Below are 144179 nucleotides of genomic sequence, written 5' to 3' on the forward strand. Positions count from 1 at the left end.
CCTGAGAAACGCCAACATCCTGGCAAAAGGGCGTTGGGTAACCCCTGTGGGCCCCAGGGGGCTTGTGGTCAAATAGGCCTGCTCCAGCTCCTAGGTGACCTGAGCAAGGGCCAGGAGACTCTGGAGAAACAAAGCCCACAGCTGGAAGCCTGGGACGGGGGACCTCTGTTGGAGGAGTAAGCCCAGAATTGGGCTTTAGGTCTAGGGTGACATAAGCCCTGTGTGCCCTGACCCATTGCCTTCACCCCTTTTCTTCTCTTAGATGCGGAAACAGAGCCCTCTGTACATCGAATCCACCCAATCCCCTTCCTTACCCAATTCAGGGACTCCAGAAAGCCAGTCAGCAAGTTAAAGCGGCTCAGGGGTGGGGGGAGGAGGGCGGGGCTCAGGGGTGGAGGGAGGAGGGCAGTATCTCGGAGCCCTTGTCCCCGGTGGTTCCCCCACAGTCTTGCACCCCTTCAGCACTGGCCAAGATGGTTCTTCCATGTCTCCTAACTAAGGGACTTCCTCAGAAAGGGAGGGATTGAAAAGTTTTAGTGTTAAAATCCAACTTCTGTCCTCTGCTCCATGGGGCAAGACTGACCTGGTGTAACTTCAGCCCATTCCCAAGGCTGGGGGCCCTGAGCATTTTGGAGGATATTCAGACATACCCCGTGAGTGTCACATCTTGTATATAACCTTGCTCTTGTTCGTCTCAACGACAATAAAATATATCCGGGTCATTTGTTCCTCTGCTCTTCTGTCTACACTGAGGTTTTTCTTTGGGGGCTTTTTTGGTTGGCTCCCAGCCACAAGCTCTTGGACATTAAATGGGTTCCCTCTTGACTGAGGAAATCATAACCCTTTTGCACGTCCCCAGTCTTAGAACACAAGTGTCTGATTGGCTGGGTGTGGTGGGCGGGGTTAGTGACTAGAGAAGACTGCTGACAGCTATGGAGCCTTGAGTCAGCTAGATTTTGGGGTGGAGACAGTGCAGTGGGGGGGGGGGACGGGACGGGGGAGGGCTGGGGGGTGCTTGGTCCTGTGGCAGTAACATGAACCACGCAATGGATCAGGATACAGTCAAGAGACTAAAACTAGGGGCCGTCTGGAGTCTGTCGTGAGAGGCAGGCTAAGAGGGGTACAAACTGAGGGAAGTCACCTGAGCACTGTCCCAAACACACCCTGCTGTCCTTCCTCACAGTCCTCCTAGCTGATATTACTAAGTGAAGGAATTGGCCCCTTTGCAAACTTTAACTGAGTCCAACATCTCTGTGTGAGGATATGTAGACACTTCCTTCAGCCTGAGACTGCGCACATCTTATCTTGCTCCGTATTGGCTGGTGCTCAAAGGGGAGCGGCTCTAGATTTGGCAACTACATTTCCCAGCCTCCTTAGCGGGTAGGTCAGAGTCACGTGTTCACGTGTCTAACTCTGGCAATATGCTGTCAAGACGCATTGCAACTGGTCTAGGTGCCTAGCCCCAGACTGGTTTTTTTTGTTTTTGTTTTTCCCCTACCAAGGTGGCTAAGGCTGTGCCTCAGAGGACATGGTAGAAGGTTTTGAGGTTCTGATTTCACCTGAGAGAAGTTAGTGTTCAGTGTGCAACAAACAAACTTATGTTAAGTCACTGGGGGTCACTAAAGAATGTTATCAAACTTAACCAATTGGGACTGTTATCAAACTTAACCAATTGGGACGAGCACAGCCTGTGCTTTCCCACCACACAAAAACCCTTCCCAACTTTTGTTCCCCACCAAAGCCTTCTAGATCAGGGCCTGCTCTGGAGAAGGTACTTGATAAACACCCCTCTCATGGAAGTTACAAGCTTCAAGTCACTTCTGATTTAGTTTCCCGACCTGACTTTCCACCATTGGAAAGACAGAGAACAGAAGAGGACAGCTTGGCATGAGAAACACTAGTTGAGGGAAATGAAAAAAGAGAGAGAGAACGGATAAGCAGAGTCTCAATAGAGGAAAAAAAGCACCCCAGGCAAAATGTAGAACATCAGCAAACACCCACGGTAGACACCATGTGTTCTGGGGGTAGTATGTGAGATGTGAGATGTGTGGGAGCCGCGCTACCCTCTCTCAGTCTCTTCCACCATCTCCAGGGTCAGTCCAGTAGCCACACAGAAGCTTTGGTTCCTTGGGCCCAGGGGATGAGTCTGGGTTTGCTGGCTTAGTCTTATGTCAACTTGAGACAAGCTAGAGTCCCCTGAGAGGAGGGACCCTCAGTTGAAACATGCCTCCAAAAGTCAGCTATAGGCAGGCACGCCTGTAGCACGTTTTCTTAATTAGTGATTGGTGGGGGAGGGGAGGGCCCAGCCCATTGAGAGTAAGACCACCCCCAAGCGCTGGTGGTCCTGGGTTCTATAAAAAAGTAGGCCGAAGCTGGGCAGGGCAACCCAGCACTTGAGGAAGCAGAGGCAGGCAGATCTCTGTGAGTTCGAGGCTAGCCTGGTCTACAAAAGCCAGTCCAGGACAGCCAAGGCTACACAGAGAAACCCTGCCCTGAAAAACCAGAGGGGGCAGGGCTGAGCAAGCTGTGAAGAACAAGCCAGTGAGCAGTACTTCTCCGTGGCCTCTGCATCATCTCCTGCCTCCAGGTTTCTGCCCTGTTTGAGTTCCTGCCTTGGCGTCCCACGGTGGACTACGACTCAGGGTATGTAAGCCAAATTAACCCCTTTCCCCACAAGTTGCTTTTGAATAAGGTGCTTCATCGTATCAATAGTAACACTAATTAAAACAGGTCATGGGGCTGTGACAGACCTGTTTTTGTGGGGAGGATTGTGTAAGGACTTTGGAGTAGAAAAACCACTGAATGTTAAGAGCTGTGGGAGCTGTTCTTTAGGAGCTTAAAATATAAGAGTGTTGAGAGCGATGCAGATGACAGAGGCCTGGCTGGCGATGTTTCAGTAGGAAGCAATGACTCCAGTGGATCATTTGTGTGAAGGATACATGGTGTCTAGTCAGCTGGGCTGAAGAATCAGCCATTATTAACAAGAGACCAGAACCAGGAAAGCGAATCGTTTGCCTCACTGGGGTAATTATCCTGGTCAGCTGGAGCTGAGGACTTGGCGGTGGTTAAGAAGAGACCAGTGTTGTTGAAGTGCAATTGGAAGTCTCCCAGGTGGTACTGGTTTTGAAGGCCTGAAGAAGTTGTGAAGAGGCTTGGCACTGTGAGAGGCCATTGGTGAAGGTGCAGCCTCAGTAAGTAGTTGAAGCCCAGGACTGAAGGGATCGTAAAGAAAAGTCTAGGCTTGGGACTGGGAAGAGAGTCCAAAAGAGGCTGTTGGTGAAAATGCAGCCCAGTTGCAGCAGAAGACCCAGGAAGCATTTTGGCGATGCCAGGACCATGGGATGAGCACCAAGAACAGCAGCCACAGAAGAGTGGAGCCTGGCTAAGCTTAGAAGTCAAGCTGTGCTTGTTGCAGAGGGCAGAGCCAAAGAAGTGACCCAAGCCCTTGCAGGGGCGCAAAAGATCATGAGTTGATCCCAAATACTGGACACTGAGTTATTTACACTGCTGGGCTTTATTTTGCTTTATTCAGATTGTGGCTGTGCCCTGGTTCTTCCCTCTTGAAGTAACAAAATATTTAAGTTATTTTTTATTTTACAGGACCCCACAGCTGAGAGACTTTAAGCTTAAGAGAGAGAGAGAGGGAGAGGGAGAGGGAGAGGGAGAGAGAGAGAGATTGGAGCTTTACAAAGACTTTGGATGTCAGAGCAGAGCTGTCACAATGCAGGCTGTGTAAGAAGCAGCTTTCTAGTGTACAAGCCCCAACTTGTGTCTAGAGTTAGCTGCTGCTGCTGAGAGCTTCCTGGCCAATTTCACACCAGCAGTATGTGTGATTGATGGATTGATTGGTTCTGTCTGGTACTGGGCATTGAACTCAGAATCCTTCACTAACTGAGCATTCCGATACTGAGCCACACCCAAGCCCAGCATAGTACTTTAAAAGTCTATTCATGTGAGGCTAGAAAAATGGTTCAGAGATTAAGAGCAACCAGTTCAATTCCCAGCAACCACATGGTGGCTCATAGCCATCTAAATTGAGATCTGGTGCCCTCTTCTGGCATGCAGGTGTACACGAAGGCAGACCACTATGCACATGATAAATAAATCTTTTTGTTTTGTTTTTCGAGACAGGGTTTCTCTTTGTAGCCTTGACTGTCCTGGACTAGCTTTTGTAGACCAGGCTGGCCTCGAACTCACAACGATCTGCCTGCCTCTGCCTCCCAAGTGCTGGGATTAAAGGCGTGCGCCACCACCACCCGGCCTGATAAATAAATCTTAAAAAAAAAAGTCTACTCATGTTATAGCATGTAACAGTACTTCCTGTTTTATAGCTAGGTAGTACTGTCTGTGGTGACGGGCACTATATCATAAAATGTGTCTATTTTATGGATGAGGATGCAGCTCAGTGGTAGAAGAACGCTTGCCTGGCTTGCATGAAGCTCCATTTTTAGCACTCTGTAGCGCTCAGACAGTGTAAAGTGTTGCATTACTGACGTCTCAGATCCTGGGAGGATGAAGTAGGAGACGCTCTGAAGGCCAGGAATGTGATGACAGCCTGAGCAGCAGCAGGCCCTGTGAAAGGACAAAAACAAAACAAACCACCACACCCAGTACTTGAAATGGGTGCCACCCCCACACCCCTTTTTTGGGCCCATTTCAGAAGTACATGGCTTGTTTGTTTGTTGCTCAGGAGGCCTAGTAGGCACTACTTTTTAACTCTGTTCTATTTGAGATTCCTTAAGCCTCTACCTCCTTCCAACCCCCCCCCCAACCCTAGGTAGGAGAGAAAGTTAGAAGGGAAAAAGGATGTAGGTCTCTTTAAACTTAGTTCTGGCTGGTTAGGGTCTTCAGGTTCTTTGGGGCAAATTCAATCTTTAGTCGTCAGGATATACAGCAGTCCAACAAACCAACAGCTTTCTTCCTCTTCCTCCTGTCTCCCCGAAGCATCCTCTCCTCTCTCTGGGCTCTGATATTTATATCTTCTCTGAGTCCTCAGAATTCCACTAACTGCAGCTGGCAAAAGCCACATCCCTCTCCGAGTCGCACAACGCAATTATCAGCTGTGGACAAACTAAAAGCAGCTCCATAGTTCACACTTGGGATTAAAACAGCAACATAACATAACTGGGTTTTTAAAGAAACCAAACTTCCACTACAAGGACCTGGGTATGCTTTTCCTGCATGTGTGTTTGTGTACCGTGTGCTTGCCTGCTTCCCACAGAAGTCAGAAGAGGGCATCAGGTCCTTTGGAGTTTGTGGGTGCTGGGAACCAAACCCAGGTCCTCTGCAAGAGCAACAAGTGGTCTTCACTGCTGAGCTGTCTTCTCCAGCCTTAGTAATCGGGGGTTGGAGGGGTGGTTCAAGACAGGGGTTCACTGTGAAGCCTTGGTTGGTCTGCACTCTCTCTGTAGACCTCAAACTCACAGTGATCCACTGGCCTCTGCTTCCACGCTGGGCCGCCTTAATAATTTTAAAAATGGTTTTACTAAGTGGCACAGTCACTGACAGTCAGTTAGTTATACAACATGAATACAGTAATGGCTTCTTGATCTCTCCACTCCCATGCTGTCCCCTGAATCATAGTTCCATCAGCCCACCTGCCAGTGTTGCCCCCTTTCCCTTGTTGGCCTTGGGGGGGGGGGTTGCAAGCATCCAATACCAAGAGCGGTATTCAAATCATTCAACAGACGTTAGTCAATCAGCACACAAGCCCTGGCCAATCAGAATGTTCAGATTCTGATTCCTGTAAAGTGTAAGGTGGTGGAAGAGCTGAGATTTGTCAGGCTGGGTTCCACTTCCTGCTGGCAGGTTACCATGCTTCAGTCGGCTACCCTAATGATCTGCCTGCTCCTCCTTAGCTGTCACATCAGTCATCACTTTGTCAGAATGTGGCACTGCAGCCCTGAGGCCCTCTCCTTCCTCACAGTTGTCACAGTCTATAAGTATACTTGCCTGAGACTGGGAGTCCCCAGCACCAGCCCTGAGACAAGGATTGGAATGCAGTTTATATATGTGGACATCAATCCCAGGAAGCAGTGGTCTGGAACTGGAGACAGATGCAGGGAGCGGAAGGGAAGGGAAGGGAAGGGAAGGATACAGGATATATTGGTAAATAGGGTTGGCAATGGGATTCCATCTTATTAGTGACCCTTGGGAGACATGGACCACACCTCAGAGTTGTCCAAATTGATAGGCTGAAGAAGTTGGGAATGTGCTTCCTAGTTTGCTCCAGTCCGAGCTGAGGGCTCCTCTCTGGAGATGCCTTTCTGGCCACAACCAGCTGGCCCTATGAGGGTGCTTTCAGAAGGCCCATGGGTATCTAGGCATAGTGAGTGCACATGTGCAAATGCACACACACATGCATAACACACAAATACACACACAATGAATAACACACATACATGTGCACATACACACACACCCATGCAAGCAAACACACACACACACACACACACACACACACACACACACACACACACACCACCTCAGAGAAGAGACGGCACTAGCTTCTCCTCTGCCCTGTGGAAGCTACAGTGATCTGGAGCTGCAAAGCTCTTTCCAGCTTCCATTTATGTCTTCATATAGTAGTTTAAATCTTGAGTGATTAGAATCTTAGAGGCGTGTGTGTGTGTGTGTGTGTGTGTGTGTGTGTGTGTGTGTATAGGGGAAAGGCTGTGCATGCCACACTACCGCATGCTTGTAGAGGCTAGAGGACAATTTTGGGGAGTGGGGACCAGGGATCAAACTCAGGTTGCCAGGCTTCGCAGCAAGTGCCTTTACCTGCTGAGCCACCTCATAAGCCTCCTTCCTCTCAAATGTCCCAAAGAGTACACGCTAAGGGCATGGTCCCCATAGTGGTGCTAGAGAGAGAGTAGAGCTATTGGTCCCAGTAGCTATTGGCCCTCAGTCATTGAGGGCGTACCTTCTAAGAGGGCCCTGGGTCAGGCGCCCTCCTCCTCTCTCGTTACTTCTTGGGCTTTGTGATGCTCTATGCCATGGGTCCTGCCTCACCACAAGAGCAAACCAACCAGGGCCAAGGGATCATGGACCACGACCTCAAAAACTAAGCCAAACAAACCTTTTCGCTTATAAATTGATTATCTCAAGCATTTTATTACCATGACAGAATGTTGACCCTTGCTTTAAAAATGACAAATGTCTGTCTCAGAGAGGTGATATGACTTATAAAAGGCATAGTCCCAGGCCAGTGAGATGACTCAGAGGGTAGGGAAGCTTTCTCTCAAGTCTGATGGCCTGTTTCATCCCCAGGACCCACATGGTAGAAGTAAAGAACTGACTTCCAAAAGTTCCCCTTTGGCCACCATTGCACCTTGGCATGAGTGTAAGAGCACACACACCAAATAAATGTAATTGGTATTTTTAAATAATTCTAAAACTTTAAGTTCTGTAAAACTTCAAGTATAGAAAGTCCTTTAAAAAATGTTTATTTTTGTATTACCTATATCTTTGCTTTAAGCCTCTTGGAGGCAGCCGCTCCGGTCCAGCGAAGCCACCATTTCCTCTGATAGACTTTATAATTAATTCTTTCTGCAAACCTTGTTTCGATTAATTATTTGCAATCATGGCACTGATTTGCTGAGAGACTCAGTTCCTGCTCCGGGCCTCTTGGGTGGCCTGAGAACATGAAGGGCTTCTTACCTGAAGGATGTCAGCAATTAGTGTCCATTTTGATCGCTAGGCACGAGCTGACTGCCCGGCAGAACATCAATTAGCTCACTAGCTAAATCGTGCTCAGAAGCACGGGTTACCAAGGGGACTGTGGCCAGTGCCAGGATTTAAGTGGCACTTGTCTTCGGGGATCATCTTTCCTGAATTGCGGCCACGTTCTGGGCCTGTTGATTATCGGCAGGCTGATTAGACTTCGTCCCACATGGAGAGTGACTTCCTAATTGCCAGATGCTGGGGAGAAGAGTGTCCAGGCACATGCAGGTACACCCCGTGTGACGTGTTGGAGGCTGGCATGGGTCCTACACTGCTTTGAGCCTATGGCCCAAGTGTAGTGGGGGGGGGGGCACAGAGCACATTCATGACTCAGATAGGCACCCTTGGGAGGAGCTCAAGGGGCTGAGGAGGCCCCAGAGGGCACAGAATCCTGGAGCCATTCCTGGAAGGTTGCAGATGCTGTCAACCGATGCTGGCCTGGGAAGAAAACTGTATGGCAGTGTCAGGTACTAGGCTGAAAACAGCCATGGGCCATGTAAACAGACGCAGGTTGTAGCTGCAGGTTCTGCTTTCATCCCTTCAGGTTATGTAACCTACAGGATGGAGGTGTGGTTCCGTGGCAGAGCACTTGTCTAACAAGTATGAGGTTCTGGGTCCCATCCTTAGAATTACTAAATAAAGGGAAAAAGAAAAACGTAAACGATTATATCAGGGCTGGAGAGATGGCTCCGTGCTAACAGTGATGCTCTTGCAGAGGACTCAAGTAGGGTTCCCAGCTCTGATGTCAAGCTGCTTACAACTGCGTAACTCCAGTTCCAGCAGGGATCTGGTACCCTTTTCTGACCTCGAGGGGCACTGCACTCCTATGTACATCCCCCCCCACATATACATAAGAAAAAAATCTTTACAGAATGACTATGTCACCTAGTGATGGTGTTGTAGACATGATGTAGCCATGATGTTCTCACAATGGCAAATCTTCCAGTGAGGCATTCCTGGAGACACAGTCACCTGACCAAGCATGCTTACTGAGTGCTAGGCGCTCTGAGGGAAACTGAGGCACACAGCCGCGGAGCTCTGGACCTCTTGCTTTACATGGACACAGCAATTCCAGAGTTTGCTCCAGGACCCTTGGGGTTCTTCACTGCCTCCACTTCCCTTGATTAGTGGAAGCCTAGGTTCTTTTTTTTTTTTTTTTTTTTTAATCCAGACAAAGCAATGATAAAAGGCTGGTGACCTCAAAGAAGTCCCACCTTGTACAAAGTCAGATGCTTTAACAGGGCATAATGCCGCTCAGTAAATTGTTTTCTTTTGAGAAATACAAGTATTTTCATAAACATACATAATTTATGTTTGTTTATTTATTTATTTTGAAGAGAGTTACAGCCTTGAGGGCAGAAAGACTGAGCTGTGACATTATCTGTCTTAAGAGCTTGTGTTTGTTCTATAACCCCTGTGTTAGTCACTGTTCTAAGTATATTACAGTCTGTCACCTGCCTTGTAATGACATTTCAGTCCATGATGGGCTGAATAAGTGACAGTCACCAGGGTAGCCTCAAACAACCCATGTGTGCTTTGTCCCAACCAAATCACTTTCTCTTGTGCTTAATTTAGAACCAAGGGCTCATAAGAGCCCAAGCATAAAATGTACATAGCTAGTTACCAGTAAGAAGCCTATCAAACAACTGACACAGAAATGAAATTTCAGAAATGATTAAGGAGGACAGCCAGTGACATGGCCTAGCTAGTGAAGGTACTTGACGCCAAGCCTGATCCCCAAATTCAGTCCCTGAAACTTACATGGTAGAAGGAGAGAACTAGCTCCCCCAAACTGTCCTCTGATCTCCATAGTTGCTGTGGTACATTCTTCTCCCCAAATAAATAGATAAATGTAATAAAAATATTTTAATTATTAAGAGATTGAGGATGTGGCTCATTGGAAAAGTGTTTGCTCAACATGAATGAAATTCCCTATTCCACTCCCAGCACAACATGAAAAGATTGCAAATTATGTAAGAGGATGAGTTGGCTATTGTCGGTTGTCAACTTGACTGTATCTGGATTGACCTATAGTTCAGAAGTGGAAAGCACACCTGTGATCCTGATCTTGAGGCTGTAGGACATAGGGTTTTGACCCATATCTTTTTTGGGGGGTAGGGGGGCTCGAGACAGGGTTTCTCTGTGTAACCTTAGCTGTTCTGGACTCACTTTGTAGACCAGGCAGGCCTCGAATTCAGAGTGATCCTCTTGCCTCTGCCTCCCAAGTGCTGGGATTAAAGGCGAGCCGCCACCATGCCTGGCCCTTGATCTATATCTTGAGGCGGGATGACATACACCTTTAATCCAAATCTTGAGGCACACCTTATGCTGGAGGCCTATACAAGGACAGTGGAAGAAGGAAGGGTGCATTCATTCTTTGACTGCTTGCCCTTGCTTTGCCAGCACATCCATTCCTTCACTGGCATTGGAGCCTACTTCTTTGGGATTCCAGCTTATACAGAAGACCCGCTGAGACACACAGCCTTGTGGGACTGAGAAAATGCTACATTCTTGGACTTTCCTTCCACGGCTAGTCATTGTCAGATTAGTTGCACTGCTGCCTGTAAGTTATTTCCATGAATTCTCTTTTTAAATATATGTAGAGATTCATTCCATAAGTACTGTTATCTTCTAGAGCACCCTGACTAATAATACAGAGAGGCTGGAGGATTGGCTCAGCAATTGAAAGCACTGGCTATTCTTCCAGAGGTCCTAGGTTCAATTCCCAACACACACACACACACACACACACACGTCTTTTAGCTATCCTTTGACAGCTTCATACATATGTATAACGTATCTTGATCATACCCACCCCCCAAAAATCCCTTTCACTCTCCCCAGGCACCCCAAACCCCGCCTCCATCTTCATGTCCTCTCTTTTTATTTGTAATGAATATATTAGTGCTGTCGTCTAGAGTGTTGACTGGTCTTGTTGCCTGGATATTTTGCGGGAGACCATAGCTGCTGTGTGTCCGTGAGTACCACAGCTATGTCGTGTTCAGAAGACAGCGTAGCACAACACTCCTCCCCAGCTTCCAGCTCTTCACATTCTTTCTTCTCCTCTTCTGTGATGTGCCCTGAGCCTTGGCAAGGGTAGAGGGACTTGACATAGGCAGATGTTCCATCTAGCGATGAACATTCAGTTGTCACTTATTCTCATCACTTTAACCAGTTAGGAGTCTCTGCAGTAACTGCTGCCTACTGCAGAGAGAAACTTTTCTGGCCAAGGTTAAGGGCAGTACTAATCTATGGGTATAGCTATAAACATTTAGAAGTCAGTTTGACCACATGTCCAGTAAGTAAGACAAGAGAGTAGGTTCCTCCCTAGGGCCTATGACTTCTAAAGCCTTGGGTTTTGGCCAGGTTTACAGTAGCCAGCATGAGCTCTCTCCTGTGCAGCAGGCCTCAAGTCCAATTCAAAAGTAGTTGGTTAGCCCCCAAACCTTCGTGCCATTATTGCACCAGTGGGTATTTCTTGTCTGGCAGATTATTACTGGAGCATTCAGTGTCTAGTCTGGGGTTTTATCATGGATAACTTTTTGCCCTCAGTGGCCTGCATAGCACTTTCCGGCACTATGAAAGACAGGTCACTTTTAGCTCAACTTCTATATATCCTGAAACCAAAGTATGCCGTGTTTTCAGTAAGCATCAAGTCTTCTTTGATACTATTTTGAACTTACTTTTGCTCTGGCTGGTTTAAGCTATTCAGAATTCACTGCGTATTGTGCAAGGTCTGCATGTATACATGTAGTGAGCTACAACAGGGTTGTCTAATGTTTTGACATTGTGACATTGACATTGTTATGCTCGAGAACTATGTGATCCAGTTACCAAAAAAGAAAGAAAAATTAAGTCTCGTGGTGTTATTTATCTAGAGACAGGGTCTCCTTATCAGAATTTTTGGAGTTTTAAGTCATGTTGGGCTGAGCTTTTCCTCACACCCTAGGGAGGCCAGTCTCTGTGCTACTAGCCCCATATTTGCAGTTGGGACCAACCAGAAGCAAGTCAGCCTACACTCTGCCCCTGACCCCCATCACTAGACTGTGCCAGTAGAGCAGCAACTCCTTGTCTTGGTCCCTCCACTTATAAATTGGGGTCAATAGAACCTGTGGAAGATTAATTAATTGCGCTGACAGATGTGTAATGTTACTGAAAGAGTCTGTTAAATGTGGTCAATTTGTGTTCAACTTTTGCTGGGTAAGGATTTAGAGCTTTCGATAAATTCTCAAAAGAATATAGAATCAGGTCAAGAATAATGACTTGGGGGGGGTCACGGGAGCTGCTGGAGGCTCTAGGCTGGCTGAGGATGTCACAATGACCATCCACCCATCTACGGGGCATATATGAGGCAGTCCTCTTCTGAGGGTCAGCGTGACAGTGCCCTGATCTTTCACACTTGATTTCTACTTTCTTCACTGCTTCATCCAGGCCTGGCTCCTTTAGACCTCCTGAGCTGTCTCCAGGCCTCATGCTGTTAACCTTGAGAGCAGAGCCAGGAGAAGTGGGTGACTCAGGGAACACTGTAGCTCTCAAAGGAGAAACAGCAGCTCAGGAACTGGCTCCCTCAGGGGATACCACTGGGCTCCCCAGGCCAGGCTCAGTTCTTTGCCAAAGACACCAGCAGCACCAACTTTTATCTTCAATGGGTCCCTCATCCTCAGGCCCTTCTTTTTATTTTATTTTATTTTATTTTATTTTATTTTATTTTATTTTATTTTATTGAGGCAAGGTTTCTCTGTGTTAGCCTTGGCTGTCTTGGACTCGCTTTGTAGACCAGGCTGGCCTCGAACTCACAGCGATTTGCTTGCCTCTGCCTCCCAACTGCTGGGATTAAAGGCGAGCCGCCACCACCGCCCGGCTTCCTCTGGCCCTCCTTATGGCATGATGCAGACAGTGGTCTTGACAATGAGGAGCAGCTGGGGTTATATGCAGTCCCCAAAACTTTGTATATTTGACATGCCAGCCAGATGGTTCCACTTATGGTCTGGGTTTGGTTTGTCTTTTTCTTCACCTTGGAAGAGACTAGGGGGAAAGGGGAGAGGGTAGCAGGGGATAAACATGATTTTTGGGGGGAAGAGATTCATCTTGAAGGTCGAGGCAGTCCCCTGCCATCCTTCATTAGCATTCTTAGCACCTCAGGAAGGCCAAGCTTGATCTTCTGTGACCTAGACCCATCCATTGCGCAGTCTTCACTCCCCTCACCCACAGGACTCTTCCTTTTTCACTTGAAAAATCCCAGATTCACAATTATCATAAGGCACCTCCTTCTCCAGGAAGCGCTCCCTGACCTCCTGCATAGCACCAAGGCTTCCACAGTATTCCTTCCTGCTGGAGTTGCAAGGATGTGGAGTCAGAAGGACCCTTAAAGTTTAACTGAGAGCTGCACATCTCCAAGCGTGAGCCAGCATCCTCTGGACACTCACTCACAAGACATCAAATCCCCACGCCCCCTGTGGGAGAAGGAAGTAATTGAAAAAAAAAAGAGGGCACCAGAGGTTGAGAAGCACTGAGCTGCTCCAGGCCTGTGAAGGCCAGCTAGAGCTCTGAGTTTACAAGGCCCCACTAAGTCACCTGCCAATGTAGGCCCAGCACTTTGCTGCACTGTGAGTGCCCTAGAGTCTGGCCACCCTGCCTTCTGGGGCCTTCTGCTAATGGGGTTGAGGCAGGAACAAATTGCCTTCACCCCAGGTGCTTCTTCCACCTCCTGCAGGCGCACAACCAATTTCAAAGTGTTGTTTTCTTTTATTGGCAAAGACGACGGTTCGGCACCTGTCTTATTTATTTCTCATCAGCCTCTCTTGGTCCCAATCCTGTCAAGCGGGGACCTGCTGGGATGAAGAATCAAAGTACTGCTTATCGGCAGGTTGTAAATTTTATGGGGCTCTTGCGAAGCACACCAAACATGATCTGGAAGAATACAACTTCTTGCCTCTCTTGCTCCTGCCCCGCTGTTGTACCAAACCTGTAGTAAGTGTCTCCGCAGGCCAGATGTTCTCCGGACCATCTGCACCCCTGGTGAAGGAGCAGGCTTTCCCTCAGCCTCCCTCCCTCCACTAGCCGGTCACACTCAGAAGTTCTTCTTGGTGTCTAGAAGTCTGTTTCTTGCTGCCACTGGCTTCAAACTCACCTGTGGCACAGGCATTCTTCATCCCTGCTTTATAACTCTGGAAACTAGCAAAGGCTAAGCACACAGTAGGCACCTAATACGTATAGGTTTAGAAACTGGGTATGGGGGTGTCTGTTGGTAATCATAGCACTCAGGAGGAGGAGGAAGATGGAGGAAGACCAGTCAGCCTGGTCTACACAGTGAGGCCCTTCTCAAAAACAAAACTCCAAGTCACACCCCCCCACAGCCCCACACACATTACTTTAGTATGTGGATGAATAAATGGTATTAATAAAAACCAAAATTGACAATTGGAAGTGGACATTCATTTTGAGGATCTGGTTTCTTGGTTATGTTCAGATGTTGGGGGGTAGGTGTACTGCCCCTTGAGAAGCTTTCACTAGGGACTGCTGACAGTATAGCAGCAGCTGAAAAAAGAAAACAGAAACACACATATCTCCCAACTCCCTACTCCTCCTGCCCTACCAAAACGGGGTGTACACAAAGGAGAAGGGCAGGTCACTGAATTACTGTTGTTGTTGTTGAGTCAGGGCCTCACTATGCAGTCCTGGAATCATCACTCTGTACATCAGGCTGGCTTCAGATTCACAGACATCTACCTGTTTCTGCTTCCCAAGCGCTAGGATTAAAGGTGGGCTCCACTATGCCTGGCTTGAATTTTTTAAAAAACTTTTTCTACTTCTGCAGACACAGGAGACCTGTGACCTGATTGTGAGCTGTTAGCAATTTTTGGTGGGCCCAGGGTTATTCCCTCCCCACCCACCTGTTGGTTTGATCATTCCTCGATGGGTGGTCCTATTTTTTTTTTCATTCTATTTGCATATCAACATCTAGCCATTTGGGGCCCCGTTCGTTGGTTGTGGATATAAATTGGAGATTCAGAGCACAAGATAGCCATGACCTCAGTGGAGGAGGAGAAGAAGGTAGGCTGCCTTTGACTTTTGTCACAGACGGAAGCAACCACCATACTTGGTTTGTGGAAGGGAATTTGTTCCTGTAGCCCTTTTCCAACCTCTAGGTGTGGAGACCCCACAGCTTCAGAAGTCTGCTGCTCTGGCCAGCAAGAATTGTTACACTTCTTGAGGCTGTGCCTGCTCAGCCAGCTTCTGTGACCCTAATGATGTCCTGTTGAGGGCTGGCTACCTGCTGCTACCTTCTGAGAGGGTGACTGTGGCAGGAAGCAGCTCCCAGCTCCTGGAAGGGGTATGAGGGGTGACAGCACTGAGGAAGTCTTAGTGGCTGAAGCCGATGCAGTGTAGGGGTGGGGGTGGGGGTGGGGGGGAAGCAGAAGCAGGAACAGGGAAATAAAGGAAACCAGTAAGAAAAGACTATTCAAGCCAGCAGTGGCAGCGCACGTTTTTAATCCCAGCACTAGGGAGGCAGAGGCAGGTGGATCCCTGTGAGTTTGAGGCCAGCCTGGTCTACAAAGTGAGTCCAGGACAGCCAAGGCTACACAAAGAAACTCTGTTTCAAAAACAAAACAAAACAAAACAAAAAAGAAACTGACACGTCAGATCCCTGATGGTCTCAAGTGCCGAACCTGGCAGGGTGCTTTATCCAGGACTGTCCTTAGGTCCTGGTCTATATGCTCAAACACTAGGGTGACCTTGATGTCACGGGAAGTAGCACAGACATTCATCAGCTGTACAACATTGCAGTGCCCAAAGGCTTCCTGCCGCCTCAGTAAGGCCATCTCATGAGCTGTGCCAAGGAAAGCCCCTTCCAGCTCCTCCTCCATTAGGAACTCTTACACTCTTGAGGGCCGCAAAGTGGCCACTGTGGGGATCTCAGGCATCGACACCAATTTTAGCCACTGGTGCATATCAAGAGGTAGCCAATTCTCAGAGCAGAGGATTACCTTATGTCTGGCCAAGATCTGTGGAGCTGGTCTTTTATCTGGGCCCAGGAGCTGGTCCCTGCAGTGCCATCCACCCAGGATTGGTCTGGGGCAGCTGGATGCTTTGGGTCACACCATAGACACAGGCAGCAAGCTAGAGAAGCCCCCTTACCCCACCCCTCACCATGTAACCACCTGCCAGAGAGGTGCCCAGAAACTGTGAGGGCAGGATGGACTGCTATTTAATATCTTAAGTTTACTCAATAATAAATTGATGCTGATTCATTCTACAAAATCCCTTACATAGCTTTCTAAAGCCAAAATTAGACTCCTACCTAGCCTCGCTCTGAACTTGACAGTTTGGTTGAACTCACAGGGCTGGTGAGAGGTGACTTGGTGTGGGGGGGAGCAGTGAAATCATAAAGGGGGTGCTTCCCTGCAATGGTTATCCTTGCTCATCCCTGACATACGGAGCATGCTAGATGGATCCCAGAAGAAACTTACCTGGAGTGGCCGAGGGGAGCAGAAGAGGAAGGGACAAGTTACTCTGGCCCCTCCCCTTGTCCATCTCTGTTCCATGGAGATAGGCCTTCGGGTCCTTCTGACACCATTGGTGCACGCCAGGGCTCTCGTGTCTTCATAAGGAGGGTTTGAGTATGGGTCAGGAAGGGAAAGGCCATGGATCAGATGTCAAGCCAGCTAGGCTAGAAGACCTTGCCAAGCTTTGGATTAAGGTCAAAATACCCATGGCCTGCAGCTACAGGGCTGCTATGGGCATCACATGAGGAAGGCTTGCTTACAGCTGGTCCTCTACCCTTCTCTGGAAGAGCAGCCTGCCCAGATCCAGCATCTCCACAGAGCAAAGCATTAGGAATACGGGCTGAAAAGGCAGTCGGCTCACTGGGAACCACATGGCCTTTGTGCTGGTCACAGCAGTACACTCTAGTGGCCAGTGCGGCAGATGGGCCAAGCAACCTCCACAAGGGACATGGTTTGTCTGTCTGCTGTGGCCGCTCTTCTCACAACTCTACCAAACCTCTGGGCTGTTTCTTAGAATAGGCCAGGTAACAGACTCAAATGAGACCCTCTAGACCCTCTGACCATACTTGGGCACACTCACAGGAGTGTGTCCTGCACACTTGTCTCAGTATACACATGCTGCCTTCTTTCGCATATGTTGTTTCAATACTGTTAATTATTTAGTGTGTGGGGGCGGTGAGTGTGGCGGTCAGAGGACAACCTTAGGACGTCAGTCCTCATCTTTCCACTTCGTTTGGGACAGGGTCTCTTTGCCACTGCATAAGCCAGGCTAACTGGCCCCAGCGCTTGTGGGATTCTCTTGGCTCTAATTATTTGTTTGTCTGTTTGTAAATCTGTGTGGATATTTTGCCTGCATGCATGTCTGAGCATCATGTGTATGCTTGGTACCCAAGGAGGCCAGAAGAGGGGGGTTGGAGTCCCTGGAATCTCTGAGACTGGACTTAAGAGATGGTTGTGAGCTACCATACGGATGCTGAGAACTGAACCCTGGGTTCCCTGGGAAGGATGTCCAATGCTATTAACCATTGATCCATGTCTCCAGCCCCATCCACAAGACTCTGTAAATCCACCTCTATACCTTGCCACTTCCCTTGGTTCCCTAGCATTGTCTTTTGTAGTGACAACCCTGGAATTTGGGTTTCTTTAAAAACCACAGAAATATCGTAAGACTGTGTTTTCATTTTAATCCCGGGTGTGGGGATGTGGGGCCTGCTTCAGAAGCAGCTGACTATGATTTGCCTCATGCTCTAGCAGAGGCCTAGTTTTGCCGGCTGCACACAGTTTCTGCAATTATGTGACATTTGGAATTCTGGGAACTTTTCAGAGGGTATATAAATGCTAGGGCCCTGAAAGGTGGGGTTGGTGGCTGTTGATTGTCCAGGGGCTTGTTTGTGTTTTGTTAGTAGTCATGGTCAAAGAACAAACAAGAAGAAAGAGATTAGATTCAGGGATCTCTCTCTCTCCCCCTCTATCATTCTTTCTCTCCTACCTAGTGGTAGGGGGTGAAACCTTGGGGGATAAGTGATAAGAAAAAAGCAGCAAAAACTGGCTCCAGTCACTATCCTATTTCTTCACTGATGGAGGCTGTCTGGATGCAGCACAATTCATCCCCACAATCTCTATGCATGGGTCATCTGGCTGTTCTCAGTGCATCCTGGTGATGACGCCTGATGGAGATATGAAAGTTTTTCTAAGATGAAAGCCTTAGAAGAGAAACCCCCAAGACCAGTTATAAGGGCAGTGCTATCATGTGGGATCTGGAATGTTCTCCAGAGACTCATGTGTTGAAGTCTTGCTGGGCCCCAGGTCCTGGTCCCTATCAGGAGGTGATGGAGTCTATAGGACACTTTAGCTCACTGGGTGCGTACCCTCAAAAAGGACTGGGAGACATTGGTCTCTTCCTCTCTTTTTTTTTCTCAATTCCTGGATATGAGGTAAATAGGCCTCCACCTCCACACACACCCATGATGCATTTTGTGCTGACCTTGACCGTGGACTGAAATCTCCGGAACTATTTGCTGAAACAAACTTTTTGTCTTCTTAAGTTGATATGTCTCATGTATATGGATGCAGTAATTGAAAGCTGACTAGCATAGCACTTAGTGTTGTGCACACACATGCACATGTCAGGGATGAAACTAGGGCCTCATGCATGCTAAGCAAGTGCTCTTCCACTAAATTACACTTCCATCCCCAGATGTTTATAAATATTACAGGTTGTATGTATTTGATTTATACTTTTACCACTAACTCATGAGATTTGAGCTAGTTGATTTCTCCCACACCATTTCTAACACCAAATAGCTTTATGTCTTAATCTTTTTGAAGTTGGCCTTATATACACATTGTATCTAATTCAAAAGAAGACTTGAAGCAGCTTTTATCCACAGGTATTCAAAGAACGCATTCTGAAATTGTGACTAGATTATGTGTATCTTAGAGTCTGACTCCTTTGATTCAAAGTCCCACATCAACATAAGAGCTGTGTGACCTTGGCAAGTTTTTTAAAACTTCTTAGTGTATTTGTTTCTTCATGATCTAATGAGAACGATAGAGGGGTAGTTTGTGGCAGCCGTATACTCCCTTTCTATACTGTAATTCCAAGACCAGGTTTCCACTAGTTGCTACAAGCCAGTGACTGAGTGCCATGGAGTCACAATGTAAGCCTCTTCCCCTGCGACTCAGGACGCTTTGTTGGCTTTACAGACACCTTCTCAGAAGCTCCCTTGCCCCATTTAAAACATTTCCTGTCTGTATGAGTTTTCTTTTGATGCTATAACAAGTTACTGGCTTTAAAACAACCTAGGTCTATTCACTTACAGTTCTGGACACCAGACGCCTGTGCTCTTAACTGCTGAGCCATTTCTTCAGCCCTGGTTAGTTCTTTCTGAGACGGAGTCTCACAAAATAGTCCAGGCTAGCTTCAAACCCCTGATCTTCCTGCCTCAGCTGGGATTAACAGGAATGTGCCACCTTGCCCAAATATGATTTAGAATTTAACTAGTTAGGTCCCGTATTTTTCTCTGTCAATTTTGGTACCCTTAGTGCAGGGCCTTCCCCAGTTTTCTGAAAGGATGTTTCTCCCAGTTGGTCACAGCTAACTCACACTGGTGTCTGCTTTTCAGAGACATTGCTGCTGACATGCAGTGAGAGGTGAAGACATGGTCACACAGCAAGATTTAAGCTCCATGTCTACTCCCAGGGAGGGACACATTTACAGTCAGCATGTGAGACACAGCAGATATCACTAGTTAGTCTGGGAACTGAGCCCTCTGACTCCCAGCCTGGGATCAATCAGGCTCAGTCCCTATACTTAGTAGATGGTTTAGCCATTTGCTTGAAAGTCTACAGACTATTTCTGGGAGGATTGGGAAGGTAGATGGTTGCCATGGAGAGGCCCACGATGAAAATGTATGGGAGGGAGACTCACTTGTCACTATGTAGCCTTGCCAGCCTTTCAGTTTGTACCACATGTTTTACCTGCCTCAAAACAAAGTACTTTTACATGTATTTTGAACTGATCCAAATTGCATACTTTTATCTCTTAGAATAAAATCTTATCTTTTATCTTATCCCAATAAGAATTAAATATCTTATCTTTTATTCCAAAGATCAAGAGTGTCACAGAAGGAGCCAGCCACCCCCTCCTCTTTGAGAAAGGATTTGTTTTTGAACCAATGTGAAACAGTCCTTTGGTGAAGATGGCCCCCTAAGATGTCTCCAGTCACCCCTCTGTAGTGCTTCTGATGAACCAGTGGTTTGGTTTTTTGTTTTGTTTTTCTTTTTCTTTTTTGTTTTTCTTTTCTTTTTTGTTTTTCTTTTTTTGTGTGACAGGGTTTCTCTGTGTAGCCTTAGCTGTCCTGGACTCACTTTGTAGACCAGGCTGGCCTTGAACTCACAGAGACCTGCCTGCCTCTGCCTAAATGCTGGGATCACAGGCATGCACCACCATGCCCGGAAACCAATGGTCTTCTTAGGGGAGGAGGTAAAGGGTTGGTGCTGATGTAGGGGGATGCCTTCCACCTCCCTTCACATCTCCCTTCAAGCAGATTTCAGGAAGTTAGAATCAGAGTATTCAAATGAGCAGAAGTTAGACTAGGTAGAATATTCCATTTTAAAATCATACTTACTTAAAATTGTATTTATTTGGGGCTAGGGAGAGAACTCAGGAGTTAAGAACACTTGGCTATTCTTCCAGAGGACCAAGTTTGGTTCTCAGCACCCATATCAGGCTGCTCACAGCCATGTGCAGCTCCAACTCCAGGGATCCAATGCTACTGGCTTTCTGCAGTACCTGCACTATGTGTACACACCCAAATGCAGTTGCACACACCTACACATAATTAAAAATAGAAATAACCATTTAGAAATTTTATTTGGGATAGGGTCTCACCGTAGAGCTGAATAGGCTGGTTTTGAACTTGTGGATGAGTTGCAGCCCCCCTGGAACTGGGAGGACAGGCTAGCCACCACTCTTTAGTTTCCCTCGCTCACATTTTCTCACGTCTGGGGATGGGTACTGCATTCCTTCAGGACCAACCTTTCTAAGTACAGCCCTTCTCTGCTAGAAAAGATTGGCTCTCCTTGGGTCCAGAGCAGGTCTTAATTGATCTCTTAGGGATATTCTGTGAGCCCTTGCTGTGCCCTCTGCCCCCCCCCCCCCCGACTCTGAGCTCCCTGCCTAGGAGCCTCTAAAGTGCCCTCTCCAGATCTATAGAGTCTGGCCCTTACAGGCCTCAGCTTGCCCACGGCCTATCATTCTTATGGGGCCCAGCACCTGGGGCCACGGGAGTGTCAACACATATCAGACATCACTTCAGTGTGCCTGAGTTTAGAGAAAGCTGTGTCCACAGCAGAGAGCAGCAGGGCTAGGGTCACCAACAGTCTGGGACACTCTTCTTTCTACTTTGGCTTCTCTCTAGACAGACCTGAATTCTCTGGCGTGGAAGGGCTTGTGGGTATAGCTTGGAGGTAGAGTACTTGCTTCCAAAAGAAAGCCCTGGGTTTGATATCCAACACCATAACTAAACTTAAAATAATAAATTAAACACATTAATTTTTAAAAGGGAAAAGCAAAAGAAAACAAATACAATCTCAAACAAATAAAGAAAATGAATATATCTAACCCAGGATTTCACATCTAGAGTACGGTTAAAATTTTTGGAAGTAAAGTGTTTTCAAGGGAAGTAACAGGCAACTTACAGATCTTGCAAGACTGGACCAGAGGTCCAGCGACAGCTCAAGACTGGAACCTCTGAGGCTTGTGAGAGATGGAGGGAGGCTGCGAGAGTCACTCAGTGGCTACTACCTCTGATGGTGGCTGTGCGGTGGAGCCACATGAGAGAGTTTACAACCTCCCAGGCCCAGCTGTCTACCTTCCAGAACCAGCTAAGCAGTTGGTACCAGGATTAGAGTTCTCTGCATTGCACCAAGGAGAATGACTGCTCTGACTGAGCGCCCTCTGCTGGCACCTGAGAGTAGTCGCAGTTCTTTCACTGGGTGACACAGGACTGGCACTGAGGGCGGAGAAGGCCAGTCAACTTACATAAGGCATGCTCCCCGATGTGCATTAACACTTAACTAGAGGATGCTATTTAAAGGAAGCAGTCAGGAGACATGTGGGAAGCCACTAGGTCTAGCACATGGGTGCAGAACTCAGGCAGAAACGGGCGGGCCCCCAATTCTGGTCATCAAAAGTGTCACCGGGTCTCAAATAGAAATAGAGGTGGAAGGCATCAGCCAGACAACATGGGGGCATCTAGGCAGCTTTAATTAAAGTGCTTAATGCACTCAGCAATGTTTCTATTTTTTTTCTTGACTGAAGTCTCACTTGTCCCCATCCAGAGTTCCACTAATAACAAGTAAGGGTCATTCATAACTTCTTGAGTTCAGCAGATAATTCCCGAGGCCAGTCAGGCCCTGTGCAAGCACGAAACAACAAAATGAAGGAGAGGAGTGTGCCGAGATAAGAACAGCTCACTGTGCATCAGGCCCGGTGGCCCCGCCTACGATAGTTCAGTCTTCACTTGGGTCCTCGGAGTCCGATTTTAAAGGTGAGGAAAATGTACCAGGTTCAATAGCTCCCTCAAACATTCATAGCTGAGACGGTAGTGGAGAAGCGAGGCTCTTGCAGAAGTGTCTAGTTTCCTGGCCACCAGGCTTACCCAGAAAATATACATTTATCTTGGGAATTCACAACGCATGAAGGAGCACCTCTGGAAAGGGGCAGGGAGAATGGAGATTGGAAATGGGTCTGAGCAGTGAGCAGGAGGATGGGAAGGGATCCGGGGCAGAGAAAGGGCTTGCAGGAAGACAGGGGAATGGAGAACAGCATACAAATGGGGGACTGTTTGTTGGCCGGGCCGCAGCTCAATGAAGAGTCCTGGCTGGCATTGGCAAGGCTGTGGATCTCAACTCCAGTACTGCAACAAATAAAAAGACCAAGCAAAGGAAACAAGATGTAGCCTGGAAGGAATGGGGCTGAGCTAGGCTCAGAGTGGTGCCCAAGGGGAGGCTAGCACTTCAAGGGTCCTAGTTACTAGAAACAACCCAGGGTTTTCAGAACAAAGGAAGGAGTCCTGGGTGATCCCTGTTTCTGTCCCCTCACAAGAGGGATACAGGCCCAGCCCCATTCCTCATATCAGCTGGTGTCTCTCTTGAAGCTGGGGCCCCACCTAGAGAGAGGTAGAGATTGGTTGGTAGAGGGTCTGCCTGCACAGCGTGACCAAGGCTCAAGGAGAAGGAAGGGTTTCAAAAGTCGCCCCTCTAACTTGAGCTATGAATTCTTGCTAGGGAGGGAGAGTCAGTTTTCTTTAAGGGTGCAGCTACTGATAGATCGACTATGCTCTAGTGCATGGGCCCCCCAACCCAGGAGCTTATAGACAGCACAAATTGGACTGAATGGATTATATAAAAATAAAAATAGGGCTGGAGAGATGACTCAGAGGTTATGAGCATGGCCTACTCTTCCAAAGGTCCTGAGTTCAATTCCCAGCAACCACATGGTGGTTCACAACCATCTATAATGAAATCTGGTACCCTCTTCTGGCCTACTTTTAATCCCAGGCAGAGGTAGGTGGGTCTCTGTGAGTTCAATGCTAGCCTGGTGTATAGCACAAGTTTCAGGACAGGCAGATACACAAAGAAACATTGTCTTAAACAAAAACAAAACCAAAAACCAATAAATAAAAAGAGGACAAAGAAGTTTTAGGGGAGGAGATGGCATCTGGAAAGAATCAGAAGTGTAATTAGGGTGATCATGAGCAAAGCACATTGTATGAATCTGGGCATTGTGGCATGCATCTTTAATTTGGGAGGCAAAGACAGGCAGATCTCTGTGAATTTGAGGTCAGCCTGGCCTAGATAGTGAGCTCCAGGGTAGCCAGGGATAGACATCGAGACCTTGTCTCAAATTAAAAGAGAGAGAGAGAGAGAGAGAGAGAGAGAGAGAGAGAGAGAGAGAGAGAGAGAGGGAGGAGAAAAAAGAAACCAAAAACAGTATATGAAATTCTCAAAAAAATTCATTAATATTTTTGAAAGGAAAAAAAAGAGGTAATTAAAAGAAAGTTGTACGTGTGTCCTAATCTTTCTTAAGAGAAAATCTCGATAGGAATATTTATAGAAAAGCAACCATGCAAAGAGATGGATGTTGCCATGCTGCCCACAAGCCAAGGAGAGAGGCTCAGAAGGAACCCCATTGCTATCTTGGTCTTGGACCTGCCTTCTAGAAAGCAGCAGTTTTAAGTCCCCTGAGCTTCTATGGCTGATGCTGACTGACATACCACCCTTTGCAGTACTCAGAAGGAAGTCAGTCTATGTTTCTCAGTGTCTGAAATGAGCCTGGCCTTGTGACTTACTTTGGCTGGCAGAAGCGGTAGCTCTTAAGTCAGGCCTCAGGGACCTCATCATTATCTTCTTCTTCTTCTTCTTCTTCTTCTTCTTCTTCTTCTTCTTCTTCTTCTTCGTGCCTTTTTGTGAACAAGCCTGTGTCTGTCTGCTGGAACAGGTGAGAAAGAGTGGGAAAGAAACTGTTTGTCCCAGCCAGGACCCTAAGCCTGCAAGAGCCTGCTGAGATCCACAGAGGCCACTCAGGTCCTCTGGGGCTGCTGAACAGAGGAGGAGTATGTCTGACTGAGGTGGCACAAGGGGAGATCAGAGGGGAAGGGCAGCCGGGAGGGTGCTGCAGCTGTCCCATGAAAGATGGCAGGGTGGCTGTGCGGCAGTGAGACCAGCATCATCCAGGTCTATTCAAAGTGAGGTGGCGGCACCTGCTGATGGACTGGATGTTGAAATCAGCGAAGAAATCAAGATGGACAAGGTTTCCACTTAGAGCATCTGGGTGGGCAGAGATGCTTACAAACTCGCCTGTTCGCAGGCCTAGCAGGCTGGGCTACGGCTCTGGACAGAAACAGATGCCCAGGTTCAGAACTGGAAGGTGTATCCTGCGGTGGGTGGCATACCATGTATCGGCTGCTCAGGAGGAGGAGGCTTATTTCAGGCCAGCAATACAGCTGCTGGGAGCTGCTTTTCTCTGCTGGAGTCAGGCAGCTGACTGAAAAGGTGGACTGGCCAAACTTTCTTAGCAGAAACCTGGGCCTTCTGCCTGGGTCTTAAGTGGCTATATAGCACCCTCTGGTGGCTGGTATGGCTCCTGGCTGCCCTCTTATTACCCTAGACCCAGTGGTGCTTGGGCAAACTGCTCTGCAGGCAGAAGAAAGGCTTGTGAGCCTGGAATATGGAGGCCTCCCCACAGCCTGGCTTGCTGAGTGGACCAGGGAGAGATAGTGAACCTGAGTCACAATCAGTCAAATGGGTGTGTGCACCTGGGGCCAAAAGTCTGGGAGCTCGAGGGGCCTGTTTCCATGTTCAGCTTTCTGCTCATTTTTAATCTTTCCTACTTATCTTTTAACTATTTCTGCTTTCAGTACACTTGAGAAAAATACACGTGGAAGAAACAAACAATGTCCATTGTGAAGAGTAAGTCTCACTCTGGCCTTGTTCTCTCAGACCTGGGGCAATACGATGGTAAGTGATGTTTCAGGCCAGAGACACAGTGTGCACCCTTTAATTCTGCTAAATGCTCTTGCTGTTAAAATTATTTACGTGTATGTGCCCATGTTTATGTGTGCAGGGGTGTGTGTGTGTGTGTGTGTGTGCACGTGTGTGCATGCATGTGTTTGTATGTGAAGGCCTTACTCGCCATCCTGTAGGCTCAATTTCCTTATCAATTATACTTTATTATGAATTTATCAAATGAGCATACCTCCCTTACAATCTAGTAAGAGGAAAAGGAGATTAAGGAAAACAAGAGGGACACCTTCTCGGTATCAGTTCCTAGGAACAATTCTCCTGCTGGAACCTGGAGCAACCGGAACCTGGAGCCTCAGCTGGAGCCCAAAGCTTTGAAGCCTTCCCTGGAGCAGTTCTCTCTAGGATCCACTGGAAGTGGAGTGATGAACAGTCAGACAATACCACGTCCCAACCAAAAGCCCAGCCTCCTGCTTTGGGCATATATATATATATATATATATATATATATATATATATATGTGTGTGTGTGTGTGTGTGTGTGTGTGTGTGTGTGTGTGTGTGTGTGTGTGTGTGTGTGTGTGTGTGTGTGTGTATTCCTCTCAGTCTGTTCAAGGATGTTTTTCAGCTGGCAACAATCAAGCTCCCCCACGAAGTGGTTCAGCTTCTAAGTGGATAAACATCCTGTTCTCTCACATCTAAGTGGGTAAACATCCTGCTCTCTTCTCAATCCCACACTTGGGATCAAAACAAAAACATGAAGCTGGGTGTGGTGGCCCATGGCTTTAACCCAAGCACCTGGGAGGCAGAGGCAGGAGGATCACTGTGAGTTTGAGGCCAGCCAGCCTGGTCTACAAAGCTACTCCAGGTCAGCCAAGGCTAACACAGAGAGACCTTGTCTCGAAAAACAAAAACAAAAAACAACAACAACAAAAACAAAACAGAAAAAAACCCCAAACAAACAAAAAACAAACTAACCAACCAAAAAAAACCTACGTTTACTTCCCTACGCCATCCACATTGCTTTTTGAGATACGACCTTTCATTGTCCCCAAAGCTCGACAGTTTGGCTAGACTGACTGTCCATCGAGCTCCAGGGTTCTGTCTGTCTCTTCCTTAGGGAGAAGTAGGAGTGAGCACTTTCTCCACACCCACTCTATTACAGGCATGCCCGGCACACCCGGCTTTAATGTGGGTGCTAGGGATCCAAACTCAGGTCCCCAGGCTTGAGGAACAGGTGCTTTACTGACTTATCTGTGTCCCCGGCGAGTTGTTTAGTTGGCTAATCTGCTCTTGCTGGTTGGTTGGGTGGGTGGTGGATTTGAGACAAGATCTGCTGTACTATAAGCTGAGCTCAAACTGTGGAACTGTGGCTGCACCTGCACTTCTTTTCTTTCTTCCCCCACTTGCCAAGTGCTAGATACAGGCTTGTGCCATCACATCTGCCTCACCCTTGCCACTTTTGACCCCTGCATCTTGGACCAGTTCAAGGTCCCAATCTCTTGGACTGAGCAGTGTTAAGACTTGCTGCTGCTGACAACTGAGGGTTTAAACACCTTGAGCTGAGCTCTGTAACACTTTTGAGGATACCTAGGACTGAGTGTCCCAGCACCCTGTGATAGAAGAGTCTTTTCCTTGCCTACTCAGATCGAGAGCCTCTCTCTGCTTATTTCATTAGCCATCCTATGCAGCCTCCTTATACTTCTCTTGGACACAGTCTAGCCCAACATCCCATCTGCCTGCTCCATAGGCCAACGTCAGGGCCTTCCATAACCACCCCTGTTCCCTTGTGCCGTCAGCAGGGTGTACCAACCTCAGTTCTGAGAACCACAGCATTATGCAGAGGTCTGGGCTGGGTGTTGGGTACAGCTGGCCCTCTGGGAAGTTACATGATGTGTTCAATTTCCTCTGATGTAAGTTTACCCCACACCATCATTTTGGCTTCTGTCTTCATGCCTGGCCTATGGTGGATGCCTGCAAGATGCTGACCAATACAGAAAGTCTTAGAGGTCAGGCCTTCACAGAGGAAGGAAACTGAGTATCGTGAAGACCTCAAAGAAAGATGGCAAGACTCTGCACTCACACCAAGTGGGTCTTGGGCAAGGCATCTAACTTCTGACTGAGTAAAGAAGCAGAATGAGCTAATTGGTGATGAAGCTATAACATATAAGTGCAGGTTTATTGGAAGCAGCATGGAAGGGGGAGGAGATGGGGGAACATGTGCTGGGTGGGGGAGGTGAGGGAAGGAGATAGGGTAGGGAGGTGGGGGGAAAAGGGCCCTCCCTCCCAGAACCAAAATGTCTGATTTATATAGTGAATCTCTGGGAGAGAGGAAGCCCCGCCCCTAGGTAGAAGGCAGGCCATGCCAGCCGTGCCCTGCAGCAGGACGAAATTTTGGAACTTCTTCATAAGGTTGCATGAAGATTCAATGTGTTGAAATGTTTAAACCCATAGAGCAGTGAGCATGTGTAACTCACTCAGTAGATAAATATTAGTCATTATTATAATTACAAAGGAGACGGTGTAATAGACTTGCCCAAAGACGAAGTAAGGAAAACACTGTCTATAAACTATAACGCATCTGTGCTGGTTTATTCCACCATCATGTTTTAAACATTTTTATGTGTGGGTGTTTTGTCTGCATGTATGTCTGTGCACCATGTACATGTCTGATGTTCAGACGTGTGTATGTGTGTGTGTGTGTGTGTGTGTGTGTGTGTGTGTGTGTTTGAGATAGGATCTCAAGTAGCCCAGACTGGCCCTGACCTCACTATATAACAGGGCTTTCTTAAACTCCTGATCCTGCTGCCTGTGCCTCGCAAGCACTCAGACTGCCAGTGTGTTCTACCATGCCTAGAATGACACTAGCATTCTTAAAACACCAGTAGTGGGCTGGAGGTGCAGCTCAGTGTCTGCCTGGTATATGCAGTTTCATTCCTAGTGCTTAAGAAATGAAAATCAATACTACAGCAGTAGCCTACCCACTGACTTCCACAATTAATAGCCAACTGCCCGGCATGCTGCCAGTGCTTTGGAAACAAATGAGGTGAGTGTGATGTTGGTGTTGTGAATGGTAACAGGCTAATTCATGGTTGAGTTAAGGGTCTTCTCTGGCCTCAAATAGTCCTGCCCATCAGATTCTGCCTCGTTCTGGGCCTGCGGGTGGGTGGGTGGGTGGGTGCCACTGCATAGGTTGGTGACAGGCAAAGCTAGGCTCGCCTCTGGCATGTTGGCAAAAGTCAACACCTCTGCAGAGAGCAAAGTTTTAGAGAAAGTAGGTGTGAGCCATAGCTCAGTGGTATAGCATTTATCTAGCCTGTGTGAGACCCTGGAGGTCCAACTCCAGCCCTGGAAAATAACACCAAACAGACAAACTTAGCCACCCAATTTGGAAATAAAAATGAACTGTCCATCTTGAAGCCCACTTTCCATGTGCCTGTGGGAGAACTGAAGAGCAGGAGGAAAGGGACATGTTCAGAGTTACAAAGTAAGGTTCTCTTGGGACAGGACCTTGAGTCTGTGAGGCTCTAGTTCTCGCCCCTTTCCCAACAGTCGTGCTCTCCATACTCAATGCTGTCTGGCTCCAAGTCGGGAGCCCCAAATGAGATGCATAAGTGTTGAGCTGAGGGGGTACCGTAACCAGCCTAGGCCAGAGACCTGCTGGAGAGGGGTCACTTCATCTGCACAAGGTAGAGCTCGTGACAACAGGCCCCCTTCAGACAGTGTCAAACGGGTCAAGAGCCACAGCCATGATGGCCTGGGGTGGAGGCAGGAGGGATGGAGGCCACTTTCTGGTTTCAAAGCCCTGGATCTTGCCTGAGACTCCAGCTTCCGGAGCCCAGGTAACTGTAAAGTCTACACAGTGTGCTGGCCATAAAGCAAACAGGACCTCAGTAACAGATGTGGCTCTATCCTGTGGTTGTTGCACCACATGGTGCAGAGGCAACTGATCCGCCATACTGTTTTTTGTAAATGCCACTTATATTGAGGAGATCTAGCCAACCCCACATCTTTTTTATTCTTAAATTTTTATTTATCTTTTGCTTTTGAGATGGTGTCTCATGTATCCCAGTCTGGTCTTGAACTTGCTATGTAGTTAAAATTTACCTTAAACTTCAGGTCGTCCTGGCTCAATCCCTAGAGCGTTGGGGTCACAGGCATGGCCATGTGGTGGAGATTGAGCCACAACCAGGACCAACTGAGCAAATGCCCAATCCTTGACACCCCTTCTCAACCTGTCTCTCCTGTGACCTGATCCCATGTCTTTCTGTCTCCTCAGTGTGCTGAACATACCTAGGTCCCTCACTTAAAAAATTCTAAGAAAGCTGGGCATGGTGGTGCATGCCTTTAATCCCAGCATTCAAGGAGACAGAGGTAGGCAGATCACTGTGAGTTTGAGGCCAGCCTGGTTTACAAAGCGAGTCCAGGGCAGCTAAAGCTACACAGAGAAACCCAGTCTCGAAAACCCACGGAGAAACCCTGTCTTGAAAACCCAACCAAGAAACTTTATATCTGTGTAGCCTTGGCTGTGCTGGACTCACTTTGTAGACCAGGCTGGTCTCGAACTCACAGACATCCACCTGCCTCTGCCTCCCGGGTGCTGAGGTTAAAGGCGTGCGCCACCATGCCTGGCTAACAAGAATTTGTCTGTTTTGCCTGCATATATGTCTGTGCACCATATTTGTGCAGAACCATGAAGGCCAAAAGAGGGCATAGGATATTCTGGAGCTGAAATTACAGACAGTTGGTAGTAGACATGAGGCTTTTCAACCCCGTGTCCTTTGGAAGAGCAGCTAGTGCTGTTGACCACTGTACTATTAAGCAGTCTCTCCAAAATCCTCAGGAACTTTTTAATGGTTTCTGACAAAGCACAGCAGGCACATTATTTAAGAGCCAAAGCCTCAGTTTCCCCACCTATAGAACGGGTGTAGTGGGAGTGGTAGGCTTCACAAAGCCTGTAGTGTGTTGCTGCGGCGTGAGAGAACTTCTGTTAAAGCGCTCCGCCTCCTACCGGGCCGGCCCTGTTGCGACAGCGCCTGCGCGGAGTCCTCTGCCTTCCCAGTTTCAGTATAATCTTAGTCGGCGGTGAGCGCTCGAGGATTCGGCACTCGATCGCCGTGTGTCAGTCTGCCTTCCGGTTTCCGCCTGGGGCGCCTGCCGAGCTCCGAGCTGCCGATGGTGATGGCTGCCGCAGGTCTCTGAGGAAACCCGGAGTCGGGGCCCAGAGGTTGACAGTAGACAGCCAGCAGCCAGTCGGAAGCGGCAGGACGTAAAGGAGGGTGTCGTACTGCTCCGAGCCGCCACCGAGAGCGCGGCAGTGGCTGAGGTGGGTGTGACGTGTAGTTTGAGGCGAGGAGGCGGTGGGGAAGATGAAAGGCTCTGCCGGCCTCAGCGGCCCCGTCTCTGCCCGCGACGTGTTGCGTGGCGCCCGCACTGTCGCGGTCCCTGCGGGTTGCGCGTGACCGTGCGGACCTCTGCGGTGTCCCGGCTGGGTTCCTCACGCCAGTCGGCTTGGCGAGGGCTTGCACGAGCGGTCTTCTGGGTTGCGGCATCGGTTTCGGTGGTTTGTGGTGGCGCGTAATTAAGTGGCTTCATGTGGAAGGGCCCCCTCAACTTGGTTCATTCCTGGAGCCCTATTAATGCCGCCCCCCCCCCCCCGTGTTTGTGTCAGACATTACGCCAGACCACCGAGTTGTGGCGGTGATGGCGAAAATCACAGGCTACCCTCAATAGCTGCGGTCTTGTATTATTTTTTAGTCGCTTGACTTGTGTGCAAACCATGGCACCCCAGGCCGGTGTGATGAAGGCATCTTGGGTAAAGGGTCTTTTCCCAGATTTGAGCTGCCAGGGTGGACAGGGGCGCCTTGTTGGAAATTTTCTTAAAGATGAGTGCAGGAGAGGAAGAGGAGGGTGTCACCCTCAGAGGATCCTGTCAGGCCACTGGCTGGGGAGAGAACAGGTCGGACCTGGCGCTGGCTGTTTCAGTGATGCCTCAGATGCCTTTTGGGGCGGGTCTGTATGTGTGGAGTCACCAGATTTATTTATTTATTTATTTATTTATTTATTTATTTATTTATTTATTCTCAAGACACTGTCTGGCCTTGGAACTTGCCGTGTAAACCAGGCTGGCCTCAAACTCACCTGGTATCTGCCAGCCCTTGCTTCTCAGAGTGCTGCACCACTACGCCTGTCCGAGTTTGTTTTGGTTTTAGGTTTGGGTTTGATTGATTTTGTTTTTCGAGACAGGGTTTCGCTGTGTAGCCTTGGCTGTCCTAGACTCACTTTGTAGATCAGGCTGGCCTCGAACTTACAGTGATCCGCCTGCCTCTGCCTCCCAAGTGTTGGAGTTAAAGGCGAGCGCCACCATCCCGGCCTTGATTTTTTTTTTTTTTTAAATTAAGGGTAACAACGGGCACCTGGTGTCCCATCTACTTATTTTCTGAGTTGTGGTCACCTGTCAGCTTTGAGGATCAGATGGTGCCCTCCGCAATGCACTCTGTAGCACACCACAAACCTAGCTACACAAAGTCTCTTAAACTCTGTGCTCTAATTTTCTTGGAGACAGATTTCATTGTTGCTGTGGTTTTTTTTTTGTTTTTTTTTTTTTGTCCTTGCTCTCAATGGTTAGGATTCTTTCAAGGTCACATTAACAGTGACTTGGCCATGGACCAGTAAGAAAGAAAATGTAAGTTAGTAAGCCCTGAAATGTTTAAATATTTAAATACCAAATTTTTTTACTTAAGCACAGAGACTATTAGACTTGCTACCCCACTGTTTCTAACTTATGAAATCTAGTAAGTTCAATTTTCATTAATTTTATCTATCTAAACTAAGAGACTATTTCTTGCTATGTTGGCCAGGCTGGTTTTGAATTCCTAGCTTCAAGTGAAGATCCTTCTGCCTCAGCCTTTCAGACTGCTGGAACTGCATGCACATATCACCAAGCTGCACTGGCTTTTATTATTTTTCTTTTCATTTTTTAAATCTTAATAAAAATATTTTATATTAGGCATGCATAGTATGTGGAGGCTAGAGGACAACTTTCAGAAATATATTCTCTCCTTTGCTTTTATTTACCTTCTGGTGATCAAACTCTGGTGGAGTGGCAAGTACTTTTACACTGGGCTATCTCTCTGGCTCTTGCCTTTTTTTTTTTTTAATTCCTATTTAATGGAAGCTTGAAAGGTTTGTTGTTTTGTTTTTGTTGTTAGTTTACCTTTTGGTGTTTAAGAAAATAGCACTATCTACATGTAGAAAAATGCAGTTAGACCCATATTTGTCACCATGCACAAAACTCAGATTCAAGTGGATTAAAGACCTCAAAGTAAAACCAGAGACATTAAATCGGTTAGAGGAAAAAGTGGGGAAGAGCCTGGAACACATTGGCACAGGAGACAACTTCCTGAACAGAACACCAACAGCCCAGGCCTTAAGGTCAACAATTAACAAATGGAACCTTATAAGGCTGAGAAGCTTCTGTAAGGCAAGAGACACTGTCAACAGAACAAAGCAACAGCCTACAGACTGGAAAAAGATCTTCACCAACCTTATATCTGACAAAGGTCTAATATCCAAAATATATATAAAGAACTCAAGAAATTAAATACCACAAAACCAAATAACCCAATTAAGAAATGGGGCTCAGAACTAAACAGAGAATTCTCAACAGAGGAATATCACATGGCTGAGAAACACTTAAAGAAATGCTCAGCATCGTTAGTCATCAGAGAAATGCAAATAAAAATGACACTGAAATTCCATCTAACACCCATCAAAATGGCTAAAATCAAAAATTCAAGTGACATCACATGCTGGCAAGGATGTGGAGAAAGAGGAACACTCCTTCATTGCTGGTGGGAATGCAAACTTGTACAACCACTTTTGAAATCTATCTGGCACTTTCTCAGAAAAATGGGAATAGGGCTTCCCAAGACCCAGCTATTCCACTCCTTGGAATACCCAGAAAATGCTTCACCATACAACAGGGACATATGCTCAACCATGTTCATAGCGGCCTTATTCATAATAGCCAGAACATGGAAACAGCCTAAGTGTCCCTCAGTAGAAGAATGGATAAAGAAACTACTACATTTACACTGTGGAATGCTACTCAGTTATTAAAAACAAGGAAATCCTGAAATTTGTGGACAAATGAATTGAACTAGAAATGATCATAATGAGTGAGTTCACCCAGAAGCAGAAAGAGTCAAATGATATATACTCACTTATATCTAGACACTAGCCCAAGGAGCATGTCCCATGAAAGTCATCACTTACCAGGAAAGTGGGTCAGAGGGAAGGACATCCTATTGGGACTTTAGGTGAGAGAAGCTTGGGAGAATGGGGAAATAGAAGGATCCAGAGGGTCCTAGAAACCTACAAGAAGAACATTATGATAGGCAGATCTGGGCCCAGGAGTCCTGCTCAAACTATGACACCAGCCAAGGACAATACGGGAAGTAAACTTCGAACCCCTACCCAGATCTACCCAATGGACAGGACGTTCTCCACCGTTGAGTGGAGAGTGGGGACTGACTTTCACACAAACTCTGGTGCCCCATTTTTGGACATGTCCCCTGGATGGGGAGGCCTGGTGGTACTCAGAGGAAGGATAGCAGGTTACCAAGAAGAGACTTGATACCCTATGAGCATAGACAGGGGGAGGAGGTCCCCCTCACTCACAGTCATAGGGGAGGAGAGTAGGGGAACAGCAGGAGGGAGGGAGGAATCGGAGGATACAAGGGATGGGCTTGAGATGTAATATGAATAAATTAATAAAATATTAAAAATAAAAATATAAAAATAAAATATTTAAAAGAAAAAATAGCACTAACTTTTTATTTTTAAAAATATTATTTGGGGGGCTGGAGAGATGGTTCAGTGGTTAAGAGCACCGCCTGCTCTTCCAAAGGACCCAGGTTCAATTCTCAGCACCCACATGGCAGTTCACAACTGTCTGTAACTCCAAGATCTGACACCAGCACACATAAATTAAACGAAATATTTAAAACATATATTATTTTGATCAGGCTGTGGTGGTGCATGCCTTTAATCTCAGCACTTGAGAGGCAGAGGCAGGTGGATCTAGTCTACGAAGGGAGATTCAGAACAACCAAAGCTACACAGAGAACTCTGTCTTGAAAAGCCAATATATAGATATAATTTTGTGTATGATATCCCTTCCTTTTCTTTTTAAGTTATTATTTTGTGTGTGTATGATGTGTGTGCTTAGGTGTGGTATATGTATGAAGGTCAGAGGACAACCTTTGGAAGTCGGGTGTTTCTTCTACCTCCATGGGGGTTCTAGCAATCAAACTTAGAGTAAGATATTTTACCCACTGAGTGGCATACATCTTGCCGCTTTAACTACCTTGCCAGCTCTTGTTTTGGTTTCTTGAAACAGAATCTCACTGTGTAGCCCAGGCTAGTCTCCAATTAAGGTTCCTTCTGTCTCTGTCTTCAGAATGCTGATATTGTAGTAATGAGCCACTAGAGCCCTTGTATTTCTAGCACATGTACCTAACAAGTATCAAGAACTCAATATATATGGCAGAGTAAAAGTACTTTTCATTGATAAGTATGTTACAGATTTCCCTCAGTGACTAAAATGACATGGAAATGATGTTGGCCATGCTGGTGGTTTAGGCCTGTAATTCCACAAGTCTAAAGCAAGAGAGTAGCAAGTTAAGGTCCTACCTGGGCTACATAGTGAGTCCAAACCAGCCCAGGCATTTTAGCAAAGACCTTGTCTTACATCCAGAAAAACAAAAAGGGCTGAGGTGTACTTCGTGGTAGGCGACTTGCCTATCATATATTAGTTCTAGATCATATTCTTAGTACTGAGGGGGAAATACTTTCAAATAATGAGGCTGGACCATTTAAAATGGACTTACAGGAAAGCCCTGGGATCCTGTTTGCTTCTCTGTGAGACTCTGCTTCCCGCCTCATTGGTTTGGCAGTATGTCCTGTGCTGTTCATGTCTCTTGAGTTTTGTCTTGGTCTAAGGATTTGAGAAAGTTTTTTTCAAAAACTTGTACCAAACATTAATCTTCTTGTTACAAACTTGTACGTCTGTTGAACTGTGGGAAAAGGAAAGAAACCTTTTGTTGCTGCTAATTTGCTTCAATTGACTTTTGTTTTTCTTAGATTCCTCCTGCTGAAGAGAGGAAATCTCATCCAAGGCCACAATGTCATTTCCCAATTATCCGAGTGCTGCCTGCTTAAGCTAACACTGCCAGAATCCTGCTCCCTTGGGAGGAATCAAGCTGACGTGGCATGAGCTTCCTGCCTTCCTGGGGTTGAGAGAAGCACAACTATGGCTTCTCTTGATGACCCAGGGGAAGTGAGGGAAGGCTTCCTATGCCCTCTGTGCCTGAAGGACCTTCAGTCTTTCTATCAACTTCAGTCACATTATGAGGAAGAACATTCAGAAGATCGTGATGTCAAAGGGCAAATTAAAAGTAAGAAGCAAGGGTCTTGCTGATTCCATTCTATTAAAGAGACTTTACTTAATGGAATAGATTTACAGGGTGTTATACTCCCACCGGGTTATGATGCTAGTAATAACAGTAGCAAGTCAATATGATATCTAGTGCTTGCTTTGTTGATTCTCTCTGCACATTTGTTTGTTTGTTAGTTTTGGTAACAGGGTCTCTCTCCATGTAGTCTTGGCTGTCCTGGAACTCAGTATGTAGACTAGGCTGACCTCATAGAGATCTATCCAGTTTTGCCTCCTGAGTGCTGGGGCATTTACCACCAGGCCCGGCCCTTATTTATTTTATTTAATCTACATGGCAGCTATGCTACTCAGAGTTCCATTTGGCTGGCTAGGGTGGCAGACTCAGAGAGATTAGATAGCCTACCTATAGTCATACAAAGGGGGGAAGCCTGGCTTCAAGCTAATAAACATAACCAGTGTGGTCCTCTCTCTTACTAGACTACTCAGATTATCTCACCTTCCTCCTGGAATGGTTTGGATAAGAATGTGCTTATTCTTTGCCATAAAAGTGGAGGCCCAGCACACACCATTTGCCTGTCACTAATTTAAGCCTTCCTACCATCCCTTCTTCCCTAGCTATACCCTGCCCTCTGCAGCCCAGGAAAAGGAATAGAACAGTTGAAAGCAAAGAGAAACAGCCTCCAAAGTTAAGTTTTTTAAAAAAAACTTCCAGTTGTAGAGAGAAATCTTCCAAGGTATTTTTTTTTCCAAGACAGGGTTTCTCTGTGTAGCCTTGGCTGTCCTGGACTCAATTTGTAGACCAGGCTGGCCTCAAACTCACAGCAATCCACCTGCCTCTGCCTCCAGAGTGCTGGGATTAAAGGTGTGCGCCACCAGGCCCAGCTCTTCAAAGGTAGTTTTGACTGTACCTAATGTTCTAACCTCCAAATAAGCTGCTGCTCTTCTGGAGCTCTCTTCCCTAGTAAGTTAAGTCACATCTCTCACTTCCTGGGTGAACTAAGTTGCCTCTTCCACTTGGCAGTATTTCTGGAGGCCACAAGAGTCACAGAGTGTGGACACTGTTTTTATATATAATCTGTGACCACTAGATGTCATTTCTAGTGGACTTTGTTCTCTAGACACATGATTCACATGCTCCTTATCAAATACTTGTCCTTTGATTTCCAGTCTCCATTTTTCCTTTATTAAAAAAAAAAAAGGAGCTGGATGGGCAGTGGTGGCGCATGCCTTTAATCCCAGCACTAGGGCAGAGGCATGCAGATTTCTGAGTTCAAAGCCACCCTGGTCTACAGAGTGAGTTCCAGGACAGCCAAGGCTACACAGAAAAGGTCCTGTCTTGAGAAACCAAAAAGAAAAAAGGAAAAGAAAAGAAACAAGTGTTGGGAATATCAACATAGTAAAACTTTCATACAAAAAGAAAAACACGATGAAATCAGATGTTTTCAGAATCCTCAGGGCTGTAATCGTCCAGGAAATCACTGAAGCAGAACCAAGAACCGCTAAGGCGAGTACAGGAAAGGGTGGTGCTTTGTAATGAATGTTTGCAGTTTCTTTCATATGCTTTGTCATGTCACTTGACTCTCCCGGGAATCCTGCTGGAGAGCGCTTGGTGTCATTTTTAAAAAATATTTTATTAATTTATTTGTATTACGTCTCAATTGTTATCCCATCCCTTGTATCCTCCCATTCCTCCTTCCCTCCTGCTTTTCTCCTACTCCCCTCCCCTATGTCTGTGACTGAGGGGGACCTCCTCCCCCGTATATGCTCATAGGGTATCAAGTCTCTTCTTGGTAGCCTGCTATCCTTCCCCTGAGTGCCACCAGGCCTCCCCATCAAGAGGACGTGAAAAGACTTGGTGTCATTTTATAGATAAGCGTGGTTCAGAGATATCCTGTAATGTTTCCAAAGTCACCCAGCAATTGGCAGGAACAGGCCTAGAACCCAGATCTTCTGCCATATGGAAGTCCAGTGCAGCTTTTTCTACAGGGCATTGCTGATAGTGAAAAGCCCTCTATTCTGATCACAGAATATATTGCAACTTCCAGGGGGAAAAAAAGGGGGAAGAAAAAGCCCCAAACGAGATTGTCTAAACTTCCTGTAGACAACCAAAGGGTTTTCAGAGAGCTTTGTATCTTGGCATTGATGACCTCAGTCATACACATGCCTGGTTAATCCAGTTTGTAGAAAGGTTAGAGGTGTCCTCAGACTTCCACACTAATCTTTTACCTTTTAAGTTTTTATTACTTTATTACTTTATTTATTTATTGTTTTTCAAGACAGGGTTTCTCTATGTGGCTTTGGCTTCCCTGGACTCACTTTGTAAGCCAGGCTGGCATCGAACTTACAGAGGTCCACTTGCCTCTCTACCTCCCAGAGTACTGAGATTACAAGCATGTTCCAACCTGCCCAGCTAATTTTTTTTATGGATATGGGTGTTTAGCCTGTATGTATGTCTATGCACTGCTTGTATGCCTGGTGCCCACAGAGGCTAGGAGAGAACATTGGATGCCTTGGAGCTAGAGTTACAGATAGTTGTGAGCCTTGATGTGAATGATGCTGTGACTTGTACCCAGCTCCTCTAAAGGGCAGCAAATACTCTTAACTACTGAGCCATTTCTCCTGCCTCTTACAGGAACCTTCTTAAAAGAGGAAAAATGTCAAGACTGTTTAAAGAATGTTAGAGATGTGAATCTAGGAAATACAGACATCATGAAAATGTTTCTTGGAAAGAAACTTACGAAGATCTTCAATGGTGGGCCTTCTGCAGAATAGGGCTTTGCTCATAGAGCAGTTGTTAGGCTCTGGCTTCCATGCAGAAGGAAAAAAAATCCATCTGTTTTTTGTTGTTGTTAGTTTAGTGGTGTGGCCTAAGAAATGTTTATTATTAGGCTTATAAGTATTATGGTGGTATTATTTTACCCACTTTCACAATCAATAAAGACATAGACTGATATATTTTAGAATAGCTTAATTCACCTGGGGCACGGCAGATGTCACCTCCTAAGCTACCTTCCATTATCTCCCAGCCTCCATCCCATGCCATCCGCTTCTAAATTCTGTTTTAGCTAGCTCCCATCCGTAATCCCAAAATAGTTACTAAGGTTGTTCACCTGCGCCATTTCTTTCATATTGAACTTCAGAGTTCCTTCTCTACGCCTACATGGCTGCTTCCTATCCCATGGCATCCTCCTCCTCCTCTCCTTCCCAAGATCCTCTCTGACCCTCAAGTCCTCTTTGCTCCGACCCTTCCTTCTGCCCTGGCCAGGTGTCAGGGTTTTTTTGTTTTATTTTGTTTGTTTGTTTGTTGTTTTTTGGGGGGTTGCTTTTTTTTTTTTTTTTTTGAGACAGGGTTTCTCTCTGTAGCCTTGGCTGTCCTGGACTCGCTTTGTAGACCAGGCTGGCATCGAACACACAGGGATCCACCTGCCTCTGCTTCCCGAGTGCTGGGTTAAAGGCGTGCACCACCACCACCTGGTAGGTATCAGCTTTTTAATCAGCCAATCACAAATAATTTCTAGGCAAGATTAAACAGTAGTATTTGGAGTGCATGGCAGTTTGCTCTTACACAGTAAGATCTCTGCTGGCAAACAATTAACAAATAGCAAAGCACCAGACCATACTCCAACAGTTTTTATTTTTTCCATTTCTACCTCAAAAGAACCAACACTCAGCCTCTGCCTCCCCCAGTCCTGGGATTACACCAAAAGAACTACCACACCAGCTCTTGGAGGTAGTTTTTTAAACAGACAAGATCAACTAGCTATATAAAAAATAGTCTGTGGGTTTTATTTCTGGCCCTGGTCCAGCTGTAGTTAAGCCCTTTTACAGTAGGCAGAGGAAAAGGTGGTTGAAAATTGACTGTAGTAGCTTCTGGTTTGTTTTCAAAGATGCATGGCGTAGTTAACTGGGTCCCTTTGGGAGGGGTACATCTACTCTGCCAGACAGTTCTACTTATTGTCCAAAGTGGTTAAATGGCATGGACCGATTTTTTGCTTGTCATTGTTCAGTGTTGTTTGCAAAGTGAAGAGGTGTGCCAGGCATGATAGCACATACCTTTAATCTCAGGCCTGGGTGGCAGAGTTAGGGAGAGCTCTGCTAATTCAAGGCAAGCACAGTCTATATAGCAACTTCCAGGATAGTCAGCACTACCTAGAGAGACCCTGTCTCAAAACAAACAAAAATCCACCATCCTGGTTCCCTCATTGAGTTTGATTTGGCTCTTTTTGTTTAGATGGACCATTAAACTTGGCTGTAAGCAGTAACTTAGCCTGTATGTTGGAAACATGAACAGCATTCTGCTGGTCCTGTCTTCTGTGGGGTTAGTTATAAGGTCTTTGTCTTACTGTTGTGTTTCTTTTGAGATCCAAATATTCTTGTGCATTTGAAAATAAGGATTATTATTTTATATAATCTTGGGCTCATTTGTGGTATTTTATTTCTTCAAGATCTTGTCCAGAAGGCAAGGAAAGCAAAGAACAAGTTGTTGAAACGAGAAGGGGATGATCGAGTGGAACCAGGGACCCAAGGATATGAATCATTCAGCTATGGAGGGGTTGATCCTTACATGTGGGAACCCCAGGAGCTTGGTAAGAAACCTCATTAATTCATTCAGTGCTTAGCGGATATCTATCCTGTTTTGGAATACACATACACACACACACACACACACACACATTAGTTAGGGTTCTCTAAAGAAACAGAATATGGTCCTAGTAATTCAAAAATGGCTGTCTGAAGACTGAAAGGCTGAGAGTCTGGTAGTTGTTAGTCTCAGTAGTCACAGTCTGGTGCTATGCCCTGGAGGATTCCTGGAGAGCTGCTGGTCTTCAGCCTGTTGGAACCCTCAAGAATTTGGATTTATTACCGGCTGCAGCAACAGGATAGATGAGCTTGCCATGGAGAATGAGGGCAAGCAGACTAAAAGCAAAGTTTCTTCCACTGTCTTTTATGTGGGCTGCCACCAGAAGGTGTGGCCAGGTTTAGGACAGATCTTCTTGTTTTAAGTAATCTAATTAAGAAAATCCCTCACAGGCTGGGTGTGGTAGCACATGCCTTTAATCCCAGGACTCTGGGAGTCAGAAGCAGGCAGAGCTCTGAGAGTTTGAGGCCAGCATGGTCTACAGAGTAAGTTTCAGGACAGCAGGGTTACACAGAGAAACCCTGTCTTTGAAACACCAAAAAAGAAAAGAAAAGAAAAGAAAATCCCTCACAAGGAGTGCCTAGCCCCTTGGATTTTAGTTGATTCAGATACTGTCAAGTTGACAACCAAGGTAGGTCATCACGTCCCCCTTCTGTCACCCTCTCGGACACCCTTCTCCATCCCATACAAGTCAGCTTCCTACTTTGACTGTTTTAGGTAATGTTCTAGGAGCTGACCTGCAGGGCTAAGTGTCTTATTGGCCTACGTCCTAGTAGGGAGAGAAGATGGAAGGGAGTGAGTTGAGGTTTCTACTAAGTTAAGCACTGTTCAGTGTTTTGTATGTGTGGCTTTCCTCAGGTGTCCCTGTCTCCTCTAGGAACCTGCTGAGGATCAAACAGCTGCTAAACTCGGTGTTTCTTATGTCAGCTTAGCCACAGACCCCCATTGACAGACCTGACTACTTTTAGGTTACCCGACAAGTGAGAGGCATGTGCAGCTTTTTTGATGCACATAATTATGGCGTCATCTGCATATTTATATTTTAAACTGGAAGTGCTGGGAATAGAACCTGAGGCCTTGGCAAGTGCTGTGCTACAGAGCTACATCCCCAGCTCTACTTTATTTTTATTTTTAATTTTTTCCATTTTCGTTTTTTTGTTTTCAGTTTTTGAGACAGGGACTTGCCCTGGCTGTCCTGGAACTCACTATGTAGATCAGGCTGGCTTAGAACTTAGTGTCTCTGCCTCCTGAGTCCTGGCATTAAAATGTGGGCCACTGTGCCCAGCTTCTACTCTACTTTCAATTTTTTAAAAATACTCTAAAATTTATTTTTTAAAAAGATTTATTTATTATAGTGTTCTGCCTGCATATATGCCTGTACACCAGAAGAAGGCACCATATCTCATTATAGATGGTTGTGAGCCACCATGTGGTTGCTGGGAATTGAATCCAGGACCTCTGGAAGAGCAGACAGTGTTCTTACCCTCTGAGGCATCTCCCAGCCCCTAAAATTTCTTCTTATGATTTAGTCTTGTAAATATACCAAGCAACTCCTTCCATTACTTCCCAACAAAACTCAAACCATTAAATTAAACTAATATACTTGGAATGACTTTTTTTTTTTTTTAATTGAGACTGGAACTCACTATGAAAACCTGTCATGGAACTCCCTTTGTAGAACATGCTGGCCTTGAACTCACAGAGTTCTGCCTGCCTCTGTCTCTCAAAGCTGGGATTAACTCTCATGCCTGGCACATATATAGGAATTACATATCAGTAAAGCTGTTAATAAAAATATATAACATATGCTGAACTAAAGTGTCTCATTTTACACATTGTTTATAAAGCTGTGGGATAATAATAATCACTAATTTTGTTTTCTGGGACTGAGTCTCAGTCAGAAGCTTTGTGAGAAAATTCATTTAGTTATTCATTAAGTGCTTATTGAGCATCTATGTGCCTAATCCATGCTGAGTCTGTGCTCTGGCACTGAGCTACACACCCAGTCCAATAAAGTACTTTCCGTCCATGAAGTGGATAAGTAATGGTTCTTTCATAGTGGTCTACTTTACTACCATATTCAAAACCTATGTGAGATAGCCCACTCTGACTGCCACAACACCCACACCCGCAGCATAGACATATACATGTACATATAAATAAAATTAATGAAAACTAACCTCTAAAATATACATGAGTAAGCCAGGCACAGTGGCACACTCCTGAAATCCCAGTACTCAGGGAGGCAAAGGCAGGTGGACCTCTGTGAGCCAAGGCAACACAGAGAAACCCTATCTCAAAAAACCAAGATAGAAGAACTGGGTGTGGTGGTGTATGCCTTTAATCCCAGCACTTTGGAGGCAGAGGCAGGTGGATCTCTATGAGTTCAATGCCAAGCTAGGCTACAAAGCAAGTCCAGGACAGACAAGACTACACATAGAAACCCTGTCTTGGGAAAAAAACAAAACAAAACATAAAAACAAAAAACAGAAAAAATGAGAGAGAAGAGAGAGAAAACACGAGAGCTAAGACCCTAAGTATACTTACCAGGGTCACTGGTTGCATCTTTATTAATACCATGGGGGAAGGTGGCATTAAATCCTAGAACTGTGCTGTCCACTTCTGTAGCCACTAGCCATAAGTGGCTATTGAAATGAATCCAATAAAATCTAATGGTTGTTTCCTCTATGCACACTTCAGTTGTGCAATATTCCTCTATGGTCAGTGGCCACAAACACTTTTATCACTGCAGGAGAAAATGGCTTTACAGATAATGCTATTGGGCCTGGTGTGGTAGCACACACCTTTAATCCCAGCACTCGGGAAGGCTGAGGCAGGAAGATCACTGTGAGTTGGAAGCCAGCCTGGTCTACAAAGTGATTGCAGAACAGACAAGGCTACACAGAGAAACCCTGTCTGGAAAAACCCAAAAATTAAAACAAAAACCAAATAATGCTGTTGTTACATGACATTCCTGGGACCTGTAGAAGAAACATCTGCTCACTTCAAATTGGAAGAGTACATACAGACTGAGCAAAGAAAAGTTCCTACCAGTCCAGTTTTTTTTTATATAAATGAGCTAATTGGGTGTTATTTACAAGAACATGGGTGACTCACAGCTGTACCACCAAAAAGTCCCAACCTCCTGCCCACCAAGATACTGTTTTATTTTATTTCTTTTTTCTTTTTCTTTCTTTTCTTTTTTTTTTTTTTCTTTTTCTTCCATTTTTTGGTTTTTCGAGACAGGGTTTCTCTGTGTAGCCTTGACTGTACTGGACTCACTTTGTAGACCAGGTTGACCTCGAACTCACAGCGATCCACCTGCCTCTGCCTCCCAAATGCTGGGATTAAAGGCGTGTGCCACCACTGCCTGGCTGTTACTGTTTTATTTTTTAATTTTTAAAGACTGTCTTTTTAAAAATTGTGTGTGTTCGTATATGAGTGTGTACACACATGTATGTGGTTGCCTGTGGAATCCAGAAGAGGGTATCAAATTATCTGGAGTTATAAGTGTTTGTGAGCTATCTGACTTGGATGCTGAACTTGAGTCCTGCAAGATCACTATGTACTCTAAAGTGCTGAACCTTCTGTCCAGCCCCAAGCTCCTGTTTTGTATGCCTTGTAGTCTACAGCAGAGTTAATGCAAAGCAGGACTCAGAGCACTGTCTAGTGTCAAAGCTGTAGTGGTGGGTGTAGGCTCAGACCACATAAGGCACAGACAAAACTAGAATGATAAGGTACCAAGTTTCTGTGTCCTTGCTCTGATAAGATTCTGCTGGTCTCAGCAAGCAGTGTCCAGCCATAGGAAGGATGGCATGATTTGCTGCAGTCAGGCATACGGTGGCTTACTGCAAAATGGAGTTACAGCGGCCAGGATTCAGAGGTCTGCTTCCATTACAGACATATATCAGCAGTTATGAAAGCTGATTAGAAGCAAAAGGAGAATTTTCAGACAAGTGAATTTTAATACTTTGTGATAGGAAGTAGCTTATTCCTAGTTGCCATAGTCTTAGTTAGAGTATTTTTTTGGTTATCCTGTCTACTTCAACAATGGAAGGATTTACAAATTATGGAAGGTCAAGTGAATGGAAGTTTTAGAAATTGTTGTTTGTAATTACCCCTAAGACTTCTAGACTAGAATTTAGATACTAGTGTATGATTAGGAAAGAAAGACACAAATGAGTAAGTATAGTGTGGAGACAGTTCTTAGGGCCTCCAAACAAGTACAAGATAGCCATGGTAATCATATGTGAAAATGTACTGCACTCTTTAAATTGCCAGGTGAGTAGGATTTAAGTGACCTTGCTACAAAAAATGAGTGCGGTAATGTATGTTTTATTTAGCCATTCCATATTTGACTCTGTATCCCTAGTCCTGAGACTAAAAGTATGTGTAACCATGTTCGGCTATAATACTTATTTTGTTTTGTTTTGTTTGTTGAGACAGGGTTTCTCTGTGTAGCCCTGACTGTCCTAGACTCACTTTGTAGACCAGTCTGGCCTTGAACTCACAGGGATCTACCTGCCTCTGCTTCCCTAAGTGCTGAGATTACAGGTGTGCACCACAGTACCCAGCTTTTGTTTTATTTTGTTTTGAGCTGGGGTTTCTCTGTGTAGACCTGGCTGTCCTGGAAATTGTGTTCCACAGACCAGGCTGGATTGGAACTCAGAGATCCACCTGCCTCCATGTCCTCAGTGCTCGGATTCAAGGCACGTGTAACCACCACTTGACCATAATTTTTTAGATTAATTAATTAATTTAATCAGTTTACAGCCTAATGGTAGCCCCCTCCCTCCTCTCCCTCCAGTCTCACCCTCACATTCTCTTCCTCCAACCCCCCCACCCCCACCCAACATAGGTACCAGCCCACTCAGGTGCATTAAGTTACAACAGGACTAAGCACATTTTCTCCCACTGAGGCCAGACAAGGGAACCCAGCTGTGGGAAAGAGATCTACAGTCAGGCAACAGAGTCAGAGACAACCCCCACTCCAATTGTTAGGGGACCTACATGAAGAACAAATTGCACATCTGCTACATATTTGTAGGGGGTGGGACATAGCTTTTATTTGCCAATTTTTAAAAAAGGTGTATCTTGTCAAATACTAACCATGGTCAGTATGTGAGTAAGAGGTAGAGGTAGTCACTGAGAAGAACACTAAGTGCAGGCAGGTCAGAGGGCACCATTGGGAGCAGACCAGACTGAGCAGATGTTTCAGATACACTGAGGTCAGATATTACCTGGTTCCATTTGTATTGGGAACATTTCTGCTGGGTCTTACATCCTAAACTGAGGGAAGTAGCCATTTAACTGTACTAAGGCCCTAAGTACCACTTACTGCCATGTCCCCTCCTCCCCCATTTTGAAAAGGGATTATCATTGTTGGTTATTTTGGTTTTTCAAGACAGGATTTCTTTCTCTCTTTCTCTCTCTCTCTCTCTCTTTTTTTTTTTTTTTTTTTTTTTTTTTTTTTTTTTTTTGGTTTTCGAGACAGGGTCTCTCTGTGTAGCTTTTGGTGATCCTGGACTCACTTTGTAGGCCAGCACTGCCTCCCGAGTGCTGGGATTAAAGACATGCGCCACCACTCCTGCCTCAAGACAGGATTTCTATTAGCTGTCCTGGAACTCACTGTGCCAGTCAGGCTGCCGTCAAACTCAGAGATCTGTCTCTGCCTCCTGAGTGCTAGGATAAAAGGCATGCACTGCCATCCCCCACCCCCACCCCAGCTTTTGAAAAAGGATTACTTTTATTTTTAATAAAAAGCTACATTGTGCTAAGTCACAAAGTAGTCAAGTAACTTGTCTAAGGTGACATAGCATGTAGCAGAATTGAAATTTGAGCTCAGGCTAACTCTAATAAGAACACACCTGCTATGCTTTGAGGCCTCTCATGTTGTCTCCAAGGGCCAGAGTTAGCATTGTAATGAAATTCCTTCCATCTACTTCCTAGTTATTAACATTTTTGTAAGGCCTAAAACACTGAATTATTAAAAAATAATTCATTGAGGATCTAGAGAGGCTCCATCAGAGTCATTAAAAAGTCATTTATCTTTGCTTTCCCCTTAGGTGCTGTGAGAAGTCATCTTTCTGACTTCAAAAAACATCGTGCTGCAAGAATTGACCACTATGTAGTTGAAGTCAATAAATTAATAATCAGGTTGGAAAAGGTAAATTTTGTAGTTTTAGTATGCAAGTACAAATTTTGTAGAAGTCTCAATTTCTGTAGCATGTGTTATGTGAGTGATGTATATCTGATTCTGAGAGAGCTACAGAGGACATGGAGGACAGGCTTGGCCTTCTGAAGTGAATGGCTCCCACTGATAGACTTGCTGTGTGCCCAGCTCCTCTTCTGCCTATCACCTCCACTTGCCTGTGTCCGGCGTAGTCACTCAGTGGGACACAGAGTGTAATATCATTTGATAGTGAACACAAGAAGTGCTCAGCTCAGTGAGTACTCAGTCAGGTTAGGGCTAGCATGTGTTGTAGGGGCATCTTAGGTAGCCTTTCCTGTCCTGTAGTGCTAGAGTATACTTGTAGCACTACCATGATTGAGCTGGATTCTGACCCTAGATACGCTTGGGATGTATCTGGATTGTGTGTGGGGCATGTGGTAGCAATTGTAGGTATAGTCCCTTTTACTACTTTTGTGATGCCCTAGCAAGCACACTACCACTGACTAAGACCCAGACCAGGAACATTCTTGATATGGATTTTGTGGACAGAAATATATGGCCAGTCTTATTTTCCAGGACGATTGGAAAGTCGGGAGTTCACATTGCTTTCAGTAGTTCCTATACCAACCCTGTTTACCTAGTTATTGGTGAAACTGGTAAATGACAAGAGATTAGAAGTGAGCTATAGGTATGGAGGTTCCTCTGGATATGAAACTAACATGTCCTTTGTGCAGTTGTTTGTATTACTTGGGTTGGGGTTGACCAGTGAGCCTTGAGAAGTACAAGCATGCATTGCCTGCTGAGTTTGAGTGACAAGGTGTGGAGAGTGTCCCTCAGCTGGGTAACTCCATTTGGCATTGTGCTTTCCTGTTTAGCTCACTGCATTTGACAGAACAAATACTGAGACTTCAAAGATTAGAGGTAAGTCCAGGCCTTTGCTCATGATCATTGCATTTTGACTTTCTTCCTGAGAACAACTTCAGAATGCTGAGCTGCTTTTTTTCTTTTGTTCTTCCAAAGCAATAGAAAAGTCCGTGGTGCCTTGGGTCAATGACCAGGATGTTCCTTTCTGTCCAGACTGTGGGAATAAGTTCAGCATCCGGAACCGACGTCACCACTGCCGCCTCTGTGGGTCTATCATGTGCAAGAAATGTATGGAGCTCATTGGCCTGCCCTTGGCAAGTAGGTGATGTGGCTGTGGACTCTGGGCCCTGATCTTTTTGGGAGCTAGTGAGTGTACCTAGGCCCTTGGGAGCACTTGTTTAATTAATGGCCCACAGAATTTTCCTTTGTCCACTTGTTGAGTTTATGAAGCCCACTACACGCTAGACACTATGCTAGGGCCAAGGATATAGTGGCCTGAAACAGGCTGGTGAGCTTTTTTTCTTTTTTTCAGAAAAGGGTGTTGAATCCTCTGGAACTGGAGTTACAGACGGTTGTAAGCCACTATATGGGTTCTGGGAACTGAACCTGGGTCCTCTGCAAGACCAGCAAGCACACTTAACTGATGATCCATCTCTCCAGCCCTGAGTTTTTATTTTTATCTTTCAAGACAGGGTTTCCTGGACTGGCTCTATAGACCAGGCTATCCTCAGACTCAGAGATTCGCCTTTCTCTCCTCTCAAATGTTGGGATTAAAGGTGTGCACCACCACTGCCTGACCCTGAGATTTTTTAAAATAAAAGATCAGATAGTAACTATTTTAGGTTTGGTGGGGGCTTGCATGGGCTCTTCTCTTTCTTCTTAGTTAAAAAAAGGAACAACTTCTTAAAAACTATCTGGGTGGGTACACACTTGGGAGGCAGAATTGCATGGTCCCAGAAAGGTTAAATTAGCCTGGGCTACATCCTGAAGCTTGGTCTCAAAGGAAAACTAAACAAGCAAATGTAAACAAGCCTGGGGTAGTGGCTCCTGCCTTAGCACATGGGATGCTGAGGCTGGAGAACTATCCTAAGTTTGCATCTGGGATGCAGAGTGTCCTGTCTCAGAACAAAAGTAAAAAGGAATAAAAAATATACTCAGTTGAAGAGCTATGCAAAAACAGAGTGGAGACTAGGTTGGCTTACAAGTAGTTATTTGGACATTTCTGGTCTGTAAGGCGTCGCCTCTTTCCCCCAGGGACTTAGTAGCTAACAAGAGAGATACTCACACACAACTGCTTCATAAAGGAGAGCTTTGCCTAGAAGTACAAGTGAGGCTTTTGGGAAGAGGATTTGAAAAGCAAGCAGTGGGCCTCCTTATAGAAACTTCAAACATCTCAGTGTCATATAGAAATACTAGTGTCACATGGGAAATACTAAGTGCCATGGATGCTCCAGTGAAAGGAAGCGTGGATGTGTGGGGTCTACAAGTGATGTCAGAGAAGTACCTTGAAAGAGAATGGGATTGTAAGGGAGGTGGAGAGGAATGACATTCTAGGCAGTAAAGAACATAAAGAAACCCTGTCACTCAGTCCCAGGGAGCTGAGTAGTAAGGAGGGAAACTTGCTGGGTGAGGGTGCAGGGCGTGGGTGAGACCTAGAGAGCAAGGCTGTAAAGTACAGCTGGACCAGATGCTCCAGTGCCTTGTGAATCAGCTGCTTAGACACGCTGAAGGAAGGCTGGGGTGCAGCTCAATGAGAGAGCACCTGCCTAGTAGGCTCTGAGTTCCATCCCAGCACAGATTAGCAACACCAAAGAGTTCTATTATTTGTACACACTCGGCTATGGGGCCTGTGGACAACATAGGGGCAAAGTCACTTTTTCTCTGCCTTGTTCTTGTGTCTGCTTACTTCACCCTGATGCTTTCTTTTCTCCCTGAGATCTACCTCCTTTCAGGACACTTTACCTTTCTGCTCCTGGGCAGATGCTGTCAAGTAGCATTGACGGCTGTGCTAAAGGCTATGAGTGCAAGACACAGCTTCTACCTAACAGTTGCAGATTCCTGGGTAGCTTTGTACATAGAGGTGTTGGACTGGGAGAAAAAGGAATGTGTGCCTTTAATCCCAGCACTCGAGAAGCAGAGGCAGGCGGATCGCTGTGAGTTCAAGGCCAGCCTGGTCTACAAAGCGAGTCCAGGACAGCCAGGGCTACACAGAGAAATCCTGTCTTGAAAAACCAAAATAAGAAAAAAGAAAAAGGAATGTGCTCTAAATGGGTAATGGCAAATGATCTGAAGAAATGATCTTTGCTTGTGGGAACCTGGAAAGGCTTCCTAGAGGGTATGCGTCTGAGCTGAGCATGGAAAGGGTGAGAGCCAGATGTTAGGGACTGGTAGGAATCCTCTGCAGAGGAAAGACTCTGGAGAGCAGGAATTGAGTGGAGACATGGAGCAAACAGAAGAAGTGGGTGTGGGGTGGCCAGGGTAGGATTCGGCTTCTGAGCCCCAGTGATAGGTTACCGCAGGCTGTCTGGACCTGATCTGCTCGGCAGCAACATTCTTTCCCCACTAGAGTCTGACCCCTGACAGCAGAGGAGTAGGTGGGTCTTGTCCAGAAGTGAATCGTGCTCTTTGTGGCCTGAGTGCTGAAGTTGCAGGTGGTGGGCTAAGTGGCTGCTGAGGGGTCACTGCTGCCTGTCTGTTGTGGTTTGTAGATAAGCTCACCAGTGCCAGCAAGGACTCCCTGAGCACCCACACCAGCCCCAGCCAGTCACCTAACAGTGTCCACGGCTCCCGCCGGGGCAGCATCAGTAGCATGAGCAGTGTCAGCTCAGTCCTGGACGAGAAGGATGATGACCGCATCCGCTGCTGCACACACTGCAAGGACACGCTGCTCAAGAGAGAGCAGCAGATGGACGAGAAGGAGCACACGCCTGACATCGTGAAGCTCTACGAGGTGACGCATGCCAGGGAGATTCGGCTGCTTGCCTTATTGAGAGTGGTCTGGGAAGTTGTTCCCTCTAATCACTTTTTGTTCCTGCCCAAGGGCCATGGTGTGATTTCCCAATTAGGGCCCTGAGTGAGTCACAGAGTGATCCTGGGTGTGTACTAACAAACTTGTTTTCCTACCTTCCCTTAACCACTTGAAAGGAAGGAGGCCCAAGTCAAGTGGGAAGTTGTCCTGGCATTGGCCAGGTTCTGTGGGGAAGACAGAAGCTGGACATGTAGTAAACCATGGGCTGCAAAGGTCCTGGGAAACCCTCTTGGGAGTTTCAGTCTTCATCAGTTGGAGCTTGTTATGAATGTCCAGGGCTTGTATGCTTTTGCCTGTCATTGAGTCTCCGTTGCCTCCAGTGATCCCAGAGCACATACGCAGAGGCACATGGAGAGTAAGAGAAAGGGTGTGGCTCTGTGGTAGACCTCTTGCTGTAGGTTCCGTTTCCAGTACACATCTAAAATCAGTCAGGCAAGAGGAAATAGAGTATGCAAAGAACATCTGGGCTGGGCGTGGTGGTACCCCTTTAATTCCAGCACATAGGAGGCAGAGGCTGGTGGATCTCTTGAGTTTTGAAGGCAGCCTGGTTTACATATCAAGCCCCAGGCCAGCCAGAGCTACATAGTAGACCCTATCTAAAACACAAAAATAAACAAACAAGAGGGGGGACCTCCTGGGAATGAAGCTAGGTCAGCCTCGTAATGACCAGGTGAGATGTGTGGGCTGAGGAGAACTAGTCTGGGAGACAGGTGGGGAAGTAAAGGACACTAGAGTAGGGAATCAGCCTGGGCAGAGGAAGCTACTTGAGCAAAACTCTGAGCCAAGGACAAATGTGTTTTCTCAGTGAGCACTGAATGGCTACTCGACACTCCACATATCATGATAGCTGCTTCTGTTCCACCATATAAATATTGGCACTACCAGAGGTGGTGTCCAGCCAGTGTTGAGCTGCAGCGGTAGCTCTCCTCCAACCTGTGTGGAGTTCATGACCTGGTTCTCTTTTTTGTTACTAGTCGCTATGTGTATTGACCTACTGTTTTGAGGAGAGCCCTGGAAGTGCCATGTGCTTGTATCTTGCTGTTGGCTGACATCACCTGGCAGAGAGCAGTGGCTGATTCCTCTTCCCTGTCTAGACACATTGTGCTTTGAAAGGCTGCCTTTCAAAAAACATCCGGTCAGAACGTTCACCCTGTGTTCTATTCATAAGGAAACTTACAATAAGAGAGTAAAAAGCAAAATAAAACAAAACAAAAACAAGCATTTTTAAAAAGGAGCCTTTCACATTTGTCTCTGGTGTAGCTTGGCTTATCGGTCAGAGTTTCTGTCTTCAGGGCAGCACTCATCTCTTCTCTTTTGTTCTTAGAAACTGCGACTTTGCATGGAGAAAGTTGACCAGAAAGCTCCAGAATACATCAAGATGGCAGCATCGTTAAAGTAAGCCACTCCCCTCTCTTTTTCTGAATCAATGGTGACTATGCTCTGGCTGGTAAGGCTGATTCTTCATTAGCTAAAAATGGAGATAGATTTTGGTGTTAACCTCTTTGGTATTAAGAATGGAACCTAGCTTTGTACATGCTTAGCACATGCTCTATCACTGGATACACCCCTGCCAAAAAAATTAGAAATTAGCTCTGACTTTTCATGTTTGCACATCAGTGAACACATGTTATTGTTGCATGATTTTTGTAAATACACATAACCATGTTCAGGTGTCAGGGCCATTCTGATGAAGTGGATTTGGCAAGGGCCTCAGACCGGAAGTGCCACTGCTCAGTGTAGTACTTAGAAGCAGGTGAGGAGGGGCAGCCTACCAGGTGCCCAGCTTGCACAGGGCCTCTTAACAGTGTATTATAATGTCAGGGTTACAACAGGTTTTCCACTTGAGTACAGATAGGTACACAGTGGCACTGGGCAAATGTAGCCTATCTTGGGTTTCTTTTCTAAAATTAAGATGTGGTTCATATACTTTTCAGTGTGCAGTTCAGTGATATTTATGATAGTGTAGTCACAAGATTGTTCAATTGTCACTACCATCTTAATTCCAAACATTTTTATCACTCTGGCAAGTAACCTGTAAGCAACCTGCCCTCTTCCTAGCAATCACTGATCTCTCTGGATTTGTCTGTATGTGACATTTCATATAAATGGAATTGTATGGCCTTTCATGTCTGGATGCTTTTATGTACATCAGTGTTTTCAACATTCACCCATGTTGTAGCATGCACTGTATTACTGCCCTTGTATTAAGATAGATTTGTTTATTAATTTGTCAATTGATGTTTATTTGGGTTCCCTCTGTACTTTTAACTTTGTGGATAACACACTTTTTTTCTTTTTGTTTTTGAGATAAGTTCTCATGTAGTCTAGGCTGGTCTCAAACTCACTCTGTAGCTGAAACTGGCTTTGAACTTCTGATCTTCCTGTCTTCACCTCCAAGTCCTGAGACTACAGGCATATGTCAATGTGCCTGGCCAGGAAAAGTGCACTTTTATAAGTGTGTGTGTGTGTGTGTATAGGAGTATAACTTATGTTGGGCTTTATGGTAGCTCTTTAGAGGAACTTCAAAATTATTATTCTAAAGAACTGTGTGGGTATTATCTTCCCTCTGGCATTTTATAATTTGTTTCTTCACAGCCTGGCTAGCACTTGTGGCTACCTGCTTCTCATATATTTGTTTAGTGTGTGTGGTACATGTGTGTATGATGTGTGTGTGCTCTTGTGTATGAGTGCAAGCTCATGCATCCATGGGTAGTGCTGCCTCTACATTCTGTGATTTTCCCCTGGTCATTGGGGACAGCCAATCCTGAGCACATTTCCAAATGGTTAACTTCCAGAGACTAGCTTTCCTGGGTTTTATGTCATGTCATTTATTCACTGAGCGGATGCTTCATGAGCAATAGTTCTGTACCAAACACTGTTCTCCTATTCTATGACTGAGACATTAAACAGAGACAGTGGTGCCTATCTCATGGACCATCATCAAGGAAGCACGTGTTGAGCAGGCTGACTCCAGCCATGGCAGTGCTCTGAGGGAGTAAAACTGGTGTTATGGAGACCATGAAAGGGATTCAGGCCTCAGATAACTTTTTGAGTTTTTATGAGACACGAAGACACCTTAGTCCTAGCTGCTTAGGAGGCTGAGACAGGATCCCTGGAGCCGAAGAGTTTAGCATAGCAAGCAAGGTTCCACTTAAAAAGGGGGAAAAAATCCAAACCAGACAAAGCCTGCTGCTCTCTCTCATCCTCTCCTCTTCTTTTTTTTTCCTTCAAGACAGGGTTTCTCTGTGTAGTCCTGGCTGCCCAGGAACTTGCTCTGTAGACAAGGCTGGCCTTGAACATAGAGATTGGCTTGCTTGTGCCTCCTGAGTTTGGGGATTAAAGGTGTGTGTCACCATTGCCTGACTAACAGAGCCTGTTTTCTAATTCCAATCTCCTATTTGATGTAAATTTTGCAATGAAAGAGGGTGATACCACTATATTGAATCCCCTTATGATAGAATACTCCCATATTTTTTTTTCTAGCCAGAACTGTTTTATGCATCTGGTAGTGCTTCCTTAATGTAAATTGCAGCTGCTTCCCATAAAGAGTTGAGTGTACCTAGCTGGTGGTAAGACTGGTTACAGCTGAGAAAGCTGCTGAGCTGTTCTTGTGGTCCAAAAGTTCAACAAGAATATAGAAAACAAAAGCCATAATTATGGCACTTGAGGTTCTGTAAGCTTGCAAATGAATAACTATAATAGCAAAAGATGCTGCTGCTGTCCTCAGAGTAAGCTGCTTCTGGTCTTTTCTGATAGCTCCTCTTCACCTTGACCAGTTAGTCACATTTGGTCAGACTTGGAGTCTGGGTACTTCTCTCCTGTATCAGAAGTTGTTTGTGGAGTCAGTGTGGAGCAGTTGTGTGTGAGAGGCAGAATGTGAGACAGTTGTGTGTGAGAGGCAGAGTGTGGAGCAGTTGTGTGGGGGGTAAGTTGTGTGTGTGAGAGGCAGATTATGGGGCATTTGTGGGGTGGGGGAGGTAGAGTATGGGGCAGTTTGTATGAGATGCAGAGTGTGGGACAGTGTGTGTGTGTGTGTGTGTGTGTGTGTGTGTGTGTGTGTGTGAGAAGTAGAGTGTTGGGCAGTTGTGTGTGGGGGGGGAGATAGAGTTGTGGGGGCCAATGGAGTGTGGGGCAGTTGTGTGTGTGTGTGAGGTAGAGTGTGGGGCAGTTGTGTGTGTGTTTGAGGTACAGTGTGGGGCAGTTGTGTGTGTGTGTGAGGTAGAGTGTGGGGCAGTTGTGTATGTGAGATGGAGTGTGGGACAGTTGTGTGTGTATGTGTGAGAGGCAGTGTGGGCCAGTTGTGTGTGTCGGGGGAGGCAGAGTGTGGGGCAGTTGACATAGCTCAGGGGACTCCTATTCACTGCGTAGTTACTGTTCTTAAGCAGTAGCTGAGTATGAAAAGCCACATTACTTCTGGTTCCTGTATAGTTTCATTTATTAAGTTACTATATATTCTATAGAGATCACTCAGAAAATGTGAGTCAGAGTGAATTCAGCTGCATTTGTTTTGTTGGGGGCTGGAGAAATGACTCAGCAGTTAAAAACATGTATTGCTTTTCCTGAGCATTGGAGTTGGGTTCCCAGCACCTATGTCAGATGGCTCATAACCTCACAAACTCCTGTAACTCCAGCTCTAGGGGATTTGACTCTCCTGGCTTCCACAGGCATCTACACCCACACCCATACACATACATAAAAATAGTAAAATAAATCTTAAAAAAATAAAAGGTGGTCCTCAGAGGCCTGGGCAGTAGTCTGTCCCTGACGTGTCTGCACAGCCAAATGGTTTCTGCTTGATTACTGCATCCCAGTGAAATTACTGCATTGCCTCAATGAGTCTAAAATGCCATAGAGTTAACTACCTGTTTCTGAGGCTGTAAACACTGTGCTTTCCAGTTAGCATAATGAAACTTCAGTCAAGCACTTATGATTTTTCCTTAGTGCTGGGGAGACAACCTACAGTCTGGAGCATGCCAATGACCTTCGAGTAGAAGTGCAGAAAGTATACGAGCTAATAGACGCCTTAAGGTAAAGTTTGCTAGTTCATGTGTTTGCTGTTGGCTAATGGGAAGGAGATGGTGCTTTGATGAAACAATGAGAAGTGGAGAGTAGATCTGGGCTTATGTAGAGTCCCAGTGACAGTGGCAACATTGGAGGAGGGAAGGTGCCTGCTTTGCTATCTACTATAAGTCTAACTTCTGGTTAAGGATTTGGAGTGCTTAGGGCTTGGATGTTGGTGAGTGATAGAGTACTTTCCTAGCATGTACAAGGCCCTGTCCCTAGCACACAGGGGACCAAAGAAAAAGATGTCTGAAGATTATTAGTAATAAAGAAATAGGAGCTAGCTGCTGTATCCTTAATTACTAGATTGCCTGTGCTCATGGAACAGGTTAGGATTAGCACCTCCATTTCATAGAAGAGGAACTTTGATAGGATCCCAGGTTCTTTGCATGGCTGACCTCTTGAACATTTAAGGCAGTGACAGCAAGGCACGGAGGTATGGGTTTTGCTGCCACACCTTGTGCTCACCTGCGAAGCCAGGCTTTCCTGTGTGGCCCCTTCTGTGACCAAGTACTAACCTGTGCTCTGTTAGAGTAATCAGAGGCTAAGGAATGGGCCTTGCCATGAGGGGGCACTTCAGTTTCTTCCAGGTTGTTCCCTATCCTCATGGTATGAAAGCCTGGCAGCTCCAGAGACCTCACTCTTGTTTCTGAGCCTGGCAGCACTCATGACACTGATGCCTTTGTTCCAATATAGTAAGAAGATCTTAACCTTGGGCTTGAACCAAGACCCTTCACCACATCCAAACACTTTGCGGCTACAGAGAATGATCAGATACTCAGCTACACTATTTGTGCAGGTAAAACCATGCGGGGGTGACATAAGTGTGTGGCTTCTTCTTGTTTTATGTTAATACATTTTTTATTTCTTAAAATTATAATTGCCACATTTGGAGAAAAGTCTAAAACCTAGGTAAAAGTAAAGACAGTTTTTAAAAATTATTAAACATTTTGACAGCTTCATAACATGCATACAAATTATTGTGGTCATATTCACTCCCATTATCCACCCTTACCCCCTCCATTTCCGCTTACTCCTTCTTCCCAGCTAGTCTCCTCCTGCTTCATGTCTTTTATTATTTATTTGTGTGTGTGTGTGTGTGTGTGTGTGTGTTTGTGTGTGTGTGTGTGTGTGTGTGTGTCTAGCTCTAGTGTTGTTTTGTTTTTTTTTTTAGATTTTCTTTTAGATTGTGTATATGTGTGTCTACAGGTAGGTTGATGCACATGTGAATGCAGAATCCAAAAAGGGCATTGGATCTGAAGTTTCAGACAATTGTGAGCCACCTAATGTGGGAGCTGGGAACTGAATTCAGGTCCTTTTTACTCCTGAGCCATCTCTGCAGCTCTAGGTCTTATGTTTAAAATAGCTTCTAATCCTATGTCTCCAATACACTTGTTCTTCATTCTGGCATGTTTTCTTTCTTAATATCTTTTTCTCTATATTTTTATGTGCAATATTTATCATTAGTTCATATATCATTGTTATGATAAAATACTTGATAAACTTAAGGAAGACTTTATTTGGGCCACAGTTTGAAGTCTGTCATGGTGGAGTGGTCATGCTTGAGGCAACTGGTCATGTGTATCTACAGTTAAGAAGCAGAGAGAGCTTTTTCCTTTTATTCAGTCCAGGAACTCACTCAGGCCCATCCTTACCAGAGTGGGTCTTCCCACCTCAAACTTTTCTGGAAAGACTCTTATGGGTGAGGTGTGAAGATCAGCCCTCACAAACACACCTGCAAATTTGTGTCTTGTTTTAATCACTGAGTTGTCCATGCTTTGTTTGGACTATTCCATTTTATTGGAGAGCTGATGGATTCTAAGTTTCTGCTATTAGTGGTAAAGTAATGTTTCCTACTCAGAGACTCTTTCTGGGTCATTGACTAATGGTTCAAGGACAGCAGACTAAATGGAGGTGACTATATCTGAGTTGCGTTTTTCTGTCTCTGATATCCCCTGCATTGTAGGCTTTCCTGGGTAACTTGGCTGCTAGGTGACTCCTCCCCCCTAGTACTTGTATCCTGCTCATGTCATCTTAGAATGGCCGGGAGTCTTAGAAGGTTCATTAGTTTCTTGAGTCTTGTCAGTTTCTTGAAGTTTCAAGACTTTTAAGGCTCCATCTTCTCTCCAGGAGGGAATATTTCCATTGGTGGAATGTGGCTCCATAGCAAGGGGAAGACAACAAATTCCTAAAACATGTAGTGTGTTAGAGAAGTTCTAGGGAGAGATCTGAAGGTGGTAATTAAGCAAAAAGGGTGCCAGGGAGTGCTGGGGTCTGGTAGATATGGTGGATGGGGTCAGAGCACAGCCTCGGGGAGAAGCTGGTACACGCCTGAGGGACACCTGGAGATCTGATGGGACCAACTCATAAGGAAAAAGCAGGTCCATCTGAAAAGTGACCACCAATAAACATGTCCTTCCTGTCAGTGGATGGAGTGGCTTACCCTAAGTGTATAGAGCTTAAATCCCAGTCCGTGTCTCTCCCCACCCCCAAAAAAACTTAAGTGTAAAGTTGTCCGTTACTCTTATATAGGAAAAGTTACTGGGTTTGATGTCATTGCCAACCAAAGAACAGTTTGAAGAATTGAAAAAGAAAAGGAAGCAGGACCTGGAACAGAAGAGGACCATGGAGAGACAGGTGCATGGGGCCCAGGCACCCAGTGACTTTTGCCTCCCTGCTATCACACCCCACCCCTCTGCTTCTGAGTCTCTTCTCAAGCTGACTTCTGTTATGGCCTTAGAAAAATGTTATTTTCTCACTGGGTCCTAGTTTTGTTATTATTTCTACTGATGATTTCCTGTCCAGACCACGACAGGGATTGACAATTTTCCCTCTGGTAGGCTTGCAGTCCCTTCCAGGAGAAAACCTTGGAATGTGCACTGTTAAACACAGTAGGTACAGTGGTACATGCCCGCCTGTATCCCAGCCCTCGAGAGGCTGAGACAAGAGGATTTTAGTTCCAGACCAGCATGTGCTACATAGTGAGGCTGTATCTTTCACAAGAAAATGAGGGTGCTATTTTATAGTTCAGTGATAGAATACTTGTTTAGCATGATTGAGACTCTGTGTTCTATTTCCAGCACCACAAAACCCAAAATGAAAACAGAAAACAATGTGTATTTTATTCTTGTCTGAAATTCTAACCTTATGCAGGTAAGGGTGACAGTCTTTAGAAGTTAAAGAAAAGTGGACAGCCAGTGAAACTAAGTTCTCCAACTCTTTTCAACTTACATTGTTTCATGTTTTTAAATCTAAGCCTGCCCTTGTTTCAGCAGTTGAATTATCTTAGTGTTTCTGAGATCATAAAGGGTGGCAAACAGGGAGGACTATTGGTCTGGTGACATGGGTGACCCTGGTGGTGTGTGCTGTCTCTGCAGGCTGCTCTGGAGTCCCAGCGGAAGCTTGAAGAAAGGCAGAGTGGTTTGGCATCTCGTGCAGCCAATGGGGAAGTGAGGTCTCTCCGAGGCATCCCTGCTCCCTTGAGAAAGGCCGAGGGCTGGCTCCCATTGTCAGAAGGTCAGGGACAGAGTGAAGACCCTGACCCTCTCCTCCAGCAGATCTACAACATTACATCCTTCATCAGACAGGCCAAGGCTGCAGGCCGCACAGATGAGGTGCGCACACTTCAAGAGAACCTGCGGCTACTGCAGGATGAGTATGACCAGCAGCAGACTGAGAAGGCCATTGAGCTGTCCCGGAGGCAGGCCGAGGAGGAGGAGCTTCAGCGGGAGCAGCTACAGATGCTCCGCAAGCGGGAGCTGGACCGAGAACAAGAGCAGATCCTGGCAGCATCCATGCACACACGGACTCGTGTTCTAGAGCTCCGAGAAGTCATACCCTTCCAGTTGGAGCCCAGCCGAGGGCCTCACCCTGATCTTGCCTATTCCTTGGATCGGGACTCCTCCCCAGTTCAGAACAGCACAGCTCCTGATACCCTTTCACCTAGCTCAGCGCTAGCACCCATCCAGTTGTGGTCTGGGCCCCCAGCCCTTGGCCAGGACTTACTCCTCCAGAGCACCACATCACAGCAAAGTGATAAGACCTCTCTCAACCCCTTTGATGAGGAAGACCTTTCCAGCCCTACAGAGGGTGCTGCGAGCCCTGCTGCTGCAGAAGCTTTCCTGGGATGTCCAGCTGCTGTCACCAGAGAGTACAATCCTTTTGAGGAAGATGCTGAGGAAGAGGAGGTGGCAGAGTTAGGGGCAGGGAATCCCTTTACTGACTCAGACAGTCCAGCACCCAACCCCTTTGAAGAGGATGACCGTCCCAGGCTTTCCAGCCCACCTGTCCCTGGAAACCCTTTTGAAGATTACCCTTGCACAAACCCCTTTGAGGTGGACAGTGATAGTGGCATGGAGGCTGAGGAACACATTGAGGAGGAACTGCTCCTGCAGCAGATTGACAACATCAAGGCTTACATCTTTGATGCCAAGCAGTGCGGTCGAATGGATGAGGTGGAGGTGCTGACGGAGAACCTCCGGGAGCTGAAGTGCACCTTGGCTAAGCAGAAGGGGGGGCCCTAGCTGACAGCAGTGGGTAGGGACCAGGCAAAGTTTTGAGCAGCAGGGTACCAAGGAGGAAGAGGAGCAGATGGGTGGGCATCGGGATGCACACAGGTGAGGGCTGTTAACAGTAGTGTCTTGCTGTGTACTTTGAGGCATTTCCACTATAGCTGAACAAGAACAGGAAAAAAAATCAGCATTCATTTGCTGGTTTTCTGTATTATTATTATTATTTTTTTAATGAAATGTTCTCTTTTCAGGGGACTTTACCATTTTATTTCTGAGAAACAGCTCAGTGCAGCTCTGTTGGCTCCTGGGCACCTCTTAGTCCATTTCCTGCTGACTGTTCTTGGTCAGTATGCAGTATTATAGGGCAGCCCTTGACAGGCCCCTTCCTGTAGCCAAGACAGGCAGGGGCTTTGGCAGAAGTCTGTTCAGATTTGCCTGCTCCCCATCACCTCCTCCCTGCTTGGGCTGTCTCCTGGATGTGGAGGAAGTTGCTGCTGTGAAGAGAAAGGTCTGGACCCAAGGAGAACCCATGACTCTTATGGATGGCAGGACTGCTAGTGTTGTCCCCTCCCAGTTAAAGGAAGTAAATGTCCCAGATGTGAGGAGGGGTGGGCGGGGGCAGAGGATGGTGTCAATGTGAGCTTGATTATGAGATAAGAGTGATCAACTTTTTGGTGGATGTTATGGTTTGGGAGAATTTTCTACCTGAACAGTTGTCTGTTCTCTGGAAACCTCCCTCCAGGGCTTTGGCAGAATGACTACTCTATAGGTCACATTCAAGGGCTTGTGGTGTGATTTGAGAATTGTGACCAGGAAGCTTCTGTGGAGCATTGGCAGGAGATGGAATACTTCTGCATCAGGAGGTAAAATCTAGTAGCTTCCAAGGCTCTCCAGTCAGCCTTCTTCCCTGTGGTTCATCCTGACCTGGGAAACTGGTGAGATGTTTTCTCACTCCTTTGAGTTTCTCACTCAAACGGAACTATTTGAGGCACAGTCTTAGATCATTCCCCAGCCCTGAAGTACTTGAACTCTGATAGAAGGCAGAAAGGGAAGTTATGTAGCTTAGTGCATTGGTTTACAGGAACAGATAGATGGACAGATGGCATTGTATGCTCAGCTTTGGGCTATTTCTTCAGTGATACCTTTTAGTTAATGGACAATAATTGACCACTAGTCACTTTACCCCTTAGCTAAGTCTGGGCCATGGCTTCTGTTGGTTACTGGTATGCAAGCTGAAATTCTTTTGTCACATTCTAGTGAAGATCCATTTGGTGGCATCTGGGTGCAAAGATCTCTTTGACAGCTTTAATCCCAATTCATTAGTACCTGTTGGGGTTTTGGCTAGATAGAAAGGCCTGTATGGGGCTATGGAAAGAGTTGAAGAGGGAGGTAATAGAAGACACTTTGGGTTTTATTGACAGATGTTTACTGGCCTATGAGTGGATTACCAGTGCCAGTCTGTTGCCAGCTCTGTTGGTGTCATGGGCTGTTCTGGGAGGTAGGCAGCCTGGCATCTATGTTACCTGGGGAAGGTGTCCTTTCTTCCCAAGGCCCAGGCTCTAGATGCTGTTACCCTAAGGTTCCAGGCCTGCCCAGCATATCTACCCTGCTTGGTCTGCTTTTGTCTGACAGAAGAGGAGGCAGCCCTCTACATAGAATCAAGTTGAATACTGGTTCCTACCATCACTTTTCCTGACACAGATCAGGTGTTCAGGGTGATATGACTGTGTAGATGTTACTTTTCTTATGAGTCGAGGTTTCTTAGTTAGCTGGTGTCTCACTAAATGTACTCCTTTCCTGAACTCACCCCCAGGTAGCAGTCTGTGACTGAGACAATGGAGAAAACACATGCTTTTTGACAACTACTTTTTAAATCCCAATTCACCGAATATTAAGCCACGTAAACTTAGATCCCAGAGGTTTTACTGGTTTCTCACTGAACTCCTCTTCAGCCATGTTCTGTAAGTCAGACATGACGAGAGAGACTTGTCTACCCCATGGCTGTGTCAATCCTCACAATTCATGCAGGTCAAGGTTGGTTTGCAGTGGGTGTTGGCCTGTGAGGGTAACCACAATGCCAGGTTCTTACCTCGGGCGAGTAAGTCATGATTCCTGGGGTCCTTCAGGCAAAACAGCTCCACCTCACCAGTGAAGGAGCATGCCCTTGATAGGCTGTTGGCAGACCCCCTAGATATAGGTCCTATTCATATGTGGAAGGGCTTCAGGCTTTGTCCCCTTCTAACACACTAGGAACCGGAGCCTCACTCACTGCACTTACCACTCATTATGTCTTTATTGTCAGATGCTAAAATGTCTTTCTAAATCATCATGAGCCATGTTGCATAGCTATGCCATGCGATGCAAATTGTGGAATTGGTCTCTGTACTAGGTCAGACTGGAGGAACATGGTGTGCTTGTAGTCATGGTGACTGTCACCTAGATGGTCATTGACACGCATGCACTACACTAGGACCTTGTATCAGAGGCTATTATTAAAAAAATAAAATATCATTATGTGAGGCCTTTATTAAAACAAATAACATGTTTGTGGCTGTGTGTGCCTAAAATATCCCTCCATCCCCTTTTTAGAGAAAGAGAGAGAGAGAGAGAGAGAGAGAGAGAGAGAGAGTGTGTGTGTGTGTGTGTGCGTGCATGTTTGCATTTGCACATGGAGGCCAGAGGACAGTATTGGGTAGTAGTCTTAGGAAAGCTATCCACCTTCTTTTAGACTGGGTTTTTCATCTTAAAGTTCTCCAATCAGGTGAGTCACCTCCCCAGCCCTGGAGTTACAAATACATATCACCATGCTCACCACTTTTTTTTTGTGGGTTTTGAGGATCAAATTCATGTTCTTACGTTGCAAATTAGGCACTAGAGCTGCTGTGCAAAAGCACAGCCCAGATCCCTGTCCAGTCCCATCATCCCTGTTTCCCATAGAAACTGAAGGTAAGTGGCAGTCATGTGAAGCTGTCATTTCTCTTAGAAGCTTTGCCTGTGTCTCCTCCTAACATACTAAGGGCCCTTTGCAATCCTAACCCCACTTGCCACCAGAAACTGAGGCTCAGAGAGGTGGGGAAACCTGGGACTTCCATTTGTGCTAGACACTGGCACATACCACACTTCCTCCAGCTCTGCCAACAGGCCTGTGGTGTGTTACTTGACAAAGGACAGATTGGAAACTCAGAACTCACTTTGCCATCAGTACCTAGGCAGGTTTGGGCTGGCTCAGGAATGGTGGAGAGGGGGAGGGCTCAGCCTCTGTTGTCACCAAAAAGGCAGCAGATGAGCAATCTGGAAAGAAGCTTTGTACAGCTAAGTGGGTTTCTACAGGGACTTCACCTGGGCCTGGAGGCGGAGGAGGGCCCTTGTATCCAGTGCTCACTGTGGGCCAGACTTCTGGGACCCTGCCCAGGGCTGTCTTATTTGGGACACTGGATTTCTCCTTCGGATGTAGTGTCATCTTCTGTGACTAGGCTTAAAGACCTGCAGCCTCTTCAGGAGCCTAACAGAATTTTAGCTTATCCCTTCTGATTTTAGTTGAGACATCCTTTGGAAGGTCTCACAAGGAGCAGCTAGATAGAATGAAACCAGTAACCTTTCTTGGAAGCCTTAGGAAACTTTTTCAGGGCTCAGTTCCCTCCCAACACCTGCAGGGGTGAGTCCAGCGTCAGCCAAGATCTGATGGTTGCAGCAGAAGCCATGACAGTGGTAGCTTTTCTGTTTGGTGTTGCAGGATGGGGCCGTGCACATACCAGGCATGCTCTCCTACTGAGCTATATCTCTGGCCTTTTATTTTTCAGACAGGGTCTTGCTAAGTTCCTAGGGTTGAGTTTGAATTCACTTTGTAGCCCATGCAGGCCTTGAACTTGTGATCCTTCTGCCTCAGTCTTGAGAGTTTGTGGGATCACAGGTCTACGTGACCTGTGATAGCCTTAGTGAGTCCTGGAGGGTGACTGTCTGCTAGACACAGCAAGGCCCTGCTTTCTGCAAAAGCTGTTCCTTATCGGTTCTAATAAGCACAAAGAAAGCTCCTCCTGTGGCTGTGGCAGAGGAAGGGAAAGTTTCTTTGTAACCAAACCATCCTAGCAGAGGCTGCTGCAAATGGAGAAACTTGGGGCAAATATACTGCCCTGGCACCCCAATCTAATGCAGCTTTCTTTGTCTGAGGGGGAAGTAGGGAATTAAACATGTGAAGGCTATAGCTTGAGACATCCTAAAATCATGGAACATGTCCCTCTATACCTTGTATTTCCCCAGCAATCCAGGGTCAATAGTAAGAGGATCACGACTGCAGAGGAGCAGCCAGAACTCCAAGCTTCTGAAACCTACAGCTATGGCAGTGTTCACACTAGAGACTTAGGTACCTTAATTTCTACTCCCCACATAGCCAGTGTCTCACAAATGGTTACAAGCATCCTAAAAGGTAAGCAACACAATTAGATTAATGTTGAATTAAATGGGAAATTTACTGCAAGTTGTGTATTACAGAGACTAATAGAAGCAGACAGCATGTAAGAACAGTTGGATAGCAGGTGCTTTGACTGTTGTGCGTGCTGCACTCTTGCAGTATGTTCAAGAAGCTTACTTTTTTCATCTTTTCAGACAGATGTAGTCCTGGCTGAAGCTTATTAGTGATGCACATACATGTAGGCATAACACTCATTAAGTAAATAGATATAAAACAGTTGGGAGCTGGGGAGATGGGTCAGTGGGTAAGAATGCTTGCACAAACATGAGGGCCTGGGTTTGGATCCCAGCACTCATGTGAAAATGTAGGTGAGGTCATCTATACCTATAACTCCAAAAGTGTGGATTACAGTCCCAATTGCTGGAGCTTGCTGGCCACCAGCCTTGCTTCAGAGTCAGTGAGAGACCTTGTCTCAAGCAAACAGGCAGAAATAGAGCAGGACACTATTCTTCCCCCAGCCTCCAAATGTGCACACAGGACACCCCCCAGAATAGTTGGATAATGTGAGCTGAGGTTTAAAAAGAAAAAAACACTAAGTATTGAAAGAAAATACTAAAAAGATTAACAAATGAAAATTTCTGTAATGGGTTTATCAGGTCATCCATGAAGCTGGGGAAGTCAGTGCAAAAGTTTCCTACTGAAATGTAAAAAGCAAAATTTAAAATGAGGGGAGGGGGGCAGAAACATGTAAAACCTATTTCAACCAAAGAAAAAAATCAACGCTACATTTGGAGCCAGGAAGCGCAGAGAACACAAAACAGGACAAATAACTAAAATAACTCTACATGTCTGAGTCAAACTACATACAGCAAGCACAAAGAAAAAAATTTTGAGAAGCCCGAAGAAAAATCCATTTCACCCATAAACAATGATTTTTAAAAATTTCAGGGTACTGGACTGGAGAAATGGTTTAGCAGTTAAGTGCACTGGCTTCTCTTGCAGAGGCCTTTGGGTTCAGTTCCCAGCTCCCACAGCTCGCAGCTACCTGTAATGTCCGGTTGGGGGGGGGGGAACCCCACGCCCTCTTCTGGTTTTTGTGGGTTCTGCATGTAGTGTACAGACACTACATAGGCAGAACTAAGATAAAAATAAATCTTGGGGAAATAAGAGGATCCAGAGGGTCCTAGAGACCTACAAGAACATCATGATGGGAAGATCTGGACCCAGAGGTGTCTGCTCAAACTACTGCACCAACCAAGGACAATACATGCAGTAAACCTTGAACCCCTACACAGATCTAGCCAATGGACAGGACATTTTTCCACAGTTTAGTGGAGAGCGGGGACTGGCTCTGACATGAACTCTGGTGCCCCATAATTGACCACTTCCCCTTGGTGGGAAGGCCTGGTGGCACTCAGAGAAAGGATAAGCAGGCTACCAGGATGAGACTTGATAGGCTGTGACCATATCATGTAGGAGGAGATCCCCTCCTGACACAGACATAGGGGAGGAGAGTAAGGTGAGAGACGGGGAAGGAATTGGGGGGTGGGGGGGGGGGAAGAGAATTGCTGCTCCTCGGTGTCCGTTGTGGTGGTGTACACCTTTAATCCCAGCACTCGGGAGTCAAAGGCAGGCAGATCGCTGTGAGTTCGAGGCCAGCCTGGTCTACAAAGCGAGTCCAGAACCGCTAAGATAACAGAGAAACCCCGTCTCGAAAAACCAAAATTAATTAATTTTTTAAAAAGGAATTACTGCTCGGAGTGACATATTGGTAGCTGTCACAGAGACACTTCACAAGCGAAAAGGAAACTCTTCCTCTGAGTAGTGTCCTTCAGAGCCGTCCTGGACGCGCCAGAGCAAGACATATTCTTTCCTCCTTTGCAAAACTGTTTTTCCTTTGAAAGAATAGCGACTTCTCAGCTGTCGCGAGCAGAGAGTTTACACTCAGAATCCGGAACAAAGGAGGCAGGCCAAGAGCAAGTGGTACGATTTAGCAAGAGAGGTTTATTAGCAATACAAAGGCAACTACAACAAAAGGCAGTGGCTAAAGCTCCCAGGCCAAGCCACCAATACCATTCCATTATACTCTTAAAACTATCTTAATTCTAATAGGAGTAGCATTTAGCATCTTATACTATCAATGTTCTGGGAGCTTATGCCATTGGGGTATACGACCTGATATCGCGACGATCTGTCGAACAGGTTCGCTGCTGCGACTTGAATCAGTTCTCAGGTTGTTATCTGACAGCGCGTCTGTCTGCTCCGTTCGGGGAGAGCGCCCTGTGGCTGGCAGCATTTCAGGTAGTCATGGTGACAGCGAGAGAGCTGGCTGCTTCTTCCCGGGGTTTTTATACTAACTTAACCTTATCCTCTCTAATTCACACATCTAGCTTTCTACGTCACTCTTATCACTAACTTGCAGTCGTGGTTGCTCCTAGGTCAGAACTTACTACTAAGGTTTTATCTATCACTCACACATCTGGTCAGACGTCAGCTTTTTGGACTGTCAGCTATTTTCTACGCTGGGCTTTGAAACAAGCCCTGACATGTAGCTGCTTCCTACACTGGGCTTTGAAACAAGGCCTGACATGTTTATTACATCAGCCCAGCTCTGCGTTTCAGAATTGGAGGTCTGGGGAGAGGATACTGGATTTCTGTGAGGGCAAAAGGGCCGGTTGACTTTCGGCGCAGAAGCGGCTGAGAGCCCAGGCCAAGACTACGAGTCCCAGGCTGCCCCGCGGCTGCGCTGCCCGCCGGGAGGCGTCTCCCAAGAAGCCGCGCGAGTCCGCGGCTTGAGGAGCTTGTGTCGCCGCCATGCCGATGAAGGGCCAGTTCCCTATACGCCGCACGCTGCAGTACCTGGGCCGGGGGGACGTGGTGTTTAAGAGCTCGGTGAAGGTCATGACCGTGAACTACAACACGCACGGGGAACTGGGCGAAGGCGCCAGGTAAGTATGGGTCACGCCCTGCGGGGTTCAGTGAGAGAAGCTGAGGCGGTGGAGGCCATCCCGATGGAAACCCGAGCGCCACTCCATCCGAGAGAAGAGTTGCGGCTCTTAGGCTGGCGGCTCCACTGAAGCCAGCCGCTGTGTGGCGCGGGAAACGCGTCGGGTGCGGAGTGGTAAGTTTCCGCATCTGCACACAGCATGGCTTGCTGCTGCTTAGGCTAGGTGACGACTAAAGAGTCCACTGACCCTTTAGCATCTCTGAGCGATGCCTTGGACCCTTCAGTGCTCACTGAATAGTTACTGCGCACCCGAAACGCCGGGTTCACTACTGGGAATTCCAACAGTGCGGGAGAAACCGGCCCAGGACTATAGATACGAGTGGGTTTGTGGGACGGATCAGAATGAGAGAACAGAGTAGTTTCTGGTGGAGAGTGTGGTCCCTGTGGCAAATGCCTTGACTTCAGGAGAGCCAGAAGCTGCCTCCTATTTACTTTCTCTGGTCCAGTGACCCCAAGAGCTAGAATCAGCTAGCCTGGGATCTACTGAGGTGAGGGCTTTCTGAAAGACTGGGTATTAGGGGACCAGAGGGCTCAGGCTCTACTCCCCTCTGTCAGGGATTTATGCTCTTAAGATGGATCTCTCAGGATGCAGAGCATGGTCATTTGTGTGACAGGCCTGTGTGGTAGAAGCCCTGAGCAAGCACAGCTGAGGCCTCATCCTTAACTAGTTGTATGACCTTGGCGTAGTTCCCTCAACTTCTGACCGCATTTTTCTTAGCTGTAACACCACATCAGTGCCTTGATCTGGTGCTGGTGCTGGTGCTGGTGGGGTGTTGGAGAGTAAAGTACCTGGCAGAGTGCAGTAGGTGCTGAACTTTGGTCATCTGTCCTCAGTGAGAACTGTCCTCAGATCCATGTGTGTATGTTCACCACATGCATGCCTGGTGCCCACGAAAGTCAAAAGAGGGAGTCAGATTCTCTGGAACTGGAGTGAGAGACAGTTGGGAGCCACCGTGTGGGTTCTGGGAACTGAACCCTGGCCCTTTGCAAGAGCAACAAGTCCTCTTAACTGCTGAGCTGTCTCCATAACCCCCTAGCTGTTTTTTTTTTTTTTAAAGTAGTTTTGTGACTCAAACTTTGATCTTCTTGCTGCTGTAGCAAGCACCTTAGTGATTGAGCCATCTCCATAGCACTTGTTTTAATTTTTTGGATTGGACATTGCTTGCAGAGACATTGCTGGAAGAGAAATTGGTTCTCATAGCCCTTGCCACTTCCCACACCCACATCTGCATCCTGTTTACACTGTCTTCCCTAGAAGGTTATTTCTGAAGGCTCAGAGAGAACATGAGTTCTCTGATAATTTAAACACTGAGAATACTCACTGTGACTTCAAACTAAAGGGAATATGATTAATTTTCCTTTTTGGCTTTAACAAATCCTTTTGTTTTATTCATGTTTAATAATTTAATTTTTGTCACTTTATTTAATTGCAGATTCTGTCCCAATTGTAGTAGTGTCTCAAGTGATTTCAGGCAGGCTTTCTGTTGAGTCAGTTTCATTCCTGAAATTATTTTAGATGCTTCAATCTGGACTACTGGTGTAGGAACCTCTTGGCATAATCAATGAGGTGAAGAGGTGTTTCCTGCCTTGGGTCATGTGACTAGAAGTAGAAAGCCTAGATCTATAGCCAGGTAGAATGTCTGAAGGCAAGCTTCTGTTCCATGGATCTGAACAGGAAGCCTTTGAGTGAGGGCATTTGAGGAGCCTCAGTTAAGGGATTGCTTGCAAAGGTGTAGATAGAAATGGGAAGAAGAAACCTAGAGTGAGGGAAAGCATGGACCTCAGCCTAGGCTGGACAAGTGAGAGAAAGAATATCTGTTGAAGCCTGAAGACCAAGGGGTCTGCCTGCAGGGGTCTTCAGGCTGGACATACTAGGGCTGAACCAGGGATAGAAATAGCTGGCTTTTACCTGTCATGGGCACTTCCTGTCAGCCTTTTGAGCCCCCTGTGAAGCCAGACAGCCAAGTAGTCCTTATAGTAGGCAGGTTTGGGGTAGTGAGGGTTCAGCATGCAGAGCCAGGAGTGGCATTGTTTGAGAAGGATTAGGAGGTGTGGCCTGGTTTGAGTAGGTATGGCATTGTTGGAGGAAGTGTGTTGCTAAAGGTGGTCTTTGAGGTTTCAAAAGCCCATGCCAGGCCCAGTGCCTCTCCCTCAGCCTGTAATTTGCAGATCAGATGTAAGCTCTCAGCTACTTCCCCAGCACCTTGCCTGTCTGCCTGCCACCACACCCCGCTGCATGATGATAGTGGAATAGCCCTCTGAACTATAAACAAGTCCCTAATTAAATGCTTTCTTTTTATAAGAGTTTCCTTAGTCATGAAAACTCACATCGCATCAATAGAACAGTAACTAAAACAGTAGTTGGTACCAAGGACTCTGGGGTATTGCTGTGATAGGCCTGACTATGATGTTTGTTGGAGGAATGTGGAAGACTTTGGGACTTTGGATTAGAAACACATTTGAACATTTTAAGTGAGGCTTGCTGAACTGTCCTAGGAGGATCATGGAAGACAGTGGTAATGAGGATGATGTGAACTGTGGGGGCCCAGCTCAAGAGAGTTCAGAGGGGAAAAATATTAGCAGCTGGCCTAGAGACCATTGTGATATTTTGGGGAAAAAATGTGGCTGCTTTTTGCCCTTGTTGGAAAAATCTTCCAGAAGCTTACTTAAAGTGGTTTGGATTAGCATTGACAGAGATTTTAAGACAGCCTAGTATTGACTGTCTTGTGTTGTTATACAGATCTACAATGAAAAGGAGCAAGTGGGGCAAAGAGAAATACAAGTTGAACAATTTGAGGAGAAAAAGAGCACCAGAAATGTAATGATGGAGCCATGTTCTATGCTCTAGGAGATAAAAAGTCAAAAGAAAGGCCTTATGGTAAATGGAATAAAGAGAGTTACTACTTGATCCTTAGGTCAAGACACTCTGCTAATCCTGCAACAAATTCTGTAAAAGAAATAAGCCTGATGGATTTCCTCTGCTTAGAAACCATCAGCCAGTCTTGGAGCGGACCAAGTTTCTGCCTAACCTAGCAGAAGAACTTGACAGCTTCAGCCACGTGGTTCTGGGTTAGTCGAGAAGGACACAGCAAGGGGTTAAGGAAAGCTATTGGGGCCAGACATTTGGGAGGACAGTCCCTGCATGTTTCTGAGAGCCCATTGTTTGAAGCTGTAAAGGTGAAGCCTAGATTGCATTGCAGATCCTAAGATATTGGAGATGCCAGCGGATACCAACCCAGGAGAACTGCTAACAGGGTGTGGAACCAGCCTAAGAGAAAGAAGTGTGTTGGAATCAGCAAAGCTGAAAGGAGCTGGAGATCTGTAGTTCTCTGACATCAGACATGGAGATGCACAGGGGTTCATTTCTTGCTTTTTGCAGGAAATTCGTGTTTTTCAACATCCCTCAGATCCAGTATAAGAACCCTTGGGTGCAGATAATGCTGTTTAAGAACATGACACCATCGCCTTTTCTGCGCTTCTATCTAGGTGAGTGAGGTATAGAAGGACTGCCTGTCCTTTTCCCTGTTACTTTGTGTGGAGATAGCAGTTGAGCTATCTAAACAGCTGTGGCCTTAGCATCCCATGCCGGTTACCCAACGGCTACTGAGATCTGATCCAGCTCCTTCACCTCTCTTTCTCTAGCTCATCTCCGTTTTGTCCTCTACCTATCATGTAGGCCAGTTTATCCATATTCCTTTGCAGCTCTGTGCTTCTGTGTCTTCATTCTTTGCCTGTGAGCTTACAGAATGAAAGCTGGGGTCTTCTGCTGGAGATGTTTGTCCATAGCTCAGAGGTAGAGTGTGCATTGTACTGCAAAAACCCCAAACCAAGAATCCTTTAGGCCTGGATTTGGCCCTCAGGCACTTAGTACCCATCATGTTGACCACAATCTTTTTTCTGGTTCCACCAGATGTCTTGTTGGTGCCCTACTTGCTTGTCCTGGTGCCAGGCACTAGCACCCCTTTCTTGGTTTATGAATAAAATAGGTAGAAAGTGCCACAGAAAGTAGAAGGACCGTTATTCATCTGTATGTGTTGTACATATGGAGTGTCCTGAGGGGCAGCTTTGGGCCAGGTGCTGGGCAGTCAAGGAGACCATGGGCAAAAAGCTTTGCTCTGTCTGTCCATGTTTTATGAGGTGGGGCGTAGGGTTGTTCTGTTCGTGAGAGAGATAGAATACACAGGAAAGCAGCGTGATAGTCCTGTGGTGAAGGAAGGCAGTCACAGGATTTTGTGTTTAGGACCTTGATGTGCTTGCTGGGCAAATGTTGCAGCTTGGAGCCACAACTATCCCTGGCTATGTGACGGAGCAATTGCATGGATAGAACCAAGATATTTCCTTTTGGCATTCAGTCTCTTTCTGCAGGGGCAGTAGGTTAGGACTTTTTGTTTGAGATGGGATTGTGTAGTTCTGACTGGCCTCAAATTTGTGGCAGTCTTGGCTGAGCCTCTCAAATGCTTGATTTCAATATGGCGGTGTATGCCTGCCTGCTTTGCCTCTGAATATCTGAAAATTCCTTTTCCATTTCTGGATGGTTGAGCCAGTGGGAGGAAAGCGCCTGTCCCTGGCTGGGAGCAGGGTAGGTAACTGGGATATGGAGCTGCCCTCAAATTTCTGCCATGACATAGTAAGGCCATTTGCTTGTGCTGGTGGTCCCTCTGCCAGCCATGTATCCTGTAGGAAGGACCAGTTATACCACAGGACTGTATCTTGGCCCCTAGGAACCATAACACAATGCAGGGAGGGCTGAGAAGAGCCTGGTACATTTTTTTTCCAAAAACCTTTTACTTATTGTTTTTTATGATAATTTAAGGTTAGCGCCCAGGGTCTTTCGGGTACTAAGCATGTGCTCTACCACCCAGCCACATCCCATCCGGTTTATCTTTTTAGAGATAGGGTTTCATTATATTACCAGGCATCTCTAACTCCCGGCTCCTGCTTCAGCTTCCTGAGTGCTAGGATTCCTAGCCTGGAGAGCTCTGTGATTTCTTGCAGCTGAGCATCTTCCCCTATGTCAGTCTCTCAACTCATCCAGTCATCTGTTGAGTTTTGCATGAGACCTTGAGAAAGAGATTTGAGGATGGAAGAGAAATTGGCCAGACCCACACCTAGAAAAGGGAATCTGGGTGAAAAGAGCTGCAGATGGTGACAGAGCACTGAGAGAGGTGTGCTCACTCCAGGGGAACACTTTGGTTCTGTAGTGGGAATGAACAGCCACAGGCAACAGATAACAGAAGCTGGGGAGGGGGAATCAGGTGAAAGGCCCCAACTACACAGCATGTTCTTGCTGTGTGACAACAGGGCAGAGGGTGTAACCTGACCAGAGAACAAGCTGGGACTTACTCTCACTGTCACATAGTCACTGCTGCCGTCCTGGGATTCACCTTCATGACCTCATTCAGTCGTAGTCATCTCCTAGAGGTCCCACCTGCAAATACCATCAGGAATTTGCAACACAGTTTTCAAGTCATACTCAGTTGAGTATATCTGCAAAGTCACTTTTCACTTCCAGCAGCATTTTGTTTGGTTTGGGTTTGGTTTGGTTTGGTTTGGTTTGGTTTGGTTTTTTCAAGACAGGCTTTCTCTGTGTAGCCTTGGCTGTCCTGGACTCACTTTGTAGATCAGGCTGACCTTGAATTCACAGTGATCTACCTGCCTCGGCCTCCGGAGTGCTGGGACTAAAGGAATGTGCCACCAGGCCAGGCCTGTCTTGTTCTTTGTGTATAGTCTCCTGAGTATAGTTCTGTGTGAGACAGTGGGTGTATGGTAACTTCCAGGTCTGTGGCCTTTTAACTCCCAGCTTCCATGTCAGGTGCTTGAAAAGGGTTTTAATTTGTATCGATTCTAGGTCATTCACTTTTTTTCTTGTTTAGCAGACTTGTGGCTGGTCTATGATGCTTCTGCTTACCCCAAAGCCCCTCTTCATTTTTTTTCTTAGAGGTGTATTACTACTTTTTATGCTCCTGTGATACTTTATGTTATGTGGATTTGCTTGCTTGCTTGCTTGATTTTGTGTGTGTGTGTGTGTGTGTGTGTGTGTGTGTGTGTGTGTGTGTGTGTGTACCAGATGTATGCAGCAGCCAGCAAAGGCAAGATCCTCTAAAAGTGGGGTTGTAGGTATTTTTGAGTTGCCATGTGCATGCAGGGGATCAAAGCCAAGTCCTCTGCAAGCATGGTAAATGCTAAGCCATCTTCCCAGCCTGAGATACATTTATTAAAATTGTATTATTGGTATGTGCTGGCACAAGTGCTTGTGTGCACATATAGTGGCCAGCAAGGGTTTTGGATGTCTTCCTCTGTCACTCTGCCTTTTCCTTTAAGGTAGGGTCTCTTCCGTGAACCTGGGGCTTGGGCTTTTGGCTGGAAGCCAGCAAGCCTCAGTAATCCTCACTTCCACCCTGCTTGCAACTAGGACTATAGGGGTGCCATGGCCCTCCTGTAAGTGTTGGGATCTTAACGCGGGTCTTCATGATTGACGGTATAGTAGTGCCTCTCTCCACCCTGCCTGTGATACACAACCAAGTTCTTTCCTGTGTGCTAAAGGCAAGGTTCAAATTGAGGTTTTTGGTTTTCTTTCCTGCATTGAGGATGCCCAGCTATTGAACACACATGCTGTACTTCATTGGATATCCTTAGTATCTTTGTCCAAAATCAACCTGGTAAACCAGCAAACTTCCAAAAGAGGTAGCATTGACGCGATAGCCAGCAATGGGGATAGTGACTGTGAGTGAGTGGGTAACAGGGTTTGCATTATTAAAACTACTGAGTTGTTTTGGTTAAAATGTCAATTGTATGCTTCTTTTTGAAAAGATTTATCGTATGTGTATGAGTGTGGAACTGGAGTTACAGATGGTTGTTTGCTGTTGTATTGGTGCTGGAACCAAATCCTTCCTCATCCTCTGGAAGAGCAAGTGCCCTTAACACTAAGTGATCTCACCAGATCCCAGTTGTTTGTTTTACCATAAACAAAAGCTACTTTATTATATAAATTTCTGAACTTTCATTATCTTTGTATCATAGCGTTATATTGAAATTGGGTGCCAAATTTATCTTATGCCTCATCCCCAAGTTATGCTAGGTCCTTTACTTGCCTTAATTTGTGGTTCTCTTGCCTTGGCCTGCTGAATGTTGAGATTATATAAACTTGAAGATGCTTCCCAGTTTCTAGAAAAAGGCTGGCTGTTACAGTATTTTGTATCCTTTCAGCCTACAAAGCAAATAACTGACACAGGGAGACTGAAACGTACTTTAAAGCTGCCAGCACTTTGCCGGGCAGAGTCTGAACTGATTCTAATCTACTCGTAAACTAAACAAACTACTCTAAACCTTATAACATACATATATTCCAAGCACTTGGCACTATTACCCCTGGGCCGGTCCTTGGGAAGTCCCCACCATCCTCCTCCAACCATCAAAAAAACCCCAAAACCGTCTTTTCCCCAACCATCAAACTTTCTCCTCCCCTCCAGGAAGTCTCGCCTTCCACTTCCTGTCCTTCTGCCCAGCTGATTGGCTAAACAGCGCTTAATTGATTGTTGATACAGTCACTCAGCATTCCTCCACAGCTGGCTATAGTTTTGTCACACTGAAATATGAACCATCTTTACAGTAATGAAGATGCTTTTAGTATTCTCAACATTTCATTTTCTTGTGTTTTGGTGCAATTGGGTTTTGTATTTACATTTGACATCATTTCTGATGATTTTATGGATTGCTTAAATATTTTACTAACAGACACATCATCTTCAAACAAAGCATGACATTTCTTCCCTAATCTTGGCAGTTTCCTTTGTCTCCATTCACTGGTCTAGGCAGTAGTAGCGTTGTGCACCTCCACAAATAGTGTTGGAGTTTGAGTTAACCAGCCTCTTTACAAGTGCATTCTGTTGTCTGCTCTTAAAAGATTTGGCCACTGTATATTTTCTTAATAATATTGATTGCTTTCTAAAAATGTGCTTGTCATTAGCTATTGTGTTTTCTTTTTAATTTTAAAAATGAGTTGTGAATTTATAACTATTCTGATGAAATCCTTTATCAGATATATGTGCATTCCAAGTATTTTCTTCTATCCCCTGGCTTAGAGTACCATTTCTACAACAGAAAGTAAGGAATTTTACATTCAAGTAACTTTATGATTACTCTTTTAAGTATCATGCCTGAAAAATTTTGTTCCTTGGTAAGGTTATTAAGACTTTCTCCTGTGGTGGTGGTGGTGTTTTGCCATGCTAGGGCAGATCCTAGGACCTCCACATGTAGGGAAAGCACTGTCTGAGGAGCTACATTCCTGTTCAAGTTTTATAAAACATCTTAGCTGAGGCCAGCTAGAGGACTTGGCGCTTGAGGACACTGAATGACTCCACAGATTTATTCTGTCCTCCACAAGGATGAACATACACATTAGCAGCTTTACAGCTGTAGTTCATTTTAACTTTTTCCTAATGTTTACTTGCATGTGAGTAGTCAGTTGTAGTGTTTGATGAAAAAGCTTACGTTGACAGTTTCTTGCCATCATTGCTGAAAAGTTGCCCTAGAGGGTTTATTTGGTCTTGGGTATGGTTCTGTCCCATTTGGTGGTATGTCTGCTGTTGGGCATGTCTGTGTTGGTTACAGGTAGCTCACAGTGGCCTAAACTCCAGCTCTTGGGGTATGACAGTCTCTTCTGGACTCCTCAGGTACCTACACTTTTGTGTACAGATGCACATATATATAATCTAACTTTTTTTTAAAAAGTATTGAATTCTACTACTAAAAGCAAATTGGAGACTATGCTCGTTCTGACTTGTCAATCATCCTACCATATGAGGCTACTGGTATGTGTCACACCTGGCAGTCCCAGCCTTTTGAGGCTGAGAAGTACCGAGTAGTCCTCAGCTCTCCTGCCCTTATGCCTCTTGTTTGCAGATTCTGGGGAGCAGGTCCTGGTAGACGTGGAGACCAAGAGTAATAAGGAGATCATGGAGCACATAAAGAAAATCTTGGGCAAGAAAGAGTGAGTTGCTGGGTTGACCTGACATAAGCCCTAAAATATTTAAGAGTTATGGGGATGTAAGGGGGTAGGAGAGGGAAGGTTTTCCAGCCCGTTCATAACAAGACCTTGTGCAGGATAAGTTCAGGCCTAAGTCACTGAGTTATTAAATCTCTTGTTCACTCCCTAGTTTTGACAGTGGACAAGGGCTACCCCTGCCCTGACATGTATACAGCTAAAGGGAAGCTTTGCTCCTGTTCCTAAGTTTTTCTGCTTCTTGAATGAGTAAGGATAAGAAAGGAAGTGAAGCCAAGAAAGTCTCTGAAGACCCAGGCTCCTTTGCCCTTGTTCCTGTGGGATGCTCCAGTGGTCTGTTTCTCAGAACCTTTCCCCTCATATGGAAGAGGCTGCCTATAATCTGGAGCCCCTGGTCATGCTTTGCTACTGTGTGTGTTCTTTGACAGGGAGACCCTCAGGGAGGAAGAGCTGGAGAAACAGCAGCGCTCTCATCCAGCCAACTTTGGCCCCCGGAAATACTGCCTGCGGGAGTGCATGTGTGAAGTGGAAGGTCAGGTGCCCTGTCCTGGCCTGGTGCCCTTACCCAAGGAGATGACAGGGAAGTACAAAGCTGCTCTGAAAGCTAATTCTTAGGTCTAAGGAAGGCCATTTGGGATGGACTGCTGCCATCTGACTGGTGGAGATGGATTATATTTGTACCACTAATGATGGAATGCTCTGTAATGGAAAGACCAGCTTGCATGCCCATTTAAAGGAAATGGAGAGAAGTCCAGGGTTGCCAGCTGCTGAACAGATGTCAATAAAAGATTGAGTCTTCCTGTATATGGTAAGTCTGGTCCTGCTGGTACAAAGACCATCTGAAGCAGAAAGCTTTTAGCTGAGAGGGTATAAGGCAGTCTATCAATGATTGTCTCAGTCCTACAACTGCCCCCTGTCCAGTCTCTACTCTGGAACTTGTGAGGGCTACTGTTACTGGTAAGCCAAATGTAGCTGGCAGAGTGGATGTACTTACCCAACAGTCCAAAGCATACCTGTGGACAGTATACTAAAGCCTTGCTTCCTGGGGAGTCCACGTGGGTGGGGGAATGCCAGTGGCACTGTAGTGGCTGAAGCAGGGATCTTTCTGGCCTTGAGAATGAAGATGCCATCTGGGTAGTAATTAAGAGCCCAGTTAACCTGATTGTCAACTCTTGCTTACTAGGTTCAAAGAGAGAGGGAGGGGGAAGAGAGATTGACTTTTGAGTGCCTTCCTAGTTATTTTTCCCAGTTGTCACTGCCGTTTTAGCTACATAGACTTCATCCTTCAGTGGACAGCAGAACCCTTCCAGGGTCACCTTAATATTTACCACAGACCCTTTGGCATTTGGCTATATATAGGTATAAGTTTATGGGGTATAACCAACCAAACAGTGGCTGTTTGTAAATACCCAAGGCCCTTTAGAGCAGCAGAGCAACAGAGCAGGGCTACTACACACAGACATCACTCCCATTCGCCTGGCCCCTCACCTGGCTCCTGTGTGCAAGGGCCTTAGACGGCAGTGCAGCTGGAATGCTTATACTTGCAGTATGGTAGCTTTTCCATCCTCTGCTCTGGCTCTACTTTGTGATTCTGCAGCAGACCAGGTAGGACCTGCAGTGGAATGGATGCTTGTGGCTCAAACGTATAAGGAAGAGGAGTTCTTGATTAGAATTTGATACAGCCCCCAAACAGGTACTGAGACAGGCTCTATGTAGCTTTGGCTGCCTTGGCCTCACTTTGTAGACTAGGCTGACCTCAAACTCAGATCCACCTGCCTATGTCTCTTTAGTGCTGGGATTAATGACGTGTGCCACCATGCCCAACTGTAATTCTGAGTTTCCATCCCCACAGTGTCCCTGTAATTGGCTGGCACTAGTGATAGACTGCTTCCCTCCATGGCAGAGTGTGGCCAGGCCCCAAGGGGACCTAATTCTTGAGCTTCACTTATTCTGATACTGGTTCCTGCCAAAGTTGTGGCAAGGCTGCAGGAGCGACATGTGAGCAGCTGGTAACTTCTACAGAGCCACTATTACTAATGGCCTAGACTTCTGTGAGCAGCAGATGCAGGTATGGAAGCCAGTGACACTGGCACAAGTCATCTCTTTAAATCTGTCTTTTCCTACTTAGTAGTGACAGGTTTTACACACATGAAACTGACTACACAAGGACTTGAGATGACATGATGGTCCTCTGAAGGGACAGTTTTCATATTGAAGTGTTACTGACAGCTGTGAGCTCTGTAAGGATCTGATTCAGGCCTCCGAATCCTCAATTGTAAAGGTCAGAAGATATAAATAAGAGCAGTTTCACTCAACTATTGAATCTGAGAACACTTTAAAAAAAAAAACACACAAAAAAAACCCTCACAGCAAACACCCAATACATGAGCTTAACACCTGCTGACACTTAACTAACTGCAAACCTATCTGCAAGGTCCACCATGCTCTGGAAATGCCTATGTAGGGTCCTTACCTCCTGCTGTATGGCCACAGAAAGTTTAGTCTGTTTTTCTACCACCAAAGGTCTTTCCAACTGATGAAGGGCAGAGAATAGTCCCAGGTTCCCGGGAGGGGGAGGGGCTCAGCCACACATTACTATTTTGAGGAAACAATGATGAACAGCACACACACTAGTCTTTAATTTATTTTAATAGTATAAACCTCATGTAGGTAGTATTAAGCCACAACAACAAAGCCACATTGAACAGTATTTAGTAAAAGGCGCTCATAACCATGCACGGCAACTCTCTACACAGACACAATGATGCAGATTCTCCTTCAGGACTGAAGACATTGATTAGATAGAAAATTCAGTTTAAAAAGAACATGCGGGTTTTTAAATGCCATCACATAGCTCATTTACATGGGGAGAAAAGCTGTACAAAATGGCAGCTCTCCACAGGTTTTAAACCTGGAATCAAAAGGTAATGGCATCCATGGCGTTGTCTATAGTGTGAAGGGCAGAAGTTACACAACCGGTCCCAAGAAAATTCCACACTGGACTTTGCTTTAGTAGATGTCCTTTAAAAAAAAAAAAAAAAAGAGGGGGGCAGATAACTCAGTTGTATATCTCTTAATAGAGAAATCCAAACTATAGGTACAAACTAGTTGGTACTATGAAAATGTGCAGCTTCTCAGTTATAAAACTAGTTGAACACTGATTTACAAGTTAATTGGGAAAACAGACTAGAAAAATATTCCAGCACTTGAGTTGTGTGTGCAGCAGCATTGACATCTGTGAATGAGTGGACTGTTGGGATGACAACTGATGGTGCCTTCCTGAAGAAAGGCCATTCTTAATGTGCAGTCTATACCAAACGGTACCCAAACAGTAAAACTTAACAGTGATAATGTTGAGCCTTTTTCCTACATTCCATGTATAAATACCAAAACTATTGAAAAATCAACTGAAAGTGCATATTGCTGAACATTAGAAATGTCTTTTTTTTTTTTCTTTTTTTTTCCCTTTCTAAGCCACTTTTAAGTTTACTGCTAGGTTGCTGCTAAGACAATAGCCCCCAAGAAAATGGAAGGATTCATTTAGAGACTGCCAAGCTTCCCTGTGTTTTACTTGGAAAGCCACTTTCAATAGTGTGATTGTCATAACAGGCAATGACACAGGCAAGATTGAACAACCACAAGCGGTGAGGCCAGGCACACAAGTGGGAAGCTTACGCCAAATGACCCACGTCTCACCAAAGGCACTGAGGACTACAGTCTTAACAAATTATTCTTTAAAACACTCCAGTAGTTTATTTCAAAAACACAAAGAGCAATCTGTGGGTCAGGCAAATTTTTGCACTTGGCTTCCTCCAAACGAGGTGCCTGCTCACCATGGTCACTAGCAGCCTCTGCCAGGCTGGGCTGTGTCTCCCCAAGTCTACATCTCAGCCTAAAGTCCCAATCTAAGAGACAAATTTCACTAGAATAGACCTGGTGGGTAAGCAAAATATGTCAACCTTACTATTAAATATAACTATTACAGAATGTATACTTAAGTCAGGATAAGCCTCACTTGCTTCTAGTTAAAGGGTCAATTTACCATTTGTGGCTTATATGCCACAAGTTGGCTATCAGCATTGTTTTTAGAGAATGTTTGGAAGGCTGGTTATTTTCCACCACACAGTACCCAAGTCTTGCTGAAAGAGCACAGGGTAAATAAGGGAGACTGCTGCATCCCCTTGGATCCCAAGTGCCCATCTCTGAACCACAAAGCTCCAGGCTCTGGAGAAGGCTGAGGGTCTCAGTCACCAAGTTCCTTCCAGTTAGCCTAAACTGGTTTGTGAAAAGCAGGTTTATCCATAGTTTTGGATATTAGGCTAACATCTCTCTCAGCTTCTGGGCCCTTGTAAACTTAAGAGAACTTCCCTCCTGTCACGATCTTTCTGGCTTGAGGCTTTATTGTGAAGGAATGAATATTACCTGGCCCAGGCAGTCCCCTGTCTCAGGAAAATAAAGTTGGTAAGAAACTCACCAGCACAATGTCCCTGTTAAGGGAACCTTACAACACCCACATCAATTCACATTAGCAACACAGTATCAACTCTTGACAACATAGACGTTTGAATATGTGGCTATGTCTGTATACATAATGTACACCTATGTACACGCATTATATACACTGTACAAAAAGAATAATATGAACACATGTACATTCATTCAGTCATCTAGGCCTGTAACTCTGGACATGCACAGTGCAGCTGAAGAGACAGGTTGTGTGCACTGGAAGTGCACACTGATGGGAGGCACTCAATGAGGAAGTCCAGAACCTTGTACAAAACACCTAGGGCAACCCCATCTTATTCTGGAGTTGGCTTTAGAAATTGACATTAGAGTTAAGACTTTTGGAAAGAGCCACATAATCTGGAGACTGGAAGTTAGGCCAAGCCAGAGGTAGGGCATCTGTTTGTTTTTGTTTCGTTTTGCCAGTGTGAGATGTTCCCAGGACCCTCCTCCTAGAGAAAAGCAGCTATTAGGTGGTGCTTTTCATAGCTTGGACTTGGAGGAGAGTTTCAGCAGCACCAATAGCCCCACTGCACCTAACCACTGGAAAGCAGAAACAGGCTTCCAGACCTCCATGATACCAGGTCCCAGACAATAGATCCAGCTGTCAGGGATACTGATCAGAGGAAGTGCATAAGCAAGACTATATACCCTTCAGGAAACAAGTGTGTGTAGTATGGGTGATGCTGCTCCACTTGGAGGCCACACTGACCACCCTGGTTGATGCCATGACTTCCTCAGAACACTGTCCACATCTAATACTGACACTGACAAACTAGAAAATCATTCCAAGGGCATAAGTGACTCCACTTGAACTTTAGTTACAGAAACTCAAGACAACACAGACTTAACTGGAGCCTCAGGAAGAGACTAGGCAGTAAATAAGCCCCTTCAACACACACTGCAAACTGGAAGGACAGTGACAACTCTAACACTCTGAGGAGTAACTAGGATGACTTGTTTAGGGAATTTGGTCTCTGTCTACATCTTCTGTCCTGTTTTATCCCAAATTTCAACATGGAACTAAACATTATTTGAGATATTTCTGGAAGAGCTCAGTTAGCCAGGTCAGTCCTGCTTCATCAGACTTGGAGTATCACAGACTCATAAATCGAGGGTGGAAAGCCTTGAAAGCTTAAGTCCAGACATCACTGGGCTATATATAAGAAATGGGGAAGCGGGGTGGGAACAGGCTAACCTTCCTAGGTTCATTTGACAAGAGATGAAATGGGACATCACTCAAAGTTTGAAATTATTTCAGTTAATGAGAACGTCTTATGGATATAATCATTAAGGGTAAGGCCACAAAGATCTGGACAACCAGTGAAGGAGTTTGGCCCAAAGTGGCCCTGTGAACTGGTCATTACCAATAACAGGACTAACAAAGGACCAGGTTAGAATCATCAACTCATTTCTAAGCAAAATCTTTGTGTATGTGGTTTTTGGCCCCCTCTAGTGCCAACTTATTGGAGGTTGGCACTTATCCAGCCATGGTCTAAGTAGCCTAAATGGGAGCCAAGATACCCAGGCCCTGTCTGAGGGGCCTAGAGATGACTGGTATGCTCACATACACTGTAGGAAACCTCTAAAGGTATTAGATAGACCCACTGTAACTGTACTTATGCCTAGTCCTTTTGTCTTAAGTTTGAATGTACACATAAAAAAAATTAAGTCCTTTCCATCATTTTATACTAGTCATCCCTGCTGTTCTCCAACACTGGCTTCCAAATCTAGCTGGGAATTTAGAAGCTAGAGATACTATCTGCACTTAAGCCCTATTAGCAGTGAATAAAGTGTCATTAACTCCTCAAAAGAAAACAGCTTATGTAGCCTTGAGCTCCATAGCTGTACCTGTCCATCAACCTTACAGGAGGTATTTTTCTTAGTTTCTGCTAATCAAAAAGTAAAACCAAGTACCTGTCCCAACCTTCCACATTTTTTCAGCTGCTGCAGTCTTGTGCCTGTGGGAATGCAGAGAGCTTTAAGTCAGATCCATCTTCCTTGGAACTGAATTCTGCACCCATTAGTAGCTATGGTCATTATAATTTGAAAGAATTTGTGAATAAGGGTTTTTCTTTTTGATTTTGGTGCTGGGGATGAAACCCAGGACCTACCTAGTGCACACTAGGCAAGCACTCTACAAAGTAACCACTCTACCCCACTCCCCACACCCCTTTAAAACTCAGATGGTATTTCCTCATTCAATTGCTCAGGTTGGCCTTGAATCCATAATCCTGATGCCTCAGCTTCCCAAGTGCTGGCGTTACAGGCCTGCACTATATGCCCTGTCTGAGGATTGATTTTGGATCCTCTTAAGAGGGTGGTGTGCTATTATTTTAAATGCCCCAGAAAGCTTTGTTGGACTAGAACATACCTAGTACACTGAAACCACTAATACTTAAAGATCAGAAAGAATTTATCTTGATGCCTTTTGTTCAGTCATCTAACCAGGCAGTGAGGAAATACAGCCCCCATCCAACTGCAGATTCTGAGTGATCACAGATACTGGCCCCTCTCCAGGCACACCAGTAATAAGAACCCTTACAGCAGAAGCCACATTCAATCAGGCCACCATGAACTACAGGTCATGTTATCAGAGGGTGTGTATCACCTACTTTGAACTTTTTTGGTCAAAGGCCCCAGTTCCTATGAGTTGGTTTGAGGGAGCTGGGCATACTTTCAGTCATAGGCACTCTTGACAAGCTGCAGTCTAATTCTGAAAATAGTGAAGCCCAGGTTCTGGAAGAGTCTACAGACAGGCATCATGGATCAGGACCATGTGGGCAAAGACTCTGACACACATTTCTGCCTGGTACAGCCAGCAGCTCTTAGTGAGTCACTGCCAGTTGTGTTACCACACAATGCCAGGAATCCACATTTCATTCACAGGAATTTAGCTCAGCACCACCACTGCACACAGGTAGGAGTGTTGCCCCTCATCTAAATGTGAATGATTGTCTCCTGTACCCTAGTGAGCTTTCACAGAAATCATTAGCATTTTGACAAAAGAAACAGTTTTCCATTTGCCCTGTCCACAGGCAAGATGTTAACATTACAGATTTGATAAGAAGTGCTTAGAAAGTGCTAGCATTACCCTGGTAATCAGTAGCTATTAATTCCAAGGACTCTTCTTAATGTATTTACATATACTGTTCTTAGGTTCTTTTAATACTAGTCTCTGACATTATAAAACTTCAGTATTGTTTTTGCCCTTTGAGAATTTCTAAATACAAATTGATTAAAAGATTGTTCCAAAATCTGCTTCACCAAAAGGTGTGAAAACATTTCTTAGGGCAGGGAAGTGTTTTCTACTCATCTTTAGTTGCTATTGTCTGGGATGAACAGGAAGAAGTGGCTAACACACTGGAGACACCTGCACACACCAAGACACTGCTACTTCCCTTCCCTTGCACCTGCACAGTCCTTTGAGGCATCCCACTGTTGGCAGCTGTCAGGTGTGCACTATAGACTAGCTCCAGTGATCTGGCCATTGTATTCTGCAGTCTCCATCTTGAGGATGTAAGGTATTATGCTGTCTATTGAAACATTGCCAATGAGACCAGTAAAAAAAAGTTCTTCTGTTATGTTGGAGCTCATGAGCCTCAGTGCTGGCAGGCGGACAAGGATCCTGGCCAATCTGAAAGAGAGAACAGGCATTAGAGTAATGAGGTGTCTGGCTGCCTGTGGCCAGCTCTTAGAGGTCCTTTTGGAACCACACAGAACTAAACCAAACAAACATCTTTTTTGTTGTTGAAATAAAGCAATACAACTAAAGTTTAGCATAAAGACAAAACAAAACAAAAAAAAGTACAAGAGATGTATGTGCAGGATTGGTGAGATGGCTCAGTAGACAAAGGCACCTGACAACCTGAGCTTGATCTCCAGAATCTGTATGGTGCAAGGAAAGAACCAACTCCTCCACATTGTCCTACAGTTGCACACATGCATGCCTACACACGTATAATATAAATGCATAAAGTTTCCTTTTGTTTTTTGAGACAGTTCCAGAAGAGTGCTCCCTTTCTGTCACCAGCAGTTGCAAACTTCCCACCTAGCATTCCCTTATTTTTGCACACTCTTCTACACCTGGAGCTGTCAGTGATCTAACAGAGGCCCTGCCAGGTTGCTAGAATCTGACCCAGCCACACATACATACCCTTCTCTGTTGGGCAGAACCTTGTGCCTCACCTGTATGTGTCTTCTGAGTAGGTTTTCTGTACATAGTCCTGTAGCTCCATCTGTGCCTTTTCCTGGAATTTTTCAATCTGGCTTGTGCCTGTCAAACCTGGATGATCTGAAAACAGAAAAGTAAACCTCAAGTTTCTCTCTGTATTTGGAAAGTGTCACAGACATCTTAATCTTCTTTTTCGTCTGTTGATATACTTATTAAATATAAGCAATTGACCTCTGAAAGCTAGCTCAGTGAATTGGGAAGTTGTCAGAATGCTGCCTTTGCCTCTGTATTTTTCCAAGGCTGCAAGAGGTCCACAAGTAGGTGTGGCTCCTAGGTTGAGTCCCCCTGGATTGGCTCTAAACTTTTTTTTTTTTACTACTATAGGAAACACAGATTTGTAAAGATACATGAGGAATATTCTCCTTCCAGATGTTTAATTACATAATGACTACTTTTCAATAGATACTTTTGTTGTATAGTAAGGAGTCTGAGGAAGAAGAGAAAAGGTTATGCTACATTCAGTCTTTGCTGCTGAAGTCAATAATCAGCCCAAGTGACTTCTCCAGTGCTTTGAGAACAGCTAGAGAGGAAGAAAGTGAAGATAGCTGGGTGTCTTTTGGTTTCCACCAGGAATTCTTCTGCCTCTTCAGCTGCTACAGTCAGACATGTTGCTATCTAAAGACAGTAAAGCTGAGCTTCAATCTGTCTGGATTATATATGCTCAGAGAAGCTGGAAACCAGCAGAGCCCAAACAAGAAAGACGACCACTGGACAGTAATTTTATTTGGTCAATGGCTTGGTTAGGATCTTTATCCTAAATCTACTCAGAACATGAATCCCCAAGCACACTTCTTCAGGGCTATAGAGGCAAGGATTTAACAATTGATGTATTAATGCTAGGTAGCAAAGCACTTATTATGAACACCCTGGGTTACGTAAAACATGGAAGGGCTCTCCTACACAATTGATGACAACATTGCTGCATTCAGAAACATCAGTAGACATAGTCCAAAGTGCCAAAAGTCCCCACTGCATATCTTACCAGGGCTAAAGAGAACTATAGCTTTAAGGTATGCATACTCATAGCCGTCTATATCCAGTTTCGCCATGCTGTTACAGAACTCCTGCAGCTTCCAAATGTGCTCCATGACTTGCTTTATCCGGTCACCTGAAAGCTTATCTAGAAAAAAATATCACAGAGCCTCTGAGGAAAACTCTTTAAGGAGCCACACAGACAAATGGAGGGTAAGTTCACTTTCTAAAGAGAAACAAGTTATTTCAAGCTGGTCAAGAGCTACACTTCCAGGTTAGAAGTGAAGTAGTAAAAGGTGTTTGTGCCTAGAGATGGTTCAGTAGTTAAGAATACTTAGTGCTTTTGCCGAGGACCTGGTTTCAGTTCCCAGCACCACATGGTGGCTCATAATAATCTATAATGGCAAGGGCTACTATTAGGATAAAAAGTGAATAAAAATAATAATGATAATAATGTAAATAAACAACAGGATTCAAAGCAAAAAAAAAATATGTAATGCCAGTTCTAGGGGATTTGATACCCTCTTGATCTATGGACACACAAATATACATGAAGAAAACTTATCTTACAAGAGAAGAGTTGTTGGTCCATTCACAAAGAACAGTTGGGTCAACTCTGACATAGGCTGGGCTTTGTCATCTAGGCCCAGACTGGATCAAGATGCACTCCATTCCCATATTCCTAGGACCTACCTTCCTGGATGCTGTTCTGCAAGTGGTTGACAATGGCTGCCAGTATGGTGGAGAGACTCATGACCTGTGCGCACTGGGCCAGACCAAGAGTGAAGAGCTCATTCCAGCAGGCCCGTACCAGGCTGGTGTTGCAGTCCTGTCTGGGAACACAAGGATAAGGCTGAGTGTGGTGCTGACTCTAAGCATGTGGGCCTTATGGACTTAAAAGCACCAGCACAATCTACCATCTAGCAAAGAAAGATGTGACAATGGTCTTTGACAAAGTGTGACAAACTGTGACAAAGTCCTTCAGTAAGTCTGTGAAGGTTTTAACTAAAGTCTCTTAGATGACAAATCACAAGACTTTTTTATGGCGACAAGGTGTCCAAACAGGTAAAGGTCCTTGCCATTAAGCCTACCGACCTGAGTTTGGTCCCCAAATGCACATGGTGGAGAGAACCAATACCCCCAAACTTTCCTCTGATCTCTATATGCAAGCTGTGACATACATAGTTAAGAAAGAAAAACATTTTTTAAAAAATGTGTATGTGGTATATGGCCATGATTGTATGGTTATATGTGCATGTGTATATTTGCATTTAGGTAGAGGTCAACATCACATGTCTTTCTCAACCATACTCCATTTTCAGAAAGGGTCTTTTACTGAAGTTGGTGCTTACTGATTTGGCTAGGCAGGCTGGCCATTGAGCTCCAGGGACTCTATGTTTACTTGCCCAGTTTTGAGTTTTTCAGACATACACCTGTATGTCTTGCTTCTATATGGGTTCTGGAGATCTGAACTCAGGTCTTTATACTTCTGCACAGGCTCTTTACTAAGCCATCTCCTAAGTCCCAGTAATGAGAAACTTTATTAGGGGTTGAGGAGATATTCAGACAGTAGAATGCTCAACGCCCTGAATAAAACCGGGTGGTACACTTGTCATCCTAGCACTCAGGAAGTGGAGGTATGAAGATCAGAAGTACAAGGGCAGCCTAGGTTATATGAGGTAGGGTCTTACTATGTAGACCAGACTACCTCTGGTTTTCTTAATATTAAGCTAGACATGGAAGTACTGAAAGTCCTAACTCTGGGAAGGCTCACACAGATGGAGATCCATAGGACTCTTGCTGGACCTTGGCTTCAGGCTTCCTGGCCTGCTGTTCCTTAGGAGAATGTGCTACACTGGGGCAAGTTCCTGGGATCCAGTCCAGTTCCACCTAACTCTGGCTTTGTTAAACCTAGCTAATTGGGAAGACCTGTCTCCTGAGGCATGCTCCCCTGAACCTACTTGGGGAGTTCCAGTCCAGTGAGAGACCTTGTACCTGAGGTATTTTTTTACCTGAGATTGTCTTCTACACACACACACACCTAAAATTTGTTTTTGTGGGATTGGGAATGCATAAAGCAAACATTCTACTACTTAGTCATATCCCCAGTTCCCCCATTAAAGCTTATTAAAGTTTCTCATAGCATTCTAAATCCTAATAGTCCTAGCTCAGCTCTGGGTATATGGTATCTGTGATTTGGGTCCTCCAGCGAAGATGAGAAGCTGTATAGATCAAGGAACAAGCACTGACTACAGATTCTGAAGGACAGAAACGCTGTATCGGGCCTGGTAGGCAGGGGAGCTACAGCTAGTGTTGGGGAATAGTCTGATATATTTTGATGCTAATTACTGCTTGCTATCTGTGTGACCCACTTTTTGCTTAATAAAAAGCCATCCCACCTGGGCAGGGCAGGAGATAGGTGGGGCTAGGGGAAAGAGGAATTCTGGAAAGAAGAAAGATAGAGACCTAAAGGGAAGAGAGGAAGGCCGCCATGGGTTAGCTGGAGGAAAACATGGCTGGTGGTGTGGATGGAGAATCCAGCCCAGATGAAGAACATGAACAAGGATTTGGGATTATAGAAGTTATTAGAAGCAGATGACAGGGATCCCATGCCTGTTTCACTATGGGAGGTAGTTTAGAGGATTGATATCTGCCCTGTCCCGGGTTAACTAAAGGATATTTTAAAATATAACAAGTGTCTATGTTTTAATTGATCGCTAGCTGGGCCTACAGATAATATAGATAATATGTGTAATTTAAAAACAGTAAGCTAGAACTGAAACAGCTCTTGTGTAGTCAGTACAAGAGGAAAATGATTGTAGATGGTACACTGCAAAACCTTTTACTTCCCACTCTGCCAGAGAGCTGGAGAAACTAGCATCTCTAGACAGAGCTATATCATCTAGTTGCCTCAGCTACATGGAGCCATTCTCATGTCCCAGGTGCAGCCTTTATTCTCTTGGGATCACTATTGTGACCACTAGTTTAAGAACAGTATGTGGCCGGGTGTGGTGGCGTGTGCCTTTAATCCCAGCACTCGGGAGGCGGACGCAGGTGGATTGAGGTGAGTTCGAGGCCAGCCCACCTGGTCCACAAAGCTAGTCTAGGACAGCCAAGGCTACACAGAAAAACTCTGTCTCAAAAAACCAAAAAAAAAAAGAAAAATAGACCAGTATGTGTAGTATAATAAAAACCCCTTCAAATGTGCTAGCCTGGACAAAGAAACTCTAGAAGCTTTTAACTTGTTCAGATGGGAAAAAAAAAAAAACCTACTCAGGGAAGTAGTAGCATCACTGTTTAGCTCCACACCAAGGCATCTTCACATAACAGTATTAATAACCCTGAGATGTCAACTATCTCCCAGATGGCAGCAAGGGCAGGCCATTGTCTGTCCTAAGAAGTTCACATGAATTTGCAAATGTTTATTCAACCATTACTGCTTGTCCAGTTGCCCTTGGAATGAAAACCCAAACCTGTCCATCTCTCCTTTAATAATGAAGTATGGTGAACTACTGTCACCATTACATGCGGGACATATGCCACAGCACCCAACCCAGTAGCACACTGCTATCTGTAGATCCCCTTTCATGTTCAGCTGTGGGTTAAGAGGTTTATTTCTGTCATGGATTCTACGGAGAAAAACTGAAGGCTCAGAGAAGTAAGATGACTTTCCTACAGCCTTACAGCTGTCAAATGCTGTTCTTAATGATTCTCTACCCAGATCTGCTTACTGTAGGCCACTGCTACGGTAAGCAGTGGACAACGTAATGTCTACTGTTAGGGTTACCCTGCAGCATGCAGTTTCATATGGCTTTTTATGTTACAGCCAGACTATAAGCCACAATGGTGGCCTACTCCAACTGGACATTAGTACAGTAGCTGAACTGGCATTGGGACAAACAGGGAAACAGTGATGTTTATGAACAAGCAAACAGGAAGGGCTTCCCTGCAAAGATGACACTGGCCAGTGGTCCACACAGGCTGGCCAACACTGAGGAGGCAAGGGGTTATTTAGACACAAACCAGTGCTGGCACTCATCCTATCAATGGCCAGACACAGCTCCTAACAACAAATCCCCGGCACATACAAGAACTACTGCTTCCTTCAACCTGTTGATTACATTTAATCAAACTGTGGGCTAGTGAATGAGGTGAGCTGGAATCATCACACTGGAAAGGGTCTCAGAGGCCTCTGGCCATTTCTAGAGGAGCAACTCCCATTATTCAAGGACACCCAGGAATAAAATCTACTTACCCAAGTGCCTGGAAGGCTGGGATTGACCTTGCCCAGTGCATGGAAAGGAAAAGCAGGCGGGATGCAGACTCGCAGATGTAATGCACATTGAGGTACTCTGGCATAGGACTGGGCATTGTAAGCTGGAAAATAGGAGGCACTGTGACATAAGAGCTAAAGAAGGGACAGGTGCCCTTGTCAACCTATCTCTCCTGTTAACAATGGTAATAGCCAAAAAAGCTGTCTCAGCTCTCAAAGAACTTCCAAAAGCCTGTCAGTAAAGTATGTGTCCATGTAACCAAAGCTTTCACCAGCTCCCATGGTTTCATGTCCTTACTTGACTTAAGTCCAGCAGTCTGGACGGGGGTTCAGAGGCATATATGGCTCTCTCCAGCTCATCCATACAAAGATATCTTAAATAACTCTTATCTCAGCTTATATTGTTATTTGTCCTATTCACTGGCCAAGTGTTTTTAAGGGTGGCTTCAAGATGATAATGAAAGGGTGCTGGACAAAAGCCCATATATGAGAAGATAATATCTCATTGGAAAAACAGCTTGCCAGGGCTCCGGACACTCTAATGTCCACAAGGGCATTGGAAGCAACCTGAGAAGTAAGCCTTGGACAACTGTAGTCAAGGACCCTATCTACCCAAGTGACTGACTAGGTCTCTCCAGTACAGAGCACTGAGACAGGGAATTTATTCTGGAGACTACAGACTGGAAAGCATTCTGATGCCCTGTCAGGAGGGCAGACACAGAAAGAGCATGGAAAAGACTGGGGATTCACTAGTATTCTTCAAAGGTAGTGGCTGTGGCTCTAGAGGGCAATTTCATTAAAATCAGAGTCTGGCTGCCTACTTGCTAACAAGTTTGATTACTTCTCTACATAGTAGAGAGGCCAACAAGGTGCCCACCTAAAACTCTGTTACTGTCATAGGAAGGAAAAGGCAAAGAAGCCAGCCCCTGATCTTCAGTGGCTAGCACCATGGCAGTGTATCTTGACAATGATGAGTCACACTTATTGAAGGGTAACTTTCAGAACCAAATGGCACTGTGGAAACAGTTATATAAAGAAGCAACAGTAAAATGCTTTGGAATTCAAGATTCTGCCACAACTAAAAAATGAACTTGCTGCAAGGTCTGACTTTTGAAATTGTAGACTAGCATTGGTACAGTATCTGGCTCCAGCATACTGGACAGGTAGGTAGCACGTGTTAACATATGTGTACTCACCTTAAATGTGACGTGTGTGTCTGAAAGGAGGGGGCCTTCAACTTCAATGATGGGTGTTGACTGATCTCTGCTGATGACATGGATGCTCCCTCCTCCACTAGCATCTATCCCATCTGCCAGGCTTGGAGGTGAAGCACTATCTGTGGTATTAAGTGCTTTTGCTAAGGTATCAAATGCCCTGTGAGCAAAATGAAGCCGACATCAATGGTTAAGTGCAGTAAGAGCGCCCTAGCTGATTCTACTTAGATCCATGTTCTTCCCCCTACCCCCAGATCTGAATATTGCTATTAGATTGCAAATTAACAGGAGGACCAAGCAGAGGACTGTGTGGTTCCCACCAAGCACCTATCTGGACTGACAGCTAGCACATACCATTTAGAAAACAGGTGTGAGCAAACAGAAAAACAGGAAAGAGGTACACTGTTCTGTTCAGGTGTAATACACAGTGCTCAAGACAACATTTGTCTGATAAAGACCCTGGTGTAGGGAATAAACTGCAGTTATGACTGCCTTATGGCACATGGTATGAGCAGGTCCTCTTCCAGTGTAGGTGCCCACAGTTAAATGATTTATAACATATGTGCCAAATGCTGGCATCCATCCTTACAACACAGTGCCTGGGGCTCATACCGAGTAATCTCACTTGCAGACTGGTCCTCTGGCATTTCTGAAGTGTCACCATTGTTCAAAGATTCACTGAGGTTGGCCAGAGAGGTCACTACATTTGCCAGTGTACCCAGAGCTCCTTGGCTTGTTTCAGCCTATTAAATAATAGTAATATATATATATATAAAAACAGTAATATTAAAAAAATTAGCACACACATTTGAATGACTTAAGGGCAATGAAGTGAAGGAGGTATGTTTATTCAAGGCCAGCTTATAGGTGTGAATAAAGGGTCACACCAAGGAGATCTTTCTGTTTATCTGCTGGAAACAGAATGGGTCAGGCTTTTTGGTTTTTGTATCTTGGTTGTGATCATACACAGCGATCCACACATGTGATGCATAACAGAAAAACACACAAAGTAGATTTTTCTAACCACAACTTTTGTGCTTCATAAGATATTAAAGAAGTGTAAAAGAAACAACAACAACAGGGAGGAAATATCTTCAAGTCACATGTCTGATAATGGTTTAATAGCCAGAGTACTGAAAGCTCTCAATAACACAATACAAAGATAAACTAATTTTAAAAGGGATAAGGATCTGAAGACACTTCTCCAGAAAAGATGTATAGATGGCCAATAAGTGTTTTCAACCTCACTTCAGATATAAATCAAAACCTCAATGATGCTTCAGATGCCGAGAACAGAGAAAGCCAACTGTGTGCGCGCCTGTGTTTTGATTAGAGAAATATAAACACTAAAATCAAAGTTTTAAGCACAGAACTGATTAATAAATTATGGTAGAACCACAGAGTGCTGCAGGTCACCACAATGGGACCTTTTGGACCAACATACATCTCAGTCTACAAGTTTGTTCTCTTTGGCTCATTTGTCAGGCTACTGCAGATTATCTAATGCAAAGGAACTGGAGCGTCTGCAAACGGCTGCCTTAAAAAAAAAAAAAGTAGCTACTGCTGGGCATGGTGGCACACGCCTTTAATCCCAGCACTCAGGAGGCAGAGGCAGGCAGATCACTGTGAGTTTGAGGCCAGCCTGGTCTACAAAGTGAGTCCAGGATAGCCAAGGCTACATAGAGAAACCCTTTCTTGAAAAACCAAGAACAACAACAAAACATAGCTACTATCCCAGCATGCTGGTAGCCTACCAATATATATAATAAGGGAAATAAATTAATAGGGAATAGAACCATAGAATGTCCACAAATCTGCCATGTGATAGTGATTATGGCAATTCAGTTCTGACTGGAGAAAAGCCACCAGCATCTTTAGAACAAATCCTAGGATGACTATTATCACAAGAAATTAATGGAGCTACAGGAAGCTATGCTTTCAGCATCATCTCTGATGGTCAAGAGAGCAGGTATAGTAGGCAAAGCAGCCTGCACTGCAACACACAGGAGAAGAGAAGAATGTTACCTTGGAATCTGTGGCCAGGAGAACTGTACCATCCTCACGTATCAAAGGCTGCTGGATATTCACAAGCATCCCTGGATCAAGAAGACCTGTTTGTCTATTTAAGACACAAAGAAACCCAGAGTAGCTTCTAACATTTAACATTTTCTGCACAGTGTACTCATACTGCATTCAGTTGACTTTCATATCTGCAAGGCTGTCTACTGAGAGAAAAGCTCTAACACTCAGTGCCGGGTGAGTAGCCAGCGGTCTGCCCCTTATGGCTCCTCATAAAGCCATGCTACAGGCTGAGAGAGGACAGAACTCTTTGTGTAATACATTTTTGATTTCTGATTTTCCTTATATTTACTCTCTTTAAAATCAGTTCAACAGTGTGTTAAAAAGAATATAAAAGCTAGTTGGTGGCATTATCTGGTCCTTTCTTCACCTTGGGCCTTTTGTCTATACTGTAAAAAAATAAAATAAAAGCCCTGTACTTTGACTTATAGACAGCTATTTTCTTATATGAATGAAGCCTAAACTGCAGGATTAATTATGCCCTGGAGTGACCCTCAGAAGTGTTGAATGGATCAAAAGGGAGAAACCTGCCAGAGCTATGGCAGGTGAGAGCCATGTGTGTGCCCTTCCCAGGGTTATCTGCTCTTCCTTGCACCAGTTTGGAGGCCAATCCCAGTGCTGTTCTGTGAGAACAGGAGACTGACCTTGTTCCATCTTTGTCTGCCACAAATGTGGGAGTGGCTATCAGAGGACTTCTCAGGTCTTTCCGGATATAGATCTTCTCAGTTGAAGCAGCACAATTGCTTGGTTTCTCCCGTTGCACATCAAAAGGCTTTCGTTCACTCTGTACAGCTTAAATTATATATTCACGTTTAGAGAAAAAGAGTCAAATGAATAAACACCGTAACACTGTAAAGTTGTCTCTTAGAAAATCTCTAACTCTGGTGTTTGGTCACCAAGGACTTTCCAGTCAATGTAAAGAGTCAAAATCAAATAACCCCAATGCAAACCTAAAGGTATACAGAAGGATCAAGATGACAGGTGTTGCCTGCTGAAAAACTGGCACTCTGGTGTCACCTAAGAAGGCCAACATGGTCCGCTGGGGTTTTTGTTTGTAACTTCTATCACTAATCAGTTGGATTCAGCCTAAGAGATGCCTATTTTCAAGTGGAACCTTCACATACATTATCCCATGTCACAAATAGGAGAGCAATCTTCCTGGAATCCACTTCCAGCCGGAAGAGCTTCAGCAAACTAAAGGCTGTTAATTGTATACAGCAATTTCTCTCCCAGCAACCCAGTGTAAGAATGCGTAAATAGGAGCTGGAGAAGGCTCAGCAGTTAAGAACATATTACTCTTGAAGAGGATTAGAATTCAATTCCTAGCACTCATTTCAGACAACTCACAAATTCCCGTAACTTCAGCTCCAGGGAGATCCAAGGCCTCCATGGGTACTTGCATTCACATGTACACAGTACACATAGACACCTACACCTAGCTTATGTATTTCTTCATTTAAAGTCAAAAGTAAACACCTTACTAAGCAAGCGTTTACAAGTGTGATGGGCCCTGCTACTCACATTCCATCTTCATGCCCATCTCTAGGCACTTCTTCAGCCGACAGAACTGGCAGCGGTTGCGGTGGTGCTTGTTGATGATGCAGTCTTGGCTACTCCGGCAGCTGTAGGTCAGATTCTTCCTTACACTCCTTTTGAAGAAACCTTTGCAACCTTCACAACTGACAGCCCCATAGTGACGGCCTGAAGGGAAATGAGTGAGCACATGGTCTGGTTCATCATGGCAGCCTGACAATATGTCTACCTCATGTGTCTATATTGCTACAGTAACCTTACAAGGTCATGATGGAAACCCAAAGCTCATAAATAACATGACTGGCACACAAGCATCCTAACACATAGAGAAGCTCAGGCAACACTGCTCCAGTGTGCACATCTTGGCTATAGAAGCACTCGGTGCCACCTTTACTGCCAGACTGAACAGCCTATGTCATTCCTACATTTTTCTTACTCTCTTTGGAGTCATGTCCTTGTCCCTAAGCATCCCCTTCAAGGAACAAGGTTATAAATCACAGTTTACTTCTCTACTCAGTATAGTGGCCTTCAGTAAATGGCATATCAGCTCACCCTTCTAAGCTGATAAAGTGCTGCTGTACGTCAGGAGAACTTTGCAGCTAAGACTGCCCATACTGGACTTCTCTTGCTTCCAGAGCCCCAGACTATAGCTCTACTGTTAGGAGGACACTTCAGAGCATCACTCTTCACACTGACTACAGAGGTAAACTGGAGAATCCCATTTAACTTTCCCTTTGATGCACCATGGTACTGAAATGACCACTTGTCAACATTTGGCTTGACCTTCCTTGCAATGTCTCCTTGAACTTGGTATCTCTGAGTGACTTCTAAGAGCTGCAGACAGTGGTACTATAAGGCTATGTGATGAGGCCTTTCCTTGGAGCTCAGAAGAGCCCCGATCAATAAGGAAACCAGGTAGTCTTTGGCTGTTTCTGTTCCTGCTTCATGTATACAAAATTTGCAAAGTGTGTCTCCTTGTTTTTAGCAGGCATACATTTCCCTCAAACACTCCAATGGCAAAGTCCTAACCATTACAGGAGATTGTACAAGATGCCCAAAACAGTCTAGAGAAAGGCAATCAGTACCAGTAGCAGCACTGTCTGCCTGCTCCCAGATGGAAGATGGGGCTTTAAATGGTAGGATGAGCTGGCTTTACCAAGACAAAGAAAAGGTAGCATCAGAAGCAGGTATCAATGGTAGAGAAATAGTACACCAGTTTAAAGGGAAAAATCAAGAGCTTCTGAAGATGCTTAATTAAGCATCTTCCTAAGTTTGGTCCAACCCCCTTTTCAAGAAGACAAAATAAAATCTAGGACACCAAAACCTCCAGACTTCCTGTGAGTGGAACAAAGCTGCCTCAGAACTCCAGTCTATGCCCCAGATTCTCAGAGCTAAATGTCTCCAATCCCACTACATGCCTTTACTGCCTCACTTACCCTCCATAACTACCCAGTGCTAGCAAGCCTCCTGTCTCCCTTCACCAGAGATCTAATTGTGGAAACTTTTGGGCTCTCCTTGAAGGACACCATAAGCACAGATTTTAAAAGCTCCTTAGAGGTCTTGGGTCTTCACTCAACACGTATGCGTGAGTGCGTGCGTGCGTGCAAGAATGCGAACCTGTGTACACTTTCCCAGGGGGAACTGCATGGTTCCTACTTCTCCATTATAGAAGCTTATCACACAGGGTACAGTGAAAGGATAAAAAGAAAAGTGAGATAGTTTGGATGAGGAGAATTATATACAAAACACACTTTAGGAGAACCGAATAAGATGAAACAAAGTTTTACTTAATAGCATATAAACACTTGGAAACAAATCACAGTTTCTTGACTTTTCCTATCAGTTTGAATAATCTGACAAAGTACTTTGCTTATTATGTCTAGGTCCATGTTTGAAATGTATATATAATGTTCTTTCTCAAATAACCATTTCCCTACCCTATAAAAAGTCATATTGTTGCTCCATGATACGTGCGAGAAGCCGGAGTCACATACCAGAGGCTTTGTCGCCACAGACCACACAGTATTCCACCACCTGGGGCCGCTGGACGTCTGCCTTCCCCAGCAAACGCTCCACAGAAGCAGAATCCGTGACGATCTAAGATGTCGGCAAACAAACAGTGCCAATTAAAAGCTAGATAACTAAGTAAAGTAACATCTAGTTGTACATTCTTGGGTATCTTAACGAAATAACTCTGAACAGAACTGGGATTACTCTGACTGACACCTTCATTCAACAGCCAGGCAATTCTGCTTCCCCAGTGGTCTGCACTTGTCAGTGATTGCTCTCCTATCTTGTAACCATCACCAGGACTGGAGGCCACAGAGGAATCACAAACAGATTCTCTAAGATAAAGACAGGCAAGGTTCTTCAGCTATGTTTGTCATCCCATCAAACAACATGGAAACATGCACTCTGGTGTGTTTGTCAGTTATACCTCGGCTTTCCTGACTAGACTGTGTGTTGAAGCGCCTGATGATGGTCTAGTACAGATGACAGCAGAACCAGCCCTGCTGTTTCTCTCACTTGTAGGTAACTCTCTAAATGACAAATAGTAGTCTATCTAGGAGAAAACAACTAATATTAACCTGAGAAAGCTTAAATAGCAGTTATTTAAAATATACTTAATTCGTTCACACAATAAACCTTCAAATGAATCTCACATGGTGGGACCATATACAGAAATCAGGTAAAATGACCTCTGAAATGTGACAACATCAGAAACCAGTCTTTGACAAATCTGTGCTTTTAACAAATTGGGATAGTTTAACATCATAAGATCAGAACACACTCTGGGAGAGGGAGGATGAGACAGATAATGCTTTCTAGCTGTCTTAGAGGATATTTCTGAAAGCAGAACACACTAACAGTCTAAATCTAGCTCAGCAGGGAAAAAATAAGTTCCCAAGTTTCTCTGTAGTAGAAAGAATGCTCCACAACAGTAACAGCCAAACAGTGGGACTAATCCAGGTAGCTACCAAGAGATGAAATGATTAAAGCAGGGCTGAGTAGGTAGGTCAGTCAGTAAAGAGCTGTATAAGCACAAGACCTAAGCTTGCATCATCAGGCTTACTGGCCAGCCAGGCAGCCTCTCCAAATTAATGTATTCTAGGTTCACTGAGAGAGATGTCAAAAATAATGTCATATATAATATATAAAAATATGTCCAATATAAAAACACATCAAAAGATTTTGAACAAATATGAGTCTAAAGAGATGGCTTAGCACTTAACAGTGAATAATGCTCTTGTGGAGGACTCAAATTTGAACAGTTCACAACTGCTTACAACTCTAGCTCTAGAGGGATCCAAACACCTCTCAGGCTTCTGTGGGCATCTAAATATACTAAAAATATTCACTTCGACATACCCCACAAAGACACTCACATGGGTGGGGGACTAAGGCAAGGGGCAGGAAGTTGACAGAGGAGGAGGCTTGAGGGAAAGAGAACAGAACACTAACTTACATCTCTTCCCTGTGGCTTATGTGTGGGAGCCCCAATAGGTAGAGATTCACTTTGGGAAGATGAAAAAAGTTACAGATGGAGGTACAATAATGGCTAATATGGTAAATTTTATATTATGTACAATTTACCACAAATTAAAAAGTAAAAACCAGGCTAGGTGTGGTGGCACATGCCTTTAATCCCAGTGCTCAGGAGGCAGAGGCAGAGGCAGAGGCAAGAGGATTGCTGTGGTCTACAAAGTGAGTCTAGGACAGCTAATGCAATGCAGAGAAACCTTGCCTTGAAAAACCAATAAGTAAGTAAGTAAGTAAATAAATAAATAACAAGCCAGGCATGGTGACGTGTATCTTTAATCCCAGCATTCAGGAGGCAGAGGCTGGGAGATCTTTGTGAGTTCAAGGCCAGCATGGTCTACAAAGTGATGAGTTCTAGGATAGCCAGAGCTATATAGAAACCCTATCTCAAAAATAAAACAAAACATAGATTCCCTCTTGACTTTGTCAGAACATGTCCATGCCTGATCACTCTAGGACACTGGCATTGAGCCTCCACACTTCACAACTGGCCCTGATTTGTTTTCCTTTGGTGTCTGCTCATTTTTTGTGGCTGCTCCCAATTCCATTTTGCTTCTCCCTCTCAGAACAGAGAAGAAAAGTAAGACAGAGCTGGAGATAGGAAGTAGAGAGCAGTTCCTGGAAATACGTGAGATCAGAATGAAGAGCTGGTCCAGACTTGGCCTACATGAGACATAGGTAAGAGCAGGTGTTCTAGTCTGACCTCTAGGGGGTGCTTTCAAAGATATCAGAGGCTAATGGTTTCCACTATGTAGCCTTTTAAGAGCAATTCTCCAGTGGTTTCATTATCACCTAGCCTATGCCTGTGTCTTTTCCTTGGATTAGCTTCTATCCTTTCTTACTGTTCCTGAAGATTGTCTACTGGCTATGGCCATTTAACTTACTGGCTTTTACTTTAGCTTGTAAAATCCTGCCATGCTTGGAAATCCCCAAAGGGATCCCCTAGGGGTGGATCTGGCTTCCAAGGCAGGCAAAACAGAGCTGAGAAGTGCTTCAGTGTCAAGTACAGAAACAACCACCTGTTACCCAGGCTTTACCTGGATCCTGCCAGGGACAAGGTTGTCTGAGGTGGTGAATATGAGCTGCTTGGCACTGGATGTCTCCGGAGAAGCCAGGATCACCTTTCCAGTTCCAGCTCCATCTGGGCTGGTCAGGATGAACTGCTGTTTGGAGGATCCAGAGGTGTCCACCGCGGTGACTATCTGGATCTTCTGTCCTGTCTGCTGGTCTGTTACAATCTACAAGATACAACACAGAAGCCCCTTTGCATGGTGTACTTGTAGGCAGCACTCAGGAGACGATCGCTAGAATCAGTATTGGTCTTAGATGTTTTTCACCAGTTGTGATGACTGATCTTCACTGTCAACTTGTTAGGGTTTAAAAGCACTATGAAACACACCTGACTGTCAATACTAGGAAGACCCACCCTGAATGTGAGTAGTGCCATACCATGAACTGGGACCCTGGATGGAACAGAATAAAAAAGAAAGTGAACTGAGCACCAGCACTCAGTCTGTTCTGCTTCCTCACTATGGATCTAATGTGACCAGCCATCTTGTCTTTCTTTCTGCTGCCGTAATTTTTCTACCATAATGACTCTATCCTAAATCTGTGAACCAAAATAAAAGCCCTTCCTTTTGTAAGTTTACTTTGCCTGGTGCTTTGCCAAAACATTTAAGAAAAGTAACACACAAGTTCCATGGCAAAATAAGATAAATATATAGTGAGCTTTTCATAAATTATTTTATTCTAGTATCCTATTTTTACTATTTTTAGAATTAAAAGTCCCTTTATGAAGACAATCAAACAATAGGCATAAATATTTTTTTAAAGGGGGATGGGGTGGGTGGTTGTGGTACACACCTTTAATCCTAGCACTTGAGAGGCAGAGATAAGTAGATCTCTGAGTTCGAGTCCAGCCTGGTCTACAGAGCGATTTCCAGGACAACTAGAGCTACCTTCACAGAGACAAACTGTCTGGAAAAAAAACCTCAAAAGCCCCAGTCCTGTGATAGTCAAACGAGAAGGCAGTCCTAACTCTTCAAAAATCTGGAGATGGTTGTTTTAAAGAAGTGATACTTCTGAAGGGAAAGTCCTGTAAGGAACTTGTATTGGGTGGCAGAATTCACTTGGCTTTCTGTTGTGAGTCATCACCAGCCCACCCCATTTTTGGACTCTGAGATTTCTTAGAGGCCTGGCACATGGAGAGAAGATAATAAAAGACTGTGAGATGCACTGACTGAGGAGAAAGCCTGACCCCAGTTCCTTGAAGACTAAGTCTCTTCTTCCTTGAACTCATAATTCTTTTCCCTTAGACTCTCAAGGGCTGGGATTACAGGCGGGATTACATCACACTTGGCTTTTATGTACCATTTATTCTATGAGGAACACTAAGTAAACACAGAACACAACTTTTAGCTTGGACTGTCTCACACCCGCCCTTGACTTAAGTTTACAAAAGACCATGAGACAACTGAAGCAAGCTTAGAAATAGCTCCAAGTAAATAGGTAAGCTAAGAAGGGGCTTTCTCAGACCCCATAGCACCTCGATTTTATTCACATGTTTGGCCCCAGAGCAGTGGCAAAACTCATTTCTGTTAAGTCACAAAGTTTGGGGAAGCTTGCACTGCAGTCTTAGGAAGCTTATAATAAAGAGAGAAGTCCAAATTTCCCTACCTGAAGCAAACATCCATGCCCTCTGCCCACCAGTGAAAGAGAACTGAGGCGGAGATGACTGAAGAGGAGAGATCCTTTTCTCTGAGACTTTTTACCTATTCAGAGCTGATAGGTATGTATTGCACATTAGTGAAAGAGCTGAGCACAACTCACCTCTAGTATTTTTCTGCAGAATGTTGGTTCCAGGGAATAAGGTGGTAGACAATGGGTAGAAAACTGCTTTTTGAGTACAGTGGGGTAGAACAAAATAAATAAGGTGGGGGTGACACAACATGGCAAACAGACCACAGTGCTACTGAAGTGCACTTAAATTTTTTTTCTTTTTTTGTAATGTGCATTTCACTAACAATTATGTATCATTTTTAGGTGGTCTTAACATATTAAAATATTAATTGTAAGCACTAGGGCAGCAAATGAAAGCATCCCCTCCCCTACGAAAGGGTTTTTCCTGTGTGGCTTTGGCTGTCCTGAAACTTGCTCTGTAGACCAGGCTTCAAACTTGGAGAGATCCACCTGCCTCTTCCTCCCAAGTGCTGGGATTAAAGGCATGCACCATCACTGCACAGCTAACTGAAAGCACCTTTAAAAGATTTGATAGGCAACAAAAGAAATCATATAAACATCTCTATTAAAACCAGAAAGAGAAACCGCTGCCAATTAACATAGAATTTACACAAAAGGGTGATATTAATCTTAAATTACTGATAATCTCAAAGTATGAATAGTTTTCATACACCCAATAAACTATAGAGGTTATTAGGTAAAACAAGACTGAACACATTTCATATACAAAGACACAGATGAAGAGATGAAGATGTACCTAGTACATAAAAATAAAACAGAAAGACAATAAAAAAGGAGTAAAATACATTAATCTCAAACAAAATAAGCTTCAAAACAAGGAAACTATCAAGCCCTATAAAAAGGGACTGCATAATGAGATTCAGTTCTCAAAGAAAGGTGTAATAATCCTAAATCCATATCCACCCAAAACAAAGGAGCAAAATACATAAGGAATCTGGGATTAGGATGTAGCTCAGCTACTAGTTAGTTAGCAGGTACAAGACCCTAGGTTCCATACTAGGACCAAACTCCCAAAACAATCAGGCAAACAAGACAAGCCCAGACAGAACTATAGGGAAGGAGGGATAAGTCCAGAGCTATGGCTGGAGATGCTGATGCCTTCCTGTAAATACCAGCAAGCAGGCATACAAACTAATAAGGAACTAGTAGGCTAAGCAGCATGATCAGCTTGACATAAATGGCATTCATATGACAATCCTTTTAATACCCACAATACCTCTACTTCTCAGACTTGCACAGGATAGTCACAAACAGAAACTACATTCTGGCTCTTAAAATGCATTGCAAAAAAGTTTACAGAGTGGAAAGCATATGAAGTATGTTTTCAAATTTAATGAGATAGAAGTAGAAATCAAAACAATATACTTCTGAATAGAACACAGGTTGAAGGCACAGTCATAAGAGCAATTTTACCTTAGCCTAAGTGGGGCTCACAGGAGAAGGCAATAAGACAATGGCTAGTCACGTGAATAATGACACCTAAAGCCATCTGCTCAGCTACAGCCAATACAAAGAATTGGAGCAAACACCCCAAAGTATAACTCTGTTAGAACTTCAACATCTTCCATTAGGGAGAGAGGAAGGGTAGTAATAAGACTACAGCCAGTACTACAATTAAACCAGAACTATTCCCCATTTTACAGATGGTCTCCATACCATTTCCTATATAAGTATTAGTCTCTCCTGCAAGGTGTATACTCAGCTAAAAAATTAGGGATACTTCAGAGCAGTAGTTATGGAAAGGCATAGCCTTTTCATAGATAAGCACTTACCCTTTGGATAACAAAGTATATTTAAATGCTTTTTAACAAAATTAGGAATCATTTTCAAAAGGCCTATTGGTTGAAAGTGGAGTGGTAGTACAGGAAAGGATGGGGAAAACACTACTTTTTTGTTACATATCCTAGCATTGGGAGGCAGAGGCAGAGGCAGGTGGATTGCTGTGAGTTCGAGGCCAGCCTGGTCTACAAAGAGAGTCCAGGACAGCCAAGGCTACACAGAGAAACCCTGTCTTGAAAAACAAAAACAAACAAACAAACAAACAAAACAGAAAATATACACAAAAACAATAGTTCATTTTGTTTATTATGTACATTTACATAGACATTACAAGTATAAAAACTACACATCACTAACATATCATTTAGCAAACTGACATTTAAAAGTACAATATGATATTAAGTATGGTGAAACAGATGCTTGCTTCTAGGATGAATTGATTGTTGGGAACATAAATGGGATATCAACCAGTTGCTCAACAGAAACACAGGCATCTGCTTTGCGCCATATGTGTGACAGCTGGTTTTCTGTCAACTTAACACAAACCTACACTTATCTAGGAAGGTGGAAACCTTAATTGAGAAAAATGCCTCAAAAGATTGGCTTGTAGACAAGCCTGAGGACCATTTTCTTTATTAATGATTTATACAAGAGGGTCCAGCCATCTCTGGGCAGGTGTCCTGGGCTGTACAGGATAGTGAAGTTAAACAAGCCAGTAAAGCCTGTCCCTCCTTGATTTGCTTCGGTTCCTGCCCTGACTTCCTTCGATGATAGACTGTCATGGAAGTGTAAGCCCAATAAAGCCATTTCCTTCCCAAGTTGCTTTTGGTCACATTGTGTTCTATCATAGAAAGAGAAGCCTAACTAAGACAATATGAAACCATTTAAAAAAAAAAAAAAAGACCAAGGGACAGAAGATGCACATAACATTGATCCTTCTCTGAAGAAGTAAAAAGAGCTGAGGAGATGGCTCAGTCCCTGCAGTGACTCCAGTGCAAGCACAAGGACCTGAGGTCAGATTCCTAACACGCATGGAATAGCTGGGGATAGCAGAGAATACCTGTAACCACAGCACTAGAGAACTGGGCTGTAGAGATAGGTAGATCCCAGGTAAGTTAGTCAAAATTGCAAGTTCCAGATTTTATGAGAGTCCTCGTCTCAAATTATAATATCAAATTAAAAATAAAATTCCTTAAGCATTTTTTTTTAAAAGAAGGGCTAGAAATGTGACTCACTTGATTAAAGAGTGCGTGCCTGACATGCACATGCCCTGCAATTGACCCTCAAGCACCACAAATACTGTGTTGCCACACACTTGTAATTACATCAGGAGGCATGATGTGGATAGTCAAGGTATCCTCAGTTACACAATGAGTTTTTATATAGATTTTCTTCAAATGGAAAAAGGGAAGAAAGAAAGACCATCCTATTGAGAAAGTCCTATTTCCACCCTGTGCCTTGGTGGGACTTTAGTATATCATGTACATATTATCTATCCAACCCCCTCAGGCAAGCAACAACTCTTCTGATTACATAAGTGGGGTCACTGGCATATCAGAGTGAGAAAGAAACAGCAGAAAGTGGTGGGAAAGAAAGCACAAAACACAATGCTACTGGCAAGTGGGAAGCAGGTATAGAAAGGCTGTTAGAGCCCTAGAAGCCTTACAGACTACAAGGAAGATCTTAAACTTTCAAAAAGGAAAAAAACAATACATGTTAACTGCACAAAGTGTGCTTCCTAACAAAATTGTACATGAATGTCAATATAATATAGTTATTTATATATATATATATATATATATATATATATATATATATATATATATATATATGTATGTATTAGAAACACTTAAGTCCATCAATAGTTACAATAATGCTTTCTTGAAAAGCATCAAATGAAAACGGGGAAGATGGAGACCACCCCAGGAGACCCTCAAAACACAGAATTCTTACAAAGTCTACCACTAAAGAATGAACAAGGCAGAAAAATCTTAATCATCTCCAATATGGAATGGTATGCAATACCTTTTCACTTTTAACTTATCTTCCTTTTAGTAGCTGAATTAAAAGGTAAAATATTGTGCCTAATGTTTCCTGTGTCCTCCATCATCTCCACAACTCCTGCCTTACATTTCTATCCCCCAAACAGCAGCTCTCAGCCCCAGCCCTTTCTCTACTGAGAGACTGTGTTCTTCTTCCTTCTTAAAATCTTTGCACCACTAGGGCCATACAACACAAAGAACACCAGCAAAGCTTCTAGTCCCCTGTGCTAGCCTGTGTTGCCTGGCAGCTAATTACAATTATCATAACCAATAATGACTTTCAAAAAAAATCCCAGAACACTCATAAAAAACAACTCTGGAGGTTGTAGGATGAGAATTATGTATCCTACAATGGCATTTTTCAGTATTAGTATTTCTTTATGTAATTATGATTATGTAAGAGAACGTCATCTTTTTTAAGAAATCTGTGATTGACCCAGGGCAAAGAAATGATGCCTATAGTTTGTGATAAAATCAATAAGAAAAAAAATATATGTATAACATACATTCAGGATTGGATGGCAAACGGTGAATCTGAGTAAAGGCTATAACAGAATTTTATTTACTATTTCTGCACATTTGAAGCAGTATAAAAATATGGCATTAAAAGCCATAGTACAAAAACTAGGTGTATTAGCACTAGCCTGTAATTCCAATACTGGGGATGTGGAGGCAGAAGAATCAGAAGTTCAAGGCCAACCTAAGATACAAAGAAAGTTTGAGGTCAGCCTTAGCTATAGGAGAGCCCACTGCAAAACACAGACACAAAGCCACCTACAGCATAACTGCTAGCTTTTCTTGGTGCTCATCTGAAGGGCTGCAGTCCTTACCGTGCTTCATCCTTCTGCACTTGTACATCCACAGTGACACTGTACAGAAGCAAAGGTTTTGGAAACTGCCTGGGTCATATAGCTGACTGGCCACAAGACTGGATCCTAAGTCTGTTAATTCAGGCTAAACATTGTCTAATCTGACATCTTTCCCTCTTAACCTTACCTGAGAAGCCACTATTTAGGTTCTAAGCATTGCTGTCATACACTAAAATGTTAAAGGTGCATTCTCTTTTCAGGCTCCAAGGGATGCAACATTCATGGACAAAACATGGGCTAAGAACAAGGATGTCACTGAGGCCATCTGTACTAACACTGAAAACACAGAAATTATTTTACTTTTTTAAAAAACCTTTAAAATTTTTTTATCATTGTGAGTTTGTGTGTGTGTGCGTGCGTGCGTGCGTGCGTGTGTGTGCGTGCCGCACACATGTGCATGCATATGATGCATGTGTGAATGAAGGTGCATGCACGCTATAATGCCCATGTAGAGATCTGAGGTCATCTTTTGGGAGTCTATTCTTTCCTCCTTCCAGTGTTGGTTCAGGCACTGAGCTCAAGTTACCATGGTTCCTTGACAGGTGCCTTTACTTGCTGAAGCTATTTACTTTACTTGCTGTTGCTATTTTTCACACCCATGTACCAGGTGTTCATCTCTGTTCATGTGTTCTGATTCAGCTGGGCAACCAAACAGCAATACATTATTCCTTCCTCACAGTCTCTTGCCATAATTTCCAAAGATCTTTTGTTCAAAAAAGTAGAAAGATATTCCGTGAATTAAAGGCAGATTCACAGCCCTGACCTTGCTTAAGTAACAGTAGCTAATAATAATAGTAGTAATAAAAATAATAGTAATAATAGTTACCATGTATAGATAATACAAACTGAGCATGATTATGTACAAAATATCTTTCTAAGTATTTTAAAAGCATTAAACTTGCTGATTCAGGGAAAGATCTACTTTTATATATATTTAACAAATAGAAAAGTGAAGCATTAAAATTGTAATTGCTTCAACTGAAAAACCTGGATGTGACTACAAGCATGGGGTGCCTGATCCTAATAGGATACATATTGCTTCTCAATTTGGAAGCAAGTAAATAATAAATGTCATCTGGTATTTTGAAGCAACAGTTTATACTTTTGCTTTAAAAGTAACAAACAAATATAAACTTTTACCTGCTGCTTTCTAAGTAAATGAGCTCACCCTGTACTAGATGCCAAGTGGTATATATACTCTGTAGTAAGACTCTTAGGCAGGTTTGTTTTTATACAAAATGAAGAAACCCACTAGAACTGACTGAGTACCTGAATGCGCTGAGGTGAGGCTACCGCAGAGTCGGTGGAAATTATCTGGATGCGCGGGGAGGGGCTGGTCATCCCTGGAGATTCCGGCCGAGAGGTCTGTGTACGTGGTACCTGTGGATGAGAACACAGGGTTTAGGAAGTTACCCAGTGATTTTCTATGGACTTCTCTTTTCCTTCTTAAAGGGTCTTATAAAGTTCATGCTGGCCTTGAACTATTGAACTACTGACCCTCCGGTTTCTATCTCCCAAGTACCAGGATTAGAGGTGTGCACTACCATGCCCAGCAGGAGCATGCCTGTTGCTCTTGCTATGCCTTGAATACAAACTTAAACTTTGAGGATCAACACAAGACAACGGCAAAGGAAATGGCGAGACACTGCCCATAATGGTTCCAAGAAAATAACACCTTAAAATAGCTGTTTCTGACATTGAAAACACAAGGACAAACCAAATCAGTTCTTTTCATGACCTTTTTAAAAAAGCTATCAAAAGAAACTTTTTTAGAGATGCTCTTTGAATTTTTTCCACTGTTTCCAAAGCCAGCTGTGAAACTCTCTTTTGTGATGATTTTTCATAGAAAGGCATTCACATCGCTGCAAGAGATGATGGCAAACAGAGCCAGTGCAGCCCTGAAATTATTAGGAGCAGCACTTAAGGACAGGTCTTAACAACCTCCTAGATTCAGGCAGAATGCAGTTGGGCAAAGGTTACTGTGAACACAAGTCTCATACTTAGTCAATACCTACCAAAGGCGAAGATCAACGTGCTGAGTGGTCACCTGGGTACCTGAAGTAAAAAGACAGTATTTTCCTAAATTAAAAGCATATCATAAACCAACACCATACAAAGGTGACATGGCTCCCACCCTCTAAAAATGCTTCATTAATTTATTCTGTGAGGCCAATATTGCTCAACATCTAAAGATGTAATGAAAATTATCTTACAAATATAGATGTAAAACCTCAACAACAACAACAACAACAAAAACAACAACAACAAAGCAAATTGAATCCAGTAGCATGCCTAAGTGTAGCTTATCTAAGGAACACAAGGCTGGTTCAGTGCATGGAAATCAGTTTGGCAAGAGCTGCAAGATCACTTAATGGACAGAACAGACAGAAAGCATTTGACAAAACCTAACACCCTTTCATGATTTAAAAACAAAACTCAATAAATTAGAAATTAGGAAGGCATTCATCTAATAAAAGAGGACAAAAGCTTGTCCCCAAGATGAGATTATCAGGTATGTTTTCACCACTTGTAAATGTACTGGAACTGCTAGCAGGGAAATTAGTTAGAGAGAGGAGAAAACTAAAAGGAGGAGAAGGGGAAACAAAGGATGAAAACTCAAGAAAGAAGACATATATTATGGTTGTAAAGAACAAGTAAAACTATCTCCATATGCATATTAAAGGTTCTTCCATAAAAATCTTACAGAATCCACAAAAGTTCCCTCATAACTGGCCGCAGTTCCAACGCTACGAGTATAAGATCAACTGTATTTCTATACATTGGCAATACACAATATGAGAACAAAATTAAGAAAAGAATCTCCCTGATGATATAAAAAAGAACAAAACATGGGAATAAATTTAACAAAGTATAAACAAGTCATGTGTTCACACATATAATCCCAGAAACTTGCTGTTAGTCTGAAGCCAACCAGAGATACATAAGCTCTATACAGGCTAGATTGGGCTATAGAGTGAGAACTTGCTCCCATTCCCCCCACCTCCAAAAAAGCAAGCAAAGAAAAATTTAAAATACCCAGAAAATACCACTGAAAGAATTAAAACAGCCTAAGTTTTATCCATGTTCACAGACCAGAACAGAATGCTAATAGGCACTGTTCCCTAAACTGACAGATTTAATGTCATCCCTGCTGAAAACCCAGATGCTGTTTTTCTGCCTCCATAAATTGATCTGTTGATCCCTAAAATTCAGATGAAATGCAAGGAACCCAGAACAAAACAATCTTCCATTTAAAACATTCTAAAACCTATAGTAATCAAAGCAATGTGGCGATCCACCACTCTCAATCCTGGCATTTATCTACATGATAGGACATCAATTTATGGGAGATGTCTGTATTTCAGTATAGTATTCAAGACAACCAAGTTATGGGTTCACCCAAGTGCCATTAATAGATGCTGGATAAAGGAAGTACAGTTAGAAGTTAAGACAAGGAAAGGAGTTCAGCCAAGGGGAAGCTCAGCCCTCAAGGTGGAATTTCGGCTGAATGCTCCAACTTCTCGAGTCTATTTCTTTTCTTTTCGAGACAGGGTTTCTCTGTGTAGCCTTGGCTGTCCTGGACTCACTTTGTAGACCAAGCTGGCCTCGAACTCACAGAGCTCCACCTGCCTCTGCCTCTCTCTCCAGTCTATTTCTGCTGGATGTGGTAAGTACCCAATTTGATGCCATCTCTCTTTGTTGCTATGTGTTCTTGTGCTTGGAAGCCTAACCCCAGAGAGACACACTGTTCTGCCTACAATTGGTGGGTTTAAAGCCAGCTGTCTGTCTTAAAGGGCTTCCTAAATTAGCTTCTGCTAGATGTTTATAAGGGACTGGTTTGATGCTATCTTTCCACTATTATTTGTTCTTTTACTGGCAGTGAGTTCAGTATTAAATTTAGGTTGAGAGAATAGCTTTAAGCATCCTTGGGAATCAGTGTAGGGATGCTCAGTTCTGGAAGTGATAAGGCTAGTAGTCTAGACTCCTGAGCCCTTGGAAATGGAATATAGTAGCTGTGCTATGCTTTTTGTGCTGCTATAACAAATAATAAGAAAATAATGCAAATGGAGGAATTATTTTATCTCGCTGCTTCAGAGGTTTCAGTCATCATAGAGGCAATGAGGCAGCACAGAGCTGTTCTCACTTGGTAAGCAAGAAACAGGAAAACATAGGGAAAGGGGCCGCAGAGCTACAGCCCCAAGAACACACTCCTATGACTTAACTCCTGCAACACCCCCCACCTCCTACATTTCACCTTCCCACCAATGTCTTCATATTACGCCTCCATCAAAGGATGAATCCATTTGTCAGGTCAATGCCTTCCTTACCTGGTTCATGAACTGCTACTGATACAATAGCTGTGTACTTTTTACTGATTGTCTATTTCTCAATTCTGTTAAGTTGACAATTAAGGCCAAACATCACAATGTCAGAAGCAGCATAAAGATGGTCTTACTTGAAGACAGACAGGACACACAAGTAGAGATTTCCTGTGCTACCCCACAGGTTTGCTTTCTTCTACTCCTCCCTACTCTACCAAAACACACACACATACACACACACACACACACACACACACACACACACACACACACAAACACACACACACACAAACACCCCGCAGCCAATTGTTCTCAGCAGCTTTATTTACATTTTTTCCTCAGCAACTTCACACACACACACACACACACACACACACACACACACACACACACACACACACGAAGCCAATTGTTCTCAGCAGCTTTATTTACATTTTTTTCCTCAGCAACTTCCCAAGCCAAATAATAACCAAACCAGCCAGGGGGTGGTGAGTAGAATCTGCAGACCTGTCCCTTCAAACTCCTGTGCACATTCCATTTACCATACCACACAGGGCTGTTTAAAAATGCCCTTTCAAGGCTACATGGTAAAACCCTGTCTCAGAAAACAAACAAACAAAAAAAGATGATGCCCATTCTGTGAGCCCGCTTTACTGAAGGTCAAGGACATACTATCATGTCCAAGGAAGCAAAATTGGAAGTGTTCCTGCTGTTCTGCCAGCTGCTGAAGTAGTCTATTGACTACATGATGGCCTGCTTCTGGAAAGATGTATACTACTTTACCAAGCCTTCCTTTACCTAGACTCCTGTGGCTTTTTTAAACCCTCTCCCCAACACCTTTCCCTTTACAGATCACCTTTCTTTAGTGAGCTCACAGAATGTTACCATGGAGAACAAACAACCAGAAGCAATTTTAAAACTACATGGAATAGCGAGCAGATTTGGAGAACAGGTATGTTTTGCATACAGCAGTAACTTTACTATGCCTGAGCTATTATTTCTACAGACATGGAATCTTTGAGGCACAGACAACAACAAATGTTCTGCACTACATACAAAAACCACTCCAAGAACAGAATGGACTTGTTTACTGTCTATAAGGGCTAAGGTTAACTAACCTGTAAGCCTCATTTGCCCAAGGACAGAAAACTTCCTGGAATACTGGGGGCTGTTGTTCATGAACTGCACATGATGTGCAGTTGGGAGGTATATAGGCAGGAAGGATGTCAGGATGTATGTTTGCCCCTGGTTGCACAAAAGCTGGAAGTACCATAGCTTTGTGGGTCCTGCCTATATATAAGACCTGACTAAACTAACTCATTGGCATTTCTCTGGGAGTCCTAGGTATAGACCTGGCCAGTGTCCATCTTCCTGACCAGTATTTAATAAAGCTTGCTTCAACTGGACAACCATGGATTTTTGTTTGTTTTTGTTATTTGGCACAGGGTTTCTCTGTGTAGCTTGGCTGTCCTAGACTCACTTTGTAAGCCAGGCTAGCCTCAAACTCACATCAATTCGCCTGCCTATGCCTCCAAAGTGCTGGGATTAAAGATGTGTGCCACCATGTCTGGCTCATGGATTTGGCCTTTCTCCTTGTAATTTTCAGATTTAACATTATCTACATCCACCAAACACATGCCCTGAACACAAACACAAGGCAGAGCTGAAGCCCCAGTCTTAAGTCTGGGTAGGAAGATAGGCAACAAATTTGTCAGTTGCATAAAGGATGTCAGAGGTGCACAGGATTGCTTCAAGTTTAGCCAACTCTTTGTCCAAGGCTACTGAGAAAAGAGAGCTCCTGAGATACCAATAAGTTTAGAGGTGCAATTTTACAAACACTAACACAAAGACTCTTTGGCCCAGATCTAGCCAATAGACAGAACATTCTCCACAGTTGAGTGGAGAGTCAGGTATAACTTTCGCACGAACTCTGGTGCCTCATATTTGACCATGTCCCCTGGAGGGGGAGACCTGGTGGCACTCAGAGGAAGGATAGCAGGTTACCAAGAAGAGACTTGATACCCTATGAGCATATACAGGGGGAGGAAATACCCCTCAGGAACAGTCATAGGGGAGGGGAATAAGGGGAAAATGGGAGGGAGGGAAGAATGGGAGGATACAAGGGATGGGATACCAATTGAGATGTAACAAGAATAAATTAATAAAAAATTAAAAAAAAAAGACTCTGGCTTTGAGACATAAGCATCTGCTATAAGGCCAGAGGGTAGTCTCCTGTTTAATCCAGGCACACACCATTTCAACAAACAATTAGTATAAATTGATGGTCACAATCATTAAAACATAAACAAAAGTCTAAGGAAAAGGAAGAAAGAGGTTCAGTGGGCTGTTTTTGTTTTAAAAATGGGTTGGAGATGAAAGTGGAGATAGCAAATTTTAAAATTTAAGTTCAAGTTGGGCTAGGGAAGTAGATCAGTCCAGAGAATGCTTGCCTAGCATTCAGTATGGCCTAGATTAGTTAGATTCCCAGCACTGCATAAACCAGGCATGGTAACAAAGGCTTGTGGTCTCCGCATTTGGAGAGGCAAAGGCAGAGCCATCAGAAGTTCAAGGGCATCTCTGGCTACATAGTGAGTTCTAGGTCCTGCTTGAGTGATACATACATAAGGCTTCACCTCAAAAAACAACAAAACAAAAAAACCTTTTCTATTTCAGAAGTTTGTATGTGCATTAATTTAAAGCAATGTAAGTTAAACTCAGGTACTACTCCAAAAGAATATTTCAGAAAGAAGATGAAGTCTCTTTTAGAGAAAGTGGACTGAAATTCCCTCCATCAACAGTTACTTATAGTTCCTAGAACCCACTAGTTCTAGCCAGTAAGTGCCTATGAAGGAAAAGAGGGACAAGGAGAGGTGAGAAAACTCCAGGACCAAACTTCTGCACAAAAGTGGCTTTAGCCCCAATTAGCTTTCAAAGATATAAAAAGGGACTCCTCATTAAAGGTCGGGTGGGAAAGAGCATACCACCAGCTACAGAAGCAGAAAATGCCAGATTATTTATAGTTCCATGGCAGCCCTTCAGATACTCAAGCAATTAAAACTGGCTCTTTCTGCCTCGTTTTATGCAACATTTATCTCACTCTTTCTGTCCATCCATCCACTTCCACATAATTCAATATTCTTTAAGAGTTACTACTTAAAAAATAGCAACAGTTGGTTCCATTATTTGCTATTAGATGCTTTGACTAGTAAAGAATGGATACATGTGTTGGTGTTAATTTATGACAGAGAAAGGTAGAATAATGTATATGCCCCACACCAGGTAATGGGTTGCTATGGTGTGCTATATTCTATTATACAGTATAGTACAGCTGTGAGAAATTATGTTCTTGCAGGCCATATAGGAAGCTGCAGATTCTGTGAAACAGCATTATGGAAACACAAAGTAGTATGTACACTATGGTTACAATTGAATAAATGCATATAAATTTATTCATCCAATAAGCAAATTCTATTTTGCTTTTAGAGACAAGTCTCATTACAAAGCTCTGGCAGGCCTGAAGCTATGTAATATCAGGCTGGCCTCAAATATACCTTACCTGCTTCCCAAGTGATATAAGTGCACTAGTATGCCTAGCCCAACAAGCAAAAAGTAGTGCTCACTATACTCCAAGAAAATATATATGGCCCAGGGAACACAACAGCAAATATAACAAAGGCTCTGGCCTTCCTAAAGCTTATCTTTTATATGATAAAGGGCTAGGCCTGTAGATAAAACAAAAAACAAAAACAAAAAACCTCACAGAGGAAAACAGAAACCATAATTGGGGTATAGGAGGTGGGTGAGGGGATACAGGTAGTGGCCATCTTATATCTGATGTTCTTCTTATAATTAAAGAATTTCCCATGAAGGTTACCCTCCCAAACCACATATATTGCTAAACTTTGGTACTTTGAATACCCTTATTTTTCACAAATCTAAAATATGAACTCTTCATATTTTCCTTATTTGGAAAAAAAACTTGTCTTGTAGCCCATCTAGGAAGCAATAAAACCTTTTATTATTATTAAGATAAGGTATAAAAGTATTCTGTCCTTGTGACTATTAAAGAGTTGCCACTGAAGACTTTTACAAAATAGGCTGTTTCTTTACTTACAAAGTTAGACAGAACCATCCCAACGAGCAGCTTATTTCATTGAAACTATCCAAACTAAGTATCATGGCTCCCTTGTAGGAAGCTTTGGGCTCATTTGATATTCTAACTCTCTGACTAAAACTGAGCTTAATGCCTCCTTGCTTCATTGAGAGGATTAAATTCACTATTTCCTGCAACAAGTAAAATTGTACAATTTCTCAAATCTTTTTAAAGGATTGCACACTAACCACATACCTCAAATGCAATGAAAATCCAAGACAGCTGGTACTCTCAAAAAAAAAAAAAAGCAGCATTTCTTTGTGCCAAGACACAGCACAGACATGATTTTTGGCATACTTCTACATAAGCTACAACTCTTGTGCAAGGGCACCAAGCTTCCTCATTTTCTCCCTTCTGACAACTCCTCTAGTCTACTCATTTCTCATAACACAAATCTAGTCTTACTTTTTCTAACATCAGTTCTATTATAGTTCAACAGTATGCTTTTCATTTTCTTACTGCTCTTAGGTCACACAGCTTTTTTAAAGATGCACATCACCTGACCTCTCCCATCCTATCAGCTATGATACCTAGGCCTGACTAACATGAAACATGCAATAAAAATATTTTTTCCCTTTTACTTCTTCTCTGAAGGTAGTTGCAATATTATTATTTGTTTATAAATGGCTATATTTTCTATTAATATCATTTTTAGATAATAAAAATACCAGTATATAAAGAGGGCACTGGATTAGAAGGAAATCAATTACAATTCATACTCAATGAATTATATATTAAATTTGAGGTAAATTGTGGTCTATCTACTTCTTGCAGGTAAAGTTATATAATTATTTTTTTAAACTATTAAGAATAAACACCCAGGAGATCCAATTTGACTCTCATAGCTCTTGATTTAGCAACTCAACTTTTAGTCTTAAAGAAATACTCCCACACGTAAGCCCAAGGAAGTATACAAAGATGTTCTTTGCAGCACTATTTACATGAGAATTTTTGAGAAAAAAAAAAACTTAAATGTGTATCACAATGGAGTGGACAAATAAAGATCCAACCCCACGCAACATTACAATATGGCAAGGAGAACCAGGGTGTCCATATCTGAAGCCACTAAAAACCAACACCAAGTTAACTGGCTACTCCTGATGAGCAGTGGAGCATACACTTATGTTGAACTTAAAAACTTTGTTTCTTGGGTTTGAAGGGCCATCAGTGGTAGAACACTTATCTGCATACATATAAGCCCTGGGTTCCATCTCTATGACCATTAAAGCAAAGCAACACCCCAACAAGGAAAACTGGAGGCTTCTAAATTACACAGCATTCATGAATACAGGGAAGGCCGGAAGTGAACACATCAAACTAAAATGTCAAAGAAGTTCCCGAGACACATCAGATGCTGACTGTATTGTAACTAAGTATAAAATGTAAAGATTATTAATGTTAACTCTAGAACTATAAAACTTCCAAGGAGAGAAGATCCTGTGGCCTTAGGTTAGGTAAAGATTTTAGATATAAAATCAAAAGTCTAATTCATAAAATAACTTGTCACTAAAATAAAAACATTTTGTTCTTTAGATATGTCAAAATTCAAAGACAAGACAGGGACTGGCATCTTGCAGGTAAAAGCACTTCTGCCAAGCCTAACAACTGAGTTCACTTGCCAGGACCTATCTGGTAAAGAGAACCAACTCCTATGCTTTGTCCTTGTGCTACGGCAAGTGTATACTCTTACACTTGTGTGCACACATACATACACACTCTATCTACCTATCTATCTATATATCATCTATCTATCTATCTATCATCTATCTATCTATCTATGTATCTATCGTCTATCTATCTATGTATCTATCTATCTATCTATGTATCTATCTATCATCTATCTATCTATGTATCTATCTATCATCTATCTATCTATCTATCTATCTATCTATCTTTGTTTTAATTTAAGCCAAAGATTGGTAGAAGATATCTCCATAAGTAATGTGTGATGAAGAACTCATAATTCTGGTTATTCATGATAGCATATATCTTTAGATTGTTCTGCCTCTGGCATTGGTCAAATGCTTGTTTTTGTAGTGAACAATGATTAATGCAGAGTTATGGCTGGCCAAGATGAGCCACTCATTTCCTGTCCACGAAAAATAGGATCATCCTAAAGGACAACAAGACAATTCACAGTCTGATAGGACAAACAGGGCCACTGAAGACTCAGAAAAACCATTTAAGCAGTTTTTAAAGGCCATTTAAACTCCAAGCCTTGGGCCAAGCATAGTGGTGCACGCCTGTAATCCCAGCACTTGGGAGACAGAGGCATGTGGATCGCTGTGAGTTTGAGGCCAGCCTAGGTACAAAGCGAGTTCAGGACAGCCAAGTCTACACAGAGAAACCCTGCCTTAAAAAAACAAATCAAAACAAACAAAAGCAAAAAACAAAAAGAAAAAACATTTAATGGAGATAAGGCTGCTCCTAGGGATAAAATGAGAGGTGCTGAAGATACCAAAAACCAAGTATTTTGGCAAACTACTATAAATGATGAGAGACCAAAGTTAAAATTACAGTTAGATGGCATTGAATTTGAGGGGTTACTGGATACTGGGGCAGATGTAACAATTTCCTAAGACTCCTGGCATCCAGTTTGGCCACTTCAAAAAGTATCTACACAGTTCCTAGGGATTAGAACATTGTCTCAAATAAGACAAAGTGTCAGATGACTTATATGTACAGAGCCAGAAGGTCAAATAAGAAAATTAAGGCCATACGGAGGTGATATAGCCATAAACTTATGGGGAAGAGATCTATTACAACAATGGAAAACCCAGATTAACATCCCTCTAATTCCGGAGACAAGGTAGAAAGCAGGTGATACTCCAGATTTTTTTTAAAAAAAAATTAAGATTATAAAAAGGGTTATTAAAGACAGTTACAGACTATCCAAGCTGTCCATAAGCAAGATACAACAAGGGCCGAATCTTCTACTTTATATTGGTGAACCACTGCTGATAAAACACCTACTGCCTTGCCACTAAAGTGGTTGACTGACAAACTTACTTGGATTGAACAATGGTCTATGCCTAAAGAAAATTTACAGGCACTAAAACAGCTGGTCCAAGAACAGCTGGAGGCTCAACATATAGGAGTCTAACAGCCCTTGGAATTCTCCTGTATTTGTTATCAAAAAGAAATCTGGCAAGTGGAGGATCGTTAACAGATCTCAGAGCAATTAATAAAATTATTCAGCCAATGGGAACTTTATAATCCAGAATCCTTGTTACCTAAGGAATGGCCTATTATAGTGATTGATCTAAAGGATAGCTTTTTCACAATTCTTTTACATGAACCCGATAGAGAACTCAGTATCTACTTTTAATAGAAGCTGCCCAGTAAAGAGATATCATTGAAAAGTTTCACCAGAATGTTAAAATAGTCCTACTATGTGTCAATATTTTGTGCAACAGCCATGGAGATAATTTGTAAGAAATTTCCTCAGCCCATAATTTACCACTATATGGATGATATCTTATTGGCTGATTCAGATGTGAGTATGAGTATATTAGAAAAGATTTTTGATGAAATAACTAGAGCGTTGCCTTATTAGGGATTACAGATTGTTCTCTAAAAAAATACAAAGAGGAGATTCTGTTTCTTATCTAGAATACAAAATAGGCCTTCAGAAAATTAGAACACAGAAAGTAAAAATCAGGAGAGACCAATTAATGACTCTTAATAATTTTCAAAACTTGCTGGGAGATATTAACTGGCTGTAGCCTACAATTGGTTTGACTACCCAAGAGCTAAGTAATTTATTTGAAACCTTACAAGGTGCTAAGGACTTAAAATACTTAAATAGCCCAAGAAAGTTATCAGCTGAAGCTGAAAAGGAATTGGCTCTGATAGAAAGGAAATTACAACATTCATATATAGACTGCCTTGATCCAAAGACATACTATATTTTGGTTATCTTGCCTTCTATTCATTCTCTCACAGGAATTCTTACACAGAGACAAAATTGTATCTTAGAATGGATATTTTTATCACATAAACAAAGTAAAAAATTTTAAATCTACATAGAAAAGGTTTCTGAATTGATCATAAAGGGAAAAATGAGACTTTGTCAATTAGCTGGAATAGATCCAGCTGAGATTGTAGTACCTTTTACATTGAGCAAACAATGAACATTAGCAGAGAGCTTGCAGCGATTTTTCTTGGGAGAAATTAACAACAGATACCCCAAAAGCAAGTGACTTCAATTCAAAAAAGAACTAATTGGATTCTTCCTTGTATAGTAAAGAGAATTTCAATTTCTGATGCTCCTACATCTTACGCTGATGCAAGTTAAAAAAAAAAAAAGGGGGGGGCAGGTTATAAGTCAGAAAACAGAGGTGGTTGAGAGTCCTTATGATTCTGTTCAAAAATCTAAATTATATGCAATTCTGATGATGTTATCAGAGTCTAAAGAATCTCCTAATATTGTAACAGACTCAATATGCTGAAAGAGTTGTTTTGCATATAAAAACTGCCGATCTACTTCAGGATGATTTCCATTTAACTTCACTATTTATTCAATTACAAGTGATCAGAAATAGGAATCATCCACTGTATCTAACTCATATAAGATTTCATACAGGTCTACCAGGCCCTCTAATACAAGGTAATGATGAAATTGATCAACTATTGATAGAAAGTATGTTAGCAGCTTCAGAGTTTCACTAAAACAAAACCACCACCATGTTAATAGCAAAGGTTTAAAGAAGGAATTTTCTATCATTTGACAACAAGCCAAGGAAATTATGAGATAATGTCCTACTTGTTCTTTATATAAACAAACTCCATTACCTTCAGGAAGTAACCTTAAAGGTAGTCAAAGAAATGAAATTTGGTAAATGGATGCATTTCATTTTACAGAGGTTGGTAAACTGGTGTATAAGACAACCCCAACTTTAACTTAACTTTCCAGTTTAAACAGAGTTTGCAGCCTGATTCTGCTGCACAGGGTGTGTGTTGGAAGACGGTAGTCTTATATGGCGAGTGTGTATGTATGTATGTATATATATATATTTTTATCTATATTTTAACTGGAAAAAGTAAAGGTGAAGTTGGGAGTCATCTTATATACCGGAAAATGCAGTATGTGCATCGTACTATAGACATATATTCAGGATTTCAATAAGCTGATACTGTTATTACACATTAGAAGTTATGGCAATTATAAGTATACCTAACCAAAGTAAGACTGATAATGTTCCATCATATGTCTCTAATAGAATGAAACATTTTTAAACGTATTATAACTTAACCATGTTACAGATATACCACATAATCCTACAGGACAAGCAGTCATTGAAAGATCCAATCACACTTTAAAAGAAATGCTTATCAAACAAAGATGGGTTTCAAAGATGACCCCCCCCCCAGAGATAGATTAGATAATGCCTTATTGACCTTAATTTTTTAATGCTAATGAACAAAAACAACAGCTGCTAAGAGACACTGAATTATAAAAAAATCTGCTGAATTAGATCAGCCTGTCTACTTCAAGGACATCCTAACCTCAGAATGGAGAACAGGAAATGTGTTACGCTGGGATAGAGGTTTTGTGTCTGTTCATACAGGAAAGGAGATAAAAATCAGATATGACAGAGGAAGGCCTCTTGAAGATCATGCACACACACAAGAGAGAAATCAAGAAGACCAAACTCTTCCCAATAGAGAATGACAGCAGATGGAGCTCAAGGCTCTCTAGCTACAAGGTGCTTGTCAGCTATTTCTGCAAAGGGTCCGCCTATATGTTTTAACAATTAAATTCCAAAAAATGATGAACAGGGCTTCCCTTGTTGAATCGACCTAAAACTTAAGATTTGTTTATTTGTCTCTTTGCTTGATTTTTGTCTAAGGTTTGAGTTACAATGATATGAAATTGAGAGATCTTGGAGTTCTGGATCAGCCTGATTTACACAACAAAATCTGGGTGGGAACTCCCTGCTGATAAGTCACTTACAAAGAGCCTAGGATTCAAAATGACAATTTTTTCCTTAAAAGTTACTATGTAAGTTCTTTTTGACATGCCTTTACTGATCTAAAGGACAGATACACATTAATCTTAGGTTTATGTAATGAGAAATGGTGTCACACTGCTCTAAAAAGGCCAGCCAATATCCTTAGAAAGTGGGGCTTCCAGGGGAGAACTGGTGCCAAAGGGCATTTGAGAGATATGCTCTATTAGTCAACGTAAGGACCCGAAGTTAGGCTGGGAGACACACATGCAAGCTGCACACCTCCCAAGTCAAAAAGCGTTTGTATGCTAAGTTGAGGTGTCACTGCTCTGGCAGCCGGCTTATCCCTCTAAACATGAGCCATTTTCATGGTGGACAGTTGGTGGTCATGCCTGATGCAAAGAGACACAGGGGACTATACAGGTGGCAAAGTACACACCAGTCTAGTTAGGTCCCAAAAAACTCAAAGGCTACAAAAGGAGGTGGGACAAAAAAAGCCACAACAAATGTAAAAACCCCGGTACAAGATTCCTAGGGTATGCTTAAACTCTAAAATTGAAAAAGAGTTTATATAAGGTTTATTTAAAACATATGCCTTTTCTATTACTCATGGCAACTGGCTTGTCTCTTTAAACATGAGACCTTCTTATGGGAGACAGGTAGCAGCTTGGCCCAAGAACCCAGAGAGTATATTTAGATCTATACAACCTTGCTTTGATTTCAACATGATAAATGGTAATATATATCCCCTTTGAGAGTGGTCAAAATAAAACAGACCTCGGTAAAAAGGAGACTGCTAAATTATATCAGTCTATACTTACATGACTTCAAACTGCCCAACAGGTAACATAATTTGCTGATCCCTCCACATGGGAACAGCTCTGAGACTGACTGAGACATGAAAATGTCTCCAGCCAGGACTTCATTTATACATGGCAATGAGCTTTTGGCTATAAAATCCTCTAAACTTATAAAGCCATTCTTTGAGGTGGCATAGATAAAAACTTGTTTTTTACAAAGAATCATCTTTAACTGAACTGTGCTCAGTGCACAGCCCATACATATATTAATACAAAAATGTGTAATACCTTTGAAAGTTAAATTTTACAGAGCAAAAGAACAAGAAACCAAGAAAAGACAAGACAAGTAGCCCAGGTGAGCCTACCTCACAGATGGCCTCAATGACAATGTTTTCTTGAAAATCTTCATCTGGGACAATTTCAAAATGGCTGTCTAAATCACCCAGCATCACAGACTCCAGTCAGGACGTCAGTTAAGTTTTGAACTTCCTCAGCATTCAAAGACTGGACAGCAAATGTTTCAGCTTGTTTTCTTAAGACTAGACAATATCCCAATTTTCTTAGCCCTCCCCCAAAGAAATCTATGTGCCATTCACATGCGGGAGTGGGTGGCGGTGGATGGTTTTTGGTTCTATGGATAATAGATGTTTGTTATTGTTTAAAGGGGTTGGTTATAGAAATAATAAGTAAAAGGGTAGATTATTGAATCTACTTTTAGACCAAAGAACATTTATAAGCCAAAATTCTTACATTGGTATAGATCTTGGCATTATCTTTTGTTACAACATGCTAAAGTATTGTGCCTATGTAATTCTTAAAACTGCAATGCTAAGTTCTAGTCATTTTTAAAACTACTATTACAAACTGTTTAGGATAAGAAATATATATTAGACAATCAAACTCATTTTCATGTTAGATAATAGCTTAATTACAGAAATGTGTTTCCTAGGTTGACTGATATAAAATAGCCAGAAAGAAGCAATTCAGATAAATAGATAGATGACTTCAAAAACCTCAGAGATCTACAGAATATGGCATTTAAAGATTGTAGTAACTTAAAGGTCTTTTTTGGCACGAGACAGGTCTGCTCCGGGCAGCATCCCATTCTACTTCAAAGGGCATCAAAGGCTTCTTCATATGTGGCAAGCTACGTATGAATGCCACTGTGTCAATTACATACAAAATACTGTCCAAATAGGACAAACTGGATGCAGGAGAGTTGACTGCGAGCTTTGTAAGGACAAAGTAGGCAAGTCCTTTATAATCCCTGCTATACAGAAAAGTCTACCAAATATTCTGGGCCAGAAGGCTGAAGATGATGCTCTAATGCTATAGAAAAAATTTGAGGGACTATCCAGGCAGCTAAGTATCTCTGTCATGTCTATACTTTTGGAAGCTGCTTGCCTGCACAACCTACATACTTAGGTAATATTTATTCCTTCTTGAGTCTCTGATGGGGTTGAGACTAGACAGTTATAGTCTCACAGTTAAATTTAAATTGTTTAGGATGATAGAAATTGATAGTAAAATACTTTATACAAATATAAGTCTTATCTAATAATTTTCACAATTGTTATGTTACATAGTTCATTACTGTAAGAAAATGAGCCTTTCATTAGACTAAAAGTGGGAAATGTGGGCAAAAGGTTATTGTGTAGTTTAAATTCTGATTTTCTGTCTAAATGTTGTGTAAACTCTGTTCCCCAAATGTCCATCTGTTAAGTCAATAAAGCAGTTTACAGCCAATCAATGAGCAGGACAGAGAATAGGGCTGGATTTCTTGGCAGCCAGGAGGAGTTAGGGAAGGAGCCACAGGAGAAGAGGAGGGAAGCTGAGGAGGAAGGAGCTGGAGCCAAGGAAAGCTACAGAAGTACAAATATCACTGGGAGTAAGACAAAATAGCATAGAGGGTTAAGAACAGACTTAAGCTGCTCAGATTGTGTTGTGAAGCCTTGTATTATAAAAGAGTCTCAATAATTTTTGTGATAGCTGGGTTAGGAAATAAGCTAAGAGAAACAAACATAGCTGTATAACAGTAAATTCAACACTAGTCTAGTCTACAAAATGAGTCCAGGCTACACAGAGAAACCCTGTCTCAAAACAAAACAAAACAAGAAGTGTCAGCATAATGGTATTAAAGTTTTTTGGGTTTTGGGTTCTGTTTTGAGGTTTTTGTTTGTTTGGTTTGTGGTTTTGTTTTTGTTTTTGTAAGACAGGGTTTCCTCTTTGTAACAGGGGCCTGGCTGTCCTAGACTCAATTTGTATACCAGACTGGCCTCAATCTCACAGAGATCTGCCTTCCTCTACCTCCTCAGTGCTGTTTTAAAAGCATGCACCAAAATGCCCTGCAAAGCTTTTTTTTAATACTTACGAAAGTATTATCTTTATGATGACACATCAATGAATAAGAGAGTAAGCTTCTGACAGCTTATCACTGGTCAGAATGCTACACCAATGAATTACCTGTGCAGAATAACTCCTAAGTATTGCTGTGATGCCTGACCATGCTTTTTGTTTGGGGGAATGTGGGCTTTAGGTTAGGAAAGCTATGGGATGCTTTAATGCATTAAAGCTATGGAATGCTTTAATGCTTAATAAGAACATAGAATTCAGTGGTGCCGAGGGTGATTTAAACTGTGGGGACCTGGCTCAAGAGGTTTCAAAGGACAGTATTAATATGTGGGCTACAAACTAGTCTTGTGATATTTTGTAAAGAATGTGGCTGCTTTCTGGTTTTTATTTTTGCAGCTAAATTAAAAAGTTATGGACTAATTGCTTTAACAAAGGAAATCTCAAAACAGCCTAGTATTGACTCTGTACTGTGGTTATTAGTGTTCACCGTTATACAAATGAAAAGGTGCAAGCTGAGCAAGGAAAAATACAAAATGTACAATTTGAGGAGATAAGGTACACCAGGATGTGAAATAAATCTTAATCCTGTGTTCAAGGAGGTAAGAGGATTAAAGAAAAGCCTGATGCTAAGTGTAATAAAGGGAGTGGTGACCTCAAGGCAAGATCACACCTAGCTAAGCTTCCAATTTGTGAAGAATAATTAAGGAAAAGTTTAGGGCTAGTAAAGGTGACACACAGGCCTTTGATCCCACCACTGGGAAAGCAGAGACTGGTGGATTTCAGAGTTCAAGGCCTGCCTAGTTCACAGAGAGCATTTGAGGACAGCCAAGCTTAGGTGAGGAAGGACACCATTAAAAACAAAAGCTGGTGAAGATGTCCTCAAATGAGGGGGCCATGTTCCAGCCCCAGCAAGCAGCAGAATTTGGCAGCTTTAGCCACATGTCTGCCTACATGCCACCACGCTTTCTACCAGAGGATAATGAACTAACAAACCTCTGAAACTGCAAGCTAGCCCCAACTACCTGCTTGTTTGTTTGATAAAAGTTGCCATGGTCATGGTGTTTCTTCACAGCAATAGAAACCCTAAGACATATCCTTCCATCCGTACTTTCTTTGTGTGTGTGGTGTACATCCATGTCTCTGTATACAGAAGTCTGAGAAGGATATCAGGTGTCATCCTATTCTCCCTTCAGATGGTCTTTCACTGGTCCTAGAGCTAGGCTAGTGGTCAAATGTCTCAGCAATCCTTCCATCTGTATCCCTCAAAGTTCTGAGGTTAAAGGTATGAGGCTGCCATGGCTAACTTTTACATGGCTACTTGCAATCTTTTCATTTTTATATTGTTGTTGTTGTTGTTGTTTTAAAGACAGGGTTTCTCCGTGTAGCCTTGGCTGTCTTGGACTCACTTTGTAGACCAGGCTGGCCTGGAACTCACAGAGATCCACTTGCCTCTGCTTCCCTGAGTGGTGAGATTAAAGGTGTGCACCACCACCCATGGCTCTTATTGTTGGTTTTTCAAGACAAAGATTTCTCTGTGTGTGGCCCTGGCTGTCCAGGAATCACTCTGTAGGCCAGGCTGGCCTTGAACTCAGAGATTCACTTGCCTCTGCCTCCTGAGTCCTGAGATTAAAGGTGTGTACCATCACTGCCCAGCTGGCTACTTGAAATTTAAACTTAGGTTTCATTGCTTGTGCAACAAGCATTCTGATCCACTATGATTGGTAACCTCAATTGTCAGCTTTCATTCTAGAATAATCTAGGAGATGGGCTTTTAGGTATGTTTGTAGAGGCTTATCCTGTTTTGTTTTATTTTGAGACGAAGTCTCACTATGTAGCTTTTGCTATCCTGGAACTCCCTATGTGGATCAAGCTGACCTCCAACTTATAAGTGATCGGACTGCCTCTATTTCCCTAGTGCTAAGATTAAAGCATGCCCAGCATTCCCTCCCCCTTCAAATTTATTTATTTTATTTTACTGTATATAAGTGTGTTGCCTGCATGTATGTCTATGCACCACACACATGCCTGGTGCCCACAAAAGTTTGAAGATCGTATTAAATGGTTGTACACAACCACGTGGGTGGTGGGAATTAAACCTGTCCTCTGGAAAAACAATTTCCCCCTTTAAGCCATCTTTCTAGCTCCACATTGTCTTAATGAGGTTAACTGGGTGGGAAGATCTGCCTACTCTGGATACCATTCTGTGGGCTAGGATCCTCAACTGTATAAAAAAGAGAAAGTAAGCTGAGCACAAGATCCAGCATGGTCTGCTTCTTAACGGTGGTTACTAGGTAACCAAGTGCTCCAAACTCTTACTGCCTTAACCTCCATGCCATAATGGCCTGTACCTCCAACTGTGAGCCAGAATGAACCTGTATTAGTTACTTTTCTGTTTCTGGGATAAAATACCAAGACCAGAGGCAACTTAAGGAAGGTGGTTTATTTTGGTTTATGGTTCCAGAGAGATTCCATAACAGTGCGAGAGGTATTAGAGCAGGCCGCTGGAGGAGAAACTGACAAATCACAACTTCAACTAAAAACACAAAGCAGAGAGAGTGGGCTGGAAATGAAGGAGGCAAAGAACTCTCAAAGCCCACGCCAAGACTGCATCATCTCACCACCCAGCACCATAACTGGGGACCAAGAGTGGGGACAATTCCCACTCAAAACTACCGTACTTTCTTAAGTGGCTTTTGTCAGCATGTTTACCCACCCAAGAGTAACTTAGAAACTCAGGCGTCCCAGACACCCACGTTAGTTTTGTAGTTTTTGAGACAGGGTCTCTCACTAACCCCAGAGCTCATGGATTCAGATTGCCTTGCAGGGAGTCCTCAGAGCCCCCTTTCTCCAACTCCCTGTTGCTAGAGTTACCGGCATTCACTGCCACACCCTGCTTTTTATATGTGGGTGTGAGGTATCTGAACTCATGTCCTCAAACATATGCAGTGTGCAAGCACTTTACCAACTGAGCCATCTCCCCAGCTCCACAATTTACTACTTTAAAATAAAGTCTAGGACTTGAAAAATGGCTCAGTGATCAAGAGCACCAGCTGCTCTTACCAGAGACCCAGGTTTCATTCCTAGCACCTACATGGCAGCTCTCAAAAGTCTGTAACTCCAGCCCCAGGAGATTAGATGCCCTCTTCTGGCCTCCTTACACACCAGGCACATACAGGATACACAGAAACACAATGAAGGCAAACCACTTATATACATAAAAATAAATTTTAAAAAGTTAAAAAGTCTAAATAAATGGAGAGTTATCATGATGACTCACAAGACTCAAAATTCAATATTGCCAGATGTGGTGGCATATGTCTTTAATCCCAACATTCAGGAGGCAGAGGCAGGCGAATCTCTGGGAGTTTGAGACTAGCCTACTGTCCATAGTGAATTCCAAGATGCTTGGAGCTACATAATAGAAAAATGAAACAAAAGAAAAAGGGGGCACTTCTCTTTAAATAAATTCATTAAATATCTATTATTATTATTATTATTATTATTATTATTATTATTATTATTATTTTATTACTACTATTACTACTACTATTATGATTTGGTTTTTTGAGAAAGGGTTTCTCTGTGTAGCCTAGGATGTCACAATTCCAATTTTTAAAAGACAGGAATTTTTACTTCTTTATGTATATAACCTAAAGAACTAATTTAACTTTTTACACTGAGGATCACAGGACCATGAAAATATAAAATATTATTTAAAAATGAAGAAAAATTAGTGAAACTTGACCATTCTAAATCTTCACCTTACAAGCAAATGTCAGTTTCAGAAGGTAAAGGCCTAAATTTAAAAAGCATACCTTTTAAACTTCCATAATAGAATTTGAGACAAAACTTTCTCAAGCAGATTTTACAAACAGGCACAAACAAAGCAATATGCTCAAGCATCAGCACTAGTAAGTGCTACAGATGCACACCAAAGCATCTATTAGAGAAGAAGCAAACGGGAAAATAGTAGAGAAAAGATGAAGAAACGAGATTCAAGAGATCCAGCATCTAACTAACTAGGTAGGAATTCTGCGGAGATTAGAAAACACTGAAGGAAGAAATAACCAGAAAACCAATATAAAACAATCTCCTAGAGCTTTGGTTACCAAACTGAAAAGACCCTCTGAATACCCAGTATCACATATGTATACTATATACACTAAAGGTCATTACCATAAATGGCTCTAAATGGAAGATCTTAAGAACTTGGGAGAGGCAAGAGGTAACCCATGAAGATGGAGAATACAAATGCTATAAAACCAGGTGTAACTGGTGGCGGGAGGCTGTAGGTCCCAGGAAGGAGGCAGATGCTGAGGCAACAGAATCCTGAGTTCCAGGCCATCTTAAGCTGTATAGTGGAACCATGACTCAAAATTATGAAGGGAAAAAGGATAGATAAAAATTCAGTGCTGAATTACTTACCAAGCATGAACAAAGTATTCAGTCCCTTCTTGGTACCACAATGTGTGGCGAAGAGAGGGAGGTAGAGAAACAGGGAAGGATTGGAAGGGGAGCATGTGCAAGAGTGGAGGCGAGAGGATCATTTATGTCCAAGAGTTCAAGACTAGTCTGGGCAATACAGCAAGAACCTGTCAAGGAAGTTAGGAAGGAAGAAAGGAAGGAGAGACAGAGAGGGAGGGAAGGAGAGAGGGAGGGAAGAATAAAGAGAGAAAGAAGGAGGGAGGAAAAAAGAAAGAAGGAAGGGAAGAGAGAAGGAAGAAAAATATCAATTAAAAAGAATGAGAATGGCCTCTTCATTGACATTGACCTTTTCAAAAGCAAAATTAAAAGCAGATAGACATTAAAATGATGTCTTTGAAATTTTGATGCAAAACTATTTAACACAGATTTTCTCCCTAATCGATCACTAAATATGGGAACATAAATAAAAACACATTTTTTAGATAAAACCACCTATGAAGCATCCTTTTTGCATGAAGGCAATAAACAAAACCAATGGGACTTCAAGGATCAAAGAATCCAAAACAAGAAGGAAGAGACCGTCCTGAAAAAGAGAAAGTTGGATGTTTCGCACTTTACCAAAACAGTGTGGTACTGTCATAATGACAAACTGATGAAACTAAACAGAACTTAAGCCTTAAGGACATTAAGCTAAGTGAACTAAGCCAGCCACAAAGGTCCTAGCTCCATTAAGTTCACAGTATGATGATATATTGTCAGCCGGGGCTGAGAACAAAGTATTGTTGTTTACTAAATGTCATACCACGTAGTTTTTACTAATAAGGGTAGTGGAGCAAGGGAAGCTCAGAAATAAATCTCTGCAGAAGTATCAAATGTTTCTTGACAAGGATGACAAGCCATTCAATGGCAGAAAAAAAAATTTTTTTTTTCAGAAAGTTGTGCTAAGAACAAAACAAAGAAAAAGAATGCTGCCAGGCCCATGCCTTATACCATAGACAAATTGTAAAATCATAGGAAAGCCTTCATGACATTGAGTTTTGCAATACATCCTTGGGTATGATATAAAATCGAGGAACCAAATGGAAAAAAATTAGAATTCAATTTTGGTGAGGGTAGGTAGAGAAAGTAAGAAGAATGGAAAATGTGGGTTGATGAGCACTAAATTAATTAACAAAGCATGGTGTAAGGCTTAATAGAGCATTATTCAAGGGGCTCACAACCACCTGTAAATCCAGCTCCAGAGCCTCTGTGAGCATATAAACTCACACAGGCACACATACCCATATATAAAAATAAATAAATCTTTAAAAAAGATTTTTTTTTAAATCACAGGACACTATTGAGAGAATAAAAGAGCAAGTTATAGAATAGGACCCACTATTTGCAAATCAAATATATGCTGCTGCTGCTGCTGCTGCTGATAATAATAATAATAATAATAATAATAATAATAATAATAATAATAATAATAATAATAATAATAATAAAATAATAATAATAATAAAGCCAAAGAGAGTGAATAGGCATTTATCCAAAGACAACAAAAATGTGATCAATAAGTAAATGAATGCTGCTGGATGTTACTGCTTGTTAGGGAAGCAGTATTCTAGACAAAGTATCTAGAATAACCAAATTCACAGAGACATAAGTCATTACTAGAGACATAAGCGTGTATGAGGGAAGGAGTATATCAGTATTTAACAGGAACAGAGTTTCTGTTTGGTATAATGACAAAGTTCTGGAAATGGGTTTGTACAATATGTGAACCACTGATCTAGACTTCTGGTTCAGATGGAACCTACTATGTCTATTTTAAAGTAGTAAAAATAGTTAAAATGAGAATTTCTTTTTTGGGGGGTAGGGGAGTTCGAGACAAGGTTTTCTGTGTAGCCTTGGCTGTCCTGGAGTTCTTTGTAGACCAGGCTGGCCTTGAACTCACAGAGATAAACCTGCCTCCGCCTCCGTGAGTGTTGGGATTAAAGGTATGCACCACAACTGCCTGGCTTAAAATGAGAATCTTAAGCGTAGCCACTGAGCTGGACTTCTAGTTCAGACGAAACCTACTACATCTATTTTACAGTAATAAAAATGGTTCAAATAAGAATCTTAAGTTCCTACACAGAGAAACCCTGTCTTGAAAAACCAAAAAACAAAAAAAAAAACAAAAAACAAAACTTAAGTTCTGTATATTTTTATCTCAAAGAAAAAAGTTCTTAAAAAAAAAAAAGACATTGTCTATACTTGATAAGTGAAGAACTAACAGGGCAAAAACATTTTTATAACCAGAATATAAATTAAGATATCAAATTTAGGGGTAGGGAAATGGTGATATAGGCCTGGCTCAGGAGCCTACTATGTTTGCTGTTTCAAAACTTAGTAATATTGGGCTAAACTCATGATATGTATGTGCTGCTTTGACAAGGACATGGGAAATTGTATGTCTAGTTCCTAAGATGCCAGAGAAATAATTTACTCATAAAACTTGGACAATCCAAGACTGAGAAACCTGACACCAGAGGAATGATTGCTTCCTTCCCTTTGAAGATGTGTCCTTGCTGGTACTAACTATTGTTTCAGAGCTAGGAGAGCTCCATTTTCAAATATTCCCTTACATGGAAACAGGAAGTTTGATGCAATGAAGGTATAAGCCCTGATGATAAAAGAACAATGAAGGTTGTTAAGACAGACTTTCTCTACTGATCAAAGAGGGACTATGAGGCCAGGAGTGGTACCTAGGAGTAAACTGTACCTAGCTTTTATGTATGGCTCAATGAATGCAGACATGGAATTGATACTAACGTCAGTTTCTTCCCCTGAAGAATTCATGATGGCTTTTTAGTATTGTGTACATACATAAGGAATCAGCCTCAACAGAAAATCCTTATTAAATGTAAAATAATCCTAAAGACTTGAAAAAACCAACAATTATCACAAATTAAAGCAATACAAGCATTTAATCCTTACTATTTTTATAGTTCTACTATTTTTTTAAAAAATATATTTCTGGGGCTGGAGAAATGGCTCCCTGTTTAAAAGCACTGGCTGCTCTCCAGGGCTGGGTTCAATTCTTAGGACCCACATGACAGCTCACAACCACCTGTACCTCTAGTTCCAGGGCATCCAATGCCCTCCTCTGACCTCTACAGGCACTGTACACACGTGCTGTAGACAGATATTCAAGCAAAACACACATACATTCACACATGTCTTTTCTTTGAATGTCCATTCTTTGGTAAATTTGTCTTTGTTTCTGGAATGTAACTGAAAAATACACATCTTTGTTTCTTCTAAGGGTATGTGGTTATAGTATAAACTGGGGAGGTTTATAGAACGTACAAAGGCCTAGGTCAGGATTTCATTTCTGTTACAATAAGTTCTTGACCATCAAGAACTTTTTTTGAGGCTTGGTTTCTCATCTATAAAATAGTAACAATAACAGTACCAACCTCAAAAGGTTATCATCAGAATTAATCTTGAATAGGGTCTGGTTTACTGAATATTCATTCATGTTCCTAGTGATGATAGATAATGACACTTTTCCAGGTCTCGCCCTGACTATGCCCCTATACACCTCATGTTGCCTACAGATATCAGGCTGTTTCATGCCTCAATCCCTTTTCCTAAGTTTTTCCTCATGTTAACCTCTCCAGAATCTGCCACAAAATTCCTCACTACACTTACCTAAGCCTGTCTGAAAAATGCTTGTCATTGAAGAGCCATCTAGTGCACACGCTGTTATACTTAGTGGTACCTCTTAACTGGGTCTGGTGAGCACACCTGTGTTTCAGTACTACGGACAGGAGCAAGTAGTTAAACAATCTGGTCTACAGTTGCACAGTAACAAGATGTATATAAGAAACTAAGACACAGCCTACAAGTTAAAATTGGTGCACAATAAGAATAAGATTTGTTGACTTGGGGCTGAGATAAAATTTCAAGTCACCTTATTGTACACAATCACCTACCCATGCAGAAAAATCTTACCAACAGAGGCTCTTGTCATTTTTATTTTTATTTAGTGTTAGCATCCTACTTTGGATCTGAGTCACGTGCTGACTTCCTTGGGACTGTTTTGAAAACCACAGAGCACACTGATTTCTACCCTTTCAAAAGCAAGGGTGCCAGCTATTGTGCTAGCCCCTGTCACTCACCTCAGCCACCTGCTGGGTCCCCACTCTGTGCTGAACCAGCCCCTCCATATTTGTGTAGCCATGGTGAAGCAAGATCATTAGAGAACCTGTTTGGAAAAATGCAGCAACTTCTATCAGGTGTAGAAAACCAGGCTACTTGAAAATTATCACTCATTAAAACTCATCTTTGATATGTCTTACAAGGACTGTGCCTTTTGCAGGAGACAAAGCCAGCAGGGCATCTGGATATGCCATAAGATTAATGTACCAAAATTTGTAGAAACATTCAATTGGAAAATTTCTCTTGGCAGATATAAATGCAGAGGAATGAAGGACTTTACCTATCAGATCTTCTTGATTTTGACAGCTGGGCTGCCCTCTCTGAGTGGTGGGAACCTCACATACCTTTTTGGGTAGCTCTTAGTCACAATACACTGAGTAAAAAGGTGGCTATCTGAGAAAAATGTGAGGTCAACTTGTGCTAGATCACTAGCTGGCTAGATTGCTGTCAGCTAAGCTTGTATTACTAGTGGCAACATGAGAAGCAAAACCATGCCCAGGTTACATACCTCACTTACCAGCAAACAATGCTGAAAGACAAACAGTAATCACCAACAAAAAGAGACAAAGAATATGCTAATAACAAGGTGCCCATCAATTCATTAATATATATTTGTGACAGGGTCTCACTGTATAGCTCTAGCTGACCTGGACCTTGCTATGTAAACCAAGTTAGCCTCAAACTTAGAGATCCACACATATCTCTGCCTCCCAAGTGCTGGGATTAAAGGAGCACACCATCACACTTGGCTATACACATATTTAAGTCTATAGTTTTCCACTAGTAAAAAAAAAAAAAAAAAAAAAAAAAATATATATATATATATATATATATATATATATATATATATATATTTTTTTTTTATGCCATCATTTGTAAAATTTGAGGAAGATCATCTGAAAACCAAAAAGCCTGCTATCCTTCTAGGTCAAAATCATTTAAACACAGTCCCTGCTGACTCTCCATCTCTTCTGATGACAAACAAGACAGCTTCCTGAGCATTCTCTAAACACTTTTCAGTAACTTTACTACAGAGAAGCTAGGGCTTATTTGGGATGATTCATTATCGTCTGGACAGATCTCAGGCTAAACAGGAAAACAAGCTCTAGCAGAATTATGTTCAAGATTTGTATATTAAAACTGTACAGTGTATCTGTGTGTAATGTACACAGATGTATACATAGTTCATTTGCATGGTTGGGCTATTATACAACGAATACAGTTTCACAAAGCACCTTTCTATAGCATTCCTACCTACAAGGCACATATCTCCAAGCTTTAACTGTAACCATTTTATGTATTTTTCTACTTACTATTAGGTAGCCACTTCTATTACTTTAATTCCCATTAAGATTGTTTTGCTGCCTAAACAGTGTCAAATGAAGTATGAAACTGGTTGACAACATAGAAAGACCTAGAACCTGTAAGTGCAGGTACTGCCATCAACAGGGACATGATACCAGGTCACAGATATATCAGTGATTCACCTCCACGTGGCCAAGCATAAGCTGTAGGGGTTAGTCATTCCTAATGCTAGCATTCTGCTTCAGTCCACCTACTTGTGATGTCATTGCTTACCTGCCACGGGGTGGGGGTGTGGGGGGGAGGCTCTTGGCCCTGCCCAGGGCCATATAAAAGGACAAACCATCCATGTGGCCCTCTCTTACCTCTCTACTCTTACTTTCTTTCTCTACACTCTCTTCCTGTCTCTGTCTCTGTCTCTCTCTGGGGTACCCTTCCCCCTTTTTCCTTCTCCCCGTCCATGCTCATTTAATAAACTCCTCTACAACATAACATCTGCTGCCGAGTACCTTACTATACCTTATTACCTTATACCTTATCTTACCTTATATCTTATTACCTTAATTATTAAACATAATACCTTCTTACTCTGAAATGTTTTCTTTCATTCAGGCTATATGGGACTGAGGACCAAATCTAGAGCCTATCACACATGCTAAACATGTTCTACCAGTGAGCTACATTACTAGACACACACACATACACACACAAGATGAGGGGCTGGAGAGATGGATGGCTCAGCAATTAAGAGCACTATCTGCTCTTCCAGAGGTCCTGGGTTCAATTTCCAGCAACCACATAGTGGCTCACAACCATCTATACTAGGATCTGATGCTCTCTTCTCACATGCAAGTGTAAATGCAGATAAAGTGCTCATATACATAAAGTAAATAAATAAATCTTTTTTAAAAAGAAACAAGATGCAATGGAACTCTTCAGGTTTTTATTATTGTTGTTTTGTTTTTTTTTTTTCCTTCATCTTTGCAATGATTTGGTTCCAACGTAAGAGAAACAGAAAAAGGAAAGCAGCACGTCAGATGACATACAGAAAAGTGAGCTGTGACACACAACTACATGTGTGAGGTCTAGAATTGCACTCTTCAACAAGAAAATAACTCAGAGTAAATGAGAGTCAATAGGTAACACAGCCACAACTGATCATTTACATCTCTGAAACATTATCAGTGTTATTGCTGCTGCTAGCTATAGTTTGAGTAAAATAATAATAATAATAATAATAATAATAATAATAATAATAATAATAATAAGTGACTCTGAATATACTGGAACACTGGTAGAGAATTATTCCTAATACTATAGAAATATCAGAACATTCTTTAAAAGACCTATCTTTCCATAAGGTTTCTGAGAAGACCCTCTAGACAACTGTTTGAATTTAAAGTTTAGTAACCCAGAAAACTTACTGCAATGGTACACTTAATGTTTTGTTTTTTAAGATTTATTTATTTAGTAAGTATACAGTGTTTTACCTGCATTATGCTTGTATGCCAGAAGAGGGCATCAGATCACATTATAGATGGTTGTGAGGCACCATGTGGTTGCTGGGAATTGAACTCAGGACCTTTGGAAGAGCAGGTAGGACGCTTAACCTCTGAGCCATCTCTCCACCCCCCACTTTATGGTTTCTTTTTGCTTTTGTTTTATATTGTTCAGGAACAAATCCACAGCCTTAAACCTGATACGGAAGCACTCTATCACCGAACTGCACCCCTACCCTGAATCACTTTAAATCGGCAAGGCCAATCAACTTATGGTAGAGTTATGAGTCTCGAATATAATTCTAATAACTGTATCTATTAATATTAAGTCAGAAAATAGTACAACTGTTAGGCTTTTAAAAGCTAAACATTCTGGATACTATGTGACCGCAACATTTGTAAATGTTTTTGCACCTTCTTGAGCATGTCTTGATGGTTATGAGTAGTATAATAATGATGACTAGATCAATATTTGGACAGTTTTTTATTAATTTTTCTCACTTATTAGCATACAATGGGCGTTTGTGTGGGGGTGCACATGTGGAGGTGAGAGGACAATTTGCAGTTGATTCTTTCTGCCTTTACAAGGGTTCTAAAGACTGGACTCAGATCATTGGGCTTGCAAGCATCTACCCCAAGCCATCCTGCCACCCTGGCAGCCTGCATATTTGTTTTAAGGACCCTAGAATTATAAATACCATAGTACGTATTTTACTATTATAAATGTTGAAGTGTTATCATTCATATTATAAGCTCTTAATACATCTGCCTATTAGTTTTTTTTAGTTTGATGAGTCATGCACAGACATCAATTTTTCAACACCATGCACTGAACCACTTACTCTTTTCATCACTGATCTATGTCGTCATCTCTGCCAAAACTCAGGTTTCCTTCTGAGGGTGGACATACTGCCAGGCTCTGTATTACTCTACTGGCTATTTACCTTTCTGTTTGCTACCACCATTATTTCCCTGTCACAGCTTTATAGGCCTTGCCCACTTCCTGGACCATCTTTTGAATTCTGTAATTCTTAATCTCAATGTTGGTTTCTACCTCCCAAACAGCTTCAGCCATCAACTTCTAAAGAAAAATAAAAGAGGAGAAATGTATGCCTTCTAAAAGGACAAGCAGAGACCGTCAAAGTCAGAACAAGCGGAGAAACTGCAGATAACTATGATTCCAACAGAAAGACTTATATCCAAGAAGAGCACATAAATGAGAAGGGGTTTCAAAACTGCATTTAACCACGTTAGAAAATATGTTGTTGTAAGCCAAATCCTTCCTATTCTTGTGTACAAAGGAAGCCTCTTCTTCCAGGACATCACAATGCTAAAAGTAAAACAAAATCTCAGGTGATGTCAAGAAGCAGGGCTGTGGGGTACCTTTAACTCAGTGCTCCTGAAATAAAGATCATGTGGGCAAGACTCTCTTACCACTATACAACCACAGGACACCCCCCAGACGCAAAAGTCACACAGGGGAGAGAAGTTAGAGCCCTTGGAACAAAGCATAGAGCATTAGTTTTCAATTAGAGGGCATCTCCCTTCCCTAAACAGTAAGCTCCAAAGAACAGTGGTAGTTTGAGAACTCATCGTCACTAACTTCATAATTAAAATCTAGAAATCATAGCTTTTAAAGAAAGCTTTCTTGACTCTCAAGCTAAAGGCACCGGTGGACTCCGCAGCCCTGGTGTTCCACCTTCGTTCGTCCTCTTCAGTCTGGTGAGGACAGCGAGTTTGCCACCTCGATGTTGAGTGTTGAAGCCCAGAAGCCCCCTCGGGGCCAATGGACAACGCCGCCCTTCGACCCGCGCTTCCCTAACCAGAACCAGACGCGTAACTGCTACCAGAATTTCCTGGACTACCACCGGTGTATGAACAGCATGACCCGCCGCGGGAAGAACACACAGCCCTGCGAGTACTATTTCCGTGTGCAGCGTTGGAACGAGCAGATCAAGAACGGGACTTTCCCAGGCAAAATCTGACCCAGCACTTGAGCGCTGCTTGGAGCCCGTCAGCCTCCCGTGACTGTTGCCTTCTCACCAAACCCCAGCCTCGGTTCTTCTCCACCACCGTGTCTCCACGCCACAAATAAAGTTATGCTGCTGCTGTTTAAAAAAAAAAAAAAAAAAAAAAAAAAAAAAAAAAGAAAGCTTTCTTGCCTTGTGAAGACAAGCTTGGCAACACCAACAGTAACCACAGCTGGTGTTGTATTAATAAGCACTGTGGACGGAACACAGCTAGTTCTGGCTATAGACACCTGAAGATGACTCATTTAGTTAGCTAATCTTCAGATTGTACCCAGAGCTATGTTGATGGGAGAGAACCCAATTATTTGCCAAAAGAGCCATAAAGACACAGTACTGTAAATAAAAACTTGGTAAGTCCCAACTAGGCCACCAGCCCTTATTAAGTAACTGCTATGACCAGACAACGAGCTAAAGGTTGAGAATTAACAAAACAAGGAAAGCCCTTGTCCTTAATGAACCTGACACAATTTAATGGCTATGGTTGTGTGTCCCAAGGAAGAAGTAACTTCCTCTGCTGGGGGAGCTAATGAAGACCTCAAAGAGGAGAGAGTGAGACGCCTCAGTGGGTGAAGGCACTTACCCTCAAGCCTGACAACCTGAGTTAGATCCCCAGGATCCACATGGTAAAAGGAGAGAATCAATTCCCTCAAGTTGTCTTCCACATGTATGTTCCCCTCCTCTGTACAAATACAAAATAAATAAATTTAAAATCTTAAAGATATATTTAAACTAGGTTTTGAAAAGTGGAAACCTGTTAAAGGGAGAACAGAGATTATTCTAAGCAGGAAGAAAATGATCAAGTCTGACATAGAATTGGGTATTTGAGGAACAGCATGCAATATGCCAAAACACATGGGAGAGGTCAGAAGCTGATATTGTGGATGCTGGGGAATCAATAGTTTTTGGAGTTTTGGGTTGGTTTGGTTTGGTATGGTTTTTTGAGACAATTTCTCTGTGTAGCCTTGGCTGTCCTGGACTCCCTTTGCAGACCAGGTGGACCTCCAACTCAGTGATCCACCTGCCTCTGCCTCCCGAGTCCTGGGATAAAAGGCATTTTAACATGATCATACCTGATTTTCAACATGTTTGTTTGTTTTCTTTTGTTTTGATAGCAGGGTAGAAGTGACAGAAAAAGTAATTTTGCAGACAGAGGCCAGTAAGGAATCCATGACAACAGTTAAGAAGTGAAGATAGATCCTTAAATTTAATTAAAACTAAAGAGTTTGTCCTGGACAGCACATGAATGACAGCAGAGAACAGTAAGTAAAAATTGTGGTGCAGACCACAGGGTAGAAAGAGCACAAACGAACTCTTCCAGACTCAAAGGCCGAAGCTGATGAGACCCTGTTTTCAGTTAAGCAAGCTTACAAGACTCTAACACAATCAATCATTCTTGATGGGTCACCTGGTCTCTCACAGCACCAAGGAGTGTAGCTATGCCACTCAGCCACAGACAAACTGTCTGTGGTAATAGGAGTCTAGGAGCCTAACTTCCCTTCCATGATTAAGTGATTCAAATCACTCATGCCTATGCACTGCCTGCCTTATCCAGAACTTCACAGCTAAGTGCCTACTGTCCTGAGCAAGCATCCCTGGTTCTGAGGTTCAGGCACTAAGCTGACTATGCAAACCACATCTAGATGTAAAATATATTTATATTTGACTTAGAACTCTCAATATGTTGCAGCTACTATTTGTTGAAAGTGCTGCTTTTACCTTCTCAAAACAAAAGCAAAAAACAAAAACAACTAAAGTTATGAGACATACCTTAAGATCTACCCAAGATTGAACTGCATGTACACTGTATAAATGGCCAAAAGGCCAACTGTAAGTCACACTGTTAAAATACAAGCTGGGCAAAATGAAAGGGCTTGAATTAGGGTATAATCTCAAATAATTAAAAAGATCCAGACGTAGTGTGCATGCCTTTGATCCCAGGACTTAGGAGGCAGAGGCAGGTAGATGTCTGAGTTTGAAGTAAGAAATTGTAAAATAAAAATAAAAAGTCAGTATCTAATGACTATTTGAAAAAGAAAAAAAGAAAGGGGGGAGGCAGAGAAAGAGGGGGGAAAAGGCAGGTCAATGTGATGGCACACACCTTTCTTTATCCCAGCATTTAGGAGGTAGAGGTAGACCAATCAATGCTTGTGAATTCAAGGCTAGCCTGCTCTATATAGTGAGGGGAAAAAAAGAAAGAAAGGAGGAAGAGGAAGAAGAGAGAAGAAAGGATACTACTAGATAGAATTTTATGATATAGTTTAAGTATGCTCTGTTAGAAACCTATTTATTCTTTATTACATTTTAAATTTTTATTTATTTGCTCATATTTTACATCCCAAGCACAGTTTCACTCCCTCCTCCCTTTCCAGTCCTCTATTCTCCTTCACAAAAGGGCAGGCCTCTCAGGAATATCAATGAAACATGGTATATCAAGTTGCAATGAAACTAGGCACCTCCCCTCATATTAAGGCTGGACAAGCAACCCAGTAGGAGAAAAGGGTTCCAAAAGTGGGCAAAAGAGTCAGAGACAGCTCAGCTCCCACTGTTAGGAGTTCCACAAGAACAAGCTACACAACCATAATATATATGGAAAGGGCCTAGGTCAGACACATGTAGAAACCTATTCATATTCATAGGAAAATAAAAATCTGGATGACCTAAAAAGAATATGAGAAACATAGAGCCATAGGTTAGATGTCAGATTAGGATTTGGAATTAGGTAATGAAAAAAGTCAAGGTTTAATATATTACAAATGTTCCTCAATAGAAAACATGCTCCTCAGGTGTCTCTAAGGCCAAGTTTAACTCTACATCCAATCATCAAAATCCTGCTTTTCAAGACTCAAAGATAATATCACAGGTCATGTGATTTCCTGTCCACCATGCCCATCCAAAGGAAACCTGTTTCTTCTAGTAAAAAGGAGAAATAATATTCCTGTGGGGGAGGGAGAACAAGGAATGGAGAGCATGGAATAGCAGAAGCGTTCACAGCCATGCTGTGCATATGCTACTGGAGCACCACTACAGGTCTCTGTGTGGAGACTGGGGAGACCGCTCCTAAAATGTTCACACTGTGGGTGACTTCCCTATCCTACCAAACACTCAAGTGGAATAATGGTGATGCCAATTCTGTTTCTCTTAGTATCAGTCAACTAGAAAGGCAGGACAGACTTCTGGGCACCTAAGTCATATTGGGTCAAATTAGGTATGCTTTGATCCTTGGCACAGAAGCACGAAGCATAAACTCCAAGAAGGAAGGCAGAAGAACAGACTCACAAGTGTTTAAAGTTATCAAGCTGTTAATGAAATGTTAGAATTCCAATTCATACCTCTCTGACTTTAAAACTTACACTATTACCTCTAGATCACAGTACTCTTCAAAATAACTTCCCAAGGGGGGAAAAAAAGTCAAGGAATAAAAATAGTAACAGTATCAATTTCTTACCTCTTTCACCCTTAGGCTAGACCATTTAATAAATAATTTAAGCAACTGCTAATCTCTAAATGTTACACACTTTAGTACTGGATTTATGTTCCAGCTCTATCATACATACCTTTAATATTTTAGCTATAGTGCAATTATACTGATCATAATTGTAAAGACAGAAAATAAGTAGAACAGTGAGGGGTTTTTGGTTTGTTATTTCTTTTTTGAAACAAGTTTTCTTTGTGTAGCCCTGGCTGTCCTACAACTCTGTAGACCAGGCTGCCCTCAAACTCAAGAGATTCGCCTGCCTCTGCCTCCCAAGTGCTGGGATTAAAGGCAGTGCCAGCACCGCCTGGCAATTTTTAACACTTTTAAGTAAAAAGTTTACTGAACTACAACATGCAAATATAAAGTGCTCAAACTAAGCACTGTAATGACTACTAACAGAATACAATTCCAGGTGCCTGGTGCACCTCCCCTGTTGTCATTAACTTTCCTTTCTTTTCCTAATATCTATTATCAAGGATGATTTTTGTATGTAATATCTATTATCAGGGATGATTTTTGTATGTTTTTGAACTATATGTATTATGCTTTATATGTTTCTAGCTTCTCGTGTTCATCATAATTTTTGTGAAAACCATGAGCAGTTCATTTTCATTACTGTCTAGGATTCTAACATATGACTACACCACAATCCACTCATTTACAGCAGGTGAGTATCTGGAGCTCTTATGACTAGTGCTTCTGTGAATAGTTTTCCTCAGGCCTTATAGTAACAGATCTTGCCCTGGCTTGTTTTTAACTCAAGTTATTCATTGTCTCTCCTGGAATCAATGGGTGTAAGCCACTATGCCCAGATCTTACTTTCTAAGTACAAGCTCTACCACTGACTTCCACTCCCAAACTCTTTTATTTATTTTCATTTACTTTTAGTTTTTGCTGTTCTGAGACAGGATTTCACTAGGTAGCCCAGGTTGGCTTCAAACTTGCTGTCCTCCTGCCTCACACCTGAGGCAGGCCCCTCATTCTGTGTATCTCCAGATTTTAGTGTCTTTTACTTTGTCGACAACTACAGTAAGTATTACTGATTCACTGTATGATCACTATCTTTCATTCATTCATGCTCCTGTCACACACTAGAAGCAGAGCTAGGATCACAGGTGTGCACCATTAAATCTAGTTCAATCACACACCCTGTAAGGGACTATCTTGTACTTCTTCAGAAAAGCATAATTATAGTAATTTCATTTCTTTAAAAATTTGTATTAGGTAAGTCAATAAATATATAGTCACCAGCTTTTTCAACTGAGGACCTTTCACCTTGGTAAACAAGACAGTAATTACTAGGTATTCACCTTATCAACCTAGTAAATCTTGTATTTCTGCAGAATGGGGGTGTGGGAAAGTGGGAGAGAATGGGGGTGAGCAATACAAATGGCATTTCTGAAATGTTCTATTAATACACAAGCAGATTCACTGTAGATTAAAGGCCCTGGGGAAAATACATGTTGAACCTTTCCAGCATTGAGCAATTACTCAAGAGGCAGCCAATCGGCCAGTGCTAGAGTGTAAACGGCACCTATAGTCAGCTTGCTAGGAACCTTTCCTTACTTCCTGGAAAGCTGTCATCACTACACAGAGGAATAAAGGCAAACACCGAGGTTCCCTGGAGAGCTCTCCCCTTTGAGTACAGTCTCACTTCTCCTAAGAGCTGCCCTCTTCTCCACACCTCAGCATCTTCTTTCACATCCCCCCAAATCCAAACTGGAGAACACCACAATCTTGCAATGAAAATCCTCTTATATTCTAACATCTCCAAAAACCTTTGGGGTTATCACTAAATACAAAATAGATGATGTCACTTCCTATTAACGGGTTTTAAGCCTCTTATCATAATAGCGGAGGCAGTTTATATTGCCTATACATCATTCTTTGCCCTGAAACTGACTTTCACTGACATACACTTCCTAAAGTCCAAGATTGCTTCATCAAGTCCAGTTAAAAGTCTGCACTAACTTTTTCTTTTCCTGTCCATAACATTTCACTTCCCATCTCTCCAAGATGCTCAGATGGCAGGGTGTGAACCTGGTTAACTATCCCTAAACAAATGTCTATGCCAATGTCCTGAGTTAGGCCTCAGTTCCTCAGTTGTTGAAGGATGTTTTGTGCACTGTGTATTCAAATGCTGATTTTGTACCCAGAGATCTGGTTGCAGTCTGGAAGTTGGCATTGTCATTTCTATGAAGCATCTCCGGTCTCAATTGCTCTTCATCACCCTCTGATTGGTTAATAAAGATCTAAACAGCCAATATCTGAGCAGGAGAGGATAAGGTGGGACTTCTGGGGCCCAGAGAGACAGAAAGGGTCTCAGGTGGGGATTAGGAGTCACCATAAGGGAGTTGCCACGAGAACAGGAGCAGCCAGGGTGAGACTAAGATGGCAGGCAACAGGCCACATAGCTGAGAATTAGGCCAGTGTCAGAATTAGTCATGTTAATTTAGATTAAGCTAATTGAGAATCTGCCCAGCTATGATGCTGAAATCTATTACTAATAAATATAAAGGTCTCCGTGTCATTATTTGGGAGCTAGAGTGAGCATAGAAAGCCCATATTTTTACACTCAGTTCCTATTATATACACCTCCTTTCTCATCACTATGAGCTATGCTATTTGAAAGTGTTCCCTGGCTGTCATGCCTTTAGGTAAAAAGCTCTTCCTGTTTCAACACAACCATTCAGGGCAACTGTAATTAAGAGGAGTATCCTAGCTACCAGGATTTGAAGAAACTAGCAAAGGTTATGGGAAAGGAACAACAGGATAGCAACAACAGGACAGAGAATATCAGCCTCTAAGCAAGCTAAACCTCCAAAGACCAAAGAAAAACCATCTTCATTAGTGACAGGAACATGAATGAATTTCAGATGATCACACATAGAAGAAAAGGTCAGCAGTTAAGTGAGATATAGTGACACGCACTTTTGATCCTACCCAGCACTCAAGAGGCAAAGGCAAGTGGATCTCTGAGAGTTTCAGGCTAACCAGGGCTACATAATGAGATCTTGTCTCAAAAAATAAGAAATCAGCTCTTCATAGACAGCAATAAAGGAAGACTCACTAAAATGGAAGGAATTTATATCAGGTGTGAAGCTGGTTTCAATGAGCTTCAGGGTCATTTCCTACTTTATCAAGACAAGAGTTGCAGTCCTAAAACTCATTATGTGGCCAGACTGGCTTCAGTTCCCTTGTTCACTTCTGACCCTTGAGGTGCTAAGGTCCCTTCATAGATGGCCCTTGTCAGTATTTATTAGGACCACACGGGCGCCACTCTGATGCTTGAAATCTTTGGGGCAAATGGCACACAGAACTCAAGACAAACACCCAAATGTGAGCCTCAGTTGTGGAGATACTCAAAAGCAAGATACAGGCCATCTCACCACAGGCTCATCTTCCTTGTCTGCATTCACTGGGACAACCCTCACCTGACTCTCTCACCATCTTAGTGTTGTCTCCCTATTCCCCA

General features: G+C 43.3%; 5 protein-coding genes across 12 annotated transcripts in view; 4 read left to right on the top strand and 1 right to left on the bottom strand.

The window, feature by feature from the left end:
• TRH (thyrotropin releasing hormone) overlaps positions 1–377 on the top strand; it is a 2475-nt gene extending 2098 nt beyond the window's left edge. For both annotated transcript variants that reach the window (XM_084765290.1, XM_084765289.1), the window contains exon 3: positions 1–377. This exon is cut by the window's left edge and continues 383 nt beyond it. In XM_084765290.1, the coding sequence (XP_084621416.1) occupies positions 1–180 (180 nt within the window). In that variant the 3' untranslated portion in view covers positions 181–377.
• A 30022-nt stretch (positions 378–30399) lies between these two features.
• On the top strand, positions 30400–62501 carry RBSN (rabenosyn, RAB effector). Its single transcript, XM_084766480.1, has 12 exons — positions 30400–30582; positions 35403–35716; positions 40161–40301; positions 46420–46520; positions 47402–47447; positions 47547–47708; positions 50099–50340; positions 51743–51813; positions 55360–55446; positions 56176–56278; positions 58012–58116; positions 58857–62501. The coding sequence occupies exons 2-12, from the start codon at positions 35572–35574 to the stop codon at positions 60000–60002; spliced, it is 2349 nt and encodes a 782-aa protein (XP_084622606.1). The 5' UTR covers positions 30400–30582; positions 35403–35571; the 3' UTR covers positions 60003–62501.
• Positions 62502–67047: 4546 nt separating this feature from the next.
• On the top strand, positions 67048–77210 carry MRPS25 (mitochondrial ribosomal protein S25). The gene is made up of 4 exons (XM_084764960.1): positions 67048–67346; positions 70785–70891; positions 76307–76394; positions 76835–77210. The coding sequence occupies exons 1-4, from the start codon at positions 67213–67215 to the stop codon at positions 77019–77021; spliced, it is 516 nt and encodes a 171-aa protein (XP_084621086.1). The 5' UTR covers positions 67048–67212; the 3' UTR covers positions 77022–77210.
• Positions 77211–79037: 1827 nt separating this feature from the next.
• Positions 79038–144179, bottom strand: part of NR2C2 (nuclear receptor subfamily 2 group C member 2) — a 71967-nt gene continuing 6825 nt past the window's right edge. For 2 of the 7 annotated variants that reach the window (XM_084764950.1, XM_084764953.1), the window contains exons 2-16: positions 132359–132444; positions 108220–108259; positions 107474–107584; positions 99792–99992; positions 97209–97311; positions 95203–95382; positions 94326–94473; positions 93628–93721; positions 92215–92345; positions 91585–91762; positions 90371–90492; positions 86809–86948; positions 86126–86263; positions 85098–85203; positions 79038–84546 (exon numbers count right to left, since the gene is read on the bottom strand). In XM_084764950.1, coding sequence (XP_084621076.1) covers positions 84372–84546; positions 85098–85203; positions 86126–86263; positions 86809–86948; positions 90371–90492; positions 91585–91762; positions 92215–92345; positions 93628–93721; positions 94326–94473; positions 95203–95382; positions 97209–97311; positions 99792–99992; positions 107474–107545 — 1788 coding nt within the window. In that variant the 5' untranslated portion in view covers positions 107546–107584; positions 108220–108259; positions 132359–132444 and the 3' untranslated portion in view covers positions 79038–84371. Of the gene's footprint in view, positions 84547–85097; positions 85204–86125; positions 86264–86808; positions 86949–90370; positions 90493–91584; positions 91763–92214; positions 92346–93627; positions 93722–94325; positions 94474–95202; positions 95383–97208; positions 97312–99791; positions 99993–107473; positions 107585–108219; positions 108260–132358; positions 132445–135190; positions 135457–137809; positions 137909–144179 lie in introns of those variants that run through there. The other 5 variants (XM_084764954.1, XM_084764956.1, XM_084764951.1 and 2 more) reach the window with 4 other exon arrangements.
• On the top strand, positions 136852–137300 carry LOC311587776 (cytochrome c oxidase subunit 6B2-like). The gene has a single exon (XM_084764961.1). The coding sequence runs from the start codon at positions 136948–136950 to the stop codon at positions 137182–137184; it is 237 nt and encodes a 78-aa protein (XP_084621087.1). The 5' UTR covers positions 136852–136947; the 3' UTR covers positions 137185–137300.

The sequence above is a fragment of the Acomys minous genome (genome assembly GCF_964271855.1).
Source record: "Acomys minous genome assembly, chromosome: 17".
In the NCBI taxonomy this organism is placed as follows: Eukaryota; Metazoa; Chordata; class Mammalia; order Rodentia; family Muridae; genus Acomys; species Acomys minous.

What these genes read in the sequence shown, in the direction of transcription:
- RBSN (XM_084766480.1), top strand. Translation starts at nt 35,572, where the DNA reads ATGGCTTCTCTTGATGACCCAGGGGAAGTGAGGGAAGGCTTCCTATGC. An exon ending in TGAGACTTCAAAGATTAGAG is followed by an intron (nt 47,448 to 47,546) that starts GTAAGTCCAGGC and finishes GTTCTTCCAAAG; the next exon opens with CAATAGAAAAGTCCGTGGTG. An exon ending in AGAGGACCATGGAGAGACAG is followed by an intron (nt 58,117 to 58,856) that starts GTGCATGGGGCC and finishes CTGTCTCTGCAG; the next exon opens with GCTGCTCTGGAGTCCCAGCG.
- MRPS25 (XM_084764960.1), top strand. Translation starts at nt 67,213, where the DNA reads ATGCCGATGAAGGGCCAGTTCCCTATACGCCGCACGCTGCAGTACCTG. An exon ending in GAACTGGGCGAAGGCGCCAG is followed by an intron (nt 67,347 to 70,784) that starts GTAAGTATGGGT and finishes TGCTTTTTGCAG; the next exon opens with GAAATTCGTGTTTTTCAACA. An exon ending in AAAATCTTGGGCAAGAAAGA is followed by an intron (nt 76,395 to 76,834) that starts GTGAGTTGCTGG and finishes GTTCTTTGACAG; the next exon opens with GGAGACCCTCAGGGAGGAAG.
- LOC311587776 (XM_084764961.1), top strand. Translation starts at nt 136,948, where the DNA reads ATGTTGAGTGTTGAAGCCCAGAAGCCCCCTCGGGGCCAATGGACAACG.